The sequence below is a fragment of the Microtus oregoni genome, unplaced genomic scaffold (assembly GCF_018167655.1).
Source record: "Microtus oregoni isolate MIOR12 unplaced genomic scaffold, Mior012 000085F_ref0000168, whole genome shotgun sequence".
Classification (NCBI taxonomy): domain Eukaryota; kingdom Metazoa; phylum Chordata; class Mammalia; order Rodentia; family Cricetidae; genus Microtus; species Microtus oregoni.
Window position 1 is genome coordinate 4,301,217 of NW_024544551.1, and position 144,179 is coordinate 4,445,395.

At 44.0% G+C, this 144,179-nt stretch overlaps 1 protein-coding gene across 1 annotated transcript; it reads left to right on the forward strand.

Moving 5' to 3' along the window:
* The first annotated feature begins 4,200 nt into the window (after positions 1–4,200).
* Positions 4,201–106,503, forward strand: LOC121441958 (putative histone-lysine N-methyltransferase PRDM6). The gene is made up of 8 exons (XM_041643385.1): positions 4,201–4,231; positions 4,488–5,103; positions 13,178–13,485; positions 72,635–72,762; positions 76,257–76,381; positions 88,794–89,136; positions 98,683–98,859; positions 105,763–106,503. The coding sequence occupies exons 2-8, from the start codon at positions 4,506–4,508 to the stop codon at positions 105,875–105,877; spliced, it is 1,794 nt and encodes a 597-aa protein (XP_041499319.1). The 5' UTR covers positions 4,201–4,231; positions 4,488–4,505; the 3' UTR covers positions 105,878–106,503.
* Positions 106,504–144,179: the final 37,676 nt, after the last annotated feature.

Here is a 144,179-nt window from a genome sequence, read left to right on the forward strand (position 1 = left end):
TCTAACTCCAGGGTCCTTTCTGAGACATCCTCACTCAGACCTTAAATTATGAGGGAAGGAGTTTCCCCAGACATATGTCGAGCTGGGAGAAAGCGCCACTAGAGGCCAGACTGCCTGTCCTAAGGATGACACATTTTCAAACAGTTTTGGCCAGGAATTGGGGGGCAAGCTGAAGGAACCAACCCATCAGGATGGCTCATCAGCATGTCCAGAGCCCCATTCTTTTCTCCAGTCCCTTCTTTCACCAGAGCCCCCTCCCCCATCCACTTCTCCAGAAAATAAATCTCCAAGAGGAGGTAGGGAGGGCAGATCTCAGAAAAACCTTCTGAATAAATGTCTATATTAATGAATTATTAACTCAGCCACCCGTGACCTTAAACCTAGAAACAGGAGCACCCAGGGCAGAATGGAGAGCCAGTTGAATCTCTTATTGGAGTCCTGTCAAAGGTGACAGCCATTTGTTTCCCTCCCCCACCAAGAAAAAAAGTAATTAATACGGAAGGCAAACTTTTTAAATTGTATGTCAAATGAAGTCAGATGGGGAGTCTTCTGTATAGATAGACCACCTTCTTGTTTTCGTACCCCTCAACCACTGGCTTCCTGCTTTGCCGCTGGCTCCATTTTCCTCTGCTCAGTTAAGGGTACAATGGGCTTCCTAGGGGAAAATTTTCGGGGGAAAAATCCTGGAGAAATGATAAATTGGGGCAGTTAATTTATCGATCCCGACTCCTCTTCCTACTTGTTTTATTTTAGAGGTCATTAATCAATGAAGAAAAACACTACCGTGTCCCCCTTTTGCATCGAATACACTCTCACTTCTTATTCCTCTGGAACAAATTCCCAGCAAATATTCACCCATCGATTTGGGAGCAATGGATTTTTATGCAGGTTTGATCGCTTCCTAAGTGGTCAGAGTGATTTGTTTCCCCATTTTGTAAGTAGCAAGAGAAGGCAACGGAACTGAGGAGCACACACCCCTACCGTCAGTTGGCTTACTTTCTAAAAACCCCAAGATGTTCTAGGCTGACCAAGGCTATGAGGGTCAGGGGTCAGCCGGGGTAACAAAGCGACTTTGCCGGTGTTTTTACTGCACCCAACCTGCAAAGGACCTAGCTGACCTTGGCCACAGTCAGCGCCTTGGACCTGCCACAGAGTCACTGGGGATGCTCAGGCTGTAGACACTCCCCTGGAGACCTTCTCATTTGTTTCCAGCCCTCTGGGCAGTAACTGTGTCTTCCTCCTTCAAGGAAGTTTCCTATGTCCTCTGGTACCTAGGCCTGATCGAGTACCTCTGGAATGCCTGGCAGAGGCTACTGCGGGGCTGTCCTCAAACATGACCAGTCAGGTAGTCTACAGCAGGCATAATGGAAGAGAGGGCCTTTCCCCACCTCATCTGCCTATTTGCCTAATACCTGACCCTCCCTCGACTCCTCAGGCCTCTCCACTGACACCCCACCACCTCCAGTCCAGGCTCGGTGTAATGAGTAGAGACCGGACTAAAGTCGTGAGAAACACACTTGGCTGCCCACTGAGCAGGGTACAAATGGACCTCCATACTTCACTAGTGGCCCCACCTTTCAGAACCTTCTGATCACCGTTTGTATGCAATATGGGGGTTAATAATGCCTTGTAGGCATGGTTGCTAGATACACTAAGTGTTCCCATGTCCGCAGCTTATTTTTCTGGGATGAACGTGAGCAGGGGCGTCCTGCCCATGTCTCTAGCCACAGTGTGAGTGGAAGGAGGCCTCTTGATATTTTCTAGGGAAGAAAGAGGGTTGTGATTCTTTGGCACTTTTCTTTCTGGGGACCACACTCTAGGAGAGAGCCTGCTTTGGTCCGTGTCCAGACTTCCACCTCCCTGCTTCTCGCAGAGACAGGTCTCTCTGCAGTGAACTAGGGGGATGTGAGAAGGAGTTTGCTGTGTCTCCCGGGGTCCCATCAGCCACAGCAATTCTGGACACAGATTAATAGAAAGGGGCCTGGAACTTCATCCTCTTCTCCGGGGAGTTGTCTGAAGTCTTCGAAGACTGCCTGGTTAGCCTCGGGGTTTACAACTCAGTGCGTTTTCCCTCGTGGTGCTTGCCTCAGACTTGGGTGCTATCAATCTATCCAGGGATGACGGATGACCTTGTCATAACGACGCCAGTCAAAACATTTTCGGTCCAACTCGGCTCCAACCAGGAGGGAGGCGTTCTGCGTGAGACCCGGACAAAGTCTAAACAGCGCGATTCCCAGGCTCGGACAAAATGAGTGGTGGGAAGAGAAAACGAAACGAGCAGAAATTAGGAAAGAATGGAGATTACTTGTTGGGAATAGTGACTGTTAAATAAATTGGGTTGTTTGCGGAAAGATAAATGCCATTCCCCTCCCCTCCTTTAAGGTGTGGACAGAACCCTGGCCAGGAGAAAGCCCCGGAGTTGGCCAGTTTCACACAGTTTGTCCCTGTCCTCTGCCACTGAGCGCAATGAATGCCAGAAAGCCAAGAGTTTGTGGCGAGTGCCTAATGGGTGGAGCCCAGGTCACGCATGGTGGAGCTGCTGAGGCTCAAAACTCGGGGAGATGGCACGGTAGGGTGGCTGCGCTTGCCTCCTGTACCACTAACGCTAGAATTCAATTAAGAAGCTCGTATTTGACTTCCCAGGACCTGGCAGGTTTCAGGAGCAGCTAAGGCATAGGTGTAACTCCATAGACACTGGTAAGGCTCCAGGTGCCGTGATGCAAAAGCGGAGAATCCTGGAAGGCAAGCCTGGAATGAGGATGCTTGTGCTCTGGGTGCAGGCTCCTTTGCAGCTTCCTCTCTACCCTGGCCAGGAGGGAATCCTGGTTAGGACCGGCTTGTCCTTTGGAGACTCTGGCTCCCAAGCCCTCCTGCTCGGCTCGGGCTGCAGACTGAAGATTTTATGCCAGCCCACAGCGTGCCCCGCCTCGCCCCCCAACTTTTCTCTCCCGAGGATTTATGTTAGGGATTGCTTGGCGGGCGAGTCAACTCTGGCACCCAACAGCATTCCAGGAAAATCTGAACCCGGCTAAAAAGCAAACTCGCTCAGGGGACTAGGTCTACGCCCCCCTCCTCCACGGTGTGCTCTGCTTCCACAACAGACACCAGCTGACCCAGAGGTGCCTGCCTGGTTTGTGATTTTCCAGTGCTTTCGGCATTATGCATTGCGCCTGCTCTTAGAAAAGACACAGTGCGGACAGAAGAAAGACAACAAACAAGTCGGAGACAGCATGTCAAAAAATAAATTAAAAAAAATAGTGTGTGTGTATAACAACAAAGGTGTCTGTGCAGGAGAGGCGCAGACGCATAGGGTGTCTGCGGGTCCAGCCCAGTTTGAACTTCCTTCTTCCCGCTCCCCTCCCCTAAGCCCCTTTGGCCTGCTCTCTCTTTCTTCTCTTTCCTCTCTTCTCCTCTCTTCTTCTTTCCCCTCCCTTCCTTTTCCTTTCCTCCCCTCCTCTCTCCTCTTGTCCTCTGCTCAGCTCTCTTCTTTGCTTTCCTCTTCTCTTCTTCTCTTTCTCCTCTCTCCCTCCCGTCCTCCCTTCCTCCTTTTCCCCAACTCCCTTCTCTCCTAACCCTTCTCCCCATACACGCGCGCGCGCGCGCGCGCGCGCACACACACACACACACACACACACGCACACACTTACACGAACGCACACACATGTATTTGGTGCTGTCGTAAAACCCACGTGTCCAGCCGGGGGGCTGCCAGAGCAGAGCCGAAGCTTCGAAGCTGCCGAGCGCTGCTGCCAGAGGCGGCTCAGTCCGGCATCCTCCAGCGCTCCGGCGCTCAGCGGAGCTGCTCTTGCGCCCTCCGCGGGCCTCGGCGGGCTTTGACGGCTTTTGCTGGCATCCCGGGAGGGTTCCCGGCTTCGGGTCTCTAAGGCTCTCCACCTCCTCAGCCTTGGGGTCATGTAGCTCGCCCGGGGCTCCCACTCTCCGGCCTCCGGACCGCGGGGAAGCTAGTACCGGCCGCCGTTCTCCGTTCCCAGGTACGGCGGGGCAGGACTAGGACACTGAGTCGTGGGCCCCTCGCACCGAGAGGTTGGAGGTCTGGGGCAGGGGGCGGGGGGCGAGACTGTCCCGCCTCCCGGCGCCTGGGGCCAGCACGGCTCCGGCGCTGCGCCACTTCTCCTGGGGTTGGCTCCAGGGCGCTGGCTGAGGGCGGGGGCGACGTCCTGCCTAGATTTGTGCCGGAAAGCCCCGGGTCTTGGGGTCCCAGTTTAGCAGGGTAGGAGCTGGGATCGCAGGCTGCGAGGCGGCGCGCGGTGCACACAGCCACCTCTGCGCCGCACCGCGGCTTCCGAGTAAACTTTGCGCCCGGGTGGAGTTGGGAAGCGGGGGCCGCGGCCGCGAGCGGTGCTGCCGGAGCTGAGTGGGGCTCTAGTGCTCCACCCAGGTCCCCGCGGTCCTCCCGCACGCCCCTCTAGTCCAGGCCAGGGTCTCGCTCACGCTGCGCTCCTCCCTGCTCTCCTCTGCTCCCCCAGCTCGAAGCTCAGTCGGACATGCTGAAGCCGGGGGACCCCGGTGGCTCGGCCTTCCTCAAAGTGGACCCAGCCTACCTGCAGCACTGGCAGCAACTCTTTCCACACGGAGGTGGCGGCGGCCCGCTCAAAGGCAGCGGAACTACGCTTCCCCTTGGCGCACCCCAACCCCTGCAGCCGCCAGCGCCTCCGCCGCCTCCGGAGCGCGCCGAGCCTCCTCCGGACGGCCTGCGGCCACGGCCCGCCTCGCTCTCGTCCGTCTCGTCCACCCCGGCTCCCTCCTCCACCTCCGCCTCTTCTGCCTCCTCCTGCGCCGCCGCCGCCGCTGCCGCCGCCGCGCTGGCGGGTCTCTCCGCCCTGCCGGTGGCCCAGATGCCGGTGTTCGCGCCTCTAGCTGCTGCAGCGGTGGCCGCGGAGCCGCTGCCCCCAAAGGACCTGTGTCTGGGCGCCTCCACGGGCCCCGGGCCGGCTAAGTGCGGTGGCGGCGGCAGCAGCGCCGGGGATGGCCGTGGCGTCCCGCGTTTCCGCTGCAGCGCCGAGGAGCTGGACTATTACCTGTACGGCCAGCAGCGCATGGAAATCATCCCGCTCAACCAGCACACCAGCGACCCCAACAACCGTACGTAGCCGCAGCCCTAGCTCGCCCGCTCTGTCCCGGCGAGGGCGACAGCCGGCAATGGTGGAGGAGGCCGGTAGGGTCCCAGGAGAATGACACGGGTGAAGGGTGGGGGAATCTTGGTCCAGGGCGCTGACCCGCGCTACCCACATCACTGTGGCATAACTTTTCTGGAGTCTGAGAAGAGACGGGTGCCCGGAGTCACCTTGGGCTTCTGCCCCTCCGCTCTCTTTGGACCCCCCCGCTTCAGAGTCACAAGGTTTTGCCACCCCAGTGGCCCTCTGCCCTCCAGAAGCCCAGTGTTCAGGGCCAGGCGGGTACAGGCAGCTGGCGGTCCAGATTGCAAAGGTAGACCCAGCCTATCCTGATCGGAGCGAGGGAGGGACTCTCGGTGTTTCCAAGGAAGCATGGACACTGAGGTTTGCTTCTCGGTCTTTATTCCACCTTTGGAGTTAACGGTGGCAGCTCATTTTCGGGCCCCGTGATTATCGAGGTCTTGTTTTTCTTTCTTTTTCTTTTTTGAAACAATAGGTCAGTTTCTTCCTACAGGTAGGTATTAAAAGTAGGGCTACCATTTATTTAGGCGCTAAAGAAAAAAGGGGGAGCCCACAAAATGAGAAGAAAATTTCCAGTGTCAGGACAGTGTCTTTCGTTGCGGATCCCGCATTTCCCAGCAATCCTTGATCCTGCGGATGTTTGCAACCAATGTTGCTTTATTCGTTTTTAACAAAAACAGGTTTTTTTTAAAAAAAAGTTAACAGTGATGGCAATTTCATAAAGGAACATACCTCTTCCTTAAGTAAACGGTGAAATGATTAGCTACCTATCTGAACTTCCCCAAACTTTCTGTATTCATAATTCCAAACGCTTCCTAAGCACAGTTATAGTCTGATATTTTGAAACAAAATCCTCAGTGAAGGATCAAGAATGTGTTTTGATGCGCATCTCTACTCGGTATTTTCAAAAATTACGGTATGTTAACACCTAAGGTTTTTGACAAATGCGTTAATTAGACTTTCTAAAGACTTAACGCAACTGGGTGAGAGTTACATTGAGAGTAGCATTCGTGCATCGGTTTTCTTCAATCCATTCTTCATTTGGTTTCTGTATAAGAAAAGTAGATGCCAAATGTTTACTTCTATTTTAATAAATTGCTCCCTGCAGAATGCCTGTCACACCAAAAAGTTCTTGATTTCTCACCAAAACGAAACGATATAATTAGAATAGTAATTTAAAGTTTTCTAAGCTGTTGCTTTGGTAAACAACAACAACAAAGAAAGAAAACTATGGGCATCGAGGCTTATCGCTCTTCTTGAAATACTTATTGTCATAGAGATAGCAATTGCTAACCAAAAAAGCAGTTGTGTTTACCATTTCCTTTCTGGTGTCTAAGGGTAAAATATTGCTTTAAGAGCTGAAATTCCAATTTTGGGGTGCATTTAACAAAAAGACTAGCATATTTTGGGATTTCAGACCATTTTATAAAATTGCATTGTCTTAATCGAGTTCAAAGATGTGTGTTTCCTCGTGAATTCCTTCCAGATGTTGTCTTACAACCCGTTCTTTTTAAAGTGTGAAATAGAAAACTTGGCAGTAGTTCTTACTGCTAAGCAAAATATAATCATTGCAGATTGGGAACACCTTATCAAACTTGCAGTTACTTCTCTGTAAGAAATCTGGGTTGGAAAGGATACTAACTCTGGCTTTGTGTTGTGTTGTGTGTGATTTTTACAGGGTAGTAGTGAGACTTAAGGTATTTTTACTAGAGAAAACATCCACCAATCAGAGAAAGAATTAGGACAGATTACTAATTGACATATGGGTATGAACCAGTTTGTGATCTAGATAGCTTCCCCCACCCCCTGTTAGAGAGAATGATCTGTGGTTTTATTTATTGCTATTTTGTTAATCGTCTGGTATACTCTTTTGAGTCAAATGGTTTGATTCAATGTTCAAAGTGCAGGAGAGAGGACAGAGGAAGTTAGATTGTTACACTTCACTTGCTTGCTAATTAAAGGTACAGTTGGGAGGAAAGTAGAAAGGGAAAGTAGCTGTGGGTAATGGGAAATGGCCTCTGGTCCTGGGCAAGTAAACTTGGGACTCTTAAAGTCATGCATTGTATGGTGTGTTTTAAAGAGGAGCAGTGACTGGGTTTAATCTAAGGAGTCATTTCAAACAAACCCCAAATGCAAAGACTTAAAACTTTCCCAGGTGCTTGTGGAGTTGGTGTTTTTGGCCCCTTGAAAGACAGAAAACAAAAGCTTCCCCTCATTTCTGTTCTGCATGCGGAGGGGTGAGGAGAGGAGACGTGTGTGGGGGGGGAGGGAGGAAGGGGACTGAAGGAAGTAATTTTAATTTCCTCACGAGTATTTCTCTCTATAATTTTTCATGAAGTGATCATTCAGCAAAGCATCATGTTGTGACTTTGCATTAAAAGTGTATCAAGTGAGTTCTCTTACTAGTTCTTACTAGGCAAAAAAGCTCCTCCTCATTTCTCCCCTTCTGCGGTGATTAGTAAGGCAGGCCACCATTGCTCAGCGTGGATAGCAGAGGCCACAGCAAATACGCTTGTAGTTCTTTCCTAGCAGATTTTCAAACACGCTGAACGCAAATTAGCCCAAGTGAGGTCCTTCAGTAGGTTCCTATTATTGAACTGCCTGCGAGTGATTGAGGTCCCCGGTCCACCCAAGCTCTCTAGGCTCTGCTGCTGCTCTCTTAAAAGTCAAGTGCTGTGTCAGGCAACACACAGAGCCCTTCTTTGCTGCTAGGTTGCCCTATCCCTGGGGCTCTTTCCCAGTGGCCTCTTCTCAAGTTCTGGGTAGCTGATGCGTTTTTTTCCTGAGACCTAGTCAGTCCTCCTGGAGGATGGTGGGATGTAGTTACTGGGCTTGCCCCGAGGATGTGAAGTTAGCGTTTCTTAATCTTGTGAAGATAGCTGGCGTCATACCGAGATGGCGGCTGGAAATGAACCTGTTCTGCTGTCTAGGCATAGAGTTGGGTCAACCTACACCTTAGCTATATGGGGGTGCTCTCTGACCCTTCTGATTTAGAAAAGCCTTGCTAGGCAGGGAACCGTTTGGGGAACGGTGGGTGTGGAAGCAGGGTTGCAGACTTCCCTGCAGGGAGTGACACTCTCAAAGGTGTGAGGGAAGGGACTGGGAATAGCGAAGGATCGGCTTCGGTGGGGTTGCAGGGAGTTAGTGCTGGAGGATGTGGGGAACTGGGGAGTGTCCTGGGTTCCGACTTTATCTGAATCTCCCCTCACTTCTTTGTTGGGGTGCTTCTTGAGAACCTGCTAGCAGGATTGTAGTGCCAAGGAGACACACCCTCTGCTCCACTCCCATCCAGAGAATCTGGCTGTTAATGACCAGCAAGCGATTTATTATAGATTTCAGACCTGATCCCCTGGGGGAGGGACTTCAGCGTTGGTGTGAGGCCTTTTTATATTGTTCTATTTTTCTTTTTTCTCACGTGTTGTGTGCCTTCCCAGCCCCACCTCATAACACACATGATTTAGCTATTTTACATCATTCTTTATCCAGAGCCCTGAAACTGAACATAGAACCATATATTAGATAGAGGTTAGACGAGGTGGTGACTGTTTATTTAAGGTGATAAAATGGTCCATCAGCAGTAATCTCCATCGATATGTGCCACCAGGAGATGAAGGATGAGGGGACAAGCCACAATTAATTGCCCTATAGTTTTGTAGGAGAGAGTGGAGCCAGCCCAGACCTGCTTCGATCTCCTCTCTCTGCCCCTATTCATCATCTCTGCCTTGTATATGGCGGCCTCGCAGGGGCAGAGGGCAGCCAGGTTTATCTCTGTGCAATATTCTCTCGCCCTCACACCTTGGCGTTCTCATTTAATTTATTAATACAGTCACCAGGAGACAAATAAAAATCCACATATTCTCCCTCCCTCTCCCTCTTTTCCTCCCTCTTTGTCTCTTTCATTGGTCCCTGGGCCAAGTCAGCAGGCTAGGCTGAGAAAGCCCTGCAGAATCCCCAGCGCATCCCTGTGAGCTGGGCCACCACAAAAGGTCCTTTTTCCTGGCGGCTGCCAGGTTTCGGTCCGCCTAGACTTACTTTGGAGTTGGTGAGGATGGTTGAGGTGAGGCGATTCCCTATTCTGGGTAGACGGGCCTGGTGGGTGTCCATTGCGGCTGGGTCCTCAGAATACATAGGCAGTCCTTCGTGGCTAAAAGCTGAGGGAGATCTTTAAACCGAATCCTTCGCAGGCGAAGGCATCCAGTCTGCAGGGTATCACTCTTTGTCCACACAGGTCCTGCACAAGGAAAGGCAGGACGTGATGGAGCCCTGGAAAGTAACTCAAGAGTGAGCCTCCTGGCCTGCACGCCTGGGCTGCCCTAGGACCCTCAACCCACTTTGTCTTCCCCTGGGGGCTTTGAACTCCGGTTGCCAGAAGGTGGCACTCCCGGGACCGATCAATGCGTCCCGGCCCCTCAGGGCTTGGCCTATGGGACCGAGGTCTGCGACCCCGACTGCCGCTGCCCAGAAGGATTTACAGCCAAAGCGACACCGGCTCAGCGGGCTCCCAAGTTACTCTGCGGTTTCCTTAAGAGAAGGATGTGAGAGTAGGAGGGACTGTGCACAGCAAAAGAGGAGGTGATCCCAGGCAAAGTTTGGTAGACAGAGTCCTACCGACACCCACACTTGCTTTTCAGTTCTTCAGCAGACAGCAAAAACCCTGAAGGGCTTTATGTTTCACCTTTCCCAGAATGAAAAGAGAAACGTTAGGAAATTGTCGCGTGGCCTGTTTTGCTCCTTTGCTCTGAATATAGGGTTCATTTAAATAGGGTGAAAATAGTGCGTGCACTTGAAAGCATTCCCACAGTAGGAAGGAGGTGGAATGGGAGTGAAGGATCTCTCTCCACCCAGAAGGCCTGCTTTGGCAAGCTGGTAGCCCACAGCCTTCCTCATGGACCCCTGGCAGATGTGCTCAAGAGAGACCTAGATCGCCATAATTCTGTACCCTAAAGTGACAATCACATCATCTTGTGAATAATAACTGTAATCTTGTGCTGAAACCCCTGGTTTTAAAGGCTGGAATGCGGTGTGGGGAGCAGTCTGAGGATCTAGCTGGCTTCTCCTTCAAACCTTTTTATATGGGTGTCTGTGGCTCACCAGCTAGAAAGCATTGTTTGCCAACTTGGGACTATTTGTCAATCCTGAGAAAAAAGTTTCTTGTTCAAAACTTCCCCAGGCTCCCCTGGGACTCTGAGACAGGTTAGAAAGAAATGTCTTCAGTCCGAGGGATTTTGTGCGGTAGAAATGTTGGAGGTTTTACATAACTTTATTTTGACGGCGATTGGTCAACTCTTCTGAAAGGAATATTTTTACATTTTTTTATTAAGGCTCATATTAAGTGAACTAATTAGCATGGGCTGGGCTTGGCTACTTTTCCGTGAATTTAGGATTTAGTCTTCTAGATTTGGGGGAGCCTCAGTTCTTCAGAACTTCACAAAGTGATACTTTGGAAGTATGCTGTGGAGAAAAACAAGACCCAACCATGGAAGCGGGAGTTAGACAAGCGTTAGCTGTCATTCACTCCAAATATTATTGACGTGCACTTCTTTTCTGCGGAGCAGTGGCTGCAGTTAATTGCTTCTAATCTGTTTTATCCACGTGGGCGATGTGACGCTGCACAGATAGAACTGGGAAGCTGATAGGATTTTTGGCACGGGCTCTTAGGTTGTGCGTAATACATGTTTTTTTTTTTTTCCTTCTCACTCTTTACTTACTTGAATGAACCAGAAAGAAATAATCAGTTAAGCATTCCCTGAGGTGATTTATATTTATTTTCATGGGCACATCGCCTTTTTTATTGTCATTTTTAAAAAAAAACTATTTTTTTGTTCAGGTGGTGAAAGGTCATTTTAATGCGTCTGCAATGTCAGGCACATTAAAAATTATGGATAGTGGCTATGTATTTCCCTATTGTTGTACTTAGCTTCCTCAAGTCCAAGAGAGAGCCTTCCCTATAACTCTATTGGAGTTCTTCTCGAGGCCCCCAAATGGTTACATCAGTAAACTCTTTCAGTTCTATTGATTGAGTCATGAGATGGTGTATAAAATTCTCCTGGCTTTCATTAGTCTTCCTGAATCTCTGCTTTTGAAGCCTTCCGGGCTCAGGCAGACTGAGATGGAAATCTTTGCACTGTCTCTTTCCAGTTTCTTGGCTCTTGGTCCTGTTCCAATGCTCCCCGAAATGTCTTTTGCTTCCTCTGCAAAATGGGAATTGGGGTACATAGAGAGAGTAGCAGTTTGCTGCAAGGCACACAGAAGGTCTTCAGGGATAAGAGTTGCTGTCGTTTTGTTTCTACAATATCTTGATTTTGTTCGTTGTTGTCCACAAGTAACAGTATGAGAGGATGAATGGAATATTTGTTCCTGAATTGACGTATGAATGAGTGTCAGTATCCTCTCATCTAGGCCTTAGGGTCAAAGCCTTGAAGAGTTCTCACATTAGCCCGTGTTGCTGTTGAGTTAAGGAAGGCATACCTGCAGAAACAGGATGTTGCTTCTCATAGAAAGCTGGGGGATAGCTGCTAAGAAGTCACAACCAGCAGATCTCCTCACTCCTACAGTGGCAGGACACAGTTGACTGGAACCTCCAGTGAGATATGGGATGTTCACGCAGTCAACCATTCTTATCAAGCAATCAGCGTGACAAGGGTTCTCGCTCCATTCTGGGTTGTGGAGGAAGGTTCTGTGTGGAAAATTCTTTACTGATTTGCGTTGTCATGAATATCTGGGATGGTTCTGTAGTTTCAGCGCAGACATGGCACATTTGGAGTATCTGGGAAGGCTAGCTGCCATGGAGGCAGGGGGCAGGTGCCAAGAAGCCCCAAGGGCAACTCAGGTACCCTGATACGGGTTCTTACCATCTCACCCAGTGCAGCAGCACCAGGTTCCAGGGGCAGTGCCACAGAGCTCAGCTGCAGGAGGACCCTGAGGGCCCCCAGGGAGGCTGAACTCAGGAGGCGGAGTTGCGCAGGCAGGAGTCCTCTGAGCAGGCTAGCTGCACCAGGGAGTAGACACAGTGGCTCCGCCAAGCCCATTAATAACCCTTAGGCTCTGCGATTCCGACAGCATGGTCGCTGAAAGCCTAGCTTCTCCTGTCCGCCTAGCCCTTTCCGCCCAGTTCGAACCAAACAACATTGGGTGTTCTGGAGAGGCATGCCTGGAGGGTAGGAATCCCCGCGAGTGTGAGCTGTCTTCTCTGGAGTAAGTTAGGAACAGCTTCCGCAACAGCGTCACTAAATGAGACGATCTTATTTAACCTGGGCTCAGCCTTCTAGGCTGCTCATCGAATCATTACCCCGATCATTAGAGACCTTGATCCTTAAATTTCTTATCTGGTTTGGCCTCTGGGAAGAACTTGCATGTACACTCACTACCGACACCCCCACTGTCTCCTAGTTCCCACTTATCCTAGAAGACTGGAGTCCCTGGGGTGGGCGCTGGACCGAGAGTAGGGGCGCAGCTCCCAGAGGGCGGGGACTGGGGCTTGCGCTCTGGCGACAGAGTTGGAAGCTGTGGAGTCCAGCGTTTGTACCTGTCACTCCCGCTTTGATAGCCCAAGAGCAGAACCAAATACTCAGGCGACTATCTGAGATAACCGGTTGGACAAGAAGCAGACTTCTGGAGGATGCAAGGATAAGCAAACCCTGAGGTTTGCTGGGGGAGGGCGAAGGCATAGGAACCGGTGAGGGTTAGAGAAGAAAAGCTTAAATGTAGGCAACTTGAACCGGAAGCAAAAGGTGCAAGCGTTAGGAGCCTGGAAAGCACACCTGGCTATGCAAACTCAACAATGAAGCCCTTAGTTGATCCCAGCAGGCATGTTTGAGTTGCAGGTTCCCAGGGTGCGGTGCGAGTTCCTTTCCGACAACCTGTGGCCTCGGCGCCCTTCTCTGGTGTCTCCTCAACAGGTGGTTTGTCTGCTGCAGTTAGGGAGTTTACCCGAGGATCGTCTCCCACCCCCCTCACCCACCCGCGAAAAAAGAGACCGGGTTAACACGCTCCTTTCTCTCCTTCCCTGGTGTCTCCCACAGGTTGCGACATGTGTGCGGACAACCGCAACGGGGAGTGCCCCATGCATGGGCCATTGCACTCTTTGCGCCGGCTTGTGGGCACCAGCAGCGCTGCGGCCGCTGCACCCCCGCCGGAACTGCCTGAGTGGTTGCGGGACCTGCCCCGGGAGGTGTGCCTGTGCACCAGCACTGTGCCCGGCCTGGCGTATGGCATCTGTGCTGCGCAGAGGATCCAGCAGGGCACCTGGATTGGGCCCTTCCAGGGCGTGCTCCTGCCCCCGGAGAAAGTGCAGACCGGCGCCGTGAGGAACACGCAGCACCTCTGGGAGGTAAGCTGCCCTAGCTAGCTGAACACCTTGCCCTGAAGCCTGGGCCCTGGGCAGAAGCCCAAACCCCATCCTCTGCCCCTACTGACGTTTAGGGGACTGAGTTCCCCTCTTCTGTGGAGGGCTGGCTTCTGAAGTTCCGGCAGTGAGGGGTCTGTGGGTTGCAGAAATCGGAGCCACCTTAACCTGCTTGTGTTCAAACTGGGAAGGATTAGCCCCTAGGCCTGTCAATCTTGAAGAAAAGAGAAAACAGCCTAGGAGGAGGTAGAGTTACTATTAGAGCTAGGTGACCTGAATGCCAGGTTCCCAGCTCTTTTCTGTGCCTGGAGCCACAAAAACAGAGAGGGGACAGTCGGGTAATTTCTCAGATGAAAACAAGCTTGCAGTGTTAAGGAAAAGTGCTCGCTTGCTTAATAAGAAGGAACACCTGGTCCTTGATGCTACTTAACTGGAAAGATTGTGAACACCTGTAACCCTAGCACGGGGAGGTGGGGGTAAGAAAGTCAGAAGTTCAAGGTCACCCTAACTTACATAGCAAATTTGGGGCCAATTCTAGGTCATCTAAAACATTTTTTCTTTTTTTGGGGGGGGTGGGTGGGTAAATGCTGACTGTGAGAGACCAAAATAGAACTTTTGAAAGTCTAGAACTTTGAAAGTCTCCAAACCCCTTTATGAGTTATATTGTAAATCAAAACTTAAAAATTTGGTTTCCCTTCTGACAAAGTGAAACTATACAACTTTCAACGAGGTAGATAATCAAAGCATGAGAAAACAGCATTTTGTTATAAGGTAATCTGGACTATGATTTAAAAATATCGTATCTGAAAAATTCTGACCAGAGCTTCCTGCTTGATCACTGAGGTCCACTCCTGAAAGATAGAGGATTATAATCAGATAATCCTTTGGCTGATTTTAGCTACTCCACTCATGGAGAACTAGTTTTGAAAGACTAACTACTAGAGGCCATAATTGTAAAGAATCCTTTGGCTGATTTTAGCTACTCCACTCATGGAGAACTAGTTTTGAAAGACTAACTACTAGAGGCCATAATTGTAGATGCTGTAAATCTGCAGCCCGGTCAGAGTCATCAGAAAGAGTTAGCTGGGTGGTAGTGGAGGTGCACACGTTTAATCCCAGCACTCAGGAGGCAGAGGCAGGTGGATCTCTGTGAGTTCGAGACCAGCCTGGTCTACAACAGCAAGTTCTAGGACAGATGAGGTTGTTACACAGAGAAACCCTGTCTCAAAACAAGCAAACAAAAAAATAAGGAAGGAAGGGAAAAGTAAAGAAGTCAGAGTCTTATTGTTGGGGCCTTATTGTACAAGAGGACCCTAGGACTTCAGTATGGGGCTATTTCGGCAACAGTATGCTTTCTGGTTACACATGGCTCAGTGGCTTGCCAGTGTGATCATTTTTGTGGTGAACTGTCCCAACTCACTACATAAAACTTAATAATCCATTTACATGTCTACTGAGATCCCGTTGACCAGCTTTGTGTTAGGGACTGGAGAGAGTGTTGTAACAGTTACTGTCCAGAAGCCTCACGTGACTGCTGGGGTCAGGGGACTGAGGCCTGTGTTTGCAAAGTCTCCCTTGATGGAGGAGGAATGTCCCTCGGAGGTGAGGACAGGGTAACCCAAGGGCTGCCCACTCTGTACTTATCCACAGAGTCCTGGATCCGGGCTTCCAGTGTCCTGATCACTCCTAAACAGTTGTTGGAAAGCAGTTGAACATTTTTGTCTTTCTGGATGGAGTCCCTGAGCGAGGGGGTCAGGGGTGGACATATTTATGTCACCAAATGAGGCTTTTCTTAAAAAACCAAAACCAACAGGAAACATTCAGAAATTTAAGGTCCAGAACAGGCAGGAGGAAGTCAGTGGTCTGGGATGAAACTGCCTAGCAGAATGGACAAGTAGAACACAATGAGAACACCTGGCTTTGACGCCCTTCCTCGTTGCTTGCTTTCTTCTTCTTTTTTTTTTTTTCCTCAATAGTTCAGTTGTAACCTCCGGTGCTTCACGTTTAGAAAGTCTGTCCATGCACTCTTCATGCTCCAGTGGTGTTATTAAAGACTCTAATATCACATTGTTAAATGTCTGCCGATGCTTCCCAGGGAAACCCGCAAAGCGGTGGTTTGTGGTCCAATACAGATTTTTTTCTATCTGAAAATGTGAAACCGGACTGATCCCGCCCTCTGAGGCTTGTCTATTTTTAGACTTTGGAGAACAAAGCCATAAATGCGAAAAAAATTCCCATAGTTCATTTTTTTTTTCTAGAAGGCTTTGAGTGATTGGGCTGTTGGTCTGAAGCCACTACACAGACAGACGTCAGCAATACATATTAACGAGGAAAGCCATGAAACTTCTTTGTTACACTTTTGATTAGTACATGGTGGGGGAAATAATTCTGTCATAATAATAAGACTGCTTTCTTTTCTTGATACTTCCATGGATTTAAAGGGAGTTTCACCTCTTGTTTAGGGTATGTGACTTGTGTGTATTAGGAAGATGTATAAAGTTAAGTTCTTGGTGTTAACTGACCTACTAGGTTTGTGCTTGAATGATCTATCTATAGGCTCCCACTCCTAGTTCAGAACATAATTAATCTATTTTATCATTCCTCTCTAATAATAATTAGAATGACTCTCATTTGCGGGGTGGGGCTGAAGGGATATTAAAATTTCAACCATGTAAAATATCTCCTGAGAGGTGGTAAAAATTTGTTCCTGACTGGGGTGCTTTAGTGGCAGTGACCATTTGTGGTGACAGGACCCTTTTTAAAATAGGGCCTAGACTTTCATTAGTATAATTACTTTTAAGATATGAAATATGAATGGCTGGGAATGTAGCTGAGTTGTTAGAGTGCTTGCCTCGCGTGTGTGATTTCCCGAGTTTGATCCTCGTTACTGTATAAAATTAGGCCATTTTGTGGGAGGTGGAGAGGGATCAGGCATTCAAAGTCAGCCTTAGCTACATAGGAAGGAAGTTTGAAGACAGAAGAGGCTGTTTGAGACCCTGTCTTACCAAAACAAAATATTAAAAAAATGAATAAATTATCATTTAAAAATTTAAGTATCATGATTTATGAGACATTTGAATCAAGTAATTTTTAATAATAGGCAAGTATAAATATTGAATTGCCTTTTAAAATTTAAGTTTGCCTTCTATCCTGAAAAAGTTGAATCATTGTTTATTTCCGGTAGTGTCCATGACTGGACTACCCCACAGATCTTCCCAGGAAAGGCTTCACAGCGGTTTTGATGACTCACAAAATATTCACATAAATATTATCTTAGACATTTTCTAAGATACAAATTCTACAGCAGAATTTCAAGAAAGTGAATCATGACTCTTCATTTTAAAAATCAACCGTAAACATTCTTCTTCCTAGTCTTTTTTTCTTAGTATATTTTGAAGAAATGTCTTCATACCTAGAGTTCAATTCTCCGTTCCGGATAGATCTCACCGGGGTAGCTTATCTTTATTTGGGTACAGTAAATGGATTGCTAATTTCCCCTACTCCTCTTTCTGAGTGGATGGTGGATCTTTGTTTCAGTTTACAGTTCACTGTGTGGCTGGCTCTGTCTCAGCAGTTGTGCACAGGAAGGGTTAGGAGAGAAGCAAACAGATTCACACCTAGGTAGTCTTTTAGATCACTCATTAAAAGCTTCATTTTATTCGTAGGAGAACTTTTAAATGTTTGCTGCACATTGCCATGGAGAATTCGTTTGTAAGCATGCCGTCATGTTCTAGGTTAGCGTTTTCACTGTGTATGATCCCAGCGATGCAGAATACAGCAGCTTAAAGGAGTTAGACACCATCTTATGCTACCGTTCTACGCGATTTGAATCTTCAGGCATTTATGAGGAGAGCTTGTCTTTTCTTCAATTCTCCCTGTATCCAATGATCTAAGGTTATTAATTTTTTTCCAGTGGAAAGAGATTAGCAAGTTAAAGCCAAATTTAAAAGACAAAATCCAAATTACTTTTTTCTATTTGGCCAGTTACTTTTGGGATTCGAATTTTAATGTGTTTTAAAAAGTGACAAGTTTAGATACTTGAAACAAAACCATTACAGAAAACACTAAGTGGCCCTATAGCTATATGCATTTATTCTAACCCAATGTGGACACAGGCTTTAGTTCTATTTAGATGTATTGGGCAGAAATCATTCAGAGAGAGCAGACTCTCCACAGTTATGTCTTATAGATGGGAGTGAGATAACTATCCTAATGTGTTCTCTGATGAGGAAGTGAAAAGGCACATTTGATTCCAACATTTATGAAAACATCATCTTGGTTATTAATGTGCTCTTTTTTCCCCTTGAGAGAAATTAGTCTAGCTGTATATGGTTTCCTCTTTCTGCTTAACATCAGAATTTAATATGACTAGACCCGAGGAATGCACGCAGTGTATACTTAATATTCTGCTGGAATAAAATACCAAAGTTTGAAATAAAGTCACAATCTAAGATAAGCTAGAATTACATCTTTCAACTCATGGTCTCACTTGACAAGAAATTTTAACAACAATGACAAAGTTGTACCCATTTTCACCGTAATTTTTTTCCCCTGCTAATTGAGATAACGTAGTGGCTTGTTAGGATTACAGTCAAGGTTCTGGAGTGGAATTTAATTTTATACAACCTGTCTTCCCTTTCGCTTGAATAAGCCTGAGTGTGTCATTGTCATTCACACTCTCTTTAAAGATGAGCTGTAAAAATCAAGGAGGATAGCATAATATGGGCTTTTTTGTGGTTTGACTCTGTGCCATGATATTTTAGACATAATAAGAGTTCTGCTTAAAGTAGATGGTCTAATTTTTAGCATTACCATTTAGCTTGCATCAAAAAATATTAGCGAAAACCAGTGTTGAATATATATTTCATGCTGCTAAATGTTTATATGTCAAAACCATCAAAGGCAATTGATACCAGAAGGAAATGGACTGATTTTATTTTTTTGACTGTGCTGTGTAATTTTTTATTAATAACTCTATTATATATATACATGCACACATAGATATATATTTGGGTGTGAAAAAATCATTTGAATCAATACTTTTATATTAAGTTAAAAATCACTTAAAATTGTTCAGGGATAATATTGTAACTGTAAATGCCATATTTTGTTTTATACACTCTGGCTCATATCGGCCTTTTCTCAAGACAGGGAAAGACAGGCTCTATAAATTTTGTGACTGTCACGTTGCAGTGAAGTAAAAATCATATTTCAGCCACTTATCACTTAGTATACTACTCCAGCTATCAATGTAGTTATAAATAAGTCAATTTCACAAAACTTCAGTCATTTCTTCATTAAAAGTGAGCTACTGCTATGTCCTTGCTATGTTTTCAGGCAGGCACCCTAACAGCTGGCGGGCATCCCTGCCTTTGCCTCATTTGATTTGAAGATGTCGTTTATAGAGGGTGCCCGTTTGATAGAGTGAGAGAGGTTTGTAGTTTTACATAAACTGAAAAGCCATCTGCTGCTTTCTGGAATGGTTTCCAGCATTGTGTTAAAAATCAAAGATGTAAGGCTTCAGGTTGGCTCTGACAGGGTCTCTTTTAAGTCCTTTTGGCTTAGGTCTCATAGTCTCCTTGGTTTTCCAAATCCCTAAAAGACTTAGCTTAAAAAACAAAACTTTAAAAACCTATTTGGAAATCCTTGCATGGGTGAGGTTTCATCTAAGCATAAACTTGACATGGCGTATGTGGCAGGAGTAAATGCCTTATGAAGTTGATGTATTCTGTGCACGCAGGACTAGGTGTCTCATTTTATTTATTATCTGGAAGCTGACTTTTTTGTTTTATTGAGAGCATTTTGTCCCTGGGAAGAAAATGATTCACAAGTATTTCTTGCTTCAAAATGGCATTGTCTTCTTCTGTCATTTGTTATTTTTCATTCCTCTGCCTTAGTAGCAGAATGGAGGAAGCAAAGTGGGCATCTTAGAGGTTGTGCTGAAGACACAATCTCTTCCCCATCATATGTCAGGCCAGCAGGTGGTGTGATGGAAACGTGGTCCCCAGAGACTGACGGAGGGTGCCGGCTCATTCCCCTGTGCAAATTACAGCAATTTTTGGTGTTTGTGAGAAAGCTATGCTTCACCTTAGAGTCACAGAGAGCTGTAGTGTAGTTTTATGGGTTAAACACGTTCGATCGTGTGGGAAAACCTGCACCTTGTTCAGCTCCTGCAGTAGTAGGGAGGTCCTCTTTTCTCCAGGGATGGCTGTGAGACATTGGTGGTGTGCAGATGTTCTGAAGGCAGCTGTATATAAAATCGGAGCCCGCCTCTCTTTTGCTTTCTTTCTGTTTCAGAACCATATATGCTCCAAGATTTCATGAGTTCAGACATTCCTTGTGTATTTACACAAGAAACATAGACTCTGGTGTAAGTACTTAGCATAAAAGTCGGTGAAGCCAGGGACCGGCATCTTTTTTTCCCCCGGTGAGCATTTACCACCTCGCTCAGATAAGTTACAGAATTCCATTATCCAAATTGTTACACATGTGTGACAGAGGTTGACCTTTTGTCATGTCAGTCCTCTTTGTGTAGGCCCCAGGCTCCAGCCTAATGGCTCAAACCCTGATTTACTCACTGTAATAAGGGCAGGAGGTCGAGCTTGTCGGCTGGCTGTTCGTCCTCTTCCCGGAGCCTGGCTGAAGGCTGTTAACACAAAGCTTTTCAAAGTGAATTTACAAGCGGCAGCCCTGACAGAGGCCAATCAGTGCACCATAAATGTCAGGTTAGTGAGACTGAGCAGTAAGTAAGGCACTGACAGTACACTATTGGCCGGAATCAATTGGCCAAGGATTAACCAAGTAATCTATGCGCGGAGGGCTTAGGGGACCCAGTGTGCTGCCTGGGTTTCCAGGTGGGCTCGGGAGATCCACCTGTTAGTGGACGAGTGAGGATCGGGACAGCGTATGTTTGCGTGATTCACAGTTTGGGAGATTAGCACGATGGTGGAGCCCGCAGACTCCGAGACTTGGTGGTTAAAAAAAAAAAAAAAAACTGGGCCAGCATTAGGAGAAAGGAGAGATAAACTGTTATGATATGGGTTGTCAGGGCTGGGGGATGTTCCCACTGTGTTACAGTTCATACATTACAAGGTCAGTTGTTGTTTTTTTCCAGATTCCAAAACTGTAATGGTTTACATAAACGCACAGACATGAACACGCCTGTTCCTTTGCTCCTCACGAAGCTCCGGAGCATGGAACTTTGGTGGAAGTCACTAATGAGTGATCACGGATTGAGGGTCTGAATATCCATGAGATGCGGTTTCCCTACCAGACGGAATGTTTTTATCATTTTGTGTAATGACAGCCTAGACAACAATTCATTGAGCTCTGAAGGCATCGGCATTAAAATGGAGGAATCCATTAAAATGCCCCATGCAAGGATTTATAAATTAGGCAATTTCCTTGATTATTGCAATCATTTACAACATTGATTGTTCCAGTGTGGTATAGACAGATTTTAGCAATGATCATTGACAGCAAGCGCATTGTCTGATATCTATAGTTACTGATCACTAAAATAGGTCACTAAGCCCCCACCCCGCGGTTCCTGCTCTCAAGGTCAGGCAGCCTTGCTAGGAAGCTTCAATTACCTCCAGAAGAGACTCACCTAGGCTCCGAGAAAGGAAGGGCAGGTTGTTTTCAAGGTTACAGAGCTGTTTATTAGTTATTTTGAAAACACCAACACAGCATGTGGTTCAGCCTAGCTGGACACTCAGTCCTCCTATCTCAGTCTCCTGGCCTCATTGCGTTATTGTAAGGTTTTACTCTGGCTTTGGAGAGAGCGTTGACCGCACCCGTAGGAATCTGATCAGTACACCTTTGATAGGATCCCCATTTCAAAGGGAGTAAGTTTTGCAAATTGCAGCTGTGAAGTGTTTGTTTGACTCCAGATCTGGACATCAATAACAGGTTTTATTTGTTGGTCCTCAGACTTCTAATTATCCAACAGATATATCGTAGATTCCCTGGGTTTTAGGTCAATTAGTTCTGGAAGGCATAATAAAGATGCTGCTACAAAGTGTGAACTGCTCAACAGGCAGCGGGTTCTTCTATAGGAGAGCGCACACGAGTTCACTGGTTCTTAATCACTAACCACAAACCACAAGTTGCTTTTATTCCTGAAGTATCAGTGATGGGCAAGCCAAATGTGTCTGCAGGGCTCCATCCAATGAAAGCGAGCTGTGTGGTTTCTGCTTAGTACGAAATAACTGACTTTATGACATTTGCTTTTAATCATCATTTTTTCTCGTTTGAAACATTAAAACAAACCGAGGCTTGTGAAATAATAACTTTTGAAAAAAAATGTCTGACCCTGCTGGACATACCAGAGGGGGGGGGCTTGATTTTTGTCCTGATTGGGAATGTGTAAGATTTTTATGTCAAAGTAGTTTTCTGTTTTAAAAGGAGGAATGTTGCATTTCAAGAAGTTGGGGAAATTGGTGGCACTTTCTGTTCATTTGGCTACCGTTGCAGGCGAAGTCAGAAGTTCATTTTCATTTCAATCAGCTGGAAAACTCTCTGCTTAGAACCAGGGAGAGGGCAGCATGTTCCCTGCTGGGCCTCGGCTTTATCTCCTTATTTTCATTTATATAAAATTTCCCCCAATAACATTTCTGGTTTCTGTCTAGTATTAAAAAAGCAATGTGACCTGCCCTGTCTCAAATGAACTGTGAATGAGGCGCTCAGTATTTTAAACGATTCTCCCAGGGCCCCTGTACTATTATTTAATAAACCATAATCTACAGTAGGCGGTTGTGAAATCACGTCATGGGATTTAAGCTCATTTTATTAAAATGAACAGTGTTCTTCACTCTGTGATAATTTTAAATTAAAGTGGCCTCCAATAATGAAGTCTCATCTTTAGAAAGACTCAGTGTAATCTAATGCAGTAGAAACGACTTAAGTGCTTCTTAATTGGAATCAAAGTAAATGCAATCAAGGCACATTTTCAGCATCTTGTAAAGCACCAAAAGCTTGTTAGCCTACTTTGGCACAGTAATATTTATTGCAAGGAACAGCGCTAAGTCCTCTATCTATTCAAAGAGACCACAGAAGAGTAGGCAGCCCCTACGCCCTGTAGATTTTTAAGGGAGAATATAGTTCTTCTGGAACCTGTGATGTAAAAGATATACAAACAGAAAGCAACCTAACCACAACCACACTACTAAAGGAAGCATTGAATTTCAGCTCCTTGTGATATAATGCTTCACTCCAATGATTTACAGAATGGAAAGTCCATTGTTAAGTTTTAAGACAGTATCAATGGATTTTTGCATTAGAAGTAATTAATGCACACATAAGAATTCAAATGATATAAAGCTACAAACAGCACCGATGGCTTTCAGAATGGCCTGCGAGGGAGGGCTGACAATGAGAATAGACGTTTATTCTACGGAGCCACTGCTTTGGAAAAGGATGTTTGTACGATGTCCTTGATACCCCAAACAACATTTTTATAGCAACACACAGTGGGACTGTTTGCCCAGGCTCTACAGCAAATGCTTAAATTTGGTTCACAGTGAGCAGGTTTGAATTCTAAGTCTGGTCTCACGCACCCATCCCTGTACCTGGTGAGAAATTTTGTTGACAGTCAGCAGACCCTTTGGTATCACAGAAACACTTCTGATCTTTAAATATGCTCTATAGCATGCATGCTTCATAAAACAAGAGGCCTTTTCAGGACTGTTTCTTCAAGGAGGAGAGAAATCTATTTCTTGTATCTGGAAGAGTTAACAACAATCAAAAAAAAAAAAATAAAAAGGTGCCAGCATGCTCTAAAATGCTTTTTTAAACTATGAAGAGCTGAAATTATATAGCTATGTGTTAGGCCTGAGAGAAACTGCTTAATCTCTCCCTGTGTGTTAATCAGAATAATAGCTTAGAGTGCTGTACAGATACAAGAAAATTTGGGCAGCAGTGCAGAATTCCTCCCACTTTCAGGTGTTTTTTAGTAGTAAATTTCACCTCTAGTACACTCTACATAGATAGAAAATAGTTTGGGCCTGGGCAAGAAAAAAGATCAAAGTATGGTACTTTTGAATAAAAATGTCTTTATGAAGCCATCACTATATATACAGTGACTATCCACCAATGAAATTTTCTAAAGAATTTGATTATTTACCTATGAAAACAGAAGATCATATACACGAGACCACAATATGCATCTTGGACTTAATTACTTACAACAAAATCAGGTTTAAATAATATTTTAATGCAATGTTCGAGCTTGCTCACAAGTAAAGTATTAGGTACTAAAGAGATATACCACACAGTGTAGATATTTTTTAAATTACTAAATGGCCTTTTCTATTTGATTTCATATTTTTATTTTTAAATTTAATGCATATATTTTGGCATATCGTGGGATGTTTTGATGCGTGTATACATTTGTAATGTTCAAGTCAAGGCAGTGTATGTCCTCCAACATTTATCATGGACTTCCAGTGAAAATGCTGAGTATGTTTCCAGCTGTTTTGGAGTCTATCATCCAGTACTATCATCTAAGCTATCCAGCTGTGCAACAGAACACTAGAACCTATTTCCCACCTGTCTATATCGACCTCTTTATCTCTCCTGTAAAAAGGAAAATGAGCTCATCTTTAGAACTATGTTTCTAGTGGAGGGTAATCAGGATACAGATATTGGGAACACATAGAACTCTGGTTCTAGACATACATGGTTTCAGTAACTCAGTGTCCTCTCAGCAACAAGCCAGCTTGAAAATGAAATACAGTGGGAATGAATGGCTTAGTGACATCTGAACGAATCACAAGGAAACCCCAAGGTGCAAAGACTGCTTGACCATGGACCTCAGATCAGGGTCAATTTATTAGGGTGTCTTGACACTGGTATTGAATTCTGAACACATCTCAATACCCAGCACACTCTTACTTGTTAATAAATATTAAATAACACCAGATCATCAACAAATATGTGTGCCACTCCGTGTCAGTAAATACGGGCCCATCAGCACGTTGTACAGATCCCAACAGTGTTGACCATAGAAATCACAATAACTCCAAGTGACAATCTGCAGCTAGAAATTTTGAATAAAAATTACCAATGCCAAGGCACATCATAGAGAGCAAGACATTAGACTAAAATCAATATTTTTCTAATATATATGTATCTCATATCAACCAAAGCCCTCATAGCTCTTGGAGTCTTTACTCTGATAGCAAACTAAGCAGACTATCAAAACAGGTCTCAGATGGGCCAGCAAGAGGTAAAGCACTTGCTACCAAGCCTGACCAGGCCATCTGAGTTCTACCCTTGGGACATACCTGGTAGAAGGAGAGAACCCACTTCCGGAAGTTTGGCTCTGACCTCCATATGAGGACCATAGCACACATGTGCTCCCCCACCCCAGAGTGTAATTTAAAAATAGCTCTACTAGTCCAGCCTGACTCAGAGCCCAGCTACTTGCAGCAGTATCTGAGTTCTGGGGCTTGGGAGTCTGCTCTGAATCTCAGATAACTGGTCAACCTTTGGAAAAACTATTAGCAAACCAATACCAAGAATAATAATCTAGCACACAGTTATCAGCCCAAGACTTGGGAGGCAGAGGCAGGAGAATTGTCACAAATTCAACTCCAGCCTGGTCTGGATAGTAAATCTTGGGCCAGTCAGATCTACACAGCAAGAGGCTATCTTACAAACACCAAAATAGGGGCTGGAGAGATAACTCAGTTCACAGATGCTTGCCACACAAGGTTGGGGACCTCAGTTAGAGTCTCCAGCACCCATGTAAAAAGCCGGATTTGGTGGTGCATACCTCCAATCCCAGTGCTGAGGAGGTGGACAGGAGGGTTTGGGGAGTGGGCAGGTTCTCACTGGCTGGCCAGACTAGCCTAATCAGAGATCCCCAGGTCTGTCTGAAAAAAACAAAAACAAAAAAAGACACCAAGCTTCTGAAGACTGACACCTGAGTTTGACCTCTGGCCTTCACATACCACACACACACACACACACACACGCACGCACACACACACACACATACGCACACACACACGCGCACACGCACACACACGCACGCACGCACGCCTCAAAATAATAATAATAAAAAGGCATGGAGCCAAGTGTGGTGACACACACCTGTAATTATAGCACTTCCTGAAGCAGAAAGATGTTTGAATTCAAGACTAACCTGGGCTGGATAGAAAGGCCCCTGTCTTTAAAACACTAAAAGGAACAATGTATACTATGTATAGACTGCTGAATCGTACCTTTGGCAACTAGTTACACTGGTAAGTTTTATATTACGTGCATTTAAAACCTTAAGCTTCCAGCGACTTCACAGTATCTCAGAAGTTTTCAGACTCCAGTCACTAGGGCAGTGGTTCTCAATCTTCCTAATGCTGGGACTCCTTAATACAGTTCCTACAGTTTCGGTGACCCCTGAACATAGAATTATCTTTGTCAATGCTTCATAACTGTAATTTTGTCACTGTTATGAATCATAATGTATGTGACTCCTATGAAAGGGTTACTTGACAGATTGAGAACCCCGGCCCTAGAGTCTAGTGGCTGTAAGAATCTCCAGGAGCGGGGAGGCAAGCACCATTCGGTCTGGGGAACCAAAAGCCTCTGGCTCAGTAGCTCTGGATTAGGGGCAGGAATTTGCTTTTCAAATGGGTGTTGTAGTACTATGATTAAAATCAAAATGCCAGGCTTGGCCTTCTTGTGTCCTGTGATTGTCACCTTCCTTTCTTGCTTTTTCCTTGTCTTTGGTACTCTCATTCTCTCTGGCCAGACTTTTTTCTTTTTCTTTTTCTTTTTTTTCTGCTTTAGTCCCAGTCCTATCCTGGATGCATTCTAGCCCCGCCCTTCTTTATCCTTTCTATGCCCTGGCTATTCTGCTTTGGACAGTCTCATTCTCTCTCACCCCCCTCCCCCCATGTAGCAGGTAGGTGGAGAGACAGGGGGAAAATGATAGGGACAAAGATTACAGAACATCTACCCGAAGCCAAATTAACTCCCTTGACTCACATCTTTTCTGTATTTTGGCTCTCTGCGTGGCAGGGCGTAAGGAAGCAGCCAGAATGGTGGGTATGGTTACACTGTGTCAACCCAACCGCAGAGTGTAATTACCTCCGAAGTAACCAAGGCGTGCTGCGGGAGGAGGTGCCCACGGGAAGGCTTTCAGTGTCTGCCGCCCTCTGGGCCTGATCTGTGTAGTGCGTGCAGGATGCCTGACACCCCTCAGCTCCCAGCCCATCCAGTTCCACCATCTCTTCTACGTCTCCTGCCAGTTTCTCCTCTGTAGTCCTGTATCATATGGAGAGGCCATATGCTCCTTGCCATTTGTAGTCTGCAAATTTCCTATATGCCAAATTTGTCTACTATTTGACTGTTGTTTCCCTGTCTTCCTCCTTGGCTTCTGGTTGCTGCCCTGCCTTGCGGTGGTCTGAGTCCATGGCCTGTTCTGACAGCCGGAGAGCTCACTGGCCCTCATGATTTTGTTCATTATGAAGGCTGTCCGACTCTATCCCCATCCCTGCCTTTCTTATTTCTTTCTCCTCCCTTTCTTTGAGGCAGGGTCTCTCTATGTAGTCCTGGCCGACCTAGAACTCACTAGACAGACCAGGCTGGCCTTGCACTCAGAGATCACTCTGACTATACCTCACAGTGGTGGTCTTAAAGCCACGTTCCACCACACCTAGCCACTTATTCCACTTAAATCCTCTATCCTCAAAACCTTGTGAAATACTACCACTTGTCCTGACATTGTTTCAAATTGAGTTTAGAAACTGCCCCTGCCTTAGAGCTTCTCAAGTGGGCATCTTTTCATCTTTATTTTATAGTCCTTTCAGCCTATGAATCCAAAATTTTGGAGTCAATGTAGTGACTTTAAAAAAAAAAATAGAGGGCTGGAGAGATGGGTTGGTGGTTAAGAGCACTGCCTGTTCTTCCAAAGGTCCTGAGTTCAATTCCCAGCAACCACATGGTGGCTCACAACCATCTGTAATGAGGTCTGGTGCCCTCTTCTGGCCTGTAGGCATACAAGCAGACAGAATACTGTATAAATAATAAATTAAATATTTTTAAAAAATAGATATTTGTAACAGAAATAGCTAAGAGCACCTAGCACACAGTCCACTTAGTAACTGCTTTTGATCTGAAAGCAGTACTGAGGGTTAACATACCTAATCTAAACCCCTGTGCCAGGGCTTCTGCTAGGAGCCTCGCAGGTGTGTTTGTCATGCTGGAGCTCAGATCGAAAATGTTGTGCATGTCTATCAAGTTGTATACTACCAAGCTACATCTCCATATCTATGAGGGTTGCCTCAATTTATCCCCAGAAGAAACCAACGAGTTAAGGACTACTGAGTCATTTTCCAGGTAATGAAATTTCCGGGCAAAGATTGAGAACTGAATTGCCTTGCTGAGGGTTAGATGGACCAAAGGGAGGAACTTTTCTTAGCCATAGTAGAGCCATGGATATTTTGCCTTTTGCTGCCTGCTCTGTATTCACTGTCTGGGTGGCAACTGCAGATTGAATCTTCCCTCCTCCCAGAATTCTCCTAGTCTGGTTGCCCCCATACTTCCTGCCTGGCTACTGGCCAATCAGCGTTTTATTAAACCAAGATGAGTGACAAATCTTTCCAGGGTACAAGAACATTATCCCACAGCACTTGTCATTCCTTTGTTAAGAATGTGGTCCCTTCGGGGGCTGGAGAGATGGCTCAGAGGTTAAGAGCATTGCCTGCTCTTCCAAAGGTCCTGAGTTCAATTCCCAGCAACCACATGGTGGCTCACAACCATCTGTAATGAGGTCTGGTGCCCTCTTCTGGCCTGCAGGCACACACAGACAGAATATTGTATACATAATAAGTAAATAAAGAATGTAGTCCCTTCTCATTCTGGTCAGTTCAATTCATGTCTTTTACTTTGAAGAGTCTCACCTCTCAGGAACTTTAGGTCTCATTCACTCTGCATTCTTTTCTCTTTAGCTGTGACCTTAGCAGTTCTGCTTTATGGCCTGCTACTGCTTGCAGCCTCAGGTCCTTCAATAAGCTCATATTTGGCACATACTTTTTACTTTCTAAATTTGCCTATATTTAAAAGTAAGGTGGCATCCAAGGAGAGATTTGCTATAAGAAGAAATTAATCTTGTAACTATGCAAGGAAACCAGTGTGTTTCGAGTCAGGTGGGCTGGAGGAGCATGATGGGAAGTAAGGTGGAGGAAGATAGGCTCTGATACATTGGATGGCATAGACTTGGCATTTCATTTGGAGTGAAGTAGATTTGAGTTGGATGCTAATATGTGCTGACTACTTTTCAAAAGGTGATTCAGATGTGGGCAAAAGACCACTTGGGTGTGGGTTGGAGAATCTTTTGTGGGAGGGCCAGGGTAAGTGCTGGTGGGAGACGTCTTCTAACTGGAGAAATAAACTAGAAGGTGCAAGTGTGTGTGGCTGTTTAATCCATAGGATGGACCCCTTGCACTCTGCAGAGGAGGAAGTCGAGGTAAAGCTTCTATGAGGTGCAGAGATGGCTTTCATTCTGTAAACCTTTGCACGAGCCTATAGGTTGAATGTGTGCCAATGACTATGTAGGTAAGTGGATGCTTCCCCTGACAACCATGGGATAGCATTGCTTTCACCCCTAGCAGACCATGCACTGAGGCATGGTGACTTCTGAATGATCCTGCCACTCCTAAAAATGGTGGCACCGTGAACCATAAAGTCATTATATATTCTGGATGCGACTTATACCAAACCCTTTCCTGAAGGCTTAATCTTTAGTCTAAATGTTCTACCAAATATCCTCTTTATTTACTTGACCAGCTCCTAGTGAGCCAGGCTGGCCACACGTGTGTGTTCCAGTAGACATAGACAGACACCTGTACATGCTGGTTGCAGTTCTCACGGTATCTCTTTGGTTATTTATTTTTAACATTTATGTTAATTTTTTCATTTTTGAAAGTAGAACATTTATTTTCTGACTGCTTGAAGTCCTCAAGATGAACTGGATGCTGCAACAGCTGCCTTCTTGGGTGTAGGTGTTGTCCGTTCATGGAATCCATGTCTCAATCTTAGATGGGCAACTTTTAGGTGTCTCATCTGCCCAATGCTGGTAGTGTTTGCTTCACCTCTTAGCCTTGGCACTCCAGTTATACTTTCTCTTGTGCTTGGTAGGAGGCTTCTGAAGGTGGTGGGCCTTACAGCCACAGTGGTGGCACACCCTGTGTGGGTCTTATTGCAATGCTTTCCAAAGGATGATGTGCCTTTCGTCATCTCGCTTCTGCCACCAAGGCCAAAGAGACCAGAAGAGCTGTTAATTATTTTTATGATAACAAAATTGAACCATTTATTAAAGGGAATTTGGAACATTCAGAATCACACTTTGAAATGAGAAATGAGCCACAATTAATCTGCTATAATTCTTTCTTATTAAAGTTAGTATTTCTTTATAGATATAGATGAAAACATAATGTCTTAAAATCATAAATATTTTCCTCATATTGAAAGTTTTTGTGAACATAATTTTATTCTGTATATGCTAAATGTGACTTACTTAATATGATTTAATAAATACTTAACATTTACATGAGTCCCTCTCTGCCTCCCTCCTTGTTTCCTCCTTCTCTTATTTAAAAAAAAATCACTAATAATTTGACACAGTGAGCATACTGAATCAGACTTGCCAAAATCTCTGCAGCAGAAAGCTCACAGAGAAACCCCCTTTAGACTAACAGTATTAGGAACAACAGTGAACGTTTACCCATCACCTTTCTGCTTACAAGAGATTTCATAACCAGCTCCTGGGGCTGGCTTTGTGGCCATGCCCTCTGGATCAGGGAGTGCTCTGTCCTGCTGGTGGGACTGAGATGGGGAAGCTGTGGTCCAGAGAGGCTGTGTGCTCAGTTCCTCCAGGCAGGGCAGCATAGAGCTGGGCCGACTCTTTTGACCTACATGCTCCAGGGGAGCGTTCCTTCTATCCAAATGTTAGCCTGGAACTAAACGCCTCCACACGGTGATGAAATCCCTAACAAATGTTGTGACAACGCTGAACATAAGGCCTTAATATTTCTCAAATTGCTTGCATTTACAGTTAATTCAATTTGAATTGTAAGTCACCTCCATGGCAATGACTCACGCCCTGCTTATTATGGGCCTTGTTTTCCAAAATGCACAAACTCTAAAGGCATCGGCGTGCAAAGTATGCACAACCAAGGTAACACTGTACTGGTTTCAAGGCAAGACATCTGCCCACATCTGGTGTTCTGGGTCTAGAGGTATCAAAGAAGGTGGAAATATCTTTATAAAACACATTTGGATCACTGTTCACAGTGGTTATTGAAGGGGATACATATACAACTCAAATTCAATTATGTACCACAGTTAAAAATAAATTCTTATTTTCTCCTGCGACAGGACATTTGCTTTACACTAGCTGAAAATTCCTGCCCCCAAGTTCAGACCTTTTGGGACCGGCAAGGACAGATAGCCTAGGTTGTGCTGCTCATGATAGAACTGAGGAAATGGTTTCAACAGAAAATAATGTTCACACTGTAAGACAGACTGGAGAGGAACAGTCAGAAAATGTCCAGACAACAGCCATATCAACAGATAATTGTTGAAATATTTGGATAATTTTGAGAATAAATGCAGGGTAAATTTTTGGACAGTTAAATAAGCCTTCCATAATAACTCTGTCTCCTAGCCAGTAATTTCCCTGTTCTTCTTAATTTATTTCACTTCTTCGTGGCTGGCAGATTCCGGGGTTCCGTCCCTCCAATAAACCAGCTCTCCAGCTACCAGGCTCTGCTGCAAGCCTCTTGTCTTGCCTCCTGCCTCTCTGCACACAACTGGGGTTTGCCACCCTGCCAGGGAGCACTGGAGCCCAGCAGAGCTTGGGCTCTGATGTCTTTCCCCAGAAGGCCTCCAGGGCCTCCCAGCAACCTAACAGTTCATTTACATTTGGGTCTGAATCCAGAGTAACTCTAGAGTTATGCAATGGCAATTCTTAGAGCTCCCAGGAAGGGGCCTGGAGCTGGAAGAAGGCAAACACACCCTTACCCCAGCCTTCTCTTCGAGGGAACTAAGGGCTAATGTGGTCACAGCCAAGGCTGGCCTGCTCAAAAAAGGCAGTGGGTCATTTGAGGTACCTTTGGTAGTTGGCCCTTTCCCTCCCCTCCTCGCTAAAGTGGAACAACAGTGGCTTCTGCATTTGAAAACTCTGTTTAGTGGCCTGGCCTGATGGAAAATTTCATGTTTTTTAAACTTAGGAGCATGGCAAGTAGGTGCCTGGCAAGTTTGAAATGGATGCTTTAGAAACAGTAGATAATCAGGAAGTAAAATGGACTTCTCTCCCATGTCCCTCATTCCTTTCCCGTTTGGTCAGAGTTACAGATGGCCTTTTCTGGCATTTGTAGCCCTCTCGTGATGAGGATTCGACTTAATCTTGCTGAGGCTGGCGGAGGAAGGGGTTTCACTAAAGACAACTGTGGAGTGCATCACACAGGGATACAGATGCCATCCCAGGCCGTGTTCCCTTTGCGCGTGTGGTGACATCAGACAGAGAGCTAGGTCAGAAATTGTGAAGGCGTGTGACGCGTTCACACAGGCAGTTCCAGCTTTGGAGAGGCTCATGGCGTGGCTAGGCGGGCCACGAGTCTAGTGACCCAACCTCTATTTGGCACATTTCTCTATGCGCCAAGCGTATGTGGGATGAAGGGAGAGTACTCTATTAGAAAGATATGCTTACGGTGGATGAGGAAATTGTCAAATACCCCAAAAAGAGATTTGTTATCTTAAATATGTTAAACCTAGTCAATGAGTATAATAGACAACCTGAGCGTGGGTATGTAGAGGAGTAACTGAATCGGTGAATGAGGGGCCAGTTGGGGAGGAGAGTCATATCCAGCAACTGGAAGTTAGTTTGCAGTGTTCCAGGTTAGCGAACATGACCAAGAAACTAACAGGACAGATAGAATTCAAAGTAAGGTAAGCAGTGAGTTGCAAAAGCCAGAAGGAGGACTGGGTAAAATTGTCCTTAGAAGTTGACTTCTAGGCCAGGGTGGGGAGTGGGAGAAGAGAAGAAGGGCAGAGAGACAGCTCAGCAGGCAGAGGTACCTACCTTGCAAGTCTGGGGACTTGAGCTCAATCTCTGGAACCCATATAAAATTGAGAAGAGAGAGCTGACTCCTCAAATTTTGTCCTCTGGTCCCCACAGGTGTTAATCTTGTACAAACTATTTGCCAGAGTGCATAGGACTTTTAGAGCATTCAAACATTGTGATGCCTTGTGTGTGGGATATAGCCATCTGCTTTGATAGTCCCAGAGTAGCCAGGCAGTAGGTCTGAGTAGAACAGAGAACAGCTCCAAAGTGAAGCAGGCATTTCTGGATGCCAGATAGCATTTGTATTCTAAGTTATTCTGTGGCTTTGGTTTTTCTCTTGCCCCTCTCCTTTTCCCTTCCCCTGTCCCTTCCTTTCCTTCTTTTCCTCTACTTTTTTATTTCTTCCAGTGGAGACTACAGTGGTGCCATGTAGTTAGTTATAAACTAACTTTTGTGGGAACAGAGAGGAACAGCATAGGTTTTGTGGCAATGCTCACCTCTTGCTAGATTCAAGATCCAAGTTTCTTTCCCTTTATCTAGTCTAGCCCTTCTCAGTCTGTGGGTCACAACCCCCAAAGACCATCAGAAAACAGAGATATTTACCTTACGATTCATAACAGTAGCAAATTATGGTTATGAAGTAGCAACAAAAATAATCTTATGGCTAGGGAACACCACAGCATGAACAACTGTTTTAAAGGGTCACAGCATTAGGAAGGTTGAGAACCACTGATCTAGTCCTTCAGCAAATGTGCATAAAGACACAGGAAACACACACACAAAAACTTACACCAGGATTCAACCTGTATCGGAGCTCAGGGCTGGATGATGGATGTTCATACTCCGCTTCTAGAGAGACCCCGAGCTGAAGGCTGGCAGTCTTTAAAAGGATGAAGAAGGGACTCAAGGGAAAGGTGGAGGGATTGAGCAGTGACACTCAGGTGCCCGTCAAGGCAAGGTTTGGTCTTTCCTCCTGGAGACTGCCTTCTTCTTCAGCGACGTCTTAGTCTACTGTGGTGACCAGAAGCTTTGGCAGTGATGCCTGACCCTGCCCCCTCTTGGAATTAGTGGAATGTATCTGCCTGTGGGCTGGGGATCGTAGTCCAGGGCTGGACTCCGAGAAAAGCTGTCTTTTTGGGTGGCCTTGCAAGACGTGCTTCAGACTCCACGCTGATCCGTCTAAACTTCCTCCTTTGATAACTATAATTTTCTGTTTTTAGAACTAGAATGTCGGCGGTGTCAGAGAGACCCATCTCAGAAGATTCACTCTTTAAAACTAGCAGCAATAGTTCTTGTCTGGAAATTAAGCAACAGAAAGGAATTTGAGCCGGCAAGCTAAGAGGAGACCTTGTAAATTCAAATACAACCATGGTTATGCTACCAAAACCAAGTCAGTTTTAAAGATGATTAAAAAATTACATTTTAACTTATATCTTGGCATATTTTCCACTTAAAAAATTTGAATTTTAAAACGTCTTAAAATGTGCCCTTCACTATGTCCGAATGCTCTGCTATCCAGTAGATATTTTGTGGAGTTATTGGTCCACTTTGAGTATTTTTCATTTTACAATGAGTGTTTATTTACCCTCGATTCACTTTGTTCCAAAAAGATCTTGAGTGTATCTTACGAAGTTGAGGTTTAAGGATGGGTCAATATTTTGAGACGATGAAAATAGAAAACTTTAAAGAGAAACAAATGTGCATAATTGAAAAGCATTCACGATGCCGGAATGTGTCGCATTCAGACTGTGCTGTCTTAGTGCAGCTACCTACCGTGGTCCTCTCCCAGGGTCTGCTGTTGGTTCGCATAACGGGACTGAAGTGGCCATGATGGGACGCTTTGTCCAACCTGTGGACCTCAGTCTCTGCCCACGAGCCAGAGCTGATTAGTCAACAATGCCGGGTTTCTTTACTAAATTAAGGATTTATTTTTCCTCTGCAAGCAACTGATTAATGCTCATAATCCATAGTTCAAAAAATACATAAAAATTTAAATTCTCAGGGCTTCCCACCTGTAGAAAAACTCTTAAAGTCTGAATATTTTTTCTTCAAATTTTATGTATTTCTATTATGTTAATAAAATTATTATCTTTACTGGTCCTGCTGTGATTAACAATATTTTGCAATCAACATATTTACTGTATTGTCCACCGAATACATAAGTCAGAATTTGTTCACTATTTCCTTATTGCTAGACATTTAGCAATGAGTCTAGTAGTTACTATTTTTATAATTGGTGAGAATTTTTGTACATGTTTAGTTTTTTGGAACTGTGGCTCAGACTTCTTTCTATTATGGGTTATCTCTCTTACAAAGTGATTATTAGTATGTATAAATAGGTGTTTATTAAATACGGATCACATTTTTCTTATGCAAGTGTAACATTCTTTAAGTTTTGCAATAGTGGGTATTGAAAAGCTGTTTTAGGGCCCTCCCGTCTTGCAAGTTAAAAACTGAATGTGTTGGGCTTGGTGTTCTGAGAATCACTGCTGGGGTCTCACACAGGTGAAGTATTCTGCTGCTGAGCTACCTCCAGCTCTAAACGCTGGGTTTTATGGATTCACTGGCCAGTGGTCTCAATTTACTGAGGACCTAACCCCTTTCTCGAAGCTTTTAAGACGTGTCAAACATACTCCACAGGATATAATCATGGCCACAGTGTGTGGAGGGCAGAGGACAACTTTTGGGGGTTGGTTCTTTTGTCCCACCATGGGTTCCAGGGATTGAACTCAGGGCATCAGGTTTTCTGGGAAGCACCTTTACCCTCCAACCCGCCTCACTGGTGTCCATGATTATTGTTTTTGGTGATAAGGTCTTGATGTGTAGCACAGCCCAAGGGTAGCTTGAAACTCACCGTTTAGGCCAGGCTGGCCTCTACTTGCAATCTGTCCACATGCTGTGATTGCCAATATATGCCACAATGCCAAACTGAATATTTTAATGTAAATCCCAGTCAACATAGTGATTCGCATACAGGTATTTCAGTATTTCTCTCTGAAAGATATGGATTCAAAATGCAAATAAATTTCCTCACATAATTACCTGAAAATATGAGCAGTCATTTATTCTATAGCCAATATGTGCCCTCGCCTTTCCTCACATACTTTTTATTATTTTTTTTAAAATATTTTACATCTCTTTTAACGTATGACAGTTCATTGGGAGAATTTTTGTTTATTTGTTTGTTTCTTCCCTTCTTTCTTTGTTCCTTTCTTTTTTAACAAGTACCCTTAATTCTCACCTGTAATCTACTGAACCTGGGTCACCATGGATGTGGTCGGATCTTCTACAGTTTAGGAAGCTCTACAGGGGATTCCAATGAATGAAAAAGCTTGGGAATTTCTACAGAGAGGAACAAGTTCTGTGGTGGCTCATGTGTCTGTAATTGTAGGCTTCAAGTGGCAGAAGCATGAGGACTTTGAGTTTCAAGCTAGCTTTGTGCTGTGGGATGAGACCCAGTCACAAACCAAAACAAATAGGCAAGTTTAAAACACCTTTGGAACGATTTTATTTTAGTTAATGGATAAACGTTTCTGAATATAATTATCTCTAGTTGGGTATTACTCAGTTTACAAGTGCGAAGCCTGTGTCTGCTGGGTTTCCGCAGCGTGGCTTTCCTCTTCTCTGGCTGATGGCTGTGATGAGCAGCTTCAGGCCTCTCTGTAGCTCAGTTCTGTCCGCATCTTTGCTGCAGGTGATCTCTCTGCCCTCTAACGTGCACCGTCTCTTCCAGTCTCTCAATCTGCTGTGTCAGGTCTGGGACTCTAACATTTTTCCTGGTCACAGAAGGTAATCATTATGGAAAACTAGAAATACATGGAGAAGGGGAAAAACAAGAACCTATAACATCTATCTTCTCCATATTTCGTTTCTCTCCTATGGCAATATACTTTCTTAAAAACCAATTTTAAAGTTGTATGGGCTTTGTGGCTTTTAAAAGACAGCGTGCTGTAATAAAAAAGTGAATGGGCACTTTAAGAACTACCTGGTGTCTGGATGTATATACAGTTTCATTTTGGGTATTTGACATACTTAATTTTTTTCTATGCTCTGAAAATCCTTGCAGATTTTTTACATCTCCATAACTACTTTCTTGCTATAATTTTTTATGACCCTGAGTTAAAGTACTTTGTATTTTTAAAGCTTTTAGTTTAACCTCCTTACCTTCAGCACTATACCAGCCTCTTTCTTGGCTACATGAGGGACTATTTACTTCCCCAATCCCCTGTCTACACTGTGGTCTCTTTCTGAGGGAAACTACTGGCTTCCTCTTTCCTTTCTTGAATTAGCTGCTTGTAGTGGAGCTCCTTCTGTATGCTTTGGAGGGTTATCGTAACTGGTGATTTGTTTCTTCCTTTTGCTTCGTGTTAGGGAAATACCTTTGGAGGTCTACGAAGCTGCCTGTAGTCCGTTCAGAACCCCGAGTTTTCTGAGAGGGATTAAAATACTCAGAATCATGTGGCGACCTGTTGAGGCGCGCGCGCACACACACAGACACATACAGACACACATGCACTTACTTTAGATCATGTATTGTGGAAGAGGTACTGAAATATCCCAATCCTAGAAATGCCTGCATTTTTCAAGAAGGTTTTATAAGTTTGTCAGTCATCTTTAGGATCTGGTGGGCCCGAGTTGGCACAGATGAAAGTTGTGGGTGGGCTACTTGCTCTCATTTGCTTGTCATTTGCTTGTTCTCCGTCTCTCCCGGCCAAGCTCCGGTACCACCCCAGGAATGCTGGAAACAGGAGTGGCCCTTGATACAGCACCTTAGCTGTGCCTCCAGTGTCTTCTTTAGCTCCCCTGACTGCGCTGGTGCAGCCTCATCTACCAGACAGAGGTTGTAATGGCTCTATTGCAGGGAGACGAAGGAAAGAGTAGCAATGGAGGAACAAAAGGCAGAGCTGAGATCTGGGTGGGAAAAAGAAAGGCTGTAGTATTTGAACACTTGGAGAAATATGAGAAATGCACGGCTTGGAGTTAGTTCCTGATTGTCTTTAAATAGGAAGGTCAGCGAGGAGCAGATCCCTGTTTAATTTCCATCTGGTGCAGGGCCGGCGAGATCTCACAGCAGCGGTTTCTCAATCTGTGGGTTGCAGCCCCTTTGAGGCGAGTGACTCTTTCATAGAGGCCGCTCTAGACCATCCTGCATATCAGATATTTACATTACCGTTCGTATCAGTAGCGATATCACAGTTATGAAGTAGCAATGAAAGGAATTTTATGGTTGGGGATCACCACCACATGAGGAACTGTATAAAGGGTCGCAGCCTTAGGAAGGGTGAGAACCTGCCTTAGAAACTGCCTTGCTGGGCTGGCTGGCTGATCTTGGCTGGATGGCGAGCTGCACATGCGCAGTGTTTACTGTGCTTACCCTGCAATAGAACAGTCGCACCAGAAGTCGCTGTTTATGTAGCCTGACAGGAAGAGCCAATCTGGTGATTTTCTAAATAATTATTCCAGTGTAGATGGCCAGCAAGATAACTCAGACTCCAACGAAAGTGATTTTTATCTTAAGTTGTTCACTGTAGCCGCTCACACTGGCGCAATGAACGTGGCCAAATTTAAGTTTACTCTTGTGCTGTTTAGACCATTTCCTATGGTGCGCCGTTTTAAAGGACCTCCAAGCATTTTTATGGAACAGACACAGGAAGTTTGGTTCTCAAGGCTACAGCAAAAATGTCATTGTTCGGTGGATAACTGTCCTGGTTCAAACGTGCTCAACATCAGTCCAGCTTGGAGCTGGCATTCGGTGGAGGGATCCTGGTCTTTCACCGCATCACACACTGCCCTCATTTTGGAGGGGCGGGGATTAGGGATTAACATGGTTCTTCCTGGGAGCGAAGTAGACAAGCTGGACAGCAGCGAAAACCAAACATTGCTACATCCAGAAATTTATGGTTAAGACCAGAAATATCTGGAAAGCGAGCTAATTCTGTCACTTGTTAATTATTTATTGGTCCGGGGAAAATGTTTTACTTTAGAAGACTCGGCCACAGTGAGTGAAAAGCGTTGGCCTTCAAACTCTGCATTTTCCCTCTATGTAAGATAAAGAGATACATTATAGAGTTTCTCAAAATAGAGAAAGTAGAATGGATAAAAAGAGGTTCATGATGGTTTTCCCAAACTAGGTTTGGGAAAATTTTATACTTATTCTCTACGTTTTGTATACCCTAAAGCTGTGATGCCAGACAGTCTACCTGCAGACTGGGTGTGGGTGATTTATAAAACTTAATACGGCATCTCGTTCAAAACCTCCCAGCAACCATCAGAAGCTATATTAACACACAGACACACAGACACACACACACACACACATGCATGCATGTACGCATGCTCACGTGCACACACATGCACACGCATATGCGCATTCCACATAGGGTAGGGTTTAGAAACTCTTCAGCCATCGCTGCCTTTTCTGCCGCCAACCCAACTGGGCCCTCAGTACCTTGGTGACACACAGTCTGTTTGTTTTGTTGCCTCATTTAAATTGCGATGTCATAAATCACTTCATTTTTTAATCATTTGAGTAGCAAACACCCCAAAGCATTGAAGTTAAACAATGTTAATGGGGATTTACTTTGGGTGCCATTGTTTTAATGTGACAAATGGCCATGCATCAAGCTGCGCAGCTCAGTTTATTTATGCAGACGTAATTAAGTCTTTGAAATGAAATACAGAGTGAACCAGTTGCCAGAGATGCAAAGTTGGCTTGACGTGGTCCCTCCTCCCTCTTACTCCTGTGGGCTTGATCCGTTTAAGGCAGATTGCAAGCTAGGTGAATACTCTTGCTTTGGGAAAAAAAAAAATGACCGAATACTTGGAATAGAATTTTTTTTTCTTCTTTTGTGATTTCTGTGGGATAGATATAAAAGGTAGGAAAAAAGAATCTCTGGTGTCAGACATGTGAAGAAGATACAGTTTCCCAAAGTGGCCTCACTGAAGAGAAAGACTTTCATACCCTCAAAGATGCTGAGTCCAGTGTGTGGGCTCTGGAGGGAAAAGACAGTGTCCTTCTCAAAGATCTTGGAGAGCAATTTCTAAATGAACTCTGTCTAGGCTGTCCTGGGTCTCTAGCTCTGTCTGTATGTGTTTACTCTGTTGGGCTCAGGTGTATGGCAGAAGAGTAGGAGATAATTCATGATCAGACAGATATTACTTTAGATTCATAATAACATCTTAATACAAAGGGCGTAGGGACTAAGTTGGGGCAGCGGACAATTCCCAGGCATGAGGAAGTACTCTGAGAGACATCCTTACAAATTTATTTTGGCTCTGAGTCATTCATGCCTAACTAGAGTTCCTCATTCATCTGAGAAGGGGTTGGGTAGCATCAGTGAAGATAGGACTGTCACCAGGACACCGGCATTACATCACACACGGGGTAATCACTACACTGTTCTTGGGACAGGAATGTCAAAGCGGGAGAGCAAATGCTTTAAGTCTGAATGTATGACCTTAAATTGGTCAAGTGTGTCGTTGTCCCATGTTGTGTCCCGCTCCCCCACCCCCAACGGCGAAATTAGTGTAGTAACTTCATAGCAGCAGAGGATCCAGGACCCCTGGCAATGGCCGGTACTCTTTGGGATGAACATCTCTCTGGATTCAGCTAGTGATAAAAAGGATCTCTGGCTACCTCAGTGGTTCTCAACCCTCCTAATGCTTCGACCTCTTAATACAGTTCCTTGTGTTGTGGTGACTTCCCAACCACAAAGTTATTTTTGTGGCTACTTTGTAACGGTAATTTTGCTACTGTTACGAATTGTAATGTAAATATCTCATATGCAGATGGTTTTAGGTGACCCCTGTGAAAGGGTTATTTGGCTCCCAAAGGGGATGCAACCCACAATAACTATTGCTACCTTATACCTAAACCCAGATGTTGTTTAACTATTCTATGTGTGCACTTGTGTTTGTGTGCATGATGTGCATAGGCCAGAGTATGACCGCAGTGTCATTTCTCAACTGTTAGCCATCATTTTCCCCTTTTATTGAAAATAGATATTTTTCATCCATTGGATTCTGATTCCAATTTCCCTTCCCTTTACTCCTCTCAGCCCCTCCCCACCTCCCCTGACACTGGGCCTCATCCCATTTTTGTCTCTCATTAGAAAACAAAATAGGCATCTAAAGGATAATAATAAAATAAAATATAATAAGATTAAACAAAACTAACAAGTCAGAATAGGACAAAACAAATGAATCAGAAGGATGAGCGCCCAAGGACAGGTGTAAGAAACAGGCACAAACAGACACAGAGATCACTTGTTCACTCGGATTCCATTAAAACACAAAACTGGAAGCCATATTATACATGCAAAACCTATAGGGTGAAATAAATAAATAAACCAAAGGTTTAAAAAACCTCCTGATACATTATAAGATAAGGAACCTCCCAAGATGCCACTGAGTTCATTTTCTGTTGACATCTGGACTGGTGGCCTATCCTTAAGAAGAATTCATTTCTCCAGTGAGACTCTCCTGGGGAAAACTCATTTTTCATTTGCAAATGGTTATTAATTGAAGCTATCCACCATTTTTTTTTTGAGACAGGGTTTCTCACTGGCCTAAAGCTTGCCAAGAAGGCTAGTCTAGATGACCAATAACCCCCAAAGATCTTCCATCTCTTCTCCAGGGCTGAGATTCAGATGTGTGCCGCTATGACCTGTTTTAAAAAAACATGTTCTAGGGTTTGAACTTGGGTCCTCATGTTTGCAAGGCAAGCACTTGACCAACTCAGCCTTCCTAGCTCTCTTTAAGAGGCCCCCATCTTGTTGGATTCTACCTTGATGAATTCTTTTATTTCTCTCTTTAAGCAAGATATAGCTTCTTGGCAGCCAGTGACATGACTTCCTAAAATGTACAAAATGAGAATAATCTCCAGGAGAAGGTTCTTACCCAACAGTAAAACACCCAAACATTTTATAACTGTTCTTATTATCTTTGTTTCCAAGGAGGAAAGGTAGCCATTCTCCTGATGCTACCTCCTGGAATTGTTAGCATAAATAGAATGTGTTTTACATTGTGCTATGAACTCCTTAATAATGTGGGGGTTAGAAATAAGTTGTTACTTGCTTACTTAGATAGCTACTTAGAGACAGGGTCTAATTATGTAGTCAGACTGGCCTGGAACTCATTATATAGCTCACGGTCATTTGAAGCTCACGACAACCTTCCTGCCTCAGCCTCACAGGGGTTGGGATTACATGGTGATGCTGGCATGACTCGCCATGGTTCTGTATGGTAAAGGTTTGTTGTCACCATTGCTGTGGGGCAAATGAATTAGCAGCAAATCCAATGGGAAACCCTGGCTTCAAAGTTTAGACAGAGATACCCCACCTTGCTCCCAACACTTTCCTTCTCACTGGCAGGGAAACAATAGGCCAAGAATAGTTCTTGTTTCTCATTGGAACAGTTCTTTGGAAGGTACAGGACCAGTTCTCCAAACACTGGAATGGTATAGACAAAGGAAGGAAATGTCAGTGTGTCCTGTTGAGCCAGGCATGAGTGCAGAACTTACTACATAGACAGTCATTAGCAAATACATACCTGAATTCCAGATTCAGTAATAATGTCCTGGAGGGTCCATGAAGCCTGTGAGCCCATCCTTAAGCCAATGAATTTAAGGGTATGGGTGACACCTTGCATTACAAACAAGCAGTTTAGGGGCGTCCAATAAAGGTTAGTATATCATTTTTCCAAGTATCCAGCTACCTGTCGGTCCTATGCACAAAGAGACACTCATGAGGAAAGAGCTCTGTGGGGTGATGTAATGAGCATGTGACCATGTAGGCTGGGTTACAGCGGCACTTTGAATGCCTCCAAATGCAACATTTTTTTCTGCTCAGTGTCATTTTGATAAGCAAGGGGAAAGTAGTAGGGTTATCCTATAGATCTTTCTCCTTTCCTTCTTCCCTCCATCCCTCCCACCCTTTCTCCCTTCCTTCCTTTCTTTTTATTTTTTGAGACAGGGTTTCTCTGTATAGCCCTGGCTGTCTTGGAACTCTCTCTGTAAATCAGGCTGGCCTCAACTCAAAGAGATATCTTCCTGCCCCTGCCTCCGGAGTGCTGGAATTAAAAGTATGCACCACTATTGCCCAGCCTATACATTTTTCTTTAGGGGCTGGTGGTGAAACTTAGCAGGGTGGCAAATTTCCTATCATGTGTGAAACCCCAAGGATGATCCCAGAATGTCAGAAAAAGAAAGGAAAGATGGACAGGAGGGAGGGAGAGAGAAAAAAGAAAATAAAGTCTTGTGTGCTCATCTTCTGCACTGTTGTGATGGTTCTAGGATGCTTACATTTGAAACAGAACCACAGTCAAGGCTTCTATCATATAGAAAAACATAGATTTGGTGGCTTCCTATGCTTTCCTGGAAAAAAAAAAAACAGAGACAGAAGCACATATCACAACTCAAATATCCTTTTCAAATTAAAAGTCAGAATTAGCATTGCAAATACGAGAGAAATTCAGAGCTGTCACTCAGGGTGAACCTTTTGATGAATTGGATTTTGATATTTACACAATCTATTAAAATACAACCAATAGTGTGTTTGTTTATATGTTGACAAGATGATATACACCCTGAAGGTCAAGGGTGCTGTGAATTGTTATGGTGTTCTTGTCAAAGAGGCTAAAAAAAAAAAAAACGGCGGCTAGTTACAGAGCGTTGATGGAATAATGGCTTAGCCACATTGTCGTGACAGATGCAGGGATCACCTGGAGAAAGTTCAATTGATTTGAAACAAAAATCCGTGATATTTGTCAATCAGAGGGGAAGGAGAGAGAGAAAAAGAGAGAGGATGAGAGAGAAAGAGAGAGAGAACCCTTCCTTCTGCAACTTGTTAGAAAATTGGCAGCTCGAATGGGAAAACAAATAGTGAAATTAAACAGAAACGCATTGATTTAGCTTCTTGGGTGGTTTATCAAATGGCACCAAGAACTTTTCATTCTGTCTTGTCATTTATTAATTACCTTCTTTTTAATCAAACCAGTAAAGAGTCAGTTTACAGACCTTCGGGTTACCTCTGTGTAAATAGTTCCAACCAACTCCACAATCACTTTGCCCCTTTCCCAAATCTCTCTCTCTAAGCTGTACTTCTTTCCCCTTGTAAAATCTCAGAATGTATCTGAAACGACTGTGGGATCTAACATAACATTCTTGCTGGCGTGGTTTTGCCATTCCAATGGGTTCTCGTCTCTTTTAAAAGCTGATATCTTCTAAATATGCTGTTCTTTACAGATTGTGTTTCATTCTGTTTGCGGTGCCAGGGATTGAACTCAGAGCCTTGTCCTTGCCAGGCCTGAGCTCCAACATTGAGCACCCTCGCTAACTGTTTGTTGTTCTCTGTTCCTTAACTGAGGTATTCTAATGACTGAAGGCTTTAAACCAGAGAATCTCAATCTCTGGGTCACAACCCCCTGGGTGAATGATTTTTTCCCAGGGGTCACCTAAGACCATCAGAAAACACAGATTTTTTTGCATTACTATTCATAACAGTAGAAAAATTATGGCTATGAAGTAGCAATGAAAATAATTTTATGATTGGGGGTCGCCACAACATGAGGACTTGTCTTAAAGAGCTGCAGCGTTAGGAAGGTTGAGAGCCACTGCTTTGCATGGTAACTGTTACACCAAAGAGAAGGTAGGTACTGTCCCAGCCAAGGCTTCAGTAGAGAGCTTTCTGTTAGTGCTTAGAAGTGTGTAGAACCGTAGTGACCCTTAATACAGTTCCTCATGGTGTGCTGACCCCAACCTTGCTGCTGCTTCATAACTGCAATTCCGCTACAGTTATGAATCGTAATGCAAATATCCGAGTTTTCCAGTGTCTTAAATGACCCCATGAAAGGGTCGTTCGACACTAAAGAGGTTACGGCCCACAGGTTGAGGACCACTGGCGTAGAAGAAATTAAACTAGTCAGGCACGTACAATGTCAAGATAAAAGTGAAACGAAAAGAAGAGAGATGATATGAGAATTATGAGTTGATACGAGCACATGGGTTTGGATGTCAAAATTCCCACCATCTATTCAGAAGCGTTCAGACTTTTATACATGTTAAATTACAGTGGTGCATACAGCTTATGAGCATATGAGTGTCCTTTTTCATATGTCTGTCATTAGTGGCTTAATTGAACCGAATTAGGCAAAAATAACTATAAACAGAGAAAGTACTTAACTTCACATAGCCACCCATGATTTTCGGGTAGGATTCCTGCTGCGTTATTTGTGGTTCAGTTCCTAGGAATTAACACTCATTTCAATCAATGGGTCATCTCAAGTTACAGTTCCGCAGGCAGAGGTGTGCGCCGGATGTCATGTAAGACTTTGGGCTTTAGGCAACCAGTCATGTCACAGGGTAAAGACCTTACCTTGCAAGAATGGCTACAGTCAGCTTCCGTAGGCTTTAGGAACACTTAGATCTTATCAAAATAATGCATGAAGGAAAGAAGAGAATTCTTTAAAGGAAATTTACTGATTCCTGTGCTCCTTAGCTAGTTAAGATCTTCGGCTGAAGCCAAATTGTCTCTTTGTATTCCTTTATTTTGAATGCCACGGCTGTCTCCAGAGTAGCGATTCTTAGATGGTCGGCATGTACTAGAGAGCACAGTATTTTGAAAAGCAGCAATGTCTTACAAAATGTTATCTTCTGAACACGAACAAAGCTGCTTTTGGCTATGTGCTTTGAAAACATCTTAGTGTCCTCTCGGTGGAAGGCGAAGAGATGAGCAATTCAGACAAGAGGTAGTGGAAAATCTTGACAGCATCATGCAGCTCACGAAATGTACCCTGGTGCTAAGGCTGTCCACACACACACACATACACACACACACACACACACACACACACACACACACACACACACGACAGGCTGCAGGAGTGAACTGAGGAGTTCTCTCCAGGGTGACTCCACTCTGTGAAGGATTGCAGCTCAGCTAAAGACCCATGAAATGGGTTAAATGAAACATTAGGGCATGCCCCTAAAATCTCTAGCAATGGGATGCTGTTAATGAAACACATTCTCCCCCTCCCCATCCGCCAACTCCCTGGCCCAGAGCTTCAGGGACTGTATCCAAACCCCTCCACTATTACTAAAGCTGATTAATCAACCCTGACTGCTTAGAAATAAAACAAATGATTTAAGAATTAAAGTTTCTGTGTCCCATTATCAAACTCATTAAGTCATCTAAAACTGCTGAATTTTGGATGAATTTCTAAATTCCTAAGAATCTATTCATAGACACCCCTCACACACATATTTATCCACGATACACAAATATTAAAATAACCAGACCAAGCCGCTTGGACAGCAAAGATCAACATAATTGTTCTAATGTTTCATGAGTTTGTTTGGTTAACTGTCACATCGCCTTAGGCTATTTTAAAAAATTATTCGTTTTTCACTCTTACTAAAGTAAAGGAAATTAAAGTATTAAACTTATGCTTGCAGATGGTCTCAGACTCTAAGATCTCACCATAAAAAATGAAGCTTTCTTGTTGGGCCAATTCTCACTGCTGTGTTGGGCATGCACAGCTTCCCACAGGCCTCTGGGAAGGGAGAGCGAGAGGGTGCCTTTCGCTCACGCAAGGGTTTGGAAGGAAGATTTCAATTACAAGATTATAGCTCGCCCCTATCTCGCTCTGGAGTCGGCCTTTTTATCTTCATTTGGAAATCATTTTATTTGTGTGTTTTAAGACAATGATTGTAAGGCCACCGCGTGGGTTGTGTTCTTTGGCGTGTTCCATGATGACCCATACCACTGCTATTTTATTTCTGCCCTGGCCATTTAATGTGTTTATCGAGTTCCTATTGACTTAGACCCCTAGGGAGATATACAGTATTGTTCACCCAGTAGACCCTTTCACAAACTAGGGACCTGAGAGGCCGGAAAAAGCGGTCCTCGCTGTTATTATTTTCTTTTCCTTTGTAGAAAGAATGAAAACAGCCAGTCAGTCTAAGAGATCACACATATTATTTTAGCATGTTTGACTTCATTTTGAAGCCCTTTGGCCACAGTTTCTCTTGTTAATGTTGCCCTCTCCTCCTTTGAGGCCAGAATCTGCAAATATTATTTGGACTGTGTGTTTTTCTTATCTGACCTTAGTGTTAAGAAGATTTAATGCTGATTTCATTCGTGCCGAATACCTTGAAATACCTTTGCTTCAGTTTCCTTAATGTTTGCCAACTGGCATTTTTCCCCATCACTCTTTTCTGTGTTTTGTTTTGTTTTTGTCTTGCGTTTGTTTTCTTTCCTCCCTTCCTCTCATGGCCCCTTCTCCCTCCTGGCAGTTTCAGGTGTGTCCATAGCAACTTCAGGAACTGAGAAGCCTCTCAAATTTGCCGTGTGTTTTGATGGCAGAAGCTCACCCTGGGCTACCAAGCCCCCTGGGAGATTTAATTTCCAGACGCATCAATTCCCATCCTAAAAACGTGTACCAGGTCCTTCTCCTCGTGCCTCGGTTTCCTGCTGGTGAAAGTCAGCGGATGGTGTAAGGAAGTGAGATGACGGTAGATCCTCCTGGCAAGAGGGTCCTTTGCCCATTGCCAAGCCTGGGAGAACAGTAGACCTGTGGAGCACTAAACTGGAGCACCAAATTGGGAGTTGCGAATTCCAGGCTCTGGGTCTGATTAGTCTTTGATTTACTGGATGGGGGTGCAGTTCTTGGACCCCCTAGAATCATTGATTCATTGATTTTTTTTTAATTTAGAGACTTCCAAGGTTACCCAAAATTTTTGTTTAGGAACCAGCAAGCCACTAAGATGTAGAATGACTATTCTGGGGCACAGCAGGGCAGGGTCGGCCCAGGAACGAGCATAGTCCCCTAGGCCAGCAATCCCCAGTGTGGCATCTTGTCATATTCCAGTCGCTTTTCAGTGGGATGAAGAAGAATGTTTTCTAAGTGTAGTCGGCATTACAGACTGATAATTTTACGAGAGCTGTTGACTTTGTTGGGTCTCGGTAGCATGAACAGATCAATTTAAAGTCATGAAAAGAACAATATTAAGCCCACAGTGGTCTGGGTATCGTAAAAAAGCAAAACTCATGACTACTCATGCTGAGATGTGGGAAATCTTGCTTGCTGTGACGTCACCCACTTCCTTTCAGATACTGACAGAGGCCAAGGTAGCAGTCTTCTTGATTTCTAGGATGTAAGATATTTTTCATTCATGTCTTTGTGATTTAAAATTTAAAAAGGACTTAGGCCTAAGAGTTTTTTCTATTCCCTTACTTTTTTCTGTGATGAAGCGCTGGAGTGAGTATCTGCTGACCTGTGACACACGGTGCTAGAATCTTAAGTGCAAAGGGAGGCAGTAGTTGCTGGCGATTGTGCTGAGGGAAGTGTGAGAGGTACTCTGGAAGAAAAAGGAGATATGAAAACCAAACCGTCAGGAGTGGTTCTGATAGGGGGCTATCTTATCACACGCATGTGAGCAGCCAGCCATTTGCTTTCAGCCGAGATTAAGTTGCCTATCACTTCTCCTCCTTATCTGGGTTAGCACAGGTAAACCCTCTTTCACACAGTAGCAGTATTTTAAAAGTGTAATTTGAATTTCTTTTTTCTGAATTTTACATTAGGGATGTGTGTGTGTGTGTGTGTGTGTGTGTGTGTGTGTGTGTGTGTGCACGTGAGTGCATATTTTCCTTAAGGAAAAAATAGTGAAACCTGTTTTCAAGCAAAAGCACTCTTCTTTGATAAATTTGGGTTTTCACGTATCATGTTCTTAGTACATCATGTCATCAGAGAATGTTCATTGTTTATGCAAAGTAGATAACAACTTTGGTGTGTTTGCTGTAGTTGTTTTTTCTGCTTCCAAAGGCATGGGAAAAAGCCATGCAAATATCAGCTGGTCTAGAGGAAAAGAGTAACGTAAGGCATCTTCCAGCACTTTCTAATTACCCTGTTCCCCCATGTTCCCTTTTAAATACATTGTCATTATTTTAAACACATGAAAAGTGCAATGTTAAATTCTCAGTTTTTTTAATAAAGGAAGTAAGAGTAAAAGTATATCAGACTTAAAAACAGATCTAAGTTGATTGAAGTAAACTTTAAATAAAATTATTTTACATATATTACGGAATTGCTTGGCCGGTTCTGTATGAGGAATATGATCCATTCCCTCCAGCTTCTCACTGTGTATCCCTGGACATCCTTGAACTCACTGTGTAGACCAGGCTAACCTCAAACTCACACAGAGAGATCCATCTGCCTCTGCCTCCCAAGTGCTAGTATTAAAGGTGTGCACCACCATGCCTGGCTCTTTTATTTTGGTTTACTTTATTTTGTTTTAGATAGTCTATTCATAATTTATATGTGGTTTTGCATCCAGTTTTCATAGTCTGTGCATATGTATTTGCTTGCAGTTTGGAATGATCTGTTGTAGAAAGGAAGCTGTGTGTAGTGTGGTTCACAGTTGCCAGTCATTCCTAAAAGTAACTTGGGAGCATCAGTTCTTGGGGATGCAGACTTCTCTCACTGTGTGCCGGGTCCTCTACTTGGTGACTGTTCCTGTAGGGTCACTGTCCCTGATGTTTTGATATCATTGATTGCTCTAATCATTGCCTGAAATGAAAGGTTCAAGAGTTTTGAGTTGATTACAGATCAGAACTGAAAGAAATCAGTGGTCCTGGAACCAGAACAAAGTAGCATGGACTAAGAAAGAGGAAGAGGATGGACTGAGGTGTTTGCAGATCAATGGCGAAAAGGAGGCTGCTTGAGTAACTTCCATTTGTTGTGTATTAGACTACTTGGCCTACAATTTCAGTTACCTGTAGGCAAGTGCAGATGATACTGAGTCCAGAGAGAGAGAGAGACACAGAGAGATTGAGAGAGAAAGAGATATCGAGGCAGAGAGAAGGAGAAACACAGAGAAAGGAACACAGAGAGAGACAGAGACAGAAAGAGAAGACTATGGTCATATAACTATGTATTATTATACTATTCCAATTGTTCTATTTTATTATTTATCTCTTTCTTGTTTATCCTTTCTTATGACTAGTTTGTAGACTTTATTATAGGTGTGTATGTATAGAAAAATATGGTATATGAGGGTTTAGAACCATGTGTGGCTTGAGATGTCCACTCTTGGAAAATGGGCTAAGGGTAGATTCCGGTAAACATTCTTTTTACAATTTGTTTGTAAAATGATGCTAATATAATTGTATCCCTTATTTCAATCTTTGAATTTGATTTTTTTTAAAAAAAGAAACTGTAGCTGGTAGCCGTAGTTTATACTAAACTATTAGGAAACATTATAAGCACTTTTGCATCGTAACACTTCCTAAGTGACATCTAGTTACTGTGGCTTACGAAAATAAATGGACTAAGATTTAAGTTATAATAACACCTTCAATCAGAAAGTGTCTGTACTTGGGGCCAAATCAGCTTGCCTATATTTTCTGTCATAAAACATTTGGTCTCAATTGTAGTTTTCTTTCTTCAAAAAAAAAGAAGGTCAGAAAAAGTTCGAAATGACATGATGGAATATATATTTGTTTGGGAAAATGGTCTGGTTATTGCCATAACAGTATATTAAATTTTTAGAGTTATGTGATATACTTTTTATATTAATACCATCTTTGAAATATATTTACATGATGTAACTCCAGCTAGCCAAGCTTCATGCAGTGTCTCAGCAGGAGGAAATTATTCCATTTTAAAGGGGAAAATGTTGTTTGTTGAGTTTTAATCAGGTCATCTATATTTTGATGTGTATTTAATTTATTACAAAAGAAATTAAGAGATCAATTGTAGAAAAAAAATCTTACATCTTTTAAGCTAAGGGAACTTATCTTAGTGGGGCTCTGTATCTTTGCTTTCTGAAACAAATTTTACAAATGTCTGATCTGTGGTTAGGAGTGAGAATAAAGTCTTTGTATTCAGTGACTTGGCTCTTCAAGCTCAAGAGTAGGTAAGCTGCTAATTCTTGAATAGATTCTAATCATAGACACCACCTTTTCTAACTTTGCGCCTGGGTCTGTTTTCCCTCAGACATTCCACATTTAAGCTGAAACTCATACTTTAAGTCAGAAGTTTTAAATGAAGCCAGTTATTATTCAACAGTCAAGTCTGGTAATTGCTGCAATGCTGATTATAAAAATAAATTGAGAAATATAAATTAAGTGAAGTTTATTTATTAGACAAATAAACTTTGAGTCTTTATATCCCAGTGTTAAGAGTTTTTCCCTAAGATGGCTATGTCAAATTCTGGTTGTTATGACAGTGTAGCAGTGATATGATTTCTCTTTTAAAACATTGCTTTACCTTAAAAGGAAGTCAATGAGATACATGTTTTTAAGTGTGAATGTGTTTTAGTTAATTTGCAAAATATTTAATATTTAATGATTTAATATTTATATGTCTATGTGGGTCATTCACACGTGTATAGAGCACATTTTTAACATATTCACCCCATTGTCTTCACTTGTCTCCCTCTCCCTCCCAATGAACTCTTTCTTCCCCCCATCAAGTCTCTCCCGCTTTCACGTCTTCTTTTAGTGTGAGATTCACCGAGCTGAGAGCTGTCTGCATAAGCGCAGGTCAGAGGTTATTTACTGGCACTGAAGAAGAAGTCTCCCAGGCATTTATATCCTAATTCATTATGTAGTGAATAATTATATAGAGGTTCCAGAATGTGTTGTGATTTGTAAAAGGTACTTTTAGTATTTATAGTAGCAGGGTCACTGAGCTACAGAAAAGGTAGTTTTTGGGAATTCCCTTCTGTTCTTGTATGCCAGACACCGCTGTTAGTCTTTGTACGCCTTTGTACGTCCCATGGCTTTTCATCTGGTACACCCTGGGACTGCTGCTCTTCTCCTTTTGGAGAAATTACATCACTTGTCTGACATCACGCAGCTGAGATTTGATTCCCATTCTATTCAATTCTGCTTCACACAAGAGACCTGAGAGTCTGAACTTCTGTGCCATTTTCTTCGGAACATAGCTTTATCTTGTTTTTCAGGAATATCGAAGTAGAAGGAAAATTAGGAAAGGAATATCAGAATTCCCAGATCATAAACCATGGTAGCTTTTGTTAACGGAGCACTGATTCTGTGTTAGGCATGTCCATGAATGAGCTCATATCATCCCCATAGAAACCCGTCTTACAAATATGTTGAGTGTTCGATACCGCTTATAACCGCTTAGACACAGGCTATCTGGACCACTCTATTGTCCTCTTAATTTAAATGACAGTGAAGAGATCACAGGTCTTTATAATTGAATTTACTTTCAATGGCATGGAATTTAAAAAATACAAGTTTTTGAAGAGTTTTTTTTTTTAGCTACTCGATCTGTACAGATTGGAAGGCCCAACTTTTAATTACATTTGCATATATCTAATCAACGATTGCACTGCTTTGCTTATGTCGTGTTACCTCTCCCTTAGTGAGCATTGAAATCTTTTTATGTATTTGAAATGGTTGCCTTATGGTCTTAATCTTTCAGGGTTCAGCAGTTAAGTACCCATTTGCGCAGGTGGCCAGCCAGCCTATGGTCATGGAATCTAGGCTGGAGGATGAAAATCCCTCAGGACATAGAGACTCAGGTGAAGCAACTTAGTGCACCCCCAAGTCGTGATGCCAGAGGCAGATCAGTACTCAGAATTGCTTGTATGGAGGTGAGGTGGTGTTGGGGGTGAGGGGCAGGACTCATTTTTAGTTCAGCCTTCTAAATGCAAGTATTACAGGTATGGCCCGTCATGCCCGACTTCAAGATCCTTCCTTTGTCCTTTAGGCTCGGGTTTTTAATGCTTTTATTTTTCTTATTTTTATTGTTTTTTTTTGAGAATTTTACATAATGTATCTTTATCATATTCATCCCTACTCCACTCTTCCTAGATTCACCCACCTTGCCCACCCAACTTTGTGTCCTTCCTTCCTTCCTTTCTTCCTTCCTTTCTTTTTCTTTTCCCTTTTAATGTCATTATAGTTTGTACAGCCCGCAGACTGCTGAATGTATGGTCTTCACTGGAGGATAGTCAGCTCATTAGGGCTGCATCTTCAAAACCCTGACACTCCCTCTCCCAGCAGCTGTCTCTCCCCAATGGCTCCTTAACCACTGAGGAGCCATCTCTTCTCTTTACATTGGAATTTAGTCTGTCCTGAGCCTGTGCAACCTTCTGAAATGGTGTTTCAGCTTCAGGGAACGCATATATGCCCAGAAAACACACTTTCCTTAAAGTCACCCACTTCTTGTGGGTCTTACTTCTCCTACTCCCTCCTCTGCAGTGATTTCTGAGCCCTGGAAGGAAGGAGGAGGATACAAGTGTCCTGTTCAGGGGTGGACATTCTGCAGTCTCTTATTGTCTGGACCTTAATGAGTTGCATGTCTGTTTGTTGCCAAAAGAAACTTCTTCAATGGCGGGTGAGAGATGTACTAAACTCTGGATGAAACGATAGGCATTGGAAGTCAGTTTAATACTATATTCATTTCTAGCAGAGTAGTAGTAATAGTAATAATAAATAATATTAATATTACAAATATAAGTAATAGTGAATAAAATGTTTTCCTTTAGAGCCTATGACGTGCATAACACAAGTACTGGGCTCTGGGAATGCTGCCAGGTATGAAGTGGGCCTTAAGTCCTAGAACAAAATGGTTGGTTGCTCTTATGATGCTCTTGCTACTCTTGTACCAGTGAGCATGTCTTGATAGGCCAGTCACTGTAGATGCCAGGACTCAGAGCTGGGTGAGATTGCTGATTCTTTTTCTCCTCCTATAGTGTGATGAGCCCCTTCCAGCACTATCAAAGCTAGCCAATAGGGATGAAGCTTCTCTCCTCCAACAGTGTGATGAGCACCTTCCAGCACTATCAGAACTAGCCAATCAGGATGAAGCTTTTACCTGAGGACCTGCTAGATTTCTCCTTGTTCTGTAACTCCAACATAGGTTGACTTTAGCAGTTGATTCTTACCGTGAAGTTCTGGAAGGTGACTAAGAGCATTGGTTACAGCCTGTAATGTTTGGGGAGTGGTCAATGGGACACTTGCCAACAACTCCATAACAGATGATCCATTCCTGATACTGGGCTTTTTGTAGGGTCATTATCGCCCCATTATAGATGAACTACATTTAAACTCTTTATTGATGTGTATGTATTATATAATTATTACTCTGTAGTTATTCTAACTAATTTATTATGAAATAGAAGGGCATAAGCTAGAAATGATAAAGACTTAATTTATAAATCATAAATTATTTAAAAATATTTATTTATGTGTATGTATTGTGTGTGTGTGCCTGAGTATGTATATAGTATGTACCATGTGCATGAAGGATCCTAAGAAGGTCAGAAGAGGGCACCAGATCCCCAGGAACTGCAGTGACAGGCAGTTATGAGCTGCCATGTGGGTGCTGGGCACTCAACCCGGCTCTGCAAGAACAGTAAGTGCTCTCAACGGCTGAGTCATCTCTTCAGTCCCCAATAACAAATTAGTTTAAAGATTACTAAAAGCAATTCTATTGCTTTGACTAATTGTTTAAATTATATGTTTTCGTTTTAGTTGGAAAAACTAAATGAAACTAAATTTAGTTGGCACGGGGGACTTTCTCAGAACTGAAAGGGACTGCAGGAGCATATTAATAACCGCTGACTCACTGAATCCAGCAATAGTTGCTGCTAAATGTTCATAAAGCTCAAACCCGAGCCACCCAGTGTAATCCGGGCTCACATGACCTCCAACCTAAAAATATCGGCCTTATAAAATAACCGTCCAGAAGATTCGATTCCAGTTTGCATCTCCAATGGTCCTGAAAATCTAATCAGAGATCTAGGCAAGAACAACACATCAAAACACAGTTGCAATCAAGTATGACATTGAAGTACAGGGGGGAAAACCTACAGGAATCCCAGGATCTCTAACTCCATGTGGTGGGGCGGAGGAAGGTAGAGAGGATAGAAAGAGAGAGGGAGATTTCAGAGATCAAAGACCTTTGAAGAGAATGTACTCAAAAATCCTCTGAGAATCCCAGCTCGTGGGTAGACAGTCTCTTTTCTATGTCTCCATTCACTACCCTCATTCTGCTTGGAAGTGTGGGGTTTGGCCGTCCTTCTAAACTGTGTGTTTGTGTGTGCGTGACACCCCTTTGCAAATCTAATAAAAACTTCTTCCCAGAAGATGACTCACGGATATTCATCATTTTCTCAGGGTTTCAAGGTGTTTGCAGCCTTGCCCAGAGCCTCTCCACAGACCCAGTGTAAGAGATTCCACTCCATTCTTTCCTTTCAACCCACAGGTGTTTCCTGTGGAAAGAGAAAGGCCTAAGGCAGGCCTACAGTTTAGGAAACTGATTTTACAGACACATGCTAATTAGGTGGTCGCTTTTCTTTGGGGTTGACATTAGTCATAACCTCTGCTAACCAGACTCCTGGCAACCCTTGAGCCTTAGCTATTGAGGTTTACAGGATCTCCTGGTTCAGTTCCCAGGGAATCACACCTTGTGGACCCGAATGCCTGTCCAGAAACACAGGGCAGACTCTCTGTAGAAAGCACAGTGCCCCAGGGCTGGCAAGACACTTGCCAGCCCTCGGGCCCTACTCTGTGAAAGGAGCTTTTTTAGCAAGCCCAAACCAGGGCTGTTTAGAGACCTGGGCCACTTCCATTTTTCAAGGCTCTTGATATATTGAGAGATGAAAAGATGCCAAAACAGGGTTACAAAAACAGCGGTATACTTTAAATGTTTACCTTTAACAACTTAATGCCGTTAATACTAGAAACATATAATTGTGCCATTCATAAGTTAATTACAGGATTTATAAAAATTTTAATTTATGGTTCGCTACAGGCAGTGTGGTCCAGTCATAGAACCCGAGTTCAGAGGCGTGCAGAGTGAGCCTCTGTCTTTGAATCCTGTCTTCTATGATTGTAGGTGTAACCTCATTTGGAAATAGCTTCAAAGTTCTCAATTTAAGGGTCCTTATGAAAGCGGTGCTGAAAAGGCCCCTGCCTCCCACTAGAATTGCTGTAGAAAGCTTGGAGAAGGAGCTGGGGTTGTCCCTTTTCCAGAAGCCGCTGCCTGCTCCCTTTGCTCCTTTCTTCTCCGGGAACCCATGCTCTTCTTCTGCAGATTCAGCAGCACAGCTCGTGGCTGTCCCCTGCACTTCCACAAAGATCTAGCCAACATTGCCCAATGGGAAGGCTTCCAACAATGGTCACTATCCCCTCTTGGTGATGGGTGTTGTCAACACTTTGAATCTTTTAAAAATACATTGTTCCTTCTTAAGTTTCACTTAAAATTCTGAATGAGGACTTCTGTTCCAGGAGTAGTTCTTTGATCTACACTCACTGTTGGAGTAAATCAGACCTACCAGTGTCCTAATGAGTGGAAGCAAGGGGTGCGAAAGAGAGAGAAAAGACTGGAAGGCCATCGAAAGGGAAGACGAGGGCTTGGAACAGCAGTCCTTAGGAAGGACCGGTTTGGGGCCTGCAGGGGAAGGAAGAACACTTTACTCTGAGCAGTCTTTGGACTCTGTGAATTAAAATCAACATCTAGAAGCTTCATTCAGTTCAACTTTGCAGAAACTCCTGGAGGCTTTTAAAGGACACGTTAAGTTTAGCCAGTGAGACAAGGCACATTTTAAAGGAGCAAATATTGTTTCCTTTGACATTTTTCTGATTGGATATTCATCTTAAACATACTGGCCAACATAAAGATCAGAAACAACTGGTTTAGTGTTTAGCACTTAAATTATTACAGGGCATTCTATTCTTTCATTTGCACTCACCTGGCTGTCTACCATTGACCCAGCTACCCACCAAAACATCCATCCATCTGTATACTGAATCAAACAATCGACTGACCAACCGACTGACAGACCGATTGACGGATTGACCGTTCAGTCAACCAACCAACCAACTAACCAACCAGTATTTTCTGAACATCAGGCATCCCATTGTTCTGAACACTATAAATCACAAGGAAATTTTATATTTTTCTTATTGATGTGATATTCTGGTGGATTTTGGTGAACGTTTGTTTAGATGGGTTTAAATAATTAGCATTCTCTCTCCCTCCCTCCCTCCCCCCTCTCTTTTTCTGTACTGACGTCCTTTTCACAAAATTACCTATGAACCCATTCTGAATACGATGCAAAGAAAAATTAGATGGGACATCTATGGATTTGGGTACCAGAAGAAATGTCTTGATTTGTATTGTGCACATCTCTTTCCTATTATACTGTAAGTTACTTGAGGTTAGAATCTGAACCTATGTTTTTAATGTTACCTCAAACACAGCAGCTGGCACACGGTGGCTACTAACCAAATGTTTGTTCAAAGAATTCTAACTGGGAGGTGAAAAGTCAAGATCTGAGACCCACCATTAGTGCCATCTGCTTCTGTCCTGGTACTTGGTCTTTTGGATCTTGATGGGACAAGACGAGAGGCCTCAGCCCTTACTGTGACCCTGACCTCCTAAGTCAGAGACTGGTGGCCTATGACGTATTTGTTCTGATCCTCTGGGCAGTTACACACCTTCTTCAAGGACAAGGGCTCAGACACACTGAAGCCACCCCATGTTAGTCACAAGTCTCCTCCTGTCCTCCTCTGGGGCTAACTTGGAATCCTGGTGAGTTTTACCTCAAAGCAGTTATCTCAGCGTGAGAGCAACCTCAAGGGACACTCCTTGGGGACCGAGGCTGTTCTAGAGCTTCCAAGCTCTCAGCTTTCTTGAGTGCACTGACTCCAGGAGCCAGCTTAAAGTCTGTCCTTATCCTGTGATCCAGAGCAGGGATAGGGCATGCTGGGCCCTGGCTCGGCTCCATGGGACTGATTTCTCTTCCATTACTTAAGGTCTGGAAAGATGGCTTTTGTCCCCTGCAAACACTCACCTTCCCCTAATAAAGTGAGTCTGACAATTACACTTCACTGGTGTGGTTATGAGGGGAATGACATAGACTTAGAAAAATATAATAATTTAAAGGAATGACACATTCCAACGAAGAAATAAAATAGTGGGCTGCTTTGGAAGAAGTGAGGCCATAGGAAACCGTTATTTCCCTGAGATAAATTCTCTGAGTTGTCACAGAATTCTTACCAAAAAGGAGAATTGAGCTCTAGGGCATGTGGGCTGTGTGTGTGTGTGTGTGTGTGTGTGTGTGTGTGTGTGTGTGTGTCTACAGATAGAAAGGTGGTCCACCTGTCTTATTTATTTATTTATTTATTTATTCTTATTTTTGAGACAGGGTCTCTATACAGTTCTGGCTATCCTGGAACTTGCTTTGTAGACCAGACTGGCCTTGAACTCACATGGATCAGCCTGCCTTTGCCTCCTGGGTGCTGGGATTAAAGATATGCACTACCATGCTCAGCCTTCTTCTGACTTTTGATACACAGTCCCTTTACTAACCTGCCTACTCAGGGCTTTGTATGCATACATGTGTGATGGCTCCCATCGAATGCAGCGATTTGAAAAGCACTTTGACCCAAGGTACTTACTTCTTGGAACCCTTATTCCTTAGTACTTAGAATAAGATATTTATTCCTTAGGAGCCATTGTGCTAAGGTTGTAAAATCAGTAACAGTTTCAACAAGCTCTATATGGTGTGTCCCTACTAGAACACTGGAGTCCAATGTTTTTGCTACAGTGAAGGGTTCAGCAGTACTGCATAAGACACACTGTAGGATTCACATAGGGATTTCAGCAGGACTTTGCAATCACGTCATTAAGTTCAGTGTGTTAGCCTTATGACAGTGGTCCTCCGTTTATTTCCTCACTGTTGCGCTGACCCCAGCCATAGAATTATTTTCTTTGCCACTTCATAACTGTAATTTTGCTACTGTTGTGAATCATAATGTAAAGACACATCTGTGTTTCTTGATGGTCTTAGGTGACCCCTGTGAAACTGACACTCCACTCCCAAAGGGGTCTAGACCCACAGGTTGAAAACCACTGCCTTATAGTCTTCCGGGTGGAACTGTTTGCTGCATTGTTAGGTGTAATATGAAAATCTCATCAGTTCACACTGGTATCAGCTGCGGGATGGCTTTAACAAGATAAAAATCCCCTTTCTTGTTTGGTGAGGACCTGGCCTTTGTTCTTTTGCCAAGTGTGGGAGAATGGAGAATCAAATTTCCTCCATGGTTGAGTTTCCAAAATTCATACTTTCTTACACATAGCACATTTTTGATATTTATTTATTTATTGTTTATTATTTATTTGTTCCAGCCACAAGCTGGACTTCCCCTGGTACCGAGTTCTGTAATATTGTTTACCGGACCCTTTCCACTTCAGCCAGAGAGCAAAGGAGACAGCCAGAGTAGAATGGGTGAGTGGGTGGGGACTGGGGTGTGTGACTCCGTGCTCTGTACAGATGAGAATTGCCTTTCACTTGGTAAACGCTACCGTTCGTGGCAGTGGTGGATGGCAAGCTCCTGGATGCTACTCCTTGGTGGCTTACAGCTAAATGTTCACTCCAGCTTCTGTGAGACTTTACATCCACACTGAATGGATGTCACTTAGCCACTTAAAACCATGAACTCAAAAATCTATGCATCCGGTTCTGATGGGATCCAAGTTAATTTCATTTGTAAATATTGTTAGTGGAGAGCAAGACGGATTGGCTGTTTGGATTAAAACTCGGCTTAAACCAAATACTGGATTTAATCAAGTTTTAGATGGGTATATCATCGCAAAGAATTTTACATTTGTGATCTTATCTTTAACACTGATACTATGAGAGAGGAGAGGGAAAGAGGAGAAGAAAGAAGAGGAGAGGAGAGGAGAGGAGGGAGAGGAGAGGAGGGAGAGGAGAGGAGAGGAGGGAGAGGAGAGGAGAGGAGAGGAGGGAGAGGAGAGGAGAGGAGAGGAGAGGAGGGAGAGGAGAGGAGGGAGAGGAGAGGAGAGGAGGGAGAGGAGAGGAGAGGAGAGGAGGGAGAGGAGAGGAGGGAGAGGAGAGGAGAGGAGGGAGAGGAGAGGAGAGGAGAGGAGAGGAGGGAGAGGAGAGGAGAGGAGAGGAGAGGAGGGAGAGGAGAGGAGAGGAGAGGAGGGAGAGGAGAGGAGGGAGAGGAGAGGAGAGGAGGGAGAGGAGAGGAGAGGAGAGGAGGGAGAGGAGAGGAGAGGAGAGGAGGGAGAGGAGAGGAGAGGAGAGGAGAGGAGAGGAGGGAGAGGAGAGGAGAGGAGGGAGAGGAGAGGAGAGGAGAGGAGAGGAGAGGAGAGGAGAGGAGAGGAAGAGGGAAGGAAAGGGAAGTTGCTGCATGCAAATACTTCCAAGGAGGCTCTCAGCAGTGTGAGATTACCAGGATTCTACCTTCCAGCGCTGGCGCTGTGGACCCTGGAGACGGCTGTGCACTGCGGTTGTTATTGTTGTAGTGAGGAGCAGGAAAAGATAGGTTTGCAGTAGAGCTTGAGGATGGCACCAAGCCAGTGCCCTGAAAAATGGCAAACACGTCACAGCTAACAGCTGGATGCAGAAATATTTCTCTTTAATTTGGAGGGATAAAATTTTTTTCACAGCGGGGCACTCTCACAAGAGTACAACATCAAAGAGGGAGGGTCTCCCCAGTCAGACATCAGCTGGCTCCAGGATGGAACAAAACGAATGAACTGTCAGGACTTTTCCAGTGCGTGTGCTTCTGCCAAGCGAGCAGTTAAAGGTTCAGTGGCTTCTTCGCATCACAGACAAAGTCCTGATAAGCGCAGCCTGGGTCCCCCAGGTCCTGCTCTGATCAGCAGACAGGGGATGTCTGAGGAAGACTGCAGACTGATGGGTGGCAGGCTACCACTGTCCCCAGAGATAAGTGGGAGTCACTGAATGCTGGAGGCTCTCAGGCGATCCCTGGTGCCCGGTCCTAATCCGCAGAATCACCGGCTCCTCTGCTAAGTGACACTTAACAGCAACTGACCCAAACTGTGACCAAAATACCCACTTCCATCTCCTCTCCCAGCCACACCTCTGATGAAGCCTTTGCGGTACCACTAGCGGTGTTTTACAGTTCATCGACACTTTTCAACTGTTTTTCTGATTACCATATTTCAGTCTTGACTTATATGTTAGTATTATCTGCAAACTCAACATAAACCTGTAATGATTTTCTAATATTTCTGGGACGTGATGAATGTGGATTGACAGAGTACAGTATACAGCTTTCTCGCTGCATTACTGAAAATACAGCCACTGTGTGTATAATCATTACTCATTTACTTTATGGGGGCATTTATTACTTGACCTCTGAGGTCTTGTCTCAAAATCTTGGCATTCCAGACATGCCAGGATATTCCGAAACAAAGCGGGGAGTGTGCTACCCATTAGAAACAACAACAATAAAAGTTAATTGTAGTGGAAGAAATAGGGAGAAACGAACACACGAAAAACACTCACAGATTTACAAATCTGAGCAAAAAATAAAACTGAGCACAAATAATCTGAGCACAGTAGCGAGTATTTAATGTAGAAGCTTGTATTGTGGACTAGGCATCCCCATCCTTCTGCCGTGTTCTTCTTGTATGTGGACTAGGCATCCCCATCCTTCTGCCGTGTTCTTCTTTTCTTTTTTCTAATGCCACTGGCCATGCTGGCGCACTGCCAATAGAAAGAGAGTGTTTTTACCCAGGCCTGGGGATTTATGTCTTCATCTATTGCATGGTTTCTGGTTGTGTAAATTTTACTAACAGATTAAGTAATTTTCACTAAATTGACATTTGCTCTGAAAATAGGGATTTGTTTGATGAATGGCATTATTAATCATTGTGAACATAGTTATGGCCCTCATTTAGAAAACTTTAGATGCTTTTAAAGAAAAAGCCCCACTATTTTCCCCTGATAGGACAAGTAGGACATGATTTAAACAAAAACAAAAAACAATAACACAGTGGCCTTCTATCAACCATAGGCTGTTATGAGTCATGCACCTTAGCACAAGATTGTATCTTAGCGTTTTTGTTTTCTTTTGTTTTCATTGTTGTTTTTGAGACAGGGTTTCTGCGTCTCTCTGGCTATCCTGGAACTTCTTCCATAGATCAGGCTGGCCTTGAACTCGCTTGCGTCTGCCTCCCTGAGTGCCAGGATTAAAGGCATGCACTACCGCCTCCTGGCTATTTTATAATTTTAAAACAATGTTATGTGTGTGTATATGTGTACGCTTGCATGTGTGTGCACATTCACAGTTGTGTGCATGCAGGTGTGGGCATGCCACAGAGCATGTGAGGGCCAGAGGACAACTTCCAAGATTTGCTATCTGTAAGACTGAAGACTATCCCTGTCCCCTCATAGGTGAGATGTGAGCGTCAAATTAGGACGGTAGAATGTGTAAAGACTACAATGCCTTAAGATTTTTGACTTGGTGACTGGCTGTATTCCTTGTCCTCCGTGTGGGGGTGAAGGTACCTTCCCTCATTTGGGAGGAGTGGGCCAACTTTCCTTATCTGGAATGTGTGGGGCCAGACATTGTTGAGATCTCAGACTCTTTTGGATTTGGGCATCTTTACATAGGTTTCTTTGCAGAGCATTGCTAATCCAACATCCCCAATTTAAAGTGCTCTGAAATCAGGAACATTTTGAAGCGTTAACACAATATTAAAAAGTTTCAAACTTTGGAACTGCTTTGGGTTTTCAGTTTTCAGGTTATGGGTGTTCAATTTGGATGGCTTTGTAACCAACCTCTCTCTTCTTATGCTTTGATCCAGCTTGATTGGAGGGGGGGCTCAGTAGTGAAGACTGCTTGATACACAAATATGAGGGCCACAATTTGAACTCCAGTACCCGTGATACAAGCTGAGACTGGACTGGACTCAGCGGTTCTGTGGTTACGGGGAACCCCAGAATTGATGGGTAGAGACCAGACTCACTTGGGCTTTCTGACTTCCTGTCTAGTCCAAACAGTATAAGCTGCAGATTCAGGGAGAGAGACCTTTCTCAAAGAATAAGGCTGAGAGTGGCGGAGGAGGATGGCCAGTAACTTCCTTTGGCCCGGTCTACACACTCCCCCACACTTGTGTGCATACACCTCCCCCCCTAACGTAAATGAGAGGGGCTGGGAAGGGAAAGAGCATGGACAAACACACAGGAGAGTAGGAGGCACACTTGGGGAGTTCTTGGTGTCTTCCTTGGAGTGGAGAACTGTGCCAAAGCCTTATGCCTTTGAGGCTCCGAGAAGGAGTTTGCACATGTCCCTGCTCACAGGTAGATTTGATCCTACAGACTGCTGCTCAAATAGGGTGAGTTCATGGAGATCTAAAACACGGCTCTGGGCTTTGGGATCAATATGTCAGTGATCAGTTATCCTGCCTTGTAGCTGATGTACAGAAGGGAGATATTGGACTCCCAAAGCCACCACTAATTAAACCACTTGCGATCAATACCTCTTAGTTTCTAGTATGTCCCAGGAATGTTCTTAAAGATGTGGTGTCTGTGAATGGCAAGGGATCCTGTCAAGCTTAAGATAATTAAATTTAGGAATACAAACTACAGGCCTGAAGATAAAATTGTATACTGTTTGCTAGCCAGTAGTTACACTGGTGCAACATTTTTCCTTTGTCATATGTACTTTTATTTTTTACGTTAAAAAATTATATGTATGGCTGTTGTGTCTACGAGTGTATCTGTGCACCATGTGCATGCAGTGCCCTCAGAGACCAGAAGAGGGCATCAGAGACTCTGGGCCTAGAGTCTAAGGCAGTGTGGCTACCCCGAGGGTACTGGGAATGGAACCTGTGTCCTGCAAAATCAGCCAGTACTCTTAACTGCCGAGCCAACTCTCCAGTCTCCTATACTTTTACTTTTAAATAGTTTCACCTGAAAGATATAATATAAACAACTGTCTGACTTGTATATCCCCATTTGATATCCTAAGTCATTTCCTCATTCTTTGTAGTGTGTGAAAATATGTATAGTTAAGTTCTTAAAACCGGGAAATACATTTCTGCCTTCAGTGAGTGTATGGTCTGGTCATCTTGGGAGTAATGCGTTGTAAGATACTGTCTTAATTTTGTTTTAACCCATGTCCACACACGTGCTAGATGAGCATTCTACTATTGAGCTAGACATCAGCCTGCTACCCATATATTATGACTGCCATTCACTAGCAGGTCACTAAATTTTCACTAGGTAGACATTCCCCATCAATTATAATGTTGACCTAAGGATATCTAATGTCCCCAGAGCAGTCTCTGGGTGTGAGCCTTTACATGTACTTGCTCATTTGATTTTCATCTCGGTCCTTAGCGTAGGGACCTTATCAGCACCCTTCCTCCATCCCCGTGTGAGTTACAGTCATGGCTCCATCACAAGTGGCAATGTGGACAATGTCACATCGTCACTCATGACAGAGTCAAGACTGTTACTCACGCTTATTACGACAAACACCCCTAGGCATAGCACCATGGTCACCCCTAACTAGACAGGCTCATAAAATGTATTTTTTCACTTCTAATACATAAGACCTCCTCTGCCAATTACATATTGAAAGTAAAATCTACTTTTCAGTAAAGGCATTCTGATGACCACCTTCACAGTCAAAATAATCAAGTCTGTTGTTCCCTTGACACATGGTTGAATCTCAGAACACACATTTTTATCTGTCTTGGCAGATAAAACGTTAACTTTTTAACTTAAAACCATGATTTTTGAACTTTTCAAAAAAGATGGAGAGGTGTAAAAATATGGTATGAGAACGGACAGAGAAAATCTTTGGGACACCCCCTCGCTCCTTCCACACACACACACAAGCATTTTGTTCTCTGAATTCTCCATCAGCTGTGTAGAGATTGAAAACCAAAGCAGCATGAGCTCACAGGTGTCTCTGGCACCCCCTGACTTCTGTCTTCAGTTTCCTCATCACAGGAAAGTCACCTGCAGTTCAGAGAATCGGAGGAGGTCTTCTTCAAGGAGATGACCATTGGCTTCTAAGCTGGGGTTGATTGTGCTTTTTTGGTTCGGTTTCTTTGCATTAAGGAATAATTTCTTCTGAGCCCTTGAATAAGATCCAAGAGCTTCCCGAAGCTGTACATCTGGTAGACGTCCTTCTGTGTATGGGCCGGTGTTGAATGCTTGAATATAAAATATGTTCCCTCGCCTCAGCTGCTTGGGGAAAGCTGAAAGAGACCCTAGCTCAATACAATAACCAAATGCCAGTGTCCAGGGCCTCGGAGATACAAAACGAGAATTTCTCTCCACTCTGTGAAAGTCATGGTTAATCCTGCTGGCCAACCCCAGGGACTACCTAACACAGGTATTGAGGGGAATGAATTCACACCTAGGCTTCTCTAATTCAAAGATACTGGGACTCTTCAGGACACTCACAGAACTATAAGGAAGGGGTGGGGAGGTGGAGAACTGTCAGGTGGCCAGCCACTGCCCAGTCCTCTCACCGTAAGGGCTTAAGTCTAGCTTTGGGAGATCTTTTCTTTTGTCTAAGCTGACAGATTGGGACACATGGGTGCCGAGTTTCCTGTGCTCTAGATAGAGTATTCGAAGTGTCCTTTTGAAAGTTCTAGCAGAACTGCTTCATCTTCCTGGAGGCCTTATCTGCCACAGGAAATAGTCTCCCTGTAGGTTTTTCACATAGTGCTCACCCCACCCCCAGTCAATACAGGAGTCCTGCAGAAGCTCCAGGAATGGTGTTGCTTTTGCTAAGCAGCCCTTCCTCAGCCAGGGCAATGCTCCTGGTTTTAACACTTCTCTAAACTAGCTCCCTCTCTCTCTCCCTTCCTCTCTCTCTCCCTCCTTCCTTTCTTAAAGGCAGGGTCTCACTGTGTAGCTCAGACTGACCTTGTCAAGCACCTCTCAAGTGCTCTGAGGGCAGGCTTGCACGCTCAGTTGTGCTCTCTGCTTGGGACTTCATTGATTCTTCACTTAAAAAGATACTTAAAACCTGTGCTGATCAAGCTGGTGTGTGTGTGTGCGCATGTGTGTCTGTATGTGGGTCTATGTATGTGTTTGTGTATATGTGTGTGTGCTTGTGTGTCTGTGTGTATGTGTGTGTCTGTGTGTGTATGTGTGTGCATGTGTGTCTGTGTGCATATGTGTCTGTGTGTGTGTGCAGATGTGTGTCGCTGTGTATGTGTGTGTCTCTGTGTATGTCTCCTCTGTGTGTCTGTGTGTGTATCTGTCTGTGTGTGTATATCTGTGTATGTGTGCATATATGTGTGCATGTGTGTCTGTATGTGTATATATGTGTGTGTGTATGTGTGTGTATGTGTGTGCATGTGTGTCTGTGTGCATATGTGTCTGTGTGTGTGTGCAGGTGTGTGTGTGTGTGCAGATGTGTGTCGCTGTGTGTGTGTGTCTCTGTGTATGTCTCTGTGTGTCTGTGTGTGTATCTGTCTGTGTGTGTATATCTGTGTAATGTATGCATATATGTGTGCATGTGTGTCTGTATGTGTGCATATGTGTGTGTGTCTGTGTGTGTGCATGTGTGTGTATGTGTCTGTGTAGGCATGTTTTCCCTCTGGAAAGGTGAAGGCTTTTGAGCAGTACTGGAGTGATGTATGTTTACAGTGCGCTTAGACTCTTACTTCACGTTTCTGTCAGAGTGATAGCTCTGGTTTCCCTGTAGCTGCGGTTGCCAGTAAGCACTAACGGAGGCTAAGTAGGTAGGAAAATTACTGGGAGCATTTGTGAAGTAAGTGTGCCACGAGCCAGTAAGAGGGGCTGGGAATTAGAAAAATTGGAGGGGGACACTTTTCCTCAGGAAGATAGGTGGCCTGCTTTGCAATTTCCCAAGAGAATTTGAAAATCAACTTAGGCCACATTTAAAAAAATATTAAACACAACTGGGTGGTGGTGGCACCCACCTTTAATTCCAGGACTCAGAAGGCAGAGGGAGATGGATCTCTGTGAGTTCGAGGCCAGCTTAATTTACAAGAGCTAGTTCCAGGACAGGCTCCAAAGCTACAGAGAAACCCTGTCCCCCCAAAAAAGACCCAAACAAACAAAAAACAAAACAACAACAAGAAAATTTAAACACTTGGCAAGCCAAACAAAGCTGTGAATGGCTCATTTGCACATCTTGCTTTACCTGTGTCCATTTAGATTCTATCATTCCGAAGGTGGTGCCTTCCCTTTAACGATAAAATGGAGCAGTTGCTGCCTCGCCTGCCCCTGTGCTCATCATCGTAGTTAATATAAGCTGGCAGCGTTCGCAAGTGGCTAAGCTGTACTGGAGCCGCTTTTACCAGCAATCGTTAGAGTCCAACACTGGCGTACATCTTACTCCCCTTTTCATCTGGAGTTTTGTTCTAGGTAAACATAAGCATGGAAGAGAATGTCACTTCAGATGCCAGCAAGGTGGCTCAATGCCTTTCTTGTGGAGGTTTTCAGTCAATGCCCCAACATGGTTTGAAGTGAGAGAATCGAGGTGGTCTTTATTTTAGCCCCACGAATGGTATTACAGCTGATATCATGGAATCAAAAACTTAAAATCCCCTTGAAAAGTAAGAATTAGCTCTCCCATTACTTATCTTGCTACTTCTATTGATACAAGATAGAAGAGATGCACAGGCCAGAAGCAATAGTTTTAAAATAGCGGCAGCAATCACAAAGGAAATCAGAGACGATAATTTAGAGATACATATCACAAGCATCTTCCAGACGGGTGCAATAGTATAGATACATATTACAAGTAACTTCCAGGCGGGTGCAATAGTATAGATACATATTACAAGTAACTTCCAGGTGGGTGCAATAGTATAGATACATATCACAAGCATCTTCCAGGCGGGTGCACTGATGAACTCCTAACCTCCAGCAACAGGCAGCCTCTTTGTCTTAACATTGCACACACACAAATTGAAAACACAAAGAGATAAAGGCACCGGTTTCTATGTTCTATTTATATTGTTCTTTCTTTGATCAGAAAGCAAAATACAATCTAGGGTTCGGGCCGAGTAGGAGAATCATTTTGTTTAGCTAAGGGGAGTCCTTGGGTTTAATCTCTAGTGTAAAAACAGAAAAGAAAAAAGGGGAAGAAAGAAGAGTCACTGCACAGATATCTACTTATACCAAAACATTGACCAGCATCAACACTTTACCAAATTTGTATCAGAAATGAAGCCTTTAAAATGTAATGCCATTGTTTCCTCCCATTATCTTTGCTTCTGAAGGCCCCTCTCTAAGGTTGCCAGGGATCCTTCTCATGCAGGGCTTCAGAGTTTGGCTGGTGTATTTACATATGATTCCTATACAACATGTACTGCCATAACATACGCTAGGTGTTATTTTGTGTATTTACATATGCTTTCTATACATTGCTTCTTCATTTTTTTCCCCTGGTTTTTCAAGACAGGGTTTCTCTGTAGCTTTAGAGCCTATCCTGGAACTAACTCTTGTAGACCAGGCTGACCTCGAACTCACAGAGATCCACCTGCCTCTGCCTCCTGAGGGCTGGGATTAAAGACATGGGCCGCCACCCATCTGCTTTCTATACATTGCAATGGGTACTGCCATACATACACTAGAGTATTATTTTATATATCTACATTTGCTTTCCATATATTGCAATGGGCACTGCCATACATACACTGCTTAGAGTGTTATTTTGTATATCTTAAAAATTGGTAGCATAATAGTTTGCAGTTTCTCACTCAACATTGTGTTTTTAATATTTGTCTCCTAATACAGAGATAAGTTATTAATTTTAAATGCATTAAACAAATGGTTTTTGGATGGATCTTCCAATGACAACAGCTTCCATTATTTTTAATTCTTTTTTTAAATTTATTTATCTTTATTTTATGTGCATTGGTGTTTTGCAGTGGGTGTCGGGTCTCCTGAAATTGTAATTACAGACAGTTGTGTTGGGTCTCCTGGAACTGGAATTACAGACAGTTGTGAGCTGCCATGTGAGTGTTGGGAATTGAACCCTGGTCCTCTGGAAGAGTAGTCGGTGCTCTTAACTGCTGTGCCATCTCTCTAGCCCCCTCTAAGTCTTTGTTATTCCAAATGGTTCATCAGTGAATACCTTTGAAACCCTCTCCCCGATTCAGCAGAATTGCACTAGAGTAATTTCCTGGATGTAAAATTGCTAAGCCATAGGAAATAAACATTCTCAAACTTATCGAGGTTTTATCAAAGTGTCCTCCAATGTAACTGTTCCATAGTACATGTCCCTCTGGCAACAGGGGAACTGGCTTTTGCCTAAGAAATACTAAATGATCCATTCTACAGTTCAGAGTCTCCATTACAGAATTTACCCCTCCCACTCCGCACTCCCTGACCAGGTGTCCTATCTGTTTCTTCTCATGCAGTTTTCCTATCTTGAGAAGTTTTTTTTTCCTTGCTTCACATTAAAAAAGAATAGAGAAAATATTAAAACATTCATTTTCATTCAGAATAAACGGCACCCTTTCTGGCAAAATTGCTGTGTTAGGTGTTTTTACAGAATGAATCTTTCTCTTAATCTAAAGTTAATGCCCATGCCTTTATGCTCACCATTTGAATGAATAAACAACTTGACCTTTCCAACATTTCCGCAGGTCCTAGGGGAGTTGTCTAAACACTTGGAGCATTTAAAAAAAAAATTCTGCTTATTTAAAAATCTTTCGGAAGATAGATAATAAGAACCAGTAATTTTAGGTCTTGGCATAGTTCATCTTCCAAATTCCTTGGGTTTGGGGCAGGGGAGGCTATCAGGTATCCATCTTAAAATATCATGTTAATATCCCACAAACATGGGTGTCAGTTCAACCTCAGAGAACAACTTCCTGTACTTGGAGCTGGAGCTGCTCCTCTGGGCTCCTGCAGTTGCTAAGTCTCACTTGGAGTTCCTTTTAACTTCTTTCTGCCTAGAAGAGAACAGCTTCTGTCTGGGAGATAAGCTACGTACAGATTTTGTCTCTTAACCAAGCTCTTCAATGTTACCAAAGCTACCTGACCATAGCGAGCAACCTAGTGCCCACTTGTACCTGCATCTCTTAGGGATGTCCTTAGTTTCTGTTTAGCTCCCAAGTTATGTATGCCCTTTGTACTAAAGAAAGAACATAGGCATCAAAATTTTCTGGCTCATTTTGGCTCTTGCAAGAAAGGTTGCCTTTAAATGTTGACTCTTAACAGCACAGACCACAAAGAGCTCAGAGCTGTCTTGAGGCAAGTGCGAAAGCCCTGAGTTCTGGGCTCCCAGGAACCCCCAGGAGACACTGCTGCTCCTATCAGTGTGTGTGGCAAGGCCCCCTTGAAGAACTCCACATGTATTTGATGACCTGAAATGCATAACATTTGTGAAGTTTTGTTTTGTTTTGTTTTTTTTCTCCCAGAGGTGTTGTGCCCACAGGCCTAGTTAGATCAATTTTTAAGCATCACAATGGCTACAGTATAGATAATACCTTAGAGCTCCTGTAAGGAAGAAGGCTCAAGGGGCTCTTGCCGCATTTCCTGTGTGAAAGGGTTATCATTTGAGGTAGGGTGCTAACAGTGGAGAGGGAGGCCATTAGGAAGGAGATTTGCGTGGGTCTGGTGGTAGCTGTGCTTGGAAGCCTGAGAACAGAGTCAAGGACAGATGAGTTGTGTTCACCCCTAGGGCGCAGTCAGGAGACTGAAGGTGTCCGGCATCATCTCAGCTTTGTGTGAAATACTGTAATCAGTATTGGCCAAAGCCGGGAAAGTCGACTTCCTCCCGCATACTGCTTTAGAATACTTCCTGATACATGGTGATCTACATTTTTCTTCCAGTCAAGTAGGAGGCAAAACTGTGGTTTCTTTGTGGACATATCTATTTACAGAGATTGATGCTGACACACATTTGTAGCAGGAAACCCGTTTCCACTCATTTCAGGTTAGACTTGGGAGCACGTAGTGTTCAGCTGAGCTCACACACAGGCTAGGCTGGGCTCTTTTACCTATGGGGTTAGGTCGCTTGGTGCTGAGGATCCAGGCTGGGAGCAGTAAAGAGGACCGTTGTGCACACTTTTTAGGATGTTCTGTAGTATTTATCACCAGCAGCTAGCTATGCAAGATATCTTTGTAAGGAAAGGGAAATAGGATTTCATCAAGAAATTTTACTCCACTAATCATCAATAGTGGTGAGGATAGTTTTGTTCAATCTCTCTGGCTGTTGACAGCAGGCTCAAGGGTGAGATTTTTTTGAATGTTGCTTGACTGACTGTCTTAACAACAATGACAAAAAAAAAAACGACACAACAACAAATCAATTAAGTGTAATGTAATCTAAACAATTAGTGGAACATCATCTAAAGGCAACCTCAACATATCTGCCTTTAGCTTGCTGCTCAGCAGACGGATCGACCACGTAATGTATTTCCGTTTTCTGCTCTTATTCCGAAGCAAGGAATGGGAAGGAGTATTTCGCCCCAGCTGTAACACAGTCCAGGACCTTCTCCTTCCTTTCGGGCTGAGTTGATTATCAGTTGTGACGGTCCTGGTATGGCTATCCAGTCCGAAATCCACAGATGTTTGTCTTTATTGGATTAATGTTTTCCTTTTATTGGCGGGGGCAGTGGAGAGGTTGGGGGAGGAGACTGAATATCAGAAAAACCAGCGGGAGTATTCAGTTGCGTGGACAGAAAAGAAAACTCGCCCCCCACACAGCCCAGGGCCCTCCAGACTAGAAACACTGATCTGACTTAGCAGGAATGGCCACACAATGTGGTTTCCTCTGGAAGATTTATTCTGTATGTTTACTTGGAGAAGAAAAGCAGGGGGGCTCAGAAAAAGAGGTGTGGCTTCTCGGGATGCTCTGGGGGAACCCCTCAGCAGCTCCCAGGAGGCTGTACTGACTATTCAAAATATACTTGGTTCTCCCAATGTCGTTCTAAGGTCTGTACTCCTAAGAAACTATTTGTGTGTATGTGCCTGTGTGTGTGTGTGTGTGTGTGTGTGTTTGTATGTGTGCTCACCTGTCTGTGAGGACAGGGACAGGTGGGAGTCAGGGGTTAACCTCCGATGTTGGTCCTCAGGAGCCATCTTCCCTGTTTGGTGGCACAGGGTCTCTTACTGGAATCTGGAACTCATCATTGTGGCAGGCTGATAGTTCACCAAGCTCCAGAGATCTGCCTGTCTCTGCCTCCCCCGCAGGAGAATTGCAAGCTTGTGCTACCATGGCCAGTTTTTCATGTGGGTGCTGGAGATTAAACCCAGGACCTCCCATTTCTGCAGGAAGCACATTGCCAGCTCAACTATCTCCCCAGACCTCCCAAGGAACTCCTGAACTGCCTTGTGCTTCCTGGCTGCCTCCACGTCTGGGGAGAGCTTAGAGAATGGCTGTTTATTGGCTATGTAACTGCCTCATCCCCGCCTCCTGCACATCACATCATGCAAAGTTCCTGGAACCACAGTGGATTCTGGAGGGGCACAAATGACTTTGCTTTCAACAATCACTGGGTGCCTAGCCAAGCTGCTTGAATCAGGATTTAGGGAGAGGGTATCCTGAGCTTATCGACTAGTTTGAAGTGGGTTTTCTTTTCTTTTTCCTATCTTGAGGAATCTGCTAGGGTTGAACCTAAGACAACGATGGTGAAAGTGACTTTGGTTGAGAAATGTAAACTCCCTAGGAGACCGCTGTTTTCTCTTCCCCTTTCTGGGGATGTTTTCAGATGACTCCTCCCTTAAGGGCTTCAGAGACCTCTATCTCCTATGAAGGGACAGTCCCCCCTCTTTTTTTTTTTCCTTCCCAGAGTCTGTTTCCACCAGTCCTCTACAGTTCTACAGTTTCCCAGCTGCCTTTTGCTGGGGGTCACCCAGCTCGGCGGATGGACAGTGACTGCCTTCCTCGGATGCTTTGGGATAGATGCATGCCGGAGGGCCTTTTAAGTGCCTCCTCCAATCATGTCAGTGTGGCCTCTCCTTTCAGCTTGCTCTGTTTATCCAGCAGTTCATTATTTAAGACTAGCCTGTCAAAATAGGTTAAATATTCTTTGGGAAATATGGTCACATCCTTGAGATACCACAACTATGTTTAATACAGGGAAGATTGGCTTGATAAGAGAAACGTGATCGACTTGCCTCACCAGAAAACATTTTCCTGTTACCCTCGCCGAGTTTCCACAGCCATCAATAGGCACCAGCAAACCCGAGGACCATAAATCTCCGCGGCTGACACGGAGAGACATCAAGGGAAACAGGGAAAATGATTGCTGATGATTCGTTCTAACTACTTGACCTTCTGACCTCTTCTCCAGATATATGATCAAGATGGGACACTACAGCACTTTATTGATGGTGGGGAGCCTAGTAAGTCGAGCTGGATGAGGTATATCCGATGTGCAAGGCACTGTGGAGAGCAGAATCTAACAGTAGTTCAGTACAGGTAAAGTATGTCTTGATTTATCGCTGGAGCCCGTGGGCTTGCACGTGCGAACTTAGGCTTGCTGCGAAGTGGTTGCAAACATCCCGCAGAACCCCGTAGAGATCTAGTTTTCCATGCCGAGTTGCTGAAGTGCCTTAGTTCCAGGGGCAATAACAAGGGTGCTAGCGGATGCCCTCTCTGACTATGTACATGAGCTGAAGTTACTCTACGCCTTGGCTTGAATGTCCGTAGGGACCCGAATGAGTTTGGCAGCCCCACCAGCTTGGGGTTAATCCCCCAGCAGATGTGAACACATACACACACACACACACACACACACACACACACACACAAATGGAACTTGGAAACTCAGTTCCAGCTCTGTTCCTTTCAGTCTCCATCAGTCTGTCTCTCAGAGAGAGAGAGTTAGGTTCATTTGGACCAAGGTCTGGAGAACCAAGAACTTAATCTTCCAAAGCCGGCCATGCTCAGACCCAGGACTGAGACGCCGCAACCTCTCCTGCTCTCTCAAAAGTTTCCAGAGCATCTGGGCCTGGCCCCTTTGATGATTTCAGCTGTGTTCCAGGTGATGTGGTGGCTTCAAATTAAAGAAAAGAAGCCCCACCCCCACCACTGTTCCCTAAGAGGAATGGGCAGCGCCCCAAGAGTGACAGATCCAGGGAGAGGTAACTGTACTTTTCAGAGTCCCACAGGGATAGAGCAGGAAGCCCCCCCCCTTCTCCATGCACCTGCTGGCCCCACCCCCTGTTCCTAAGGAAGGCTGGAACCAAGATGAGAAGGCAGAAACAGACCGAACAGAAAAACAGCCCCACCACTAAGCCTTCTCCTCTCAGAATCCCTCGAAAACATGTGCGGTATAAATATATGAGCTCAGTTATAAACAGCCGTGTTCCCTTCAGAGTCAGAAGCAACTGTTTAGCTTTATTGGGCACCACAGACACATCAAAGCCGAGAGCCTTGTGTCGGCAACTTGGAGTTCTGCCTGGGGCTATTTATTTTCCTTTTTTTTAAAGTGAAGTTTTTTCTTCTTCTCTCTCTCTCTCTTTAAATTTTTCTTTATAGCTTAGAGGTGCACCAATTTGGCTTGCTTGCTCCCTGAAGGTCTCCACTTCTAAAAAGAACCTACTTGGGCAGTGTCTGACTCATTGCCTGGGTTCCCCATGCAGTTTTATTAAGTAACGGTTTGCGTGAAAGAGTACAGGAGGCTGTTTGGTTAACACCGGTGCACACCCAGCAGCGCTCTGTGTTTGCTATCGGGAATTTTCTAGACAACCCTGAGCTCCACAATTAGCAAAGGTTGTGCTTGTCCAGTCAGCAAGAGATAGTTTGGCCACTTCTCTAAAACAGAAATACCAAGGGAACTATTGAGGCAAACTCTAAATTTGGGACAAGAACCCCTCAGGGGAGAGGAGCATGAGTAAGCCATTACCTATCTGTCGATATTAAGTGAATTTTACAACTCTCCTTTCATGAGGGCGCTGAAGCTACAAGCTCACTCTCAGCCGATCTGTTTTGGATTACCGCAGATCTTTATACAATGAGCTACAAAAACACAATTTAAAAAAAAAAAAACTGGCATCCATCACTAGTGACCACGTCCAAAAGTAAGAAAATAGAAAAGTTGGGCCCCAAAGAGCCAGCCTAATTTTTATTGTACATGAATGTCCTCTTCACAAAAAGTCAGCTGGTTTAAATTCATTCTGTTATGATTTGTAATATCTAAATGGAATTTTCTTCAAAGCGCCCTTGATTGATTGACCCTTAGCTGAACGTTTTGTTTTTATTTTGAGGCTGACAATAATGTTTGTTGGCATGTGTTCTGCTTCAACTGCGTTGGGACGCCATGAAGCTATCTTTATGAGTCATCCAACCACAATACTAAATACATGTCAGCAAAGGAAATATTATCTGAAAAGGGAAAAATCCCTTTGATGTGCTTCAGCATGCAGGGATTTCTGCAAGCTTTGGAAGCTCAGGGTGCTTGTCAGGGATGGTGTACGCTTACACATTTCCCCCCCTCTTTCGGCCTACTCTGTGCCCCAGAAGACCACCCATCGCTCGAAAACAGTTCTGCTCTTTCAGCGGCAAAGTGTGTCATTTGGTTTTAGCACATTCATTTGCCGGGCGCTGTGTTTACACGAAGGGAAGGCAAACCCAGAGATGAAATGTTACAAGGGTGAAGTACAAAGTAGACTCAATTTTTCTCAAGTTAGGAGATGTCAGCGATTTATAACACAGTTCCAATTTTGATTTTTTTTATGCGGCGGTGGAAAAAATTAATAAAATGCGCAGCTCCTAGAGGTGCCAAGGCAGGAAGGGCAGTGAGGACTGGACGAGCAGCTGGAGTTTTTGTCAGATATTCATAGAATGTTTGGGAAAAACGTTCTGCTTAGCTAGCAGTGCCCTCGTGAGACAGAATGGCAGTAAGTAAGGAAAATAACAAGATAAATGAAATTTTTGCAGCCGTAAGTAAAATATTGAGAATCTGCACTTTTTTTATTGATCTTTATGATCCTATTGCCAAGAGCCACTTTGTGGTGACAAAGTGTGTTGGCAAGTGCATATCTCACTGCCATGAAAAATGTGGAGACAGATTCCCCTTATGTCTGCAGTGTTCTACAAGGGACAAATTACGCTGTTGCAGCCAATTCCTTACAGAAAGGCGGAATTTAAGGCCCACCAACCCTAAAACACTTTTATCTGGAACTTGAGGCTAATATTTGTAACAATCCTTCATTGAGAAAACCGGTCTGGACACCCTCATTCTTTTCAAAAATCTGTAGATTTTTCTTAACGGCACCAAAGCTGCTGCTATAAAAGATGCTTATTTCTTAGAACCCTCACTCCATCACCCTGGGTGTAATCTTTCAGCCCAAGGAAAGTGCTCCTCTTGTATTTATTGAATTTCCATCCGTCTCACACAAGAGGGCTTTTCTCTTCTCCTACATCAAACTTTAGGGGGTGGGAGGGGGGAGCAGGTGGGAGGGTTTTATTTTTCTTCTCTTAGTCCTTATATTATTAAAAGTTGCTTTATTTTATTATGAATTTTTGGGGACTCCCAACATCACAGTGACAGACGGACTACCTGTAGTGCTTTCTCTTCAAATAAGAAATAAATAAAACGTAAATTGATTTTCTAATGTGGTTGGGCAGCTCTCACTGCCTATGTAGTAGCCACTGGGAAGAATTTTCTAGTTATCGTGAGAGAGAATTTTTATTTTTTTTTAAATGAACTTTTCCTTCCCTGCTGTCTCCTGGGCCATATATCTGTCTCCCCAAGACCCTCTGTGAAGGGGCCCTGTGGAAATAAATACATTGTTTATCACACTGAGTTACAGGCTCTCCTCGACGGCTTGGGATCAGAAGGTGGGTGTAGATTTATTATAAACTGTTTAGGTGGAGCTGGGCAGAATGTTTGGGGGACAATAAAAATGCGGTGGGGACCTATGAGCATTACGTCTGACTAAGATGGGTTTTCTTTTGTTTTTAAATAGGTCGAATATATTCTACCGAGCCTGTATAGATATTCCCAGGGGCACCGAGCTTCTGGTGTGGTACAATGACAGCTATACGTCTTTCTTTGGGATCCCCTTACAATGCATTGCCCAGGATGAAAACTGTAAGAACCTACTTTAGTTCTGAATTCACACTAAAAACGTACCTGTTTCGGAGGGAACTTTTAAAGAATGCTTTTGAAACTTCTTTTTGAATGTGGTTCACTGTGATACGTAAAGCAAACATGCATGGGTCATTCCACCGCTGCTTCCTTTCCTGGCCAGCTCTTTGCCTGTTTACAGTTTCAAAGCCTTTGCCAGACTTTTAAAGAATTGCTGACAAAAAAAAAAAAAAAAAAAAAAAAAGGAAGTCAGCTGGTCTCTAGTGCGTACCCACTCTGTGTCTGCTTTAAGAGGGGAAGCGCCAGGGTCGCTGCTCTGAAGGGAGGTAATCTTGTTGGAACCACAGGCAAAACAAAACTAACAAAGCAACATCCCTCAGTGGAGACTATCTCCTCGGCAGCTGTTTGGGTGTGAATGAGGAGAGTCAGTCGTTAGAGGAAAAGGCTGTGGAATTGGTGTCTTTCTAAGTTTTCTCATTGAAAATATTTCTCCTATCATTGTTATCTTGCTAACTATGACCTTTAAAACAACAATAGGATATTTAGACTGGTGGGAACTTGAAGCAACTTCTACTTGATCTTCTTCCAAACTCAAGTATCGATGCTTGGGCAACCGTTCAGGTGATGTCCATATTTGGAACAGATTTAGGCAGTCCCAGGGTGCACGGGGGAGAACACTTGTTTCAGGGGCGCTGTCTTTTCCTGTCGCTAAGCTGACTCATCTGTGAAATGATAATTGGATATGCTGCAAGAGAGAAACAGAGACAACAGATGGATTTGTTGATGGGTGGAGAGCTTCGTCTTGGAAGGAGCGGTCTTTTCCTACTTCTGTCTCAATTCTCTCTCACGCACTCATCCTCCCAATGCCCTCGCTGCTGCTCAGCACAGTGCCGACCTTGTTTTTCTTGTCTTTGATCCCATTGAAAAATAGAAAATCCTTACAGAGCACACTAATACCAACTTCTCTGTTTTTTGCCCTAATTCAAACCAACCTCAAATGAAGACGTGTATCTTGGCATCCTCCTGACTTGTGGAGTTTCCCCAGAAGTTGTTCTTTCTGCTGTGATATACCCTGCTGTGTTAGAGCGAGTGTCTGTTTCCAGGGGAGCAATCCCCATGTGGGACATGGCTGGGTTGCTGGCTTTAGAGCAGACACACGCATGGAGACCACCAGATTCTCCCTTCTCCAGGATAACACCATCACTACCTCCCTCACCACAAGAACTAGAACATCTGGGGTAGAGCCATGGGTGTTCTCTGTGCCGGAACCAGACACAAACTCAGCTCCTATTCTGGGAATCCTGCATTGTTTTTTTCTTTCCTCCTTGACTATAACCTGCTATAGACCGTGAAGATACTGTGTTGTATTGAGGACTGTGTAGTGTAAGCCCATGATGGTCAACAGCACTGATTTACAGCTTATAGTTCAGTCATTGATTCCTGTATTTATTGATCACCTGCTAGGGGCCAGTCTTTACTTCATTTAGGTGCCATCAATGCAGAAGAAAGAAAATAGTCAAGAAGTCCTACCCTCATGGAGCTTCTCTCTAGGGACAGGGTGTCATAAATATGTAATTAAATATTTACATATTTACACAGGTGGTGGTGTATTGTGGAGGTACTGAAGCAGGAAGGGACAGTGTGCTAGGTGTTTGGGACTGCAGATGTGGGGAACGACTTGAAGGAGTCCCCACTGGCAAGCTAGGCTTTGATCAAAGACTCAAGGAGGTGAGGGAACGAGTCAGACGCTGCTCTAGAGAAGAGCATGGCGGGCCATTCAACTAAACCCCTAAGAGTTCGTTGATGGAAATGTCCCTTAGATGTGGCAGAGCAATCCCAGAAGTTGGCCCAGGTACGGTGAAGTGAGTGACAGGCAGAAGATAAGTCATGTTCAGGTGAGTGTGTGCGGGGAGCACATATCTGGTCCCCTGTGAGGAACCTGCCTTTTGCTCTGGGAGCCTGGTGCTGAGGCTGGGATGGAGTTTTGAGCAGTAATGCGATGGTCTGACCGAGGTTGTAAGGGGATCCCTCTGTCTTTTGAGTGCAGATTACAACAAGCACAGAGAGGTAGCACTCAGGAGCTCTTGTAGAAACCAGGGGAGAAATGACAGTGGTGTGGACCAACATGGAAGTGATGGAGGAGGCGAGACGTAAGTGGACACGAGGGCTATCTTAAAAGCAAGGCCAACAGCATTTCCTGACATTTTAGGTACCCAGAAAAAGGTGTCTAGGATGGCTGGATCTTCCAGTCTAAGGAGTGACAATTTTCTGAGTTTAGAAGTATGAATGGGAAGTGTGGATGACCACACAGGAATTGGCATGGTTACTTGTAGTAGTCATATGTTTGTAGGGATAAGTCCCGCCCCTTAGGGGGCGTGTTCGCCTCGGGCTAATGTTGGCCTATAAATTTGGCGAGTGTGCTCCCAGCCGTCCCTTTCTGCTTTCCTGGTCTCCGTGGGAACGGTGGTTCTGTAAGTCTATTTTGCCATTAAAGTTATATATATTTTTACAATCTGTCTGCATTCGTTTACGCCGTTACATTTTGGCGTCCAACGTGGGCTATTTTGCCCCCGACTCAAGCGGGTAGCCCGCTAGCTAACACATCACCCTCCTGGGTGCTGTTTTTTAGTTCGTGACTCCGGCCCCAGTGCCAAGTCCGAGACATACTGGGCCACACAGGCCCATTCTGCCTGCCTTGGCTAAGTTTGCAGTGGAACCCCACTGCCTGAATTAGCAGAAGCTCAAGTACCTGCGGTTTTGCAACAAAAGCTGCCACAGCGGCAGATTTGGTCTGATACAAAGTGACTTAGCCGGGCGGTGGTGGTGCATGCCTTTAATCCCAGCACTTGGGAGGCAGAGGCAGGCGAATCTCTGAGGCAGGCGTCTGCTCCCGAGAGGAGAGCTGTGGAGTCTGAGCTCACTTCCTCTTCCTCCCAGCGTTCTGTTCTGTTTACTCCTCCCACCTATCTAACCAATGAGAGCCAAGCAATTTCTTTTTATTTAACAAATGACCTTCCTCCATCATATGTTTGTACATTGGTTTCGCCTCACAAGGCCATTGCATGCATGGGGGTGCCTGGGGCTGGAGGGAGGGCATTTGACTGCCCATTTGCCATTCCTAGCAGGCGGGCAGGTGGTCCGAGCATACCAAGTAGTGTCCAGATTCAGGGCCACAGTGCCATTAAAAATTCGCTTTCTGGAACAGCACACTGTTTGCGTTAAGCCGTTTCTCCTGCAATTGCACCTGTATGAAGCCTTCTTGAGGATTCTGGCTAGAGTATTAAGTGAACTCTGCCAGGGCACATTATGCCATTTCTCTCTCGAAATTGGAGTGCTGTGCAGTCTGTGGCTTCGGTAGGAAAGCTAAGTTGCCCCTTTCAGGGTTCAGTTCTGAGTTCTCAGTGAGGATTGAGGGATGTTTAAAGGGAATTAAGTCATCCTTTTGAAAGGCTTAATGGTGACAATGCCTCTTTCTCCAGAGGGTGTTAGGAGAATTTTATTTCACTTCCTGTCTCAAAGCCATCTATCTGCCATGTGACTGGCCACCCAAGAAACACAGCAGAAGGCTTCATCAGATAGTGAGAGGAGAAATATGACTTCAATTGTGATTCTGAGATAGCGCCTCCTTCCATTTGATCACAGAGTGGCCGGGGAGTGCTCTGTGATGGCAATTCTTTATGCTGTGCTAAGAAAATCCTCTCGCGACTTAGACATGCAGATGTGTGAAGGGGCATGGCAGGGAACTTAGCAGACAGCCTTCCTCACCCTGAATAATTTAGATCATCTCAATGGAGCAGCAATTGTAATCAAGAGGAGCTCCTTGAAATCAAAGCCTCGCCAATCAAATGTGCTTCCTTATAGTGCTGCAGGCAAAGCCTGTGTTGCGTGTGTGGGGCTGGGGAGCTGCCTCCGCAGGTAAAGGCACCACCACGCCTGATGGCTCTGCATTCCATCCCCAAAATCTACATGGTGCAAGGGGAGAAGCTGATGCCTGGACGTTGTCCTCGACACTTGTGCATGCATGTACACACACACACACATATGCACACACACATGCATGCACACACACACACATCCACACACATATTCACACACACATGCTCATGCACACATACACACATGCGCGCGCACATACACCACAAGTGAGTACTCACTTGCGTGGACTCACACACATACACACCACACACAGTTAAAGTAAAGGTAGACTGGATAAAGATGAGGCCTTCTATCACAATTAGGAGATTAAAAGTTATCTCAGACAGATTTCCCTTTGTTAATGAAATTGGTCCTGGATTAAGAAACCCAAGGAAAATGTGACTTCGGTTAGTGAATCGTTCTTATTAAGCACTTTCGGTTATGAAAGCATCATGTTCTCCCCATGTTTCTTTCAACATGCAGCATACACACTTCCCGTTGGTCATGCACAGTGGGACCTGGGGCATCGTAAGTGCCCCCCTCTGTCAGCAGCACGTAGCAGTGGGGCCACTGGGTACATGAACTGCCCGGACGTGCCAGCCAAAGCCGCCTGGGCTGGAAGAGGAGACAGTGCTCCACACAAGCCTCTGGGCTCTGGAAGCAATTCCTACGTTGTTTTCTTTTTTGAAAAAAAAAAAAAAACTATAGTTAAAAATGTAAGAGAGCTCCAAAAGGGAGAGCCCCTCCGTCCACTGTGGGTCTTTCAGAGCCTGGAGGAATGCTCCTGTCGACAGATCACATCCGCAAGAAGGGGTGAGGTTGCCCTGAGCTTCCAGTGGGGGATTAGCTCCTGCAGAGTGCAAAGACCGAGTGGTTCATATTCTTTTCAGAGGAAATTAAAAGAAAAAAAAAAGAAAGGAAAAAAACCTGAGAATAAATGTTAAACAAGTCTTCCTACTGCTTTTTCTGTATTCGTGTATGAAGCTGAGGTGGCAGAATGTGAGACTTGATGGCCATGCGGGAGCTGCGCTCAATTAGACCCTGCCTCCAATAGGCCTGCTCCTTCTGGTTCTCAAAGAACAGCAAATAAAAAGAACCACCTCTGCACACGGCCTCTCATCCCCTCCCTCTACTAACAGAAGGAATCCAGCCTAAGGAGACGCTGCTCAATCCTTTATCTGTGATCTGTGTAACCATTAGGATACCACGGTATCATTCAACCCAACAGCAGTATCTGTGCACACAAGGGCTGAAAGGAAGCGTTGTGGTGGAGTGCAGAAATGCAAGTCCCATCCCCAGCTTTGGAGGACAGAGAAGGTTCATTAGTATACAACTTAAGCATTGAAGTCGCTCATTGAAGGTACCTCTTCGGGTAGCTACAGCAGAGCGGAGGGTGTTAGGTTGAATATGGTCAGAAGCCAGAGCACCTACTCCTACACACAGAGAGACGCTGGGATTGGACTCCTTACACACGTTTGAGTATGGCCAGGTACTATCGTTTCTCTGAATGGAGACGAGCAGAATCTTGACTCCACCTCCCAAAGGCCCAGCAATTGTCCATTTTGAGATGTCGTGAAAGCAGTAAATGCCTTGCTATAGCTATAGAATGGTCTAGGTCTTGATTTTTATCCTATCTGCCAGAAATAAAAGTTCCAGGTCAAGAACCTAACACAAAAATTGGCCAAGGCTGGGGAGATGGATCAGAGCCTTGCGAGCTTGAGGACCTGAGCTAGGTCCCTCGGCCCCACTGGAGCTGGGCAAGGCGGCACACACTTGTCACCTCAGAGCTGAAGAGGCAGAGGCAAGTGGGCGCATGGGACCTGCTGCCTAGTCAATCTAGCTGAATAGGCAAGTTCCACGGCAATGACCCTGTCGGGGCGGGGGGGGGGGGGATAGCCAAGTTTGTCCTGTAGTTTCCATGTGCATATGCACACACACACACACACACACACACACACACACACACTTATCCTAGAAGTCAAGAAACCTGTAGAATTCTAGAAAACACAAAGAAGAAATGGGACACTTGTTCATCTTTATCAGAGGTAGTTAGCTACCCATTGGAAGGGTGACAGCAAAACCTCAGGGAAGAATGGCAAAGGAGGAAGGAAATACTGGAGAGATGCCATTGTATTGTCACCCAGGGATGTTGTGTGCCACTCGAGGTCTTGCTAGATGACCTTATCAAGCACTCTTCTAGCGCTTGGACGCGTGGGAGGGGCCATCTCTCAGATGGGTTTGGCCTTCAGCACCTCCATCAGCATAGCAGAGTCACTGCACCCTTGACCACAGAGCACTCTGAACTGGACAGCGGTCCCCAGGCAGTGAGTGGTCGGTGTGGAGGCATAAAGCCTGGCTGTCCTCCCTGAGAGGACTACTCTAAAAACTTGCCAGCCCCCAGCTCATCTGTCTTTAACTGTCCCTGTCCTGCTTTGATCACTCTCTAACGCATGGTGACCCTCCAAAGACTCCCCAGACTCCCCAGACTCGCGCACAGAACTCCACACTGGATCTTGGTCAATAGGCAAAGAGGTCTCTACACAGATCTCCAAAATCTCCCTCTCAGAGTCCATTTCTGTAGATATAAGTCCCGCCCCTTAGGGGGCGTGTTCGCCTCGGGCTAATGTTTACCTATAAATCTGGTGAGTGTGCTCTCAGCACTAGCTTCTGCTTTCCTGGTCTCCTCGGGAACGGTGGTTCTGTAAGTCTATTTCTCCATTAAAGCTGTATATATTTTTACAATCTGTCTGCATTCGTTTACGCTGTTACACATTTCCCAGGTACCCTAGGGTCTGTATTTTCTTTTGTGGAGGTCTGTAAGACTTCTGTGACTCCCAGCCTCAACCATGAAATTGTCTTCCCAACATCCTTCACTTCCATCCCGCACAGAAACCTCGCCCTCAGGGTGTTGGGACTGGAGTCGTCATGTCCATTCCCACAATCTGTCTCTCTCCGTGTAGCTCACAGGGCTCACTTCCAGTCATCCAACTGTGACCTAGACATGGCACTCTCTCTCACCAGGCCCTGTTGTGTGTGTGTTCCTCGTGTGTCTCATCTCTGTTGCCACCCTCCCGATCAGGGTCACACGGTCCACTCAGGGATGCACCACGAAGCGACCTCTTTAGGGTCATCGCAGCCAGAGTGAAATCCCATTTATTTGCTTATCTTATTCTAGTTTATCCACTTGTTTTATCAACAGATAGTTTGGGCTCATAGATCAAAGTCCACAGAGTATTACAGACATACAAATCACCAGCTAAGAGATAATGAGGGATGTTGACAAATTCTTAGCTCTTCTTCCAGAAATACATTTTTGCCTCTTCAAGCATCTAAGTACATTCTCCCTTTCTGTTTTTTTTTTATTCCTATCTTCCATTCAACCATCTCCCCTCTGTCTCCACTTTTTCAAGAAAGCCTTTGTTGACCTTTAGTTTCTGATCTTCTTGCCTTAGCTTCCCAAGTGACTGGCATCTTAAGTGTTCACAACCGTGTTGGGCTCCTCATCTACTTTTTTTGCAAATGTGCTGGTAGCATATGGTCCATACTGGTCACCGTGGATTGATGCTACCCTGAAAGCAGGCATCTGGTCCCCTCGAGCTCTGGTTCAAAACTCTTTTAGACTTGCAAGGACTCTTCCCTTGAATAAGTAGCTCTTTCATATGGGATGCTATGAGCCCCACGTAGTCTCCAGCTCACATACTAACTTATCTTCAGATAGGATCTCATGTAGCCCCAGCTGTCCAAAACTCGCTGTGTAACTGCGGATGACCCTCAAGCTTCTGACCCTCCTGCATTCACCTCCCAGCGCTGGCTTTAAAGACATGTGCCACCATATGTAGTTTTATGGGGCTGTTGGGGATGGGACCTAGGGATTCGCTTCTTCTAGGCAAGCCCTCTACTAACTGAGCTACATCTCCACACCTGGGGTTTTAATTAAAACACAGCAGGATGTGGTGGCCCATGTCTGTAATCCTAGCACTCAGGAGGCAGAGGCAAGATGGTCACAAGTTCCAGGCCAGCCAGGACTATCTAATGAGGCCTGGCCTCAAACCCCAAATCAAACTAGACTAAGATATTAGTCACCTCAAGACCCCAAGAGTTTAGCTACAGCTAACTTGTACCTAGTGGGCTATAGACTTCATGCCCCTAGGCCCCCAGCACTTTTCCAGTCCGGCGCAGCTCCCACAGGTGCTGGCAATAACTACCTTTCCCTCCATCCTCAGGTGTGGCCTGCCATCTGTCCCCTCCTTTGCCATGTGGACACATTTTCACATCCTTTAGTGCTCAGGTCCTTCCCGTCATAAGCAGGGACCGGAGGTGCTGCCGTACCAGCTCCCTCGGCTGACTCTCTCTTCCGCCTGTCCCCACTCTCTCACGTGTCCCTTCAGGGCTCAGATACCCAACTTCCTAGCATCTTTCTTCCTTGCAGTCCTGGACTACGTCACTTCTAACGTGCAGATGTTTTCATATTCTAACGCTGCATGTCAATGCCTACAGTTATAATGATTCAATTAATAGAGCTAAAGAATTGAAGCTGAGTGAGTGACTAGAAACACCGGCTTCCTGTCTGTCAGTCTGTCACAGCGCGAGGGACCGTGTGCTCTCCTGTCCTGCTACGTGCCCACCAGTCAGTACGGAGTAGACACTCAGGAGATATTTCGCAGGTGGGGTGAAGTAAGATTTGATTGCATGGATGCTGAATTTTCCTCCCCACCGTGCTTTAGCTATCCAGATGTGACCAGCGTCTTAACTATCCAGAAAAGTGATGTTAATGTCTTTGCTTGGCTCCATCCTTCCGGGCTCTAGACTGCACTCCCTTCTGCTTAATCTTTGTCTTCATAGTCTAAGGAGACTCTGTCGCTCAGCGTCCCCAAATGCAGAAGCCACTTGTGTTTCTGGTTACGTTAGTGAGCTGTCTTCAGGCCTCGTCTAAACCACTTCTCCTGGGTTTCCATGAGGCAGCGTTTCCAAGATTTGCCCCCTGTCCCTGGCTGATACGTTCTCTTGTTTAGTTGGTGTTTTTTGATGTGGCCAGGGAGGCTGACATTCGGGAGGATGTTCTGTTTTCAAAACAAACATCTATACATGGAGGGAGGTGTGGACATGGTAGGGTTCCACAGAGCAGCTGGACTTCAAATATGATCGCTTTGGTGAAAAATCTTCATTCCGTCTCCTCTCTCTTGTAAATCATGTGCTCAGTTTCATTTAGTAAGACTGAACTACTTTATAATCACGATGGAGGTGCACGCTTAGGGCGGCATAGGGAGTGTGCTGCTACCTACAGCGGGGACGTGTTTCATATTTGTGTTATGACGTACCAAAAAATAAAATAATAAATGGAGAATAATCTTATTCCAGTCATCTTTATTTTTACTACCCAAATGCTGTTTATTATACTACAGTCACCCAGACACATATATCTCTGATTATTTTGGAAATTTTTAGATATATAAATTTGATTTTTCTTGATATTGATCATTAAACTTATAAAAATCCATGGGCCCATGAATCTGTTTTTTTTTTCTATCTAAAGATTGTGTGGCCTTAAGGATTTAAAATTAAAAAGCTTGGGCCAGGATTACTGCTCTCCCGCATGTTTATAGTCTCGGTGTTCTACCATCTTTCCTCTTGGCGCTCCTTCGGAGTGGCCCGGCTGGCAAGGGCTCACTGTTGCCTGGAGACCAGCAGTTTCTCTGGGCTTTGCTTTCCCTGGATCAGTGAGGGAAATGCCAAACAAATGGGCTCCAACCTGACCTCTAACGGCGCTCCTGTTTTTATTTTTTATTAAAATTGGCAAAGCATCTCCCCTTATCTTTTAGAGCCTGCTTAAGATGTAACACAAAGAAAGATTTTTTTTTTTAAGTCTAAAAAGCGCCTACAAACTCCTCCATATTGCTTTTTGCCTCAGGAGGTCAAATGATACATATATTATATATATGAAATATAGACTCTACATAATTTGAATACAGGTATACCCGTATATGTAACATGTATAGTTTGGTATATATGGCTCAGACGCAAAGCACTGTACAACCCATAAAGTGGCCTTCCACTATTTGAAATACAGAGCAGAGAAGTTAGAGATAGGAATCAAAAATGAAATTTGCCGGAACTTAGAAAGCTACAGACTATAGCTAGGGCTATCCTTCACTGACATGTCATGCCAAGCAAACCTCTGGGTGCTGTTGGGCTACTGCTTTGCCACCTGTAGTGAGGGAGGGTCAACTTAGTCAGTGATTCTGCCCCGACTTCACCTCAAGCCCTTCTGGGAGACTCATTTAATTTCTAAAAACGCTCTGTAAAACTAGTGCTGAGTAGCCACTGAGCAGTGCTCCAGGGCCGTCCTGGACATGGAGCGTCTTGTCTGGGCTGAGACGAGCTCTGCTTCACTTACCGTAAGGAGGACTGCTCCCTGTGTTAGATTTGTTGATCCTCTGATTCTGTAGAACCTCAGGTGACACCGCCTTTTGCATGTGTGAGCCACCTGTCTCCTTCCAGAGCTTCCTGGTTCCCATGCCTCTGTGGCTGTCTTCTAGAGCTGAGTGTGCTCTTCCTGTCAAGGAAGTTTAGCCACGGCCGTGGTGAGGAGGACACAAGGGCTTCCAGTTTGTTTCCCGCCATGGTTCTGAGCCAGTGGCCGTATTGGCATCGGAAGCAGGCATGGCTTTGTTTCTTCCCATCACCAATCTTTGCCAATCATCTTCAAAATTTTGCGTATATTTGGACAAGCTCTTTCACTGTTTCCCTGGCTGGTCTAGAACTTGTCATGGAGATCCACCTCCCCCACTCCCCGAGTGCTGGGATCAAAGGCGTGTGCCACCATTCACCTTAACCTCCTGACTACTGTATGGTCTCTTTGACTACTGTATGGTCTCTTTGACTCCTGAAATGACCAATAATTTTTACATATATATATATATATATATATATATATCAGAGTAGTTACTTTTTAAAAAGGTTAAGCCTTTTGCATAGATTTGAATCACCTTTAGACCCATGGAAAGACCAGTTAATACTTGATAAATGTTGCTAACACAGTAAGATATTGAAAAAAGAAGCCAGGAGTAGCGGCTTCCACCTGACTGAAATCCTAGTACTGGGGAGGCCAAGGCAGGCAGAGCACTTTGAGTTTAAGGCTACTGAATGGTACCCTGTCAGAAGTAAAATGGAGTGAAAATTTAAAGGCACAATAAACTTGAAGGATTTAGATTTCTCGCATAAAGAAACCTTTTATTTTACAGGTCCTCCTTCTGTTCCACGTCCCTCCATCTCCCTCCTTCTAATCTCGCCTTTTCCTGCCCCGAAAGAATGGTGACTGTGGTTGACATCAGGCCCTGTGATGAACTCTTTGATATCACACCTTAACTTCCTTCAAGGCCACGGAAGGATGAGGACACCACGCCCCAGGGCTCTGTTGCTAGGGGGTGTTGGCCTCTTCCCCAAAAGCCACTGATGCATTAGCTCACTCAGTCCTCAGAGTGACCACTTCATGCTTTCCCAGGGACAACGTCATGGGGTTGGGTGATGCTCCCTTCCCCACAGTCACCATGCCAGGAAATAGAGTTAGAGTCTAGGCTGTTTCAATCACTAAGCCGTGTGCCTATTATTTATAGAACTAGCGCTACCACTGTCCTTACTTTACCTATGGGGAAAGAGGCTCCAAAGGGTTTAATGAGTTGCCTAAGATCACCATCATTAATGAAAGCTAGAGCCAAGACAGGAGCCTGGACCGTCTTGATGTCAGAACTTCAGCTTCAAGCATCACAGCTGTTTCCAGCCCCTTGCTCTATCCATCCGTCAGTCATGCCTCTCTCCAGCCCTCCCTGAAAATCTCTGAAAATCTTCTCAGTGGACTTACCCCTGCTCTGTTCGAAACCAGCCTGCGTGTATCACCTGGGTCTTAAATAGTGTTCAAAGTCAATTTAGGGCACTTGGATGTCTGTCATTTCCCTTCCTCCCCAACACTATTCCCACGGTAGCCAGAATCCCACACCTGTGGTGGCAGCCCATTTCCCTTGCTCAGCTTCTCCTGTCTCCTGGTAGCTCTTCTTCTCTTAGCTCTTCAGTCAGCTCCATGGCTAATACCTGATTTGTTTTGGAAAGGCCTGGTAGGAGGCCTTGGCATTCTCTTCCTAATGCAGTGAGACCCACCATTTCTGGGCACCACCGGCTCACCCTCTGTCTCTTATATCTGAAAGTCTCTAAGCAGGATGCAGTGTGGAGTCCCATATATCTCGAGTCAGAATTGTGTGAACGTTGAAGGCAAAGGGCCTACCAGAACAGCACTGAGCATATACTAGTTGCTTAATAAACTGGCATTGGATGAGTTCTTAATTTGTGATAAGCCTGGTTTTCCCTTCAAATGGCCTTATTATACTAATTTGGGGGCCAGAAAAACACAATTTTGCATGCTTGTTTAATAGGGTTGTTTTGAAGTATGTGCTATTGTGTTTATTTAAGGGCTGGTGAAACTGACTTTCTCCTACTCTCGCTGTTCCAGTGAACGTCCCTTCCACGGTAATGGAAGCCATGTGCCGACAAGAAGCCCTGCAGCCCTTCAACAAGAGCAGTAAGCTTTCTTCCGCCGGCCAGCAGCGTTCAGTGGTTTTCCCACAGACTCCCTGCAGCAGGAATTTCACCCTCTTGGATAAATCTGGGCCCATCGAGGCGGGGTTTAACCAAATCAACGTGAAGAATCAGCGGGTCCTGGCGAGCCCGACCTCCACCAGCCAGCTGCACTCGGAGTTCAGCGACTGGCACCTCTGGAAGTGCGGCCAGTGCTTTAAGACTTTTACACAGCGCATCCTGCTGCAGATGCACGTGTGCACACAGAACCCCGACAGGTGAGGCCCAGGGCATCCCGCAGCACCTTGGGGGAAAGCCGCTGCTTAGAGCTGCCTGCCCGCAGGCTGGAAGGTCGCACCCCGAGTTCTGTTAGGCCTCAGAGGGTGCTGCCATCGTTTGTGAAGACTGCACAGACAGGTTTGTGGCTGCTGAGAGGCTTCTGCGCTCACTACCCAAACAGTAACGTCCAGGTTGAAAAGGGAGCAAGAGAGAAGGAACGTTTATGAATATCAGGGGTGGAAAATGAGGTCAGGATAATCAGAATCCCCTCTGTCTTCCAAAGATAATATAGCTGGCTGCCGGCCGGCTGTCGCAGGCATTTCAGAGTTCACCTCCAGTGTGCCGTGAGTATGAACTTAATTAAGTACTAAGAGGTAATGAATTGGAATTTTTTGCTTAGTACTATTTTTCTTCGGAGCATGCAAACCCATAAATCCTGCAAACCTGTCAAAAGGAAATACCCACTCGGCTAGTGATGTGGAGGAAAACAGATGCCACTTATTCAATAAACTAATATCCACACAGAAGAAAAATGTTGACTAGATACGTCAGAGTCAAAGTTGGTTTGAGAGTTTGTCAATACGGAATTTTATGGCCATGAACTGAGGATGAAATTTAGCTGAACAAGTGAATTAAAATTTCAGGTACTCTGACGAGTGGCCCAGTAGATATAATGGAACTATTATTTATGAATCAAAACTGGTTTATTTGACAGTCTTGATCGCTGGGAGTGCAAAAGACAAAGATCAAATTAATTCAATAGGAAGGCTGTCTCTGTTTTATCTCTCCTTCACGTCCTGCGAGAACTTGATTAAAACCAAACTATCCAAGAACAGCCTAGAAAAAAATTCACCTGGAATATAAAAGTGAGAAATAACTCTGAGTGCTAGGATTGGGCATCTGGAAGCAGGGTGTCTGAATTGTTTACTTAATTTTGTCACTCATTAACCCTAACAAAGCAGGTCACGTGACTCGCTGCCTTCTAATGCACACACTCAGCTCCTCCCTCTCAGCTCTGCAGCATACAGCAGTGTGCCTGGGAGATCCGAGATCAGAGTAAAGGGCAAGGGGGTGGGAGGGTGGCAGAAGGGGTGGGTATATTCTAATCTTAGATTCAGGGCATTTGGACACCTTTACATCCGTGCACATTTCTATTTGTGTCATTCTAGAATCCGGTTGCTTAGCCTCAAGCGTTACTGTAGCTAATCAAGATGGAAACATTTACTTTAGTGTAAAGGCATCTGAGTCTAGCTGCTCCCTGCGCCCTTGCGCTGTGGAGGTAAAACATAAAAGTTGGAGTGTGTTTTTTTTCCCCTCTCCCATGCAGAAAGGCTTTTCTCAAAAGTCAGCAGGCATACATATAGCCCCAATATGTGTCCTTCTTAGCTTACACATCATTTTAAGACCAAAGATGCATTTAAAATCTCCTCATAAAAAGTGAGTTCAGGTGTAAGGGTGTGTTATTTGCAAAGGACTGTTGTGATACTGTAGTAAAGTGATCATGCACAGTAAGTTTGAAAATAGGGGGCCTGAAGAGATGGCTCAGTGGTTAAGAGCACTGGCTGGTCTTCCAGAGGACCTGGGTTCAATTCTTAGCACCCCATGGCAGCTCACAACTGTCTGTAACTCCAGTGCCAGGGGATCTGACAGCATCACACCAATGTACATAAAATAAATTTAAATAAGCTTTTAAAAAAGAATCCTGTCCTTAACTTGCTTGCTTACGAGGATGCTAAAGGTATAGGGGTGACACTCATTGGGCATTCCTTTAAAAAAGGGAAAAAAAAAACCCAGTACAAAGTTTCTGTCTTTTCGGGTGTGATAGGATTTCACATGCGATCTCCCAGAGGCCATGTAGATGTTCTGCAGTAAATAGATACTTTATAACAACAGTCTGTTTTGTGTGACCTGAGTTCTACCCAGAAAATCATGTGCATAGTTTAAGTCTCTCTAAAGTTTGTCCTGTAAAATACTAGCACTGTAATTTAATACATCTATAAAAACTATCTAAACAATTAGCTTAGGTGAACAAAATACCTCCAGGGGAGATTGTTAAGGTCAGCGATGATTGTAAGCAAATTTAGTGTGGCTGGTAAATCCCCAGGTGGAATGAAAGAAACCCTGTGGGTTCTTGATTCTTCCCTGCACTCTGTTTGTGAACATGTGAGGGGTAGTTGCCATCAGTCATTAATAAGTTAAAGTTACGAATATCATGACTTGAGAAAAACCAGACTCTTTGAAGGCAGCGTAATACAGTACAATGTTTCTTAGTAACAATGCGGGGGGGGGGATTGAATTATTTCATCAATCTGAGACCATTTTTGAAGATGAAAAAGAGGGAGATGCCTAGTCTTTTTATCTATTAATTTTATTCTAGATTAATAATTTATTTTTATCCTATAGGACTTTGGAGACAGGGAGATACCTTCCAACATTCCTAACCACACAAGGAAAAAGCTAAATCAGAGCAATGTCCAGAGCTCCATAAATGTGATATGGACATCACGTTTGTTCAGGATGATTGCCAAATTTGGAAACTTACCTGCTCTGTGTGTGGAGACACACCACTGCATACATTCTTTGGTGACTAGCTTCACAGCTGAGCATTTGTCTTTGGTGGTTTGTGCTCACACATCCATAGCCAGATGTCCCTCACACCTGTGTAGAACCCCTCCCAGTATAAAAATCTGTGCTCAAGGATGTGGGATTTGCAGATGACCTATGCAGATGCTCCTGTATACTTTAAATTATCTTTAAATCACTCGTAGTAATATCCCACACTGTTGTAAAGACCACATAAATATTTTTTATTCTATATTGCTGAGGACTGCTGCCAAGAAAAGTCTACACGTATTCCGTGCAGGCATGTTACTTTTTTTTTTTTTGGTTCTTTTCGAGACAGGGTTTCTCTGTGGTTTTTGGAGCCTGTCCTGGAACTAGCTCTTGTAGACCAGGCTAGTCTCAAACTCACAGAGATCCGCCTGCCTCTGCCTCCCGAGTGCTGGGATTAAAGGCGTGCGCCACCACCGCCCGGCCAGGCATGTTACTTTTTTGGAGCAGTTTTTTTTTTCTCTCTAATTGTTTGAATCTGTTGATTAGAGACCCACATGTAGAGGAAGCCAACTGAACAGTAAAACAGTTTAACAGAAACCCCTGTCCTTCTCCTTGAAAACGATCAGGAAAATCTCACTAGAAAGAGAGGTCAGAAGACAAAGTCGGAAGGTGAACAGGTACAAATCTGGGACAGGCCCCTGCCACTATGGTCCAAATGCGTTTTCAGTCTACAGACACTTTAGCAATGGAAGGTCAGACATTTGGATCTTCACCAAGAGAAGCTGTGCTCTGTATCTGTGATCCTTTTCTTGTGGGTGCCATCTAAAAGTATAAAGGCGAGGTCTGCGGCTACCCAGTGGTGCTGCTGTTGTTTTTCATCTCTACTTACACATAATGAACGGAGGAGAAAAGTCAGCTGGATCTGGCAAAATAGGAGTCAGAACAAAAGATAAAAAAGATCTATGAAGGTCTAAGAGCCATGGATGGCTCATTCTCTCAGTTTCATTCTGTGGATATTAAGCCAACAGATCCCCCATCTTCTTCCTTTTCTCAGGCTACCAACTCCTGCTCGCACTCCTGGGTGAGCCATAGGTAAGCAGCTGTTGGAAGGTTGAGCAACCAAGACTCTATGTACACAGTGTGTAAGCATTCGAGTTTCTATGTAAGCTAATTGCCTGAGCCAGGGCAACTTGGCTTACTGTTGCTGGGACCAGGAGGTCCACATTCCCTTTCTTTCCTCTTTTTCTGCTGCAGAAACTCTCAATAAGGTTGGGAGGGAGAGGACTCTAGGAATGAATGAGCAAAGCCTTTGATCACAGTTGATTATTTTCTGAATGTTCTTGTCTTCACAGAAAATGTATTCATAATATGCACTTTTATTTTATATCGCTTTTTCTTTTTTTCTGGCTCTCTTTTCTCCCCCCCCCCTTCTCTCTCATTTGTGCCACATGGGAGGAAGTCTGCCTTTAGCCGCCGCGCGGGCATGCCATCAGCTATTCACAATTGTGTTTAAGTACCATTGATTATCATCGAAAAGGATGGTGTTAGGCAGGTAAAGGAGTTTCAAAGGCTCTGTTTTGTGGGAAAAGCTTGGAGAGGGACACTGTCTGCCCCTTGCTATATAAGTGCAAAGGTCACCTTTCTTCTTTCCAGTGTTCTATGGCCTCACAGCTTCCCTGACTCTCCTTACACAGAGGCAGCCTCCGCCTCCACATGGCTGGCCATGACTTAAGCAGGGCCCCTCTAAAGCCTTGTGAGATCTGAGCTTAGGCTGCCTCTCATGGAGCAAGGAGAGGAGTATGTAGCCCCAAGTGAACAACTTTTATGCTAGAGGATTTTCATGCTGTAAAAGAGAAATCAAAGGAGGATTAATAACTTTTAAACCAAACCACCCTTAATTTTGTTAAATGTTTCATTCTTTTCCTATGTACACCAAACCAATTACAGACTCAAAGCAAATGAATTGCACATTTTACTGGTGTAATCTTTGGCAGAGGAGCTACCAGTGACGGAGACTGTCAGGAGATGAACCGAATGGTCTCACTGCTTTCTTTCTGCGTAAAAGTCTACTAGTGTTGATTTATGCTAAGCAAATCCACCCGCACGTTGTCCTTCTCAATTATTTTGTAAATGTGTGTGTAGCGCTTTCTAGTTTTTCACAGAGCTCGAGTTTTCCTCTGTGGGAACTGGCCGTACAAAGCCATTGCAATCTCTCTTAGTGGAAATTAAGCAACACTTGAGTCCTTGTAGCTGCAGGACTTGATTCAGGGCAATGTCCACTCTTGATCTCCCTCCTTTAGGTCCCACCCCACCACCCAGCCACACAGAGCTGTGCACTGTGAGATGTCCTTCCTCTGAGTTTGCTTTGAAAATGGTGGGATGCTATATATGCACGATGTGTTGGGAGAACCAAGAGCTTTTGAAATATGCTTCCCAAATGCAATGATGTAAGATCCTGGACCCAGTGGAGATCAACACCCACGGATGTCTGTCCATATGTGCTTTTCTGCTACAATACATCAAAAGGATCTGAGATTTTCGAGTTAAGATAGATTCTATCCAAGAGTCTGATCACTTTAACTTTGCCAGACTTTGGAAAACGAATGGAGATGCTGGAATTTGGGTAGTGAAGGGTTTGCCATGTCAGCATAAAGCCCCGAGTTCTCTCATCAGCACCCACAAAAAAACTGGGCAGGGTGGCACACACTTCTGTCTCAGTGCTTAGTGAGTCTGGGTACCAGTGGCAGGCTGCCTCAAAGACAAGAAGAGAAGACCACCGTGGCAGACCTTAGGCTACCACGTGCACAGCCACATACACAACCTCCTTCCAAAAACTTAAGGAAAATGTTGATAATGGCAGCTCACTCTGTGTTCTGAAGTTCCTCTGGTGTAACTTGAAATATGGCTTTAGAAATATACACCCATATTCTGAACTCCTGTGGCGAGTTCCAAAAGGAATTGTAATTTTCTGAGGTACTTTCCCTAGAAAGTATCTGTTTCTGTTTTTAATGTATTCCTATATATCTGTATTTAAAGCTTAGCTCCAATCAATTTTAAAGTTACTTTTTAATCATTTTTCTCTTGCTCCACGAGTATTGGGGATTGAATGAGGCCTCTCCCACTCACTGATATTCTCAGCCATTTTATTAGGTTTTTTTTTTTTAGATTTATTTATTTATTACATATACAGTGTTGTTCTGCTTGCATGTATACTTTCAGGCCAGAAGAGGGCACCAGATCTCATTACAGATGGTTTTGAGCCACCATGTGGTTGCTGGGAATTGAACTCAGGATCTCTAGAAGAGCAGTCAGTGCTCTTAACCTCTGAGCCATCTCTCCAGTCCCCTTTATTGTATTTTTTTAAGACAGTTAGTGGACCAGGCTGGTCTTGAACTTGCTCTGTAGCACAGGCAGATCTTGAACTTCCACTCCTCCTGTCTGACAAGTGGCAGTATTTACAGGCCTGGAATGCCCGGTCTGGCCTCTTTTACTCATTTTTTTTTAAAAGAAAACTCTGAAAATAGAAGAACATAAAGTTGAAAAGAGCATCATCTACTAACTACAGACCTGTGGGCTTCGCTTCTTTGGCTATCTTGGAGCTCACCATGTAGAACAGATTGCCCTGGACCTCACAGAGATCTATCTGCTTCTGTCTCTCAAGTGAAGGTGTGTGCCACCACTCCCAGCTCTTTTGGGATTGATTATTGGTTTTTATTTGAGACAAGGTCTTGCTGTAGCCCAGGCATAACTTTTATATTTATGACTCTTACATTTTCTGTACATTTCTAGGCTGATAGAAACTGTTACAATCACAAGAACTCACTTAAGATCCAAATCCTCATATTAATAGAAATAGAGTCTGCCAAGATGAATGTCAGTAAATGCTCTGATATCACGGCACGGTACCTAAAAATAAAAGGGTATTATTTTGCTTCGTGAAATTTATTAAAGAAAGGTTTGTACCTACATTTTAATATGAGATTTTTCTTGTTTTTCAAAATTTTCAAGTTTTTACCAAAGCATTAAGATTGTCCAGGGAGAGGCACAGGGAGGAAGAGCAGGACTCTACCAAGTGCAGGGAGCTAGCTGCAACCCTCATGCAAGCTTGCCATTGGTGATACTATGATTCACAAGCATCTTTGGGGGACATTGGTTATTTTCCCTAAAGTAGGAGGGAAAATGGTGTATGAAAGAGCATCCAGGTGAATTTATCCCCTTCCCCAGAGAAGGTGAAGAAAGAGGTCAGTGCAGCTGAGTGTCTTGTTAACATCCTATAGCTGACTAGAACCGGAGACTGAAATCGAACTCACCTTTCCTATTATTCCAGGTGCTTCTGTTTGGCCAAGATGTGTTCCATGTATTTTTTAAAACCGAGTCCTAGTGGCTGGGGGAATTGGCTCAGTGGGTGAGAGTGCTTTCTCTTCCAGAGGACCCCAAGTTTGGTTCCCAGCACCCATATTGGATAGCTCACAGCTGAGTGTAACTCCAACTCCAGGGGATTTGATGGCAACCACAGGTACATAACAATGGTTCATACTCATTTACATATACACGCACACACACGCACATGCACACACATGCACATTCACACACACGCACATGCACACACACGCACGTGCACACACATGCACACACACACACACACACACACACGTCTTAAATGATAACTTTTAAAGACAGTTCACACAGGCCACTGGATCCCTAGCAAGTACTCTCTGGCTGGTCCTGGGCAGAAAGGATGCTCTAAAGTTTAACCCTCTTCCCTTCACGACCGAATTCGACATCAGCCTTTCACATCCGTTCTGTGAATCTTTGCCACAGTGACTATCAGCATAAAAAGGATGTGTTGACTTCTGACTGCAGGAAATAAATCACCCCAACTTTTGACAGAAGGGTTAGAAAAAAAAGAAAAAGATTAATTGGCTTATTGTTTATAGTGATAGCTATTAAAAATAGATAACCAGAGGCTAATAAATGTTAATGGTCCCTTCACTATTAGAAAAATCAATTGTCAGTGAATATAGCACATATTAATATATTATTTTGTTTATGATCCTCAATAGCATATAAAAAATTTCATCCCCAGAGAACTATTTTTTGAGAACTCTTTTTAAGGTCAACATTTACTGCCAAGAATAGATTTGCTAGGAGGATATTTTCCTCTGTAGGCAATTTTAATGGCCTTCAAAGCATTATTTTATAATTATAATAAAATGCATGTGTAATTTGTCAGACTTGATAAACTCCTTTCCAAGGGCTCTTATGTATTTCTTTGAAACCTGTTTGAGAGCAGTTAGATAGATTTCTAAATGTAAGTAATTAAAATTGTATAGTATTGAGTTATTGACCAATGCTGGACTATTAATCAAGCTAAAAAATTCTACAATCAGTGCTCAGTGTGCTGAAGCCTGGTAAAATAATAGTATTTGTGTTCAGCGAGGCAAGTAGCCGCAATTAAGCACTTCGGTTGACAAATGAGAAGGTACACTTTATTTTGTACTTAATTGAGTTGTTGTACATGCTCGGTCACCATTGTCTCCCAGCCCTTCAGTTTGGTGTTTGGTCATTGGAGCTCCTGTATTTGTTAATGGCGGAGCAATTAAGTCTGCCTTTGCCATTGGCTTCCTAAATGCAGCCAGAAATGTCTGTCCTCCAAACCAGGGCTTACTTAGTGAGTGCAGGGAGGATTCTTCAAGGCAGATGGTTAATTTCCTGAAAAAAGGATTGTGATAAACAAATTAGAGCCCTGTCAAGAGATGATTTTGAAGTGAGTTTGAATAGGGACAGCGCCTCGGCTTTCCTATCACTCACTGGATTCTGCTTAAGTTCACAGAAGAACTTCTGACGAATTTTAATCTATTTTATGAAAACCCCAAATTGATTTACTTCTCATGAGCTGTGTGTGCTCTGGTAATCTTGCTAGTTATCAGGTGTTTCTCTCAGCTTCCTGCTGCTGGCCCTGCACCACTGTCCCCTCCCTGCAGGCACAGTGGCATCTGTCATTTCTTGCTGCCATAAGTCAGTCATTCCTTGTAACTAGATTCAGCAGAGGAGGTAAGATTCAAGAACAAGACTCCTGGAACGGGAGAGACGGCTCAGTGGTTAGGAACACTTGCTGTTCTTGCAGAGGACCTGGGTTTGGGTCTCAGAACCCACATGGCAGCTCACAACCATCTGTAATTCCAGTTCTAGGAGATCCACCCTCTTCTGGACTCCATGAATACCAGATGTCCATGTGGTTACATACATCAGACCCTCAACATACACATTAAAAAAACAAAAGAACAGGACTCTATAAATGGGATAGGTGAGAAACCAGGATTTCTTTTTCAAAGAGATGCATCTGGCAGGTCTGGCTTCATCTTGGGTAGACCCCAAGCCAGTTTAGTATTTATGAAAGTGTGCATGCAACTTGGCCACTTGCCTGTATTTCCCTGACACTTGGAATAAGGTTCAAACACCCTGTCATGACCTTGGCCTCAATGTCTTATATCCTGGAAGGACAATTTGTCCTCAGCTGTCTGTGCCAAGTCCGTGGTAATAGCAACTGCTTTCCCTGTCCCACTCGGAGGATTACTGTAAAGATTAAACCAGATAATTGACTTTAAAGCACTTTTAAAAAGTAAAGGATACTATGGAACCCTAAAAGACAATTATGTATTTTCTTTTGTACTGTTTGGCTTAATTAATCCCATGCTCATGTCTGTGAAGCTCACAGAAATATGCTGGTATTTGCTGGTAGGGACATTGAGATAAGCAAATAGCTGTTTTTGAAACAGTATGATTCATACAGGAAGGGAATGCTCATTTGTGAGGTTGATCTGTCTCATCAGCTCCGTGAACCTTCTTCCTAGGGCAGCAAGTAGTAGAACTCAGAGGCCAGCACTGTACACTCCGTCTTTGAAAAGTGTCGAGTCTAAAGTGACAGCCCCTTTCCTCACCCTGGGGATTGACACAGGACACCATGGCCAGTCATTCTCTATTTGTTTCAGACCCTACCAGTGTGGCCACTGCTCCCAGTCCTTTTCCCAGCCATCAGAACTGAGGAACCACGTGGTCACTCACTCCAGTGACCGGCCTTTCAAGTGTGGCTACTGTGGTCGTGCGTTTGCCGGGGCCACGACGCTCAACAACCACATCCGGACGCACACTGGAGAAAAGCCCTTCAAGTAAGTAGTGGTCAGCTGTCCATCCTCTTCTTCTTATCTTTCTTGGGAGCTGCCAGATCCATGGGCACCCCTTGCCCAGCTCAGTCTAACTGGTGGAGAAGGCTACTTTTAAGGTCAGTGTCTGTGCTGTAAGAGGCTCTCTTGGGTTGCATGGCTGATGTTTGGGAAAATGGAAGTCAGGAAAGCTACACACTGATCGTGGCTCGAGGTTTGCAATCTCAGACGTAAGGTGATCTTCTAGGGCCTATTTTTTCATCAGTAAAGTAAGATATGAGTAGCTACCCTGAGTAATCTTTCCAAATCCCGTGTCAATCCCGAATTCTATTAGCATCCATGCCAAGATCTTGCTATCAGCAAGTTCCCATAACCAGGAGAAAGGTGGCCATAGTATAGGATACTTGAATAATCCTCTTGGATAATATGAACTCTTCAGAATTCTAATGACACTTTCTTCTCATGTTATCAAGTTGATAAAAATTAAAACAAAGGGTGTATTTTATATTTCAGTATACAGAGACTGTGAGTAAGGGCATTTTAGCAAGATTGTGTTTCAACATATAGTCCATCCAACAAAGCAGCAGATATCTGAACTATGCAAAATGGCCCATCCATTCATCCATCCATTAATCCACCCATCCATCCAAACATCCATCCACCCATCCATCCATCCATCCATCCATCCATTAATCCACCCATCCATCCATCCATCCATCCATCCATTAATCCACCCATCCATTAGTCCATCGATCCATATGTGTTCATTCAATAATGATAAAAGCCTACGTTTACATTGGTCATCCTGCTAGGCACAAGAGATACAAAGGTGAATGAGACTCCGTCTTGACTTTGAAAACCTCACACTCTAAGGGGAAGTCCAATCAATCAATCAATCAATAATCAATAAAGGATGAAAAGGATGAAATATTATAACAAGACATGTTTGTACAATGTTGAGGTATATCAGAGAAATGGAATCATCAGATATGTGTAGGATGCAATGTTGAACAAGTCTACGAAGAATAAGCAGGAGTTTGCTGGCCATACAAGGGAGAAGAGGCTGCTTCTAGTAGTTCAGACGGCAGCAAGGGTCTTGGAAGCTGCACATATCAGATTGGTGGGTTCAGAGCAGTTGATCTCATAAACTCTTTACGCATTTCTACCCATTTTCTGTGCTTGCTTTCCCTACTTGGGAAAGAAAATTTGAAAAACCACAGACATCCAACCTTATTCACCTTTTATAGGACAAACTCAAGCAGGATTAGGAAGTGATTCTGTCAGTAGGAGACTAAACCTCTTGCTTAGGCTCAGTCAAGTAGGTTCCCATTCCGTGCTTATTCTAAGGCCAAGTACAGTTCATGGTAACAGTGTCCTGTTGGTCTGGGTCCTGCCCGCCTCGCTGGTCTGTCAACCTATGGAGGGGCTCATAAAAGGCTGTTGTCTTTTACCTCTACCTACCATCATTTAAAAATTATCAATTAGTTGATTAATTATTAGTCTGTTTGTGTGTGTGTGTATGCATATATGTGGGCATATACGTGTCATGGCATATGTGTAGAGATCAGAAGACAACTTAAAAGAATTGGTTTCCTTCTTCCATCATGTGGGTCCTGAGGTTCAAACTCAAGTTGTCAGGCTTGGTAGCAAGAGTACCTTTACCTGCTGAGCAATCTTTCCAGCCACTCCATCATTGCTAACTATGTTCCTTAATGGTTTAATTGGTTGTCTTAATGGTAAAAACAGCAATGATTTTTGTCTGTATACTCGTTTACCACAGAAAGTCTTTGGGCTAAGTGGGACAAGATGGTACCTAAAATCAGGCTTATGATATACTAACCAGCTGGGCGGTGGTGGTACATACCTTTAATCCCAGGAGGTAAATACAGGCGGATCTTTGTGGGTTCAAGGCCAGCCTGGTCTATAAGAGCTAGTTCCAGGACAAGCTCCAAAGCTGCAGAGAAGCCTGTCTTGAAACAAAACAAAACAAACAAACAAGCAAAAATGATATACTAACCAAACTCTATCCCCAGAGACTGTAATAGTCGGAAGAGGGCATTTTTCTGAGGGGCCAGTTGGCTTGTCCCTATCTTAAAAATTCCCTGTCTCTTGGGTGTTTGTGCCCTGCCTGATGGATGCTGTCGTCACCCTCAGGCCTGATTCTCAGGGGCTCACAGATTCTGTCTTTGCCATTGTTTTGGAGGTAGAAGGTAACGATGCCTCTTTGAGAATTTGGGAGGACTGAGGATTCCGTTGGTCCCTTATAGTAGAGAGGGCAGCCAAATGAATTCAGTGCCAGTGATCAGATTGATTTTTCTCTTGTTGCAGTGTAAATAGATTTCAGTAATTAATTGAAGTGGTTTCGGGGTCAGGATGGGAAATAGATTTCTATTAATGTTAAGGTGTTACTTATGTGTAACCTCGTTGATTCCACTCAAGTTTTTTCTTTAACATCTGGTTTTTGTCATGTTTCCAATAGAGTTGCCATCTTAACTTAATTTTAATTCATCGGATTAATATTTGAAGGGCTTAAGTGATTGTATTTCCCCTCCTTTCCAACACAGTGTTGTTCTTTTGTTCATGCCTGCTTTCATCTGGAAAAATCAACTGAACAAAAGATTGTAAAGCGGTGGGGTTGTTGGATAACATTCTCCCTGCCTGTTTTAGTCTGTTTGCTTCTTGATTTTAGCAAAGTAGCCTTACGTTATCGTATTTGAGGCATTTAAGATGATCAAATATATATGCCCAGAGGAGAGCTGATATATGCTTATTTTGAAGCTGCAAGGTTTAAACATCTTCTAAGAATGGAAAGCTAAGTCCTTTAGTGTATACAGGGTCTTTCAAGATTGTCCTATTGCAAGGGAGTTTGAGAATCTTCTAACCCAGCCCATGGATATCCAACCCGGGGACATTTGTAAATATTATGAAGATATCCTTTTACAAGCTTATAAAACAAACATTAAAAAAACTTTTTGTTGCAGATTAGTCAATAAAAATGGTTTCACCACCACAGTTAATTTTACTACTTCAGCTAATGGGCATCGGCTTAAACAACATTGCAGAGGCTGGAAAGAATCTTGTAAAGATGCACAAACCTAAACTGTACGCCCAATGCAGCTTCCAAGTAGATGGCCTGAGTGGTTTCATCTCCTAACTGTCCCCTCGACCCAGGCGGTCTTCTCAAAGTCTCCAGCGTGAGCGGAGACTGAGCCTGTCGCGTCAGGAAAAGCCCTTCCCTCATCCTTACCTCTGCTGCTCAGCACTTGGCTGAAGGATGTGGAGACTCCTGGCCTCCCAAAGCGGCCAGTGAGCAGTGGTACTGAGGGGCTAGAACTCCTGAAGACTTCGCCTCACATCTGATCAGCTGAATGCTCCCTGGAAGAACCTCTGTCCTAAGTTCTAGGGAGACCCTAAACCTGTCAGCAGCTAATGGAGGCTGAAGACGTGAGATTTCTAAGGTAAAGCAACCCACAAGAAAACAACCAAAAAGATGGACTGCACCAAAGGCTTTGGATTTTAGTTTGTTATGCGAGACTGAAGTCATGGGGAACAAGGAACAGACACAAGAGATAATGTCACTTAATCGCAATGGCTAGGCACTGTATTGCAGGAAGGGCAGCTGGTAGAAATGGTCAGAGGGCTAGCAGTGAGGACTCGTTTCTCCTGGTCTTGTACTAAATGAGATCTCAGCAAGTTTGGGGTAGGGAATCTATTTGACCTGGGAAGCTGCACGGACAGGCCAGGACTTGCCCTAAGAGATCACCTCTACCGTGTTTTAGAAGCCAGAGGAAAAACTTTCACCAGGATGTTTTTTGCCTTGAGTAAAGAGAGTTTGGCTCAGAATAAAGAAGCAGAACATTCCAATGTCCGATATTTAAGCAAGACATAGACAAAACTCTAAGCAGATCTGAAGAGACACGGCAAGCATTTACCATGTATGAAGCCCTAGGCAGTTTGGTCCAGTTCAAGTATTTCACAGCCCCATGGCAGATGCACAGAAAGATTCTTGCAGGTTTTCTGTGTAGTAGAACTTTCTGTCGTTTTCGGTTCATATCGTTCAGTCAGCCACTACAGTTTCCAAAGAAGTATGTCAAACTGGAAAGGGAACTCCAGGCTGACTTGGACTCCCACACCTGTAGGAAGTTGGGGGGCTCTCTGTTTGCTGAAACATTTGGAAGACTTTCCACATGCATGTGTCCGGGATGTTCACAAGGCTGTGACATCAGTACCCACGCCAAGGGAAGGCACAGGATTGCAATTCAGGGTTAAATGCCAGCTCAGCTGAAGCCCGGCTCTGACCTCCCAGAACCAAGGTACATGATAGAGTAGGTCTTTTGATGAGTCCCATAAAGCTGTGCAGATGCTTTGCCGAGCTTTCTCATCTAGAGTCTAACGTGATAGACATGAAACTGAAACCCTAGTCTTGTTTATTTTTAAAAAATTCTTTTATCTATCTGTCTTTACTTCCTCAGATACAAAATTCTTATCATTCCCAAACAAAATAGCTTGTGTGTCTGATAACCTATGTTTCCCCAAAAGAGAAAATTCCTGGCAATAGCATCTAAAATCAAGTAATTTCTCCACATTGGCATATCATTTTCTTCCATTTGGTGAGAGGATGGGACTAGCCATGGTCTTTGCAGTGGTGGCCTTCTTATGCATCATAGATGGGGAGAAATTCCTACTTATTATAACACATTGCTCAATGTACACAAATCTCACTGAGACATTCAAGCCAACACCTGAGAAAAATGTGACTCCTGCTGTGGCCATCCAGCATGGACCTTCAAGGATCAAAGAGATACAGATCTCAGTCTTACGTAACGCACCAGGCTTTCTGCGTGTGAATTCTTCACGTTTTAATAAAGAGGACGAGAAAAGCAGAGACACAGCCAGGTAAACTGTCAACTCCTCACAGTGGTTCAGCCCTTTTCTCTCTCTCTCTTTGAAATTGATCCTACAGCTTCAAAATTAAAAAAAGAAATATAATAATTTGAAAGTTTGTCAGGTAGTGAAAGGTAGTATATTTTAACACACTAATCCAGTAACTAATCAGTTTTCTAATAAACAATCAGCAGTTTGCTACGTGTCCTCGGCACTCCGGTAGCTCTGGAGACGGGATGAGCTGCTCGTGGGCGTTAATGAATACACCAAAAATCGTTAGGTGATCAATACTTCTGAGTTATTTTCATTGAGCTGATAGGTCTGATACATTAAAGCTGACATTATACATTTGTCAAGATCACCGTGCAGTTTTTAACAGTGGAGCAGGCTGCTAAACATATTCCCTGAAAGACAATCAGAGAAACACAACTTCTTCATCCTGACACACTCAGTTGACTGCCAGAGTCTAGAAACTTCAAAGCAGTGGTTCTCAACCTATTGGCCACAACCCTTTGGGCAAACCTCTATCTCCAAAAATATTTGTGTTATGATTCATAGCAGTAGCAAAGTTCTGGTTATGGAGTAGCAATGAAAATAATTTTATGGCTGGGGGTCACCACAGCCTGAGGAACTGCATTAAAGAGTTGCAGTATTGGGAAGATTGAGAACCACTGCTTTAGAGCATGGAGCCAGACTCCAGCTTCCCAGCATTCCCAGGCATTTGAGAATCTCCAGACTGGGTAGATGTGCTCTATTTTTCTAGCTAATTCTGCACACAGTTTACTGAGGAGGGGGGAAAGAACAATAGTTCTCACCAGGTAATGAGATGCGTGGTGTCCTCGTCTGTGGCAGGACCCCAGGCTCCCTCCAGGTTGCTTGCACCATTGCTCCTATAGCGTAGGGTTCGGAGAGCTGGCAGTTTCAGAAGGCCATTGTCGCTCCTCTTGAATGCTTTTTCCTTCAAAGGTTTGAGGAAGTGCTAGTAAAAGGACGGCCAGTCTGAGCATGCTTGAGGTAGCTCAGGTTGCTACCATGGTGTGTGTGTGTGTGTGTGTGTGTGTGTGTGTGTGTGTGTGTCTTCCATTTTTAGCAGACTTAAGTAAGCATCAAGCTGAAGTTCAGGCTCTGTGGGAGATAGGGGCTGGCCTAGGTTCTCTGGGTTACAGTTTTTCTTTGAAGTAAAGGGGAGACACTTGAAGTGTAGTGCTTGCCTTGTTTTCTCCTCTCAGACACCCCGGATCATATGTACACTGTATACTGTACTCTCTCTATAGCTGAGCCTCCTAACCCACCCCAGCACCCCAGTTCCCAGTTTTTCTGAGTCATCCCATTTCTACCATGGCAAACACTAATTTTAGAAATTATTTTAACCCTAAATTTGCTTTGACTATGACATTGTCATTAGCGTTTGGAAAAAAAACACAACAAAAACAAACAGCTACCCTATGCCTGGTCCTCCCACCCCACCGTGTCTCCCCACTCCCGCCCCCATCTTTACCCACTACTCCCCATTTCCTACCCCTATCCCTGTAGTCCCCAGAACACAAGGCCTTGCTTCCATGTGTTTCCAAACTCTGAGACAAGCTTGCTCGCCGTGGCTGCTGAGAGAAGGAGAATTCTGGGTTTGAAATTAGCAGCAGGTGAAATTCTATTTGTCACCCATTTCTCTTTGGGGTTACAGAGCAGAAAACTGCAGCCGAGCCGCTGCTCTGATGGCTCACTCCTAAAAATCTCTTTTTGTTCTTTATCTATTCGAACTGACAGCCATCAGAAGTGCAGCAGGACAGGGCTCTCTGGAGAAATCACCTCCCCCCAGCCTATTGACAGGTCCCTCTGTTCTGCCTCAGACCAGCTTTGTCCCATCCCAGGCCCAGGCTTTGGAAGAAGCCACCAATTAAACCTCTTGAGCCAGTAAAATCTGATGCCACTTTGGAGTGTCTGTTCCGATCAGTCAGGATGAGAGGAAGCCCATCACCCGGAAGGCCCCCGCTCCCTGGTCTCAATTTTCTCTCTTGCCTCCACCAGGTGCGAGAGGTGCGAGAGGAGCTTCACGCAGGCCACGCAGCTGAGTCGACACCAGCGGATGCCCAATGAGTGCAAGCCAATAACCGAGAGCCCAGAATCAATCGAAGTGGATTAACTGATTGACTGGCTGGAATTAAAGTGCAAGGAAAGTCATGATTAAATGTCACGGACACTTAAGCAAAACCAAAGATTTCCTCTGAGCAACTTTCAATCAGTCCCAGAAAACCAAAAGCAGTAATAAAATAAGTAAGATGTTAAGAGATATTGATCCTGGCATGGAAGTCAGACCAGGAAAGAGATTATTTATTTATGACTTAGGGATGAGACGGATTTCCGTGGACAGCTCACCTGGGATGGCTAGCATTTCCAGTCCCACCATGTGTTTGCTTTATTTCTAAAAAGCTTTTTAAAACTGTTATTTAATACCAAAGGGAGGATTCCTCTGCCCACAGTTGTGAGTAAGAACGCACAGGGACTTGGTTCTCGTCGCACCTTTTTGTTTTTGTTTTTGTTTTGTTTTGTAGTAGCATGTTCAAGGGGACCCGTGGTACGGCCTTCCTCCTTCTGTCTAGGCCTGGTCCACCCCGATGTTGGTTGCCACAGCAAGGATGGTTGAGGCAGAAGCAAGAACCTGGCTGGATTGGCGCCCCCTGCAGCCTCAGAGGTGGCCCATTGCCACAGTTCCGTCTCCGTGCACTTTCGCGTGGCTCCTCCCACCCGACAGCCGGGAACTGACGCTGGAAAAAGGAAGAGAGAATGGTTTCCGCTGCAAATTCAAAGGACAGAAATGGAGGACTTGCTTCGTCCTGTCCAGATTTCAAAAACATTTAAAGTGTATGGAGCTTCATAATACAATATATTGTTCCGAAGCAGCCGGTGGATAAAAGGTTCTTTTCAATAACATTTTAGCTTAAGAAAATGAAAACAGAAATAAAGTTCTTTGGTCTGAGGCTGACTCTGAGGTGTTAGTCTTCAAGTGATTTTGTTGTCGTTGTTTCTGGGGGAGAGCTGGGTGTGTGAACAGTCATGTCCGCTGGCAGATTCAGCTCAGGCAATGGCATCGTCTGCACACAGGGAAGCCCTTGGAGGCTCCTTCACTCCCTGCTGAGTGTGGCAAAATCATTGTCACTGAAGTAGGGAGAAAAATGAGTCAGATGCGAAAATATCGTGAGAAAGTAGCTTAGCAACGGGTGGGCTAGCTCCGACCGCCAGGACTAACTGCTGCTATCAATAGAGATTGCCTTTTCCTCTCTAGAGATTGATTAATCAAAAGAAAAAGAACCATGTACACGCTTGGGCTGTTCTCTGAATGCTTGGAAAAGTGTGGCTTCCAGTGGGCTTGCAGTCGTTCAGTGATGTGCTCAACATAACTGGATCAAGGTCTATGTATCGAGCTGGCATTGGGAAGATAAGATGTGGGGGGCGGGCTTCCGGTCCATTAGATCTCAATGGAAACTCAGCGCCTGAGTCTACTCCACAGCCATAAACAGCCTGAGCGAGTTCCTAGCAGTAATTCTGTGGCAGGCTTCTGGTGGCTAAGCACAGCCTTTGAAGGAGTGCTTTGTTTTTGAGCTTACTCATTGTCTTCTGGAAAGCACACACACACACACACACACACACATTTCAGAAAGGAATAGTGCGGCTCAGTTTAATATATCATGGTATATTCCGTCCTTTAAAAAGCTCTCTTTTCTCTCTTTTAAAAACATTTATCTTATTTTTTATATTTTTTACCTATAAGTATATCTGTGTGCTATGTGCATGCAGTGCCTGAGGAATCCAGAAGGGGGCGTCTGGATCCCAGGAACTGGAGTTGGGAGCCATCACATGCGTGCTGGGAATTGAACTCAGATTCTCTGCGAGAGAAAATTACAGCTCTGCCCCACAAAGGAGCAAATGTTCATGCATCCAGGCTGGATTTTCTGAATACAATGAGGACTCATCTCACTTTTTTTTTTTTTTTTTTTGTTCAGCGAGAAAAATCAGCTCATCCATTTGCCTCCCTTCCTAGCTGAATACCAGGCGATGTAGCAGCTTTCGATGAGAACTCTTCATGTCCAGCATGGGAGATCTTTCAGAACAACGTTCTCTGCTGCCCTGGCGGCTTTGCCAGATGCTGCCCAGCTCCCATTGCGTGTGGCAGTGAGCGGTGCCAAAAGCTGCTCTCTAGGACTCTCCACAGAATCCATTATCACTTTCGTTATTCTGGATTTTTTTTCATGTATCTGCAGCTGAATTTGGTCAGAAAATATGTTCTGCATGAAAAATAGAAAATTGGTACTCTAAATGTCCAGGCATTTTGATCCTCACAATTTTCAGACTTCCAGCTTCCTATGGGGCAGCCTGGGCCACTGGTCTATGGACAGGCCTGCTCCTACAGGCTGACTTCCCACCCAAAGCAGTACAGCAGTCATGAGGGTCTCAAAAGCACCTATTCAATGTGTGTGAAGGGAAAGGGGTTTCTTGAAACCTCTCAACAGAAAGGCTTCGGAAATATTAACATTTTAAAATGTGCAAACAGTCCTTTGGGACACGGTGGGTGGTTGGTGGAATCTATAATCCTAACTAGTAATAAAATGAAGAAAGATGCTATCTAAGATGAAAAAGTGGATGGTCAGAATTGAACCAGGATTTCCATACTCCCTGTTGAGGGAGACAGATCAAATTCCTCTCAACCATAAGGCTTCTCAGGCACTTCCTGGGACCAAGATGGTAAGAACTGACTCCAAGTTGTCCTCTGACCCCCGCACATATGCCATGGTGTGCGTGCATCTGCACTCACAACAATAATAAATGCACACACTTACAAAAAGACTTACTGTCCTACCGTATGCTCATCCATGTAGCTAAGTGTCTGAGTCAAAGGGGGAAGCCTACAGAGGTCATAGAGCAGAAAGGAAAGAGTTGGGAATACAGACCATCACATTTCTGTAAGAGAATCTCAGTAACCCAAAGGAAAGCTAAGCATTTTCCTCAGGAAATATGTATTAACTCTTTTTTTCAGTCTTTGTTTTGTTTTGTCCTTGCTTTAAAAATATTAACTTTCTCTTTTGTTTTATAATATTATTGTATAATTAAACTTATAAAGCTTAACCTTGCATACTTTATATAACTTAGTTCATTAGGAACTTTTTATTAAATTCCATTAGGTATATTTTTATTGGAAAACTGCCCCTAGCAGAAAAAAGATTATGGTTTCTCTTCTGTCTTCACGGGGTCACAGTGTGTCAGTCTGGACCTCAGACAATGTCACTCACTTAAATTCATTAGTTTCCTCACGGGTTGATAGGTTCAGTGTTTCCTTCACTCATTCAACAAATACTGAACTCCTGTGGCGAGACCTCATTGTAGGTGTTCACTATAAGCAAACCTATTTAATTGCTGATGAGAAAATATTATTTTCCCCTTCAGTGGCTGGCTAGAGTAGATATTCACCCATGGGTTAAAATGACAACGGTTTCAGCATTTTAATCTTGATGTCAAACTTCTTCTGCATTAAAGTTGGAAGATGGTCAGTGACCCAACTAATACTTGGACTCCCAACTCTATGCCACAGTGAAACTATTCCTAATGGCTGGTTAATATGGCTCACGCAAGAAGCTAATATTCAATTGCTTTTCATAACGGAGCATCGTTGCTTTAAATTATTGTGCAAATTAAAGTTCCTCAAGCATAAGTAGTATTGATTACATACTGGGAACATGGCGCATCTCACAGTGCAGCGCAGTTCCAACGTCGTGTGGGCCCAGGGATCACTGTGCCCATCCAGCAGTCTTGTGTTTGGTAACGGATTCTTTGTTCTCCCATTAGGGTTACACAGGCCTACAGAAACCAGGCCAGGAATAACAAATAAACTCTTTGATGTGAATTTCATTTGATTTTCCACAATCATCTCTAATCCCGGACATCAAATCCTGGAAGATTCTAAGAGAGCTGCATCTTGAATTGATAGCAGTAGGCTCTAGCAATCCTGTGTGCCGGGATCTTCACATTTGTCTGTATGGGTGGTGGAGGAGTTTGAACTCAGGGCCCTCCCTGCACAGGCAAGACAAGTGCTCTGCCACTGAGCCATAGCCATGGCCCATAAAGGGCTCTCTTCTTTAAAATAACAAGACAGTCGGTTCCACAGATTAATTTACAAAATGCTAAAACATCAAAATTGGTTAGAAAACTAGAGCAAAGATGTGAAACTATTGCACCACCTTCCCCAAGCACTGAAGCTGCTACTGCTGTCCTTGGGAAAGGTTCTCTTGAGTGTAGGTTAGCGGAAAAATAAAGCAGCTCTGGGCTGCTTCCCTCGGATGTCGAGGAAGATGATAAAGATGATCACAGCTCCAGTCCACATTATAACCACTGCCAGGCACCGTTCTGAGGGCTTACACAAGGCTCTCCTCACTTTCTGACAAAAATGTTCATTATCCTTCACTCGTACATACCTAACGATATTCTCTCAGCAGCTTTGTCAGCCTCCGCTCCGAGGCTTGAGCACTATTGTCAAGGGGAAAACATCCCGAGCGAAGTTCAACAGGAAGCAGGGCTTTCTCTGTTCTGTCAGGATGCTAACAAAATTACTTTGGGGGCATCAGTGGAGCCATTATGCAGTTGTGTCCATGAAGAATATAGACTTATGGCGTATGTGGCTAACATGGTGGCGTGAAGCAACAAGTCATTACAGGTTAGGTTTGTCAAAGGTACAAATACTGGAGTGATGGAGGAGGGTCATCTTCCTATCTGTTGTTTCATTGGTTAAATAATAAAGAAAACTGCTTGGCCTTTGATAGGACAGAAAATTAGGTAGGCGGAGAAAACAGAACAGAATGCTGGGAGAAAGAAAGCCGAGTCAGGCAGACACCATGCCTCTTTTCTCTGAAGCAGGTTAAGCATCTCCCTGGTAAGCCACCAGCTCGTGGTACTACACAGATTATTAGAAATGGGCTAATCAAGATGTGAGAATTAGCCAATAAGAGGCTAGAACTAATGGGCCAAGCAGTGTTTAATTATTTTGGGTGTAAAGCTAGCCGGGTGGCAGGAAGCGGCCCCCTGTTCCTACTACACTGGAGTTATTTGCAGGAGGTACTACAGGGCCGGGTTCAGATTCTTGGTATAATCTAGATGATGCTGTTTGTGAAGTTTGTTCCAAAAGCAAGCTTACAAGATTCTTCATGTGCTGGCTTTGTCACCAGGCAATTCTTCACTGACAGCAGTTACGCCACGTTATCCTATATTATGATTTTAACAGGGACATTTGTTCAAAGCAACGAACATGTCTCCAAGCCAGTTGAACATGGCAGACTCCTAGTTGGTATTTCCTGTTTCCTGCCTTGCAAAATATCTCTGTTATTGCCTTTCTTCCCCCAAAGCTTGGCACGTAACTCCCAACAAAAAAACAATCTTGAAATAAACTTAACAAGCTGGGGATACATTTCCACAACAGAACTCTTTGCTTTCAAGAAAAAAAGGGAAAGAAATCCCACCACAGCAGGTGATTGCCACATGTTGGCAAGGGCAGCCAACCCAGACCAAACATCCAAACTGAAGCCCTGGCTGGTCCCCACATGAGCACAGTCAGATGCCAACGGAATCAGCACCTGTGGTCTTACTTTCCCTAGACAATCTGGTGTACGCTCTCTGCTTTGTCCCAACCTCGAGAGAATGAAATAGAAAAACCTGAGGCAAACTCTTCTTGGAAGTCTCGGTTCAGATGTGAGGGTTTGAGGAAAACTGACACAGATCACCCAAAAAGTCCTGTGGGCCTAAGGTCCCCAAGTTAATTGAGCGTGTCATATCAAGGGAAGACATTCAGTTTTGCAGTGTGCTGGTACCAGGCGGGTGTTTAGATCCTGCCAGAACACTGCAGCTATTTTACACTTCCCGCTAATGTTTAAAATGGAATAGAAATAGGATCTTCTTCAACTTCCCATTGAAAGCAATGGATTGGGCAAGGACTCAGTTTGTGTTCTACAGTCTAAAGTTTGGAACATTATACAAGTCCGTGAGGGAATGAGATTGGCAATACAGATCGTGTGGGCAATCACAGAAGCAGCCCATGGTAAGAGGAAGGCCTGAACTGCAGTTAGGGTGGTAAGCAAATTACTTACCTTCAAAACCCACAGAACTTTTTAAAGCTTGAATATTAAAGTCAAACAAGCAGCAAACTTCAAAAGACTAATGAGTTCGTGCTTGTTGCTCTATTCCTGTGGTAGGATCTGCCCAGATTGTGTTGTACTTAAATGAAAAACAGACACAAGTTAGGGATTGCCAACGAAAAGGTGTAAATACATTTGGTTAATAAAACATTTCTATGATAGATTGTTGCCCTTTTACTCTGTCCCATAGCAATTCTGCCCCCCCCCATGGTAGGGAATGAACCCAGGGCTCTGTATAAACTGGGTAAGGTCTTTACCACCAAACTAGCTCTATACCCTCTCCCAGGTTAGTCATTCTCCAGAGGAAACTGATTTTACTGTGAGTGGTAAGCTGTCAACAGATACTGAAGGTGCTTTGGCAGAAAACAGTAGCCTGCAGGAATGGGAAAATCTAGCCCCATGGTTTCTTAAGATATAATCAAGACAGTTTTGGCTTAATTCTCAGGTGCTGCCATCTAGTTTGCTTGAACAAGGCAAGTTCCAGTAAATTCAAGTACAGAGAGCCATCCATTAGTTCTGGCCCTGACAACCCTTGGGGGTAAAATAGAATCCTTTGCTCTAGGAGTGGGACTGGGCCTATGACTCTTCTTGACCTTATAGGCTAAGGGCTACCAGTCCGAAGGGTTGAGTCAGCAATGTGATTCATTTCTTATTGCTTTGGAGAGTAAAGTTCTCCTTGACTGAGAAGTGTGTGAGCTTCCAAGAAGAGCAAGAAGGACACTGAGGATGGAGAAGATGGGAGGAGGTAAAGCAGGGTGGTCATGTGGAGCCTTTGGAAGGCGTTGTGAGAACACAGTGTTTCCTCTGGGGAAGGCGGGGAAAGCTGGTTTTGAGCAGAAGCAGGGCATGTTCTGGTTGGAAGCCGTCATCTGGCAGCCTTTCTGAAAACATACAGAAAGCAACATTATATGGATTCAGCGGTTATTCTTAGGAGTATAGATGTATATACAAACACACATGTGCATGCCATCACAATGAGTGGGAAAAGAGGTCATGAATTTGAAGGAGAGTGGGAAGGGGCATGTGGGAACTGGCAGGGAGGAATGGGAAGGGAGAAATGTAGCAATTAAATACAGTCTCAGAAATAAACAGTAACAAAGAAAAGGAGAGAGGATGTGTGCTGGCGACAGGTAACCAGGGGAGATCTCCATGCAGGCAAGAGATGATGGTACCGATGGTACCGTCTCTAGGGTGATACTGGCAAAGGTAGCAGAAGTGGTTAGATTGTGTCTGGATTTTGATAGACAGTAGTGAATTTGCTGATGGACTATATGTTGGATGTTAGATTGAAAGACGAACAGATAATGATCCTCGGGTTTTTTTTTTTGTCTAATCAATGAGAAGAAATATTGTCCCTGGTTTTTCATGCTTGCATTTAATTTTGAGATTGTTTATCCATAATAACAGGGCAATCTCAATGCAATGAACACGTGACTGATCATCCACAGCTGGCAACTAGCTGCCAAGTCTGCTGTTGCTCCCAGAGCGGTGATGCTCAGTTACCAGACCATCTTCACCCAGCTCGACTCTCAGCCTGCTTCTTCCGGTGTAGTGCATAGATAGCCCATGGCCCGGGAACAATGTGCAAATCTTCTTTGAGAAAAAAATTATATCAGAAATGAACGTGTATACAGGCATTCTCAGAAGCAGTGGGGTACCTGAGTCTTGTTCTGGATATCCCTTAGGGTAAAGGGTCTCTGGGGCTAGACATGATCTCTTCTTATGTGACTCGGTTCTTGAGTAGGTTATAAATTGAGTCAGTGCCTCCTGAGATGGGCAATTCAGGCAAAAGATGGGATGGTGGGTAGTTTTCAGCCTCTGGTATGGATAATTTTGTAGGCTTTCAATAAGGCTTGAGGTCTGCAGACCAGCAGCGTTTGTCCTTCTGCTTAGTCACACATGCTTCTATAAAAATGAATGGGACATGGTAGGAATAAGAAATGGAAAGGAAAAATGACTTGCAGTCAACGGAAATCTAGAGGCTATTCAAGCCCACATTGGACTCAGCGGGGACAGACTTGGGGGGCACTCAGTCCTTACCTGAGAAGCCCTAGTAGGTCAGGAGCTGCTTTCTGGGGTGTAAGGAAAACAAGCAGACACACATTTGGGTGCCACACTAACCCTCTGCCACCAGAAGCCACACACTGCGTCTTCTGTGAAGACTGGCCCCTACCCTGATGACTCCCAGGAACCCCTTCCCTGGGTCGTTTGTCTCTTATTTGAATTAATAATTTTTCATTACTATCATCTTCTGCATCAATAGCAGTTTTTCACATCAAAGTTAAAGAATTTCTCGAAGCAAAAAAAAATTTGATTTTTGGGGATGTGCTGAAAAAAATGGACCATTCTGTAGAAAAATTCTCAAACAAAATTCACATTGAATTTTACTAAAAGGGAATTTTTGTATTAAGATCCTTGATTATTGGATCTTGTGATTGGAAAATGACCTTTCAATGATCTGTATCTTCAGGAGATGAACGAAGATGAAAAAGACAGAGGCCCACAGTAGATAATAAAATCAGATATATTTATCTACCATCTTATAAGAAAATTTCAAGTATGAGGCAAAACAAAGAGGGCTAATGGACTCATACTCACATAGCAAGAGGGACAAGGGGCTGGGAGAGCAGGAGCTTTATTTCTTCAAGATTTTTAGGAGGCCTATAGAGATCCAAAAGAATGCCAGCAGGGCAGTACATTAGAGCCTCTGTCATCAGTTAAACGGGCGTCCCGCAGTGAGGCAGCTGCTACAATTGTAGACTCTCCCTACTTGTCATCATCCCTCTTTCCCATCCCTTAGTTTAAAAAAAAAATCTGCATATAGAAATTATGTATGACTATTCCCCAACTGTAAGAAAATACTAATTATTTGGGATCCCAAGCAGAATCAAAACCGACTATGGCATCTACCATATAGAACAGAATTTACCATATAATAAAATAGAAAGAGCTCTTATGGGGTCTTCCTGTCAATTTTTCCCGCTGTCAGGAAGCCAGTGCAGGTACATCCCCACATGGTGGCACACACCTGCACTTTAGAACATCCTTTACATTTCACACCCTGAACACAAAGATTTGAAGCTTCCATTGTTTGTATTCTCTTCTGAGTTTATATTTTTTATTTTTGCTTGCTTGTTTTATTTTTCAGTTTCAGTAGGTTGAATGGTCCCTGGCCCATCAAAAATACCAAAGACATCAATCCCCTCCCCTCCAGATCTGTAAATGTGAATGTGCTTTGAAAAGCTGTCTTTACAGGAACGAGTCAGTTAGCGGTCCTGAGAGCCTTCTGGATTGTGCAGTAGAGTCCTAAATCCAGTCCAGGGGCCCCTCAGAAGAGACACAGTAGGGCGGCGGGGGGGGGGGGGGTGTTCTGAGTTCACGTGAAGGTAGAGGCAGAGGCTAGAGTCACACATTTACATGTCGAAGGTGGTCTGGAAGCACCAGAGACAAGCAGGCAATGGTGAATGCTCCTATAAAGCCCTTAAGGATGCATGCCTTGCTGACACACGGATTCCAGACCCACAGAGCCTCCTCCAGTCTGAGAGTGTTTTCTGTTGTCAGACCAACCTGTGGTCGTTTGTTCCAGCGGTCCTGGATAACCAGTTCACTGTTGTAATTCATAATTCAACAACTTGTGATCAGCAGGCGGGCAACAGTTCATTTAAATAATTTCCCTTTTAGGAGCATTCTCCCCATTGAGATAATTTCACCCCTGCTCACCCTTGTTGATCGGTGAGGGTGGCCATGCTCCTTTTCCAGTGCAGAATGACAGCTTTCCTAGTGAGAAATCTGGTCTTAAATGTGACCAAGGGCCTCATGCACCAGAGGAACTTGTCCCACTGACTCTCGGGACAAAGTTGTCTGTACAGAATCCTTTTCACACACTAGCGACTTCTTGAGTTTTCCTGCCCTGCTTTAATGCAGCGTCAGCCCGGAGGATTAAGAAGCATGTGTGTCTTGGTTTCTTACAGTTCTGAAAGCTGGAGAGTCTGAGATCAAGGAACCCACAGAGGTAGTTCCAACTTCATGATCTCATCTAAACCTAATTACTCCCTAATGCCCCTGCCTCAAAACTGAAGATTAAGACATCAACGTACGACTTTGGGGGCCAATATACCACCCAGCCCAAATGTTGACCTTCACGTATTCTGAGAATTATCATTGTTTATAGAGCATATGACAGCAAAGAACGCACATGTAGCCTGCTAGCCGCAGGATGGAAGAGTCATAGTAAGTTTATAAATAATAGTATATTTTAACCCAAATCCTATTTTTCATGTGAACTCTAGGAGTAGTAGAGTCTGCATTCTCTTCTGAGCTATCTTCCTGACGGTCATCTGGTCACCTGGCTCCATGATTGACAGCTTGGGCTATAAATATGTTTCCTCATCTCCTTGAGTTTCTTCTGTTTTCCTTCTTTCCTTTTAAACTCCATTTCTAATCTTTTTTAAAAAGATTTATTTATTAGTTTGTATGAGTGCTTTGTCTGAGTGTATATACGTGCACTACACGTATGCCCGATGCCTGAGAAGATCAGAAGAGGACTTTGAATCTCCTGGGGGTGGAGTTACAGAGCACTGTGAGCCGTCATGTAGGTGCTGGGAATCAAACTGGGGCCCTTTGCCAGAGCGACAAGTACTCTTAATCACCGAACCCTCTCTCCAGCACCTCCCTTTGTAATTTGAAGTTGTTAACAGGTGTTGTGTTTAATGGTTCTTTGCACTCCATGAGCGTTCAGACTAGATATAAACCCAGAAGTTACAGGGGATACTTTGAGCGGGCACGGAGCATTTCAAAGTTAGGAAGCTGTCTTTTTAATTTTGGAGCTAAGAACACAGTATTTCCTAATCCGCTCTGGTTGTCCACGGCTATGGGAGACATTTCTTCCAGTTCTGGCATAATGTATTTTTTTTTTTTTTTTGGATTTTCGAGACAGGGTTTCTCCGTAGCTTTTGGTTCCTGTCCTGGAATTAGCTCTTGTAGACCAGGCTGGCCTCGAACTCACAGAGATCCGCCTGCCTCTGCCTCCCGAGTGCTGGGATTAAAGGCGTGCGCCACCACCGCCCGGCTCGTCATAGTATTTTTTATAGTTTCAAGATGTATTTGACAGTACACCAGTGCTTTCACCCTCAAGCAAATAATTTAAAAAAAGTCAAATACCAGAAAAGTCTACTAGCTAAATGTCTGCATTCCAGGTGAGTCTTAAAAACAAATATATTGCTTCATGGGCTGGCGAGATGAATCAGCGGATCAAAGGGCTCGCTGTGCAAGTCGGATGACCTGAGTTCAATCCCTGGAACCCGTGTGAAGGCGTACAGATAGAACTAACTCCACAAAGCTGTCAAGTTGTTTGAACTCGACACACGTGCCAGAGCACAGGTGTGCCCCCCCATAACAACAACGACAATAAATTTAAAAAGTATCGCTTTTATCTTAAAACCATGTTCTCCTTGGTGTTGATTATGGGATCAGCTTCTCAGACCTTTAAGCAAACACAGAGTTCATTTTATGACTGAGTCATACAAAATAGAACTCACCTGCTTTAGGTGTTTTCTTTATTTATTTTAAAATACCTTTGTTTTTAAGTGCGTGTGTCTGTGTATACACGTGGATACAGGTGAGGCCAGAAGAGGGCATTAGCACTCCTGGGACTGGAGTTGCAGACGGTTGTGAGCCACCTGATACAGATTCTGGAAATTGAACTTGGGTTTTCTGGAAGAGTCGTCTCTCAAGTCTCCCTTAGGTGTACTTTTCAAATGCGTAGCTATAAAAGTAAACCTTGGGCAAGCATTTTGGATGATGGGCATAGTCTTTGATGTTGCCTCTCTGTAGCCCTTTCCTTTGCCAGGTGGCTTTAAGGTCTGGGCTATTAAACTGGTAGAACCTATGTCCCCTCACCTTGAATACCTGCTTGCATCTAACTTGTTTGGCTAATCGTGCTGGCAGGAACAGTAGGCTGCTTCTCCGGGTGGGAGAATTGTCTGTATTCTGTCAATCATGTTATAAATAAACGCTGATTGGCCAGGCAGGAAACATAGGTGGGAAAACCAGACAGGAAGTAGAAATGATATAATGAGAACAGGAGAATTCTGGGAAGGCGGAAGTGGATTCCTCCCACTCCTGCCTAGACCACCAAAGCGGTAGGATGATGAGCTACTCCACTGGAAAAAGGTACTGAGCCACATGGCTAACAAAAATCAGAAAAATGGGTTGATCAAGATGTGAGAGTTAGCCAGGGAGAGGCTAGAGCTAATGAGCCAATCAGCTTTATAACTTAGAGAGATCTATGTGTGATTTTCTTTGGGGCTAAACAGCTGGGGGTACTGGGCAGGAGAAACCCCAACAAACAGGCAGGCCTGGCCCTGCATGTTACACTTCTCCATCATAGCTACAAGAAGTTTTGCATATCTCTGCTTCCTCTCTCGTCACTTTTCCACAACCACGAGAAGCTGCCTAGCCTTGCAGTAATTCCAGCTCCACAAGCCATACATGCATCAAGACACAGCACAAAGATTTTGTGATTCTTTTGCTACAAGGAATAATTATGACCATGGGTCATAAGCACACCGGACAGAGACAGAGGTCAGTGCAGAAAGTCAAATGGTGCTGAATTAACTCTTTTTTTTCTTTTTCTTTTCTTTCTTTCTTTCTTTCTTTCTTTCTTTCTTTCTTTTTGTTTTTGAGACAGAGTTTCTCTGTGTAACAGGTAACAGTCTTGACTATCTTGGAACTTGCTTTGTAGACCAGGTTGGCCTCTAACTCACTGAGATCCCCCTGCCTCTGCCTCCCGAGTGCTGGGATTAAAGGCGTGCACCACCATCACAATTATTTTACTCTTTTATTCTTGCTGCTTGCCCCCCCCTCAAGCCCAAGTGAACTCACTCTTTCCATTCACTATCCTCTCTCACAAAATAGCCTAAAAACATACCTCCTTTAGAGTATTAGCCTAAAAATACCTTCTCTATAGTATTAGCATTCGACATCAACCCAGAAATCTTCCCACGTTTCCCCTCAGGTAAACATGACTCATGTTCTGCATCTGTGCACCTTACACCAGTGGCCGTGGCCGGCTCCAGGATGAAATATCTGTCGGTAATACATTTCATTTACTTATCTGACAAACATTTATACAGCAGGTTCCCTGTGCCAGGCACTGCCCTAAGTGCTTTCTAACATTGATTTACTGAGCTCCCTTCGCAATTTCGTGGTGAGCTCTCTGAGTGTCCTTACTTTACCCACCACGAGGGACCTGTGGCCTGGAGACGCTGAGTACCTTGCTGAAGGTCACCTTGCGAGGGAGTGGCAGAGTTGGGATGTGCGTTTTTGGCCTTCTGGCTGTAGGGTCCCTGTTCTTAATGACACAGGATAGTCATTATTCATCTACACGTCATGTCACTGTTAGGTGACACCTACAGGGCCATTTGGAAAAAGAGATTCTCAAATGGCTTCAAGGGCTTTCTTGCCAATAAGCAAACATACAACGGGCTTTGAAAGCCAACTGGCAAGGGTGTGGCTGGTTCGCTGTGGAGAGGGAACAACTTTTCAAGCCGCATCCCGACGCTGTTGGTTTTGCCTACGTCTTAGCCCCACGGCTTGGAAGTGCTTTTATTGGAAAGCACTATTTTGTACTTGGTCCAGAGAAAGTCTGTTGACGTGTCAGGAGTGTGGCTGTGCTGTGTTTAAAAATGAGGGGCAGGCTTAAGCTCCTTTTTGGCCTAATATGACGGTTTCATACCATAATATATAAGAGATGGGGTGATGGATACTCTTACCACATCTAATTTTCAGATATATACTGAGTCACTTATCCTAGTCCATACAGGTTTGTATTTTATATTTCTATGTGACTTCGGCTGAATACTTATAACATTTTATATATATATATATATATTTCTTTTATGTTGCAGTATACCATTTATGTGTATGAAAGACAAAGAGAGAAATGGGATAAAATGTTGCAAAGTAGAGAGGCAGAGGCAGCAGAGGTTCAGGGATTAATGAATTTGCATCAGACTCTCTGTAGCCAACCCCAAATCCAACATCTATAACTACGATGACACATATGCATATATGTATGTATATTATAATCACTCAATACATATTCATTGACATGTCAATTTGTACTTGTTTCTCCCTCAGTTTTCTTATCTATAAAATGGGATTAGCAATGATCATACCTGTCCTGTATAATCAATGCAAAGATGAAATGTGTTCACTTAAAATAATATCATCTAGTAGGTGCTTAGTCAGTATTTTCCACATAAGATTTGAAAATATATGTAGGAAAATAAAACAAATGAAATTTACTATTGTAAATAATAACATTCAAATATAATGAAGACTGGTGTCTGGTGGCTAGCCATGACTACCTGGAATCCTACTAAGGCACGAGAAACTTTTAAGAACATAGTAGTGGAGCTAGAGAAAAAACTCTGTAGTTAAAAGCACTGCCTGCTCTTCCAGAGGATCCAGGCTCAAATTCAAGTATCCCACAAGCTCACTCACAGCAATCTTTAACACCACCTCCTTGGGTTCTGATCCCATCCTCTCTGGCCTCCTCAGGCCCTACATGCACCAATATGTGTAATTTTAAAGTAAATCTTCAAAAAAACATTTTTAAAAGAAGATAATAGCTGTCAGGTACAGAATGGGAATTTTGAAAAGCCATAGCCAAACTTGCCTTGCAAATGAAATTCGCAACATGCATACAAAGTTGTCTCCTGACCTTTTCCTTGGAAAGCACAAACTACAGCAGACCACATAGGTTGTCGCTATTGCCGTATGACCAATTACTCCCTAAATGAACAGCTTAAAACAATCTTTGAATTCTCTTCAAAACATGTGAAGATAAGAAATTTGGAAAGAGCTCATCTGGATGGTTCTTGCTCAGAATCTCTAAAAAGAATACAGAAACAGTTGGTTGGAGCCAGACCATCTGAGAGTTCAGTGGGGGCTGGGTGTCCAGAGCAACCCCCAGGCCCTGCCTCTGTTCTCTGCAGGGACCTATCCATTGCAAGATTCCTGCAGCGTGAAAGAACAGCATACATATAAGATCAACATTCAAAGGAAGAGAAAATGGCCAGAGATTGTTCAATAGTTGCTAGAAAGTGTAATTGGAGACCAATATGAAAACTTAATTATATATTATACATTCAGTATTGTTGCGGGAGGTCCTTCAGCTCCTCCAGCCTATAGCTGCTGAGATACCAGCCCATTGGGGCATGGTCTCTCTCCCTTTAAAAAAGCGGCTACTTCCCTTCTCGCTCTCTTCGCTTCCTGCCCCCTTTCCGGCGACTAGACTCCTTCCCGATTGCACAGAGGGCTGTTGTCTGGGACGGTTATCTGTAAGTTTTTTTCCCCTTTAAATAAATATCACCCTATTAATCATAATTCCAAACTGGTGTGGCATTGTTTGCGACTTACGCCTTCACAGTATAATGAAGATCCTCTCTCTCTCCCTCGCTCCCTCTCTTCCCATGGCCCTCACCCTTCTTCATCAACAACAGCAACTACAATAACGAGCCCCCTTGTGTGGTTGGCATCTGATCCACTTTCAGGTGCGAGCTAAGCTGAGGCTGTTGACCAGAGTGCCGAGCCATGGCTACTCCATCATGACAACCCTAGGGGAACATACAACAATGCTTCCACCATGCCTTCTCTGTTGGAGCCACAGCAGACCTGTCCAGAGAAGAACGGCAAAGAATTCTGGGCTATATATTTAAACTATCATAGATCAGTAGAAGTTCCAGAACTACCAGAGGTCTGCAAACACATCACTCTGTAAATGTGTGTACTGAAATTACTCTACCCCATTTTCTTTGATGTTTTCTTAAAGATCTCATATGCTAACCTTTGTGCCATTCATAGATGCCTATTCATAGATGTTTTTGTGAGAGAAACAACCCCATGTCCACAAGGAGAGCTCACAAATCAGGCCAAGGAGAGTGGAGAATTAGTTGAAGTTTGTTAAAAGGTAAGGACAGTCATGCCATGCTGTTCCCCCTTAGACTGTGTGCTAAAAATTTTCTCGAAAAGAAACCTTTCTGTCTTCATCCCACCTTCCTTCCAGTACCTTTTCAAGTACCTGACATGTAAAGATTTGGCCTAGTCCTACACTTGCCCAGGCCTTCCTTTCTTATCAGCAGGGGAGGAGCCAATGCTGCATGTCCATTGCGAGGGCACCACCCACAGAAAACAGGCCACAAGCATCTAGTCTAAGTGAAACTGTTCTTAAATGAGTCCGTGTGGAAATTAGCCAGAATCCACAGCTGGGGGAGATCTGTTTCCAGGTTTGCAAACCATTTGCTTTCTAAAAGTCGACACTATACATGAGGCAAGGACATTAGTCTCTCCCACTGCTACTGACGAGGGTCATCTTTGATGACTCTGCTTTGGGCCAAAGAAGAGAAGGATACTAAAGCCCTCAGATGGGGCCAGAAGACTGAGTCTGGGACAGAGGTACTTTGAATCTCTCCGAATAAGGTGAGAAGAACCAGGACAGGCTTGGCTCGGCTTCCGTTCAAGCCCTGTCTCCCATAGCTAAGAGCATCTTCTTGCATCCTGGTCTTCCTCCAACTTGGAGCTGCTTATTCCATCTGAGTCAGCTTTCCTGGAAGGCATGTTCACGTGCACCTGGGGGACATGGTGAGGCATGTCACTCTTCTATAAGCTGTGTGTCTGTGAATGTGAGTCACACAGCCAGAAGGCCCCTCCTGGATTCCAGCCTTCCTGCCTCCTCCTTCTTTTAAGGGAAGGGTCCCCAAGGAATCAGAGTTGTTCGTCATAGCTCACGTTTTAGAGACCTGGCGTTGTACAGAGTTCATTCTACAGCATTTCCATTCGGCTCCCTTCCTCTGAGCCGTGTCTTGGATGGGCTTCAGCTCCGCAGGCCAGAGTCTTAGATACAGAGACTAGTCTCACTGGCAGTGCGAACTTCTGGCCAGTCTTGAAGCCCTTTTGACTGAAAATAAAGGGATGGAAAAAGACTCTTCAGAGCAGTTTTTCTAAACATATTAATGACTATACCCAGATGGAGGTGGTTTTCCCAAAGAAGAGGAAGTAAAGTTCTCCTTGAAAGAAGTTTAAGATATTCAAGCGGGTTTCACCAGTTCCAAACATGACCCAGCACCCTGCCTTCTCTTCTCTCCTGTTCCCTCTCCTGGTAATGTTGCTGCCCTTCAACCTTGCAGAGAACCCCGACTGAACTGGGAAGGAAGAGCCCCAGACTTTGGTCCTGCAGTGAGAGCCTGGGACTATCCATTACCAACTGCTTTCTGTTTAGAATGAGTCTCTCCTTTTTGTAATTGTGGAAAACAGAGGAAGAACATAAAATTACCACCTTAACCTCACATATGGTTCCGTGGTACTAAATGCATGGTTGTGCAGTCATCCACCAACCCATCAAAATTATCACCTTAACCACATGTACAGTCCTGTGGTACTAAATGCATGGTTCTGCAGCCATCCACCAAACCATCAAAATGACCACCTTAAGCACACGTACAGTTCCGCGGCACTAAATGCATGGTTGTGCAGCCATCCAACAACCCATCCCTAGAAGATTCTTTTTAATCTTCCCCAACTGGGACTTGCGCAAGTGAACTTCAATTTTCACTCCGTCGGTTTGGTCAACACCATTCTACTTGCTGTCTTTTGTTTACCTCTCCAGGGACCCTAGCATACAGCATTTTTCCTTTTGTCCCTCAGCATAATGTACGCAAGTTGAACACATGTCGAAATTTATTTGAATTTTCTCCTCTTTTCGAAAGCTACTGAAATCCTGTCGTATGAGTCTGCTCTATTTTATTTATCCATTCATCGCCTCATAGCTTCCTCCCCTCCCATTGGATACTGAAAATGAGTCTGGCATGAACACAGGTGCATGCATTTCACTCCAGGATTCTACTTTGAAGTCCTTGGGTAGGCTGTCACGTGTGGCCTTCCTACATCTTAAGATAATGCTAATTTTAATTCTTTGAGGACTATTCATGTTGTTTTCCATAGTGTTCATTTTTGTGTTACTCCCAAAGCTGCATAAGAATCCTGATTTTTCTATGGCCTTGCTTCCCTGTCATCATCTGCTTTCTTACCTCCTTCCTCCTCCTCCTCCTCCTCCTCCTCCTCCTAGTGGCCATTGTCTTACTTAGGGTTGCTATTGCTGTGTTGAAACACCATGAGCAAACACAAGTTGGGGAGGAAAGGGTTTATTTGACTTACACTTCTGTATTACTGTTCAGTGTTAAAAGAAGTCAAGGTAGGAAGCTGAAGACAGGACCTGATGTAGGGGCCATGGAGGGGTGCTGCTTCTTGACTTGTTCATCATAACTTCCTTTCCTATTTTTATTTTTAAACTTGTTTTTTTAAAAAATTGATTTTTGGGAATTTCACATCATGTACCCCAATCCCACTCATTTCCCAGTCCTTCCATATCTACCCTCCACTCTTGTACCCCCCCCCAAAGGAAAATAAAAATTAAGATAAAACAGCACGTCACACCGACCTCTCCTGGCCGTCTTCTGCTACTCTATCAGCCGCAGCCTTCTCTCATACCAGTCACGCCTCTTGCTTCTTTGTACCTCTCCGCTCCTCTGTCTTCCAGCCTCTGCCTCTCCATCACACATTCCTTCTTCATAATGGCATCGTGTGTTGTGGTGTGTCATGCAGATTATCCTTTTGCTCAAACAACTTGCATTGCAATGAATCATTGGTTTGGTTCAGGGCCTTTGGCTTCTGTTACACCATCAGTACTGGACCCTCACTGAGACTCCTCTGAGATAGTCTGCTACTGCCCAGAGTCATGAAGAGCCTGTGGCTAGGATTCTGCACAGCCTGCTTTCTAACAGAATCCAGGACCATCAGCTCAAGAATGACACCACCCAAAATGGGTTGGGTCCTCTCCCATCAATCACTAATTAAGAAAATGCCCTCCAGCTAGATCTTATGAATGTTTTTTTCTCAACTGAGGTTCCCTCCTTTCAGATGACTCTAACGTGTCAAGTTGACATCAAACTAGCCCCCTTACCAGTGTGAAGTGCTAGCTTACTGTGCCATTTCATCCATTTCCACAATGTTCCCATGAATCCTTTGGACATTTATTAAGGCTTCCATGAAAAAACATCTGTCCAAGTTCTTGGCTCATCTTAAAACTGGGTTCCTTCAGTTTTGTTGCTGTTGAATCATACTTCTTTATATTTTGGGGTATTAGATTCATATTAGTTCTACAATTTGCAGATATTTTCCTAGTCCATGGTTTGCCTTTTCACTCTGCTAACAGTGTTCTTTGATGTGCAAAAGTTTTTAATTTTGATGCCGTTTGATTTATCTATTTTCTTTTGTTGCCATTGCCTTTGGTGTCAGATCCAAAAAATGATTGCCAAATCCAATATCGTGAGGGTTTTCCCATATGTGTTGATAACAGTTTTATAGATTAAGTTCTTATATGTGTCTTTGATCCACTTTGAGATAATGTTTGTATATGATGTAAGGTCAAGTCCAATATCAGTCTTGTATATGTGGGTTGCCAGATTTCCCTGCAACACTGGTTTGAATGACTATCTTCTCTCCCTTGAATGGGTTTGGAATCTTTACTGAAAATTAGTGGACTGTATATTTCTAGGTCTCTCTCTCTCTCTCTCTCTCTCTCTCTCTCTCTCTCTCTGTGTGTGTGTGTGTGTGTGTGTGTGTGTGTGTTTGAACTCATGGCTTTGTGTACCCTAAGCATGTACTTTACCATCGTATTATACCTCCAGATGTATTCTAGGCTCCAGGCTCTTTAACTGTGTTAATGATTATGCAATCACCTCCAGGTCCAGCCCACCACAGTTTAGCCACAGATATCCCCAGAACATCATACAGTACTTAACCTACCTCTTGGAGTTAGTTCATTACTCTATGACAAGCTTTGGGAACACAACACATCTGTTCTTCCCATGTTAAATGTGTGAACTGCACATTCTAAGAGTATGAGGTGATGCAACTCTCAGAACATGAGTAGGCTGGCGCAGGAGGCAATGTGAGAACTGAGCCATCGTATATGTGTAACACTGAGATTTGCAGAAACAGCCTTGGCAATGCCTTCTGAAAGCTGAAGGGTGATAGGACTGGATCCCATGGAGAATTGGAGGAAAATGCATCAGGCTGGAGTAACATATCATTGAGTCTTCTTTGGTCTCTTTAGTGTGCTTAGACCGTGGTAGGCACCACACAGAAAGAAAATGAAGTCTTTTCTGTGTCCCCCTCCCCAGACTACCTTGAGAGAAAGATTCTATGACTCTCACCTATGTAGCTTCGGGGCCCAGCCCTGTATAGTGAGAGGGTAGCAGATGCTTTTGTTAGCAGTCCTGGGAATGCTGAACTAGCATCCTTGGGTTTTGCCGGCTTCGGATCCACAGAGCACTATTAAATGAGACCTGCTTCTGTGTGGGTCTCTGATGTTGTCCTCATAGCTACTGTGCGAGCTAGGCCTTGGCAGGGAAGAGAAAGAGAAGGCTTAGAGAAACTGTTCGACTAAAGTCACATAGGCAGTGATCAGCAAATAGTTGAACCCAAATCTAATGACGTAAAACGTTGTGTTCTTATGGGCATTTCGTTACTGCTTCATTTTGAACATGCAACCTAATTCACAACTTCAACTAGGGAGACCAGCTCTTGTAGTGGGTCTAGACAGGCTAGGGGCTGACAATGGTTACAATTTGAGCATATACCGTATTGCATACTATTCTACAAGATCGTTGTGTGTCTTTTGGCATTAAATTCTCACAACAGCACTATAAAGTCCATACTAGGATTATTATCATTTTATAAACAAGAGAAGTGGAGACCGAAAGAGATCTCACTAAAGCAGGCTGAGTAGTGAGACAAGACAACCACTCTGCTGGCCTGGGTCCTCTATACTCTGGGTCCTTTTGTAGATACCAGGAAGCGGTTATCTCTACTGTGAGGGAGGGGGCTGGGTGAGATGGATTATCATCACTGTCTTTGATCTGCGTTTTAAATCGTTTGTGTTAATAGCAGTGATCTCTGCTGTCTCCTGCCAGTCTCTCACTTGCCTCCAAATAACTGGGAAAAATTGCTCACAGTGAAGCAGATCTCAAAGACATTCTTAGCCTGCCCAAGAGGACCCATCTTTCCTTCTCAGGGATCTTGGTTGTTTGATGTTCTTTCTGCCTCGGGAGGGGTGATTGAGAGCCCTGTAAAGAGAGAAGCTTTAAGGCTTCTTAACAGTGAAAGGGTTCCTTGACCCCACTCGCCCCAGCAGCTGGGTCAGACATGGCTCCTATGATTTATAGATCAATAAACAGAGCTTTCCCAAACAACGGTCTCTCTTACTCACAGGAGTGAGTTATCAGCTCTCTGGGTGTTAAACCTACTTATAATTAAATATTTCTGCTTTTTTTTTAAAAAAAAAAAAAAAACAACACCTTAGCATTAGGGGTCAAAGTGAGAACCAGGAATGGCCTGCAGAAATAAGAGAGGGAAAAAGGGAAAGGGAGAGAGAGAGAGAGAGAGAGAGAGAGAGAGAGAGAGAAAACCTCATGGGATCAACACTATACATTGTGGATTAAGAGGTTGTCCCTAGTCAAATGCTTTCTATTTGTGTCCATTCAGTTCTCCTATCAACCACATTAACAGACAGGGCCTCTTGGCTCATGTGTCCCCTTAAGGAGAAAAATGACACACGTGGGAATAAGATCCACTTCCCTCACATTATCCCCCCCAACAAACACCCCAGCTCTTTTTGAGCTACAGGACGCAATGTGTGTGTGTGTGTGTTTTTCTGGACAGAGGAGGAGCAATTGTTTCTTTCTCAACTAATTTCTGTTCCAAGACCTCACAAGGCGTGAGGAGAATAACTTCCTGAGTAAAGAAAGCATTTGAGTGTCTGCATCGAAAGATACACAAATCCCAGAACTTAATGGGAGAAGGGTGGAGCCTATCGGGGCAGAACCAATCTCTCTGCTGCAGAAAATGTGGGAAGCGGGGCCTTTTCTTTCTTTTCCATTCCTCCTTCCCTCCCTCTGTTCTTTTTTCCCTCGTCATTTGCAGTATCCATAAAGAATACCACAGACTTTATATAAATACACCTCCTTCAGCACAAGGACAATGCCAAGCATTCTTTCTTCTAAAGACCTAGGTTGCTGATTGTGAAAGTTGGGACATGGATGGTTCTTAGGAGATGTTATTCCAAAAAAAAAAAAAAATCTAGTCTGAATTATGAGTTTGTTAAATTATAAATTGTATGAAGTCATGTTTCTCTCCAGTTTCAACTTCAGCCAGATTTTCCTATATAAAAGACTCAGATTACACACACACACACACACACACACACACACACACACACAAAAGCACTAACATGGAGATGGTGGGAAGGGGATAGGTAACCATAGGCATTACCTCCAGAAAATTCCTGTAGCCACACAAACCATAGGGGCAGCTTTAGCAGTACCCCAGAAGGTTATCCATCACGTCCAGGGCTGCACATTAAAATGACTTTTTACTTGAGTCATCTGTTAGTCCGTTACCAGAGCAAGTATCAGATTACATTTCATCTTATATTAGATCAAAGTGATCCAGGGAGGAACACTCGGCTCCCTCTTTTACCTCTTGGCTCTCCTCAGGAGGGGAGATTCCGACAGTGTTCTGTCTCACACGCCTCCATAACCTCCACAGAATCCCAGCACTTTGCAAGAACGTGGTGTTATCACTGATTAACTCCCACATCCTCCCACAGACACGTAACTGGTGAATGAAATCTGGACCCTCTGCTAAATGCTGGCTTTTCTCTTCAGGGTTCAACTCACTCTCCAGCCACAGTCCTAAAAGGGCCAGACTTTGTGTGACGCCTGTTATGAATCCTTGCAGTCCTTAGAGGCCGAAAAGGCCCAAGAGAGGAATCAGAACTAATTACAGAGGAGCGAGGGAAACCTGCATGGAAAAATCCCCGACTTTCTGGTATCTGGGAGCCAACTGGATTGTCCTTATGGGAGGGCTGGCACTCTCTGAGCTGCGTGCCCCTTCACGTGGGTTAATGACCAAGGCAAGCTGAGCCTCCATATAACTCACCGTTTATTACGCGAAGGTCCCCTGACTTTCTTGTGTCACTGGGGGTACAAACGGCTACAACACTGGAGTGGAATCCTGCCCTCCCCAGGCCAGGACCACATGTGACACATCAATTATGTCCCTAATGCTCTTCCCCGGTGCCCTGTGTTTCCAAACGCTTAATGCTCCTAGGAGTAAATGATTTCTTTCCACTCTTGCTTAAAGTGCCAGGAGGCAAGAGAAATTTAAACAGACCTAAGATCAACATTGTGAGTTTACTTGTTCTCCCCGTCTAGCAACCCTGTCATAAATTTCTTCGGCTTCTTAGTTGGGAATTTAAAAGGCCTATAGTCTTGGCAAGGCTTATATAACAATCTTTCTTCTATGTGGATTATAAACCTGCAAAAATCCCAAGCTGTGTGGGTATCGTATTTGGTCAGTGGATCAACAAGGGAAGACAACAGGAAAGCTCAACACCGTGCCTGGCCAAACATTGCTGAGTTTGGACCGGTGGGTGGAAAGAGCTTGAATGGCTCCATCTCTGATAGCGCCAGAAGCCTGGCTCTCGGAGGATGTTGTGAGCCGGCCTCCTCTCGGTGTTTTCATCATTTCTGCAGCTCGTCTCCCGTGATCCTTGCAGAAACCCTGGTGCTAAGCAATGTGGTAACTGGCATGGCACTGAGGAGTATCTACTCAATGTGTTACATCTCTGGTTTCACGGGGTCTCTCTGACCAGGTTCTCCAACCTGATCAGACCTGAAAGGCTTGGTGTTTATCAACAAGGCAAATGTACTTGCCTGTACTAAAGGGGCCTTTGTGATAGGTGCCGCTCCTTAGCTGCCCCACCACGTCTCTTGTTTCCGTATGACCTACTGCAGACATTACATGGGTTTATCGTCCCATGGCAGTTGGCGTGAAGCCTTCATGAAGAGGACTCTGCAGGGTTCTTCTAAGTGACTTAGTTCCAAGGAGAGCCCAAATGCCCCTACCAAAACTTGAAAGTGTTTCCTTTATAAGACTCTGGATCCCTGAGATGATGCTCTTTCCCAGCAGCAAATTTTCTCCCTTTCATCAGGTCACTCAGCCAAACAATGGGACTCAGCAATGAAGAGGAAGCATCACGGGCAAAGCAGATGTGTTAGGAGCGGAAGGCTAAGAATGGAACAAAACCTGGGCCACACCTGATTGGCATCAACACCGAGCACCAAAATGACAGTGCACACACAAAGCCCCACATTTCTTGTGTTGCTCTAATTCTCCCCAGAATGGATGGAAAGAAGATTCTAGACATCGAGGCCAACCAGCAAGAAGAGGAGAGACTCATGAGAAGAAGCCTGCCTTTTTGTTTTCACAAGAGGAGGATAAAATGATGTCGACAGCCAAAGGATCCAGAAGATGGGTGAGAGGACATTGCTGAGCAGCATTTAACCAAGTAAGACATGGCAGAGGAGTGACAGACACTGAAAGACAGGCACACGGGTGTCTCTGATGTGCTTTTCTGATTTGAATCCAGACAGTGATCAATTAAATTAAAAAGCTTCCACTAAACATTGATTCATACATATTACTATTCATGAGTCACTAACCTCATCCCCCGGAAATATTATTTGGCTCCAAATGTGAATGGAAAGAATGATATTGACTGTAGTTTGTGTTTTTAATTACCTAATTGGAACAAGATCGCACTATGTTGGCCAAGTTGGCCTCGAACTTGCAATGAGCCTCCTGCCTCATCCTCCTATGTACTGGGTTTAAAAGTGTATACCACCTCACCTAACTGGGGACGGCAGTTTTCAATCTTTCTTCTAATGGTGGAAATAAAAAACAAATATAATCACAAGACTACATTACACAAACTAGTTTCAAGAAGAAATATTTTGGCCATAGGGCTCTTTCCCACCCCACCCAAATTCACCCTGTGAAGTAACCATGGCTTCAGAGGCAGGAGGACAAAAATGTGTATTCTAGGAAATGATTATTAAAATTAATCCCAGTGGAAACACTGGGCCAGGCATCCTCAGCCAGTGTCGCCAAGAAGCTGATAGAGCGCCAAGCACTTGGGGAGGTGAAGGCTCAAATCCTGGCTTTGCCGGGAATGATACTATCAATAGGAGAAGTTAGTGGGAAATGATAGCAGCTGTTGATATTGATAGTATCATTATCACTCTCCTATTGATAGTAGATAGATAAAGCATAGCCACTTCAGTGGTTTTTAGATAGCGCTGTCATAAGGGTATAACGCCCACTCCTGGAGGGTTTCTCCTGGGTTGGAGTAGCTATGATTTATCACTCTAATTCCTGGGTTTGCTGAATGGTTTAAAGTACTCATTCTGAAAGGAATAGGAAAAGAGGATTTTATCACAACTTTGAACATTGAAGATGTCAACCATAATTTGATTAAGGTTGCATTCATGGAATCACTCCGAATGCAAATTCATCTGCGTCTCTAGAGACTGTTAAGGAAAGCAGAGGGGGGTCTTTCCTCATCTCTTACATGCCCTGTTCCTGAGGATTGTGTGTCCAGATTCATACATGCCCTGTTCCTGAGGATTGCATGTCCAGATTCATACATGCCCTGTTCCTGAGGATTGCATGTCCAGATTCATACATGCCCTGCTCCTGAGGATTGCGTGTCCAGATACATACACGCCCTGTTCCTGAGGATTGCATGTATAGATCCATAACTTTGGATATGACTAAAATAGATTTGCTTTCAAATCAGACACTCCTACCCCTTGCCGTGTCTTGGTTAAGTGTGTGATGGATTAGTCACGTCTCCTTCTGTCCCATGTCTGAAGCCAGCACCTCTTAAAGCCAAGTGCCTATGGAGTTTAGAAAGACAGTGGTAGTTACTCTTGGAATTGGTTAGCTGTGGGTAAAATAAACAGATTAGCCAAAGAGGTACAAATCTTATCTTAAGGTTTATACATCCAGTGTGGATGTTTACTTCTAAGTCAATCTGGAGTGAAATTTATTTGTTGGTATCTCTCACGAAAGGTAGGTAGCTGTGCTTGGATTGACTCTGTCTTAGAGCTGTGCATGATTCTCTCGCAGTAAAAAGTCTGTTCAATTTAGTGAGAGATGGTTATGAAGATACGTAATGAAGTTCCATTGTAAACAGAGATCTAATTTCAGGATCAGTATTAATGGCAACCAACGTATATAATCTAACTCTTTTTGATAAACCTTGATGGCACACAGTACAGATATATACAAAAATCTCAACGACATAGAAAATGCAGTGCACAACATATGTTACATATGCAAGGAACAATTTCTAGCATTTCTAACAGCATGAAATGATGCGTAGGCTCCAGCTGAATGTATGTAGCTAAGCTGCTGTTGTGAGTTGAGTATATGCATGCATGTTCTCCTCTCGCAGGAGAGGGGCTGCATGGTCACACAGGCACTGGGCCAGGGCTGAATAATTCCTTTGTATCCACAAACCCTCACCTCCAGAGTTTGTTTATCCACCCACTGGGGCCCGTTCTTAATGTTCCCACTGTTTTGCGGTATCTTGTAGCATCTTGGCCTCTAATTTACTTTCCTCGAGATGAAACCTAAGAAAATGGACAGTTTTAATTGAGAGTCGCCGTCGTGTATCTTGTAATTCTTCTGGAGTAATGGGTTAGTGTTATAGAGTCAGGAACAAGCCTTGTAAAAATAAAAGTGAATATAAAGTTTGGATCAAAAGCAAGTAAGTTTGTATCAATTTCTGATTGTTTCCTTCTCCACATGTGGACAAGAAGGTGCTGTGCCCGCCACACTTCCTGGATTCAGACATGGATAAAATCATCTTTCTAGTGTGTCTGAACACACACTCCCAGCCATTCTCTTATATATCCATTGAGAAGGATTATTCACAGCTCGGGCCTTGAGGGTGGTTGCTTTGTCTGCTGGCGGTTGTTTCTTAGAGCTGACCTCTGTTTCTGTCGCCAGAAAGAAACAGCCAAGGTACTTCTTCACCTTTGTGCAGTACTTTGCCATTTAAGAAGCATGGCCACATTTTCTGCTTGCTTGGTATTTACCATGACCTGTGTGAGTCACAGCAGAGTAATGCTATCTCCATTTTTGACATAAGATAACAAGCCTCCGAAAGAGCAATGGCTTATGTAAATTGGCTCACTAAAGTTCTGAGAGGTCTGGCTGAGACTGGCCCTTCTGGTGACTCTATGCTCTAAGCAAACTTCAGCTGATGACCTGACCTTACTAAACCAGTGTTTATTTTGCCTCCTGACTGTAGGGTATATTATTTATGTTTGAGCAGACAATACAGAAAATGCTTTACTTTACACCAAGAGTGTTCATTTGTCAAGTCACAAACTGGGAAGAATTATGGCTTTGTCCTTGGGTTTAATTTCTCTCTTCACACAATGTGATCTGATTAATTCTAACATTGTATTCTTGGTTTAAAATCTTTAATGTGTTAATTCGTGTGCGTCCACACGTGTGCGCGTGCACACACACACACTCCTGTACAGTAGACTTGTGGAGGTCAGGGGACAACTTGCAGGAGTCAGTGCTCTCCTTCTACCATGTGGGTCTTGAGATTTGAACACAGATGGCAAGGCTTGGCCATATAATGCTTCTGCTCTCTGAATCATCTCACAAGCCCTTTGTCTACAATTTGAATATTAAATGTACTTGTAGCTGAAAGTTTTTCTCTGTCCCGCTGGTCCCCCTGCCCAGTTTCCTTCCTGCTCACGGGATCCTGCAGCCACTTATGAAATAACCACTCAGAGGCTCAAATATCAATTAAAATTGTCTGACCAATGACTCAGGCATATTACTAATTAGCTCTCGCAATCAAATTAACCCATTTCTATGAATCTGTGTATTGCCACAAGGTTGTGGCTTACCGGCGATGCTCCAGCACGCTACTCCTTTTGGCGGCTACATGGCATCTCCTGACTCTGCCTTCTTTCTCTCTGCATCTTTGTTTGGATTTCCCACCTAGCTATACTTTTTACTGGTCATGGGCGGAAACAGCTTTATTCATCAACCAATAACAGCAACACATTTTTGCAGCATCCAGAAGGACATCCCACATCAGGTGCTCACCAGAACATTTCTTCTTTCTTTCCTTTGTGAGGGCTAATAGATTCCAGCTGGACATCCTTCCTGACGAAGTATGCAACACACATCTAGGTACCCTCTTTATCAACAAAGCATCTAGAATGAGCGTGGAGAGCAGACTACTTGGGGGTGGGGGGTCAGGAAGCGCCTGGCCTCTCTTTGTCTGAATCTGCTGATTTCTGTGGGATATGCCATGGCATCGTGGTCACTCTCCAGTCCAAAGTTGGCTTGTTCTGTGAGAAAGAGTGTCATGTTAGCCCCGTGGCTGGACACTCTAAAAGACACGCCTTTCTTCAGTGACGAGTTACCCTTGCCTGAAGACATCCTGAAGCCTTTTTCCTTCTGCTTTCATTTTCATGGTGGCTGCACTCCACCTAGTTTGCTTTCCTAAGGCAAAGTGAAAGGAGCAGTCCCATGGGGACTGTCATTGCTCAGCACCCCTAAAGGAAAACAAACTCCATCTGTTTGCCAACCTGGGAAAAGTATCTACCTTAGTTTTCGGCTGTTAGTAAATCCTCAGTAATCTTTCGTGTGCCAGCTCTGAGGACCACTGGAGTGGGTTAGGGACACAATTCTGTCCGATTCCTCACGCTTCTGTCAAACTCCAGGAAAATCAGCTTTTGAATTTAAAAACACACAATGTGTCCTTTGTTCACCTGTCTCCCCTGAAATTGCCCTCCCATGGAAGTCATATGTCTGGCAGTCCAAGGAGAGAAACTTGGACTCACGAGGCAAGAGAAAAGAACCTCACACAAGTAATATACCAAAATTTTTGTCCCATATCGCTAATAACCATGTAGATATTTGACACACAGCTATTAAACAGAAAACATAAATGATCCTGTAACTTTAGCTCCCTTAAAGCCAAAGGCAACGGCCCACAGAAAGATCTATCAAATTATGACTGAAACAGTCTTACAAATCATATGTGTCCATGGAACCATTAGAGCATGCAGCATGTCAGAGGACAGAGTGAGCTTGAACCCCAGAAGTGCATTGCGCATTTGTGGAAGCAGGTTGGACCTCAGTGGTAATTATTCATGGTAACTCTGTTTAAAAATTCGTAGCCACTTGTCAACCATGAGAGTGCATTTTAAATGTTCTTTCACAACACTTAGAGGAGAAATTTATAAGGATTACTAAATTTAAAGAAATGCAGAATGTCATCTTTGAGGCATGGTGATTGATGCAAAATTGACCCAAATAAATGCAGTCAGTGGCTACCTTCCAGCAGGTGCTTTCCATACAGTTCCATACAATAGGCCTGCATTTTCAAAAAGCACATCTATCTTAGCGGAAAGATGGTACAGCCACTTCCACTGAGCTGCCTGGATAGAATTTGAGATTATATTTCCATGTATTTGTAGGTGGTTGATCAACTTGTCGCAGGATCCCAAGGCTTCCTTGTCTGATTTTTGGAAACCACTTTTTCCAACAATGCCAAGGATTGTGCTGTCAGGTGCTGCAGGATGAAGGAGGGAGAAAAAAAAAAACACCGAGAGTTTGGAGTCATAGCATTTGGAAGAAGGAGGTATGTCTTGGGCCAGGCTCCCTTCCATGACTGCATATTTGGCACGGAAAGCATCTCTGTGGCTGGAGAATTGATTGATTGCTTGATATTTATTGAGCGCTCACAGGGGTTTTAGTTCTCGATATTCATGAACACATTGATACTTTTTCTCCCCAGCCAGAAACTCGACACCTCAAGGTGCTTCCTAAAGTGCTTTGTAAAATGCTTCTCACCTGAAGTCAACTCTTTATCTTTTAAAGATGTGTACACACACACAAAATAAGTAAATGCAATTGAGCAGAAGGCCCTTGTCCAAGGGAACCCGAGTATTTCCCAATATCGATTCTACCCTCTGACTAAAATGAGAACACCCCATATTATCAGTGAATTTCCATCAGTCCAGCCTGCTCTGGCCCCTCCCCAGCAGTGATTGGTCTTGTGGCATTGGGCAGGATCCTATCATTTCCATCAGGGGCACACTTGGCAAACCTAACGAACGGAGTATGTTTCCAAATGACTGCCCGGGAGGATTGCTCTCCTATGGGCTAGATGATTTCATTAGTTGGTGTCTAACTCATAAGGCTGAGTTATTTATTGTAAAACCAAATAGGGACCATATGACTTTGAAGATCTGATCAGACCAGGCTGTGTGGGCCAGATCCTGAGCAGACGACGCCTCCCAGCATTCATCTGTCACAGCCCATTTTTTACTTGCTACATCAGCTTTATGCAAATCTTACCATGGCAAAGCTCACCTACTCCAGAACCCCTCTCCTGTACCTCCATCATCTGGGGATCTCTCTTTTTTTTTCTTTTCTTTCTCTTCTTCTTTTAGATATGGCTAAATAAACACAAGTCTTTAGAGATACACTGACAGTTTTAAAATGGGAAGAAATATTAGGTCATCTTATTTAAGCCTCAATTTAACATATGGTGAAGTGATGTTTCCAAGACCACTGAGCCAAAATGATACCCACAGGAAAAAAAATACTACTATATAAGTTATGCACAAGCAGGTCTAGCAAGAGCCTCCTCCAGTGTTAGGCAGCCATCTCTCCATCTTCCAAGCTTGCTGGGTTTCCCTCTTAACTGACTTTCATAGATTATAAACGCAAAGCTTAAGATAAGCAAACATACAAGCAAATAAAAAGCAATATATGCTTTGGAATATATCATCTGTTTGAACAGAAAAAAAATTGCTGATATTTCATGACGTATACTTGTTTCTTTCTTTCTTTTGACTTTGGCATAGAACACACACAACTTGGTACAAAACTGTGAAAACATCATGGGTTTTTTTTTGGGTTTTGTTTTTTAATAGAGTTAGTCATGCAATTTCTTCTTTCAACAAACACAAATTAAGATTTCATACTAATTATACTTGGAGCCACAGGATTGCTGAAGACACAGCCCTCCCGCTGATATACGTAAGCCTGGAGCTCTCACTGGGTCCTGGTTCTTTTGCTGGAGACCCAGGTCACAGAGTAGCCAATCTCGTCTTGTGAATGTCTGCTGTTCTGCTGCAGGAATACCTGCTCTGTAGGGCATGATCCTCCACAAGACCCCCTCACTGTAGGAGGAGCTTCACATTTCTGACCAACTGGCTTTAAGCCTGCAGGTTCCCAATACTCCCTCTCTTTTGATAATTTGCCAAATTATAGCTCAGGAAAGTGCTATTCATATATTCTAATTTTAAAGGTTTGTGTTGTTGTTGCTATTGTAGGTTTTTTTGTTGTTTTTGTTTTGTTTTGAGTAGGGTTCTGGGAATTGAGCGTAGGACTTTATATATGCTAGGCAAGTACCCTGTTATCCATGAGTTATATTCCCAACTCCAAATACAATTTTAGACAAAATAGAGAGAGAGAGAGAAAGAAAACCAATGGAAAAATAGAATCAGCCAAAATCGTTCATGCACAAGAAAAGATCAGAGAGGATCCCAAATGCAAAATCTGGGGATGTGTCTCCTTCCATTAATGTGTGACAAGATGCAGAATAATGCTATTTAGACCAGTGTGCCACAACTTCTATGTCCAGAGATTTTACTGGATTTTGACTGTGTAAGCCTGACTGACTGACTCATTGTCCACATACCTTCCATCATATGGTTCACAGCTCCAGCCCACTAACCATGTGGTTGGTCTTTCTGGTATGATCATCCCAAGCTGAGACATCTCATAGGCATAAATTCTAAGTGGTTCCAGGGACCCACTGAGAATAGCAAAGACATTCCAACCACTCTGTAAATCCCAAGCACTTAGAGGCCACCTCTCAGGTATAGGAAGCAATTTATTCCTGAGAGAATGTTGAGCACCAAAGTCACTCCACTTGGAGCTTGTTTTCTTCTTGGCAAAGCTGCTCTTTGGGCGAGGATCTGCCCATGCATTGACCACTGACAAAATGCATGATGTCCAAACAGGGCAAGCAAGATACAAGAAGAAAAGATTGTCAAATCCTGCCAAGACAGGGTAAGCAGGTTTTTAAAAATTTCCTGCCTCTGAAAATGGTCTGTCAGTTACTCTAGGCCTTAGCCAAACTTGGTTGCTCTGACATTGCAGATGAGACTTTGGGTGATTGCTCAGGTAGCCAGTTGTCTCTATCATTCATTGCACATTTTGGAAGTTGCTTGATTGCACTTCCTGCTTACTCATGTAATATTATTTCCCTTCTTGGGTCTTGGATGGAGTTGAAGACTAGATAATCGTAGTTACTTTCCTCTCATGACTTGGCCAAGTTATTTATAATACAAGACTTAGACTCCTTAAGATAGGATAATTATTGAAACATTTATCACATGTTTCTTGCTTGATATTGTTTATGCTGGTTGTAATTTTAATTTTTATACTTGATATTTGTTCTTATTGTATATAATTTTGTATTAGGCTTAGAACTCTCTTGTTTAAACAAAAGGGGAAGGTGTTACAGGAAATCCTTCAGCCAGTAGCCTTTAAGTTACTCGCCCACTTGGGCGTGGCCTTTTATACTATAAATGTTGATGTAAAGCTCTTACTCCCTCTCTCTTCTGGCAGCTGGATTTGGTTGCTATTTTTCCATTCGAGCAGAGGACTGTGATCTGTGAGTCTACTCCTAAATAAATAACCCTTTATTGTATTCTAGTGTGGGGTTTCTTTTTAGCATCCGTTTTCAGGTCTGCCTATTCCTGAGGTAGTTACAATTATGCCTTCCTTTCTCCACACCCTTACTATCAACATGTACTAACGTTAGGTGAAGAGATGTGCTGTGGGATAATGCTCTCTTGTACACTGTAAAGATTTGTCACTCCTATTGGTTTAATAAAATACTGATTGGCCAGTAGCTAGGCAGGAAATATAGGTGGGGCAACAAGACTAGGAGAATTTTGGAGGAGGAAAGCCTCAGTTTGCGGCATCACCCAGACACAAAGGAAGCAAGATGAGAATGCCTCACTGATGAAAGGTACCAAGCCACGTGGCTAACATAGACGAGAATTGTGGGTTACTTTAAGTTGTAAGAGCTAGTTAACAAGAAGCCTGAGTTAACAAGCCAAACTGTTTATAATTAATATAAACCTCTTTGTGTTTCTTTGGGACTGAATGGCTGTGGGACCAGGCAGGACAGAACAGAAACTTCCATATACGGAAATGTGTTTAATTAACAGAACATGTGTGTAGATACAGATCAACACTGTGTCTTTGAACTACAAAGGGACTCAGAGATCTCAAAATTTAAATAATTATCAGCCTCATTCACCATCTGCTAGATGGGGAGTCTTTCTGTCTATGGTTCATATTTAAAAGTTCTGATGCTCTATTCAACAAATGGTGCTGACATAACTGGATATCAACATGCAGAAGAATGAAAATAGATCCATATCTATTACCATGTATAAAACTCAAGTCAAAATGGATTAAAGACATCAACATAAAACCTACCACACTGAACCTCATAGAAGAGAAAATGGGAAGTACACTAGAATTCATTGGCACAGGAGATCACTTCCTAGATAAACCCCAGCAGCACAGACACTGAGAGAAACAATTAATAAATGGGACCTAAAACTGAGAAGCTTCTGTAAAGCAAAGGACATGGTCAACAAGACAAAACAACAGCCTACAGAATGGGAAAAAAATCTTTACCAACCCCACATCAGACAGAGGGCTGATTTCCAAAATATACAAAGAACTCAAGAAATTGGTCATCAAAAGAATAAATAATTCAATAAAAAAAATGGGGTGCAGACATAAACAGAGAACTCTCAATAGAGGAATCTAAAATGACTAAAAAACACTTAAGGAATTGTTCAACATCCTTATCCATCAGAGAAATGCAAATCAAAACAGCTCTGAGATTTCATTTTACACCTGTAAGAAAGGCCAAGATCAAAAACACTGATGACAACTTATGTTGGAGAGCATGTGGGGTAAAGGGAACACTCCTCCATTGCTGGTGGGAGTGCAAACTGGTACAACCTCTTTGTATATCAGTATGGCGATTTCTCAGAAAATTAGGAAACAACCTACCTCAAGACCCAACAATACCTCTTTTGGGTATATATCCAAAGGATGCTCAATCATACCACAAGGACATGTGCTCAGCTATTCATAGCAGCATTGTTTGTCATAGCCAGAACCTGGAAACAACCTAAATGCCCCTTGACAAAAGAATGGATAAGGAAAATGTGGTATGTTTACACAATGGAGTACTACACAGCAGAGAAAAATAATGACATCTTGAGATTTGCAGATCTAGAAAACATCACATTGAGTGAGATAGCCCAGACCCAGAGAGACAAATATCATATGTACTCCCTCATAAGTGGTTTTTAGACATAAAGAAAACCAGCCTGCAGTTCACAATCTCAGAGAACCTAGACAACAACAAGGACCCTAAGAGAGATATACATGGGTCTAGTCTACATGCAAAGTAGAAAAGAACAAGATCTCCTGAGTAAATTGGGAGCATGGGGATCATGGGAAAGGGCAGAAAAGGAGGGGAGAGGAAGAGAGACAGTGAAGAAAAATATAGCTCAATAAAAACAATTTTAAAAAAAAAAGGACAAAGAAAAGTTCTGATGCTCAAATTTGGGTTTGCAAGTCTCCCAATTTTTTCATATTGCCTCAAGCATCTGAAGTCCCCATTATATGGTCTCCCCTAAGTCTTCACGTGTTTCTTGATAGCACGGAAGATTTAATTCCCTAAATTGGCTGTTAGGTATTCAAGCCTAAGCATGTTTTTGAAAAAGAACTCAGGTTTAGGCTTCTGGCCCACTGCTGCATTTTCCTCCTTCCAGTTCAACTGGATCTTTCCTCACCTTCCAAACCAATAAATAGAGGGGGAAAAGTTAGTATTTTAGGAAAAGGTGGTTTCGAGTAGATTGTGGGGGTGGGGTTGGAAGCACCAAGAAACATCTTCCTCTAGTGACATCAGCATTCCCTCAGGTCACAACTGGAATACACAGTGCATTTAAAGAGGCATTAAAAGCAGCATGATTGAGAAGGAGATCTATTTAGGTACTATGACCTTGGACTTGAAAGATAATCACAACTAGAAGGATGGCCTAGAAAGATCTAGCTAACTGCTGTCCAGAAACAAAGGCAGGCAAAAAGAGCTGGCTACAGTGAAGTTTCAACCTCAGAAGGAGATACAGAAAGGGTAAGTCAGAAAAGATTCTAAGTTTCAGGGCCCAAGGAAGGTCAGTTCTGGAGGCCAGAGATCTGTGCTGTGTCCTTTTATGCAATGGCAGTTCTTGGCCATTCCTTGGGCAGCAATATGTGTGTGTTGTCCTAGCCAGAGGGCTCTCTCAGCTCTTTAGGAAGAAAATTCCATTTGACTGTGTGCTGCCACTGAATCCATGCTTGGGGTGAGTTTCTGGAACTCCTTCCTTGGTGTGTGAGAAAAAGTTGTATAAAATAGGGCACTGATAACATTTGGCCATGCCAAAAACTGCCTTGAGTATTAAAAAATTTTTTTTTTAAAAAAGGCTTCACGAATGCCTCTCAAGTCTCTGCAGAGAAAAAGCAGCCAACTTAATTCTGTTTTGATTTTCCCTGATGTGTGACCTGATTTGTGGGCTGGATATCCAGAGCCACAGTTGTTCCAACCCCCTATTCATGTTTAAGGCTTGCACATGTCCAAATATGGATCTCTCGTATTTTGTGTTGACCATGTGCCTGGGTCCAACTGTCCAATCCAAGCCAGAGTCCTCGCCAAAGCTCCAACAGACACAACAGAGACTAGCATTGTGTGATGGATAAACAATCCTGCCTGGAGTGTCAGCATGGGAACAGTGTGGCTGGTGAGCTTGAGAGCAGGAAGTTGGATGGAGCCTATGAATGCCTGTCCCTGCAGTCACTATCTGCTTCCTCCCAGCTCCAACGTCAGCTTCTAAAGCAAGGACCAGGAAGTGCTTGACTCCTCCTTAGGGCTTCCAAATTCCACTGTCCTCCAGAAAGAGGCCTATAGATCACAGTGTAATAGAAAAGAGAATATAGGCTCAAACAGAAGACCCCCTGAGACCCACAGGATGGAAGGAGAGTACTGACACCCTCTGATGTCTTAAGACACATGCTATGGCATACACATACATATGCATAATAAATTCACTTTATTTTTAATGAGCTAGAGAAGAAAGGAAGAAAAGAAATATTGGAGGAATAACTAGAGGCAGGAAATAGTCTCAGGAGAGATAGACTCAGAAAGAAGGAAAGAGTGGTGGAAGAGAAACTGGAAGAGGGATAAGAAATGACTTAGGGGGGGGCTGGAGAGATGGCTCAGTGGTTAAGAGCATTGCCTGTTCTTCCAAAGGTCCTGAGTTCAATTCCCGGCAACCACATGGTGGCTCACAACCATCTGTAATTAGGTCGGGTGCCCTCTTCTGGCCTGCAGGAATACATGCAGACAGAATATTGTATACATAATAAATAAATAAAAAAAAAAAATAAATGACTTAGGTCATGGTAAACCTGGTGGAAACTCCTAAGGACAAATGCCAGGGCTCACCACCTCTGTTCCATGGTATCCTTCATTGTCTGTTTCACAGGAAACAGAGCCCACCTCTGTGACCTTCACCTGCTGCCATTACGTTTAAATCAATCCATACCAACAGATCTTTCAATGCTGCTGTAAGAAGGCCCATACCCGCTACTTTGTGAAAGCCAGGTGCTTGTACTGGGTTCAACGTAGGCCTTCTAAACCTATAGTCACCATCTCTGCTTTAGGATGGTGCTCAGTTCTTTGGCTATGCGCAGTCAACATGCATTCCTCATGGGGTGTATCTGTGTTGTTTCTTCTTTCTCTTCATGAAACCCTGGGTTCCCAAATCTGTCAAGTACAGTTGTTGTAGGAGCCAACAACTGTAGAGTTTATATCTGTCAAAGATGGACCATCACACTCTCTCTGCCCTACTTCCAAGGAAAACTCTTTCTTTCTTTCTTCTTTCTTTCTTTTCTTTTGTTTTTGTTTTTGCATGTTTGTTTGTTTGTTTTGGTGTTTGGTTTTTCGAGACAGGGTCTCTCTGTAGCTTTGGAGCCTGTTCTGGAACTAGTTCTATAGACCAGGCTGGCCTCAAACTCACAGAGATCTGCCTGGCTTTGCCTCCCGAGTGCTAGTATCAAAGGCATTCACCACCACCGTCCAGCAGAATTTATTATTCTAACCAGGCCCTCTGCCCTCCTACTCTCAACACCTACTTTATACTTATTTTGTAAATTCCTATGTTCCCTTAAGAACTTTGGAAATCAAGGCCCAATGTTTTTTCACAATGGACATCTTCTTACCGTATGCCTTCTTCTTTGACACATACCACTTTTGAAGTAATAAAAACTAAAGTCACAGTTCTATTTGCAAAGTAAAACGATGAAGGAAAAATACAGAGGGTCAAGGGGGAAAGGCTGACACGTTTCAAAAGGCTCAGAACCCCCAGGTCCTGAGCCCCAACTTCATATTGCTTTTATGATCAAGTTTAAATGTCTCGTCATCTTGGGGACCCTGCTATGATCTCTGCTCACTTAGAGTTTTCAGATACATGGGTTCTGGAAAGTTCTTCCCCATTCATTTCTCCGCCTGCCTGCCTGCTACATATACTCCTGCTAGAGGTAAAATGTGTCCCTGGCCAGTTGGATCTCCTGTGCTGCCATCTCATGAGATACCTTCACTTCTCTTCCCATCCCCCATGTCTGTATTCAACACTAACTGCTTATGTGCTGTGTAACAGTTGTGAGTTCCACAGAAGAGCGTAGTATGTCTTTTTGCTGATCTGTTGCAGGCAGATAGCATGGGGCTTGGTTGCTTCATTAAAAACTTTCTTGGAGTCTTAGATAAAATCTTAGCATAGCATCTTATTAGGTAATTTGGGATATGTGTCTGTGTGTGTGTGTGTGTGTGTGTGTGTGTGAGAGAGAGAGAGAGAGAGAGAGAGAGAGAGAGAGAGAGAGAGAGAGAGAAAGCAAAGGAGAGAGATTTTCGGATTTTCTAATGCCCGTCTTGTTCCCTGTGGCAGCATCAATAAGGTTTGTATTTAAGCCAAGCACACTTACGAAGCACTCGGCAGACACCATTTGATTCCTCTCTCTAGAAGCTTGCTTTTTATTCAGAATGCTCTAGGGATTGTGTTTAGAACTTTTCCTACAAGTGTCTCCACATCCTTAGAGCCCCGGGATCCCTGGGGTGGG

Excerpts from the sequence above, each read along its gene's own strand:
- LOC121441958 (XM_041643385.1), top strand. The coding sequence starts at position 4,506 with ATGCTGAAGCCGGGGGACCCCGGTGGCTCGGCCTTCCTCAAAGTGGAC. Across the intron at positions 5,104-13,177 it reads CACCAGCGACCCCAACAACC|GTTGCGACATGTGTGCGGAC; the intron begins GTACGTAGCCGC and ends TGTCTCCCACAG. Across the intron at positions 89,137-98,682 it reads TGCACACAGAACCCCGACAG|ACCCTACCAGTGTGGCCACT; the intron begins GTGAGGCCCAGG and ends TATTTGTTTCAG.